Source organism: Nicotiana tomentosiformis, chromosome 6 (assembly GCF_000390325.3).
Source record: "Nicotiana tomentosiformis chromosome 6, ASM39032v3, whole genome shotgun sequence".
In the NCBI taxonomy this organism is placed as follows: domain Eukaryota; kingdom Viridiplantae; phylum Streptophyta; class Magnoliopsida; order Solanales; family Solanaceae; genus Nicotiana; species Nicotiana tomentosiformis.
In genome coordinates this window covers 125500989-125644020 of record NC_090817.1, presented here as the reverse complement: position 1 = coordinate 125644020, position 143032 = coordinate 125500989, and the positions used below count along the sequence as shown (strand labels likewise).

The window sequence follows — 143032 nt, the reverse complement described above, 5'->3', positions numbered from 1 at the left end:
GTTGTTTTCAGCATACCGAGGGTTCAAGCGAGTCTGTCTCATGTTTACAGACTTGTTGGTATGTTTGGGCGAGGCCTCGGGTGCCATCCGGGCAATGCACAGATTGAACTTGGACTCAAAAGGGCTGCTGGTGCACCAAATCTGGTGTGCCCGCACCTGCGAGCTTTTGGCCGCAGGTGCGAGCACGCAGATGCATGCATTTGGCCACAGAAGCAAAGAGGTGTGCATAGAAGCGGCCTCGCTTTTGCAATGAAGAGCCGTATGTGCGCTTGGCATCCGCAAAAGCGGGTTCCCATCCGCAAAAGCGGCCAACACTGGGCCTGTGGAATTACACAGAAGCGGACCTATATCCGCAGAAGCGGTACCGCAGGTGCGTTCCAGGGACCGCAAATGCGAAAGTTCTGCTGGACAGAACCTTCATTTAAGTCGGGACTCAGCTATTTTGAGTTCATTTATTGCATTCTTTGGGCATTTATTGCATTCATTAATTTACCTCTCTACCCCTCTGGGGTAGAGGTAAGGTCTGCGTACATTCTACCCTCCCAAGACCCCGCTTGTGGGATCCTACTGAGTTGTTGTTGTTGTTATTGCATTCTTTGGGTGATTTTTGGAGTCTTAGAGAGGGGTTTTCACTAGCTATTTAAAGGTAAGTAATTTCTATCCAATGTGAGTTAAATACATAGATTATGGGTAGATTTTAACATGTAAATTTGTGAAAATTATGGGTTTAGATAAAAAATCTAGGTTTTGATAAAAATGGGATTTAACCACAAAAAGGGGTTATGGAATGGAGTGAAAATTATATATTTGAGTTCGTGAGGTTATGGGTAACAACTTTCTTCGAAAATTTTCGAAATCGGGGCACGTGGGCCAGGGGATAAATTTTAGGAATCTTTCAATTGAGGTTGGGTAATCACTCTAATAGTTAGAAAATGAACTTTTGAACATATATTTATTTATTTATACAACATTTGGATAGTTTCGGATTTGTTCGGCACCGATTTGAGGCTTTAGAGGGAATTTGAGGCCGGAAAGTGAGCTTTGAGACGAGGTAAGTCTCTTGTCTAACCTTGTAAAAGAGAATTTACCCCATATGTGATTTGAATTAACGTTTGCTCCTAATTGTAGGGGCTACGCACATACGAGGTGACGAGAGTCCGTGCGTAACTACTAATTATGCTTATGTCCGGGTCGTTTTAGGACCCAAATCATGAATTATTTGAAATGATTGCACCCTACTTGTTAATTAAAGTGCTTAAATTATATTAGAACCTGTTAGAGGAATTGTGAAAGGTCGTTAATGGAATTTGTATTACATTGTGTATTAGCCTTTAAAAATGTTTAAGTCAAATGCTTATAAAGTATCCTCTCTTCTTGTGGAGCGGTTCGAATGCCTCGGCAGTAGATAGATGCATATATGGTTCGCGCCGCTCGACCCTCGGCAGTGTACACATTATTTTGGATTAGGCCGTACGACCTCGGTATAATCGTGCATGATAATACTCGGAGTTTAATTATACATTTGATATCATTTTCATGTGTTGAGAAGTCAAGATCATATATGACTGAATTAATTTGGGGATTTCCATGTGTGAAAGAATTATTTTTTTCCTGCTTGTTAATGAGTTATTATTATTGTCATCTATATAACCCATGCTTTTTCAAAACTTTTGTACTGCTATTGTTAGCCCATAGTAAGTGTCAATGTCTCCCCCTCGTCACTACTTCTTCGAGTTTGAACTTGATACTTACTGGGTACATGTTGTTTATGTACTCACGCTACACTTCTGCTCTAATCGTGCAGAATCTGAGACGGGTGCATCTGGCGGTACCACCGGTGCGCATCCCAGATATCCCTAGGCCTAGTGGTGAGCTGCTTCTTGAGGCGTTCCGCAGCACCTAGAGTCTCTCCTTTGCATTTATTCCTGTCTATTTACATTTCAGACAGTTGCTAGAGTTTTGTATAATCTATTAGTGCTCATACACTTGTGACACCAGGTCTTGGCACACATACTAGCAGACATATAATTTTGAGTTATTCTATGGTTATGATTGCACTCAGCTGCTTTCGTCTATTTATTTATAAATTTGCAGTTCGTTAACCTTTTAATTAATGGAATTTAATCACATGAAAATGTATTGAAAGGGAAATAACATGGTTTAATTCGTTGTTGGCTTGCCTAGCGGTAACGTTGGGTGCCATCACAGCCTATAGGAGAATTGGGTCGTGACAACATGGTATCAGAGCACTAGGTTTACATAGGCCTCACAAGTTATAAGCATGCCTAATAGAGTCTTGCGGATCGGTGCGGAGACGTTCGTACTTATCTTCGAGAGGCTATAGGGTATTAGGAAACTATTGTTTTTTCATCTCCTATCATGAAGTTGATGTGGTACTAAGTATCTTTCTCTTATTCTCTCGCAGATAGTGAGAACACGCGTAGCGAATGTTCCAGACCATAGAGGAGCTGCTCCCCCTGTTGCTAGAGACCGAGGCAGAGGCCGAGGGAGGGATCCAACCCGGGGTAGGGGACAAGAATTTCCCAGAGTTGCCCCAGCTATGTCATCAGTGGATCCAGTAGAGGTTCATATGATTGAGGAGCAGGGCGAGGTGCCTATAGCAGAGCCAGCCCCGGTGGATTACACGTTCGCACCGGGATTCCAGGAGGTTATGGGTCGTATATTGCGGTTCATGGATACTATGACCCAGGCTGGTTTATTTCCAGTAGACCCAGCCACATCTCAGGCGGGAGGGGGAGCACACATCCCTACCGCTCAGGCTCCGGGGCATGCAACTGCTGTGTATCAGACCCCGGGCGCACTACCCGTGGGCGAAGCTCAGCTAGTTGCAGCAGCTATACTTGAGCCCATACCAACTACGGCTGGCAATCCGCATAGTCTATTGGACAGATAGACCAGGCTATAACCTCCTGTCTTTGGAGGTGAGCGACACGAGGACCCCTAAGACTTTATTGATCGGTGCAGGTATGGACTGCACAACATGAGGATATTGGAGTCCCACGGGGTAGACTTTACCACCTTCCAACTGGAGGGTAGGGCCCATAAATGGTGGAAGTATTATCTTTTCAGCAGACCAACGGGTTCTTCTCTTATGATCTGGGATCAGTTCACATGACTCTTCCTGGATAGATATATCCCACCTTCTCAGAGGGAAGAGCTGCGATTTCAGTTCGAACATCTCCAGCAGGGCCAGATGTCGGTGACCAACTTTGAGGCAAGATTCTCTAAGTTGTCTCGTCATGCACTTATGATACTTCCGACCGATGCAGAGAGAGTGTGGCCGTTTGTTGCAGGTTTACACTCTACTAGTCAGGACACTATGGCCCGAGAGGTTGAGATAAGGACTTCATACGAGCTAGTTGTAGAGATATCTCGGAGGATCGAGGGTGAACATCAGCGCGGTCGGGAGCAGGCTATAAGGGATAAGCGGTTTCGGTATTCTGGAGAGTTCAGTTGTGCCCCGACTGGGGACAGGGGTCAGTTCGTGAGGGGTCAGTCTAGCAGGCCCACATATCTAACACCACCTCCTCATCGGGGCGATCCAGTGCGACCCTATTAGCGCCATGTCAGAGAGTTCCTACCACCCACCAGTTATTCAGGGTTCCTCCAGTGGGTATCCAGGCCATCAGGGTCAGACTTCAGGCCCGCAGTCCTCCGTGCCGAGAGGTTATTTCGAGTGCGGGGATCTCAGTCATGTGCGGAGGTTCTGCCCTAGGCTTCAGGGCAACGTAGTATAGTAGGGTCAGCAACCTATGATTACAGCACCAGCTTCCCCACCAACAGTCCGGCCGCCTAGAGGTAAAGGGTAGGTGGGTAGGAGTCATCCTAGAGGTGGAGGCCAGTCGGTAGGAGGCCAGTCAGGTGGCGCTCCAGCTAGGTTCTATGCTTTTCCGACCAGACCAGATGTTGTGGCCTCAGATATCGTGATCATAGGTATTATTTCTATTTGCGGTAGGGATGCTTTGGTACTATTTGACCCATGATCTACATATTCATATGTTTCATCTATGTTTGCTCATTTCCTGGATGTTCCTTGTGAGTCCTTGGGTACTCTTGTCTATGTGTCCACTCCTGTAGGCGATTCTGTTGTTGTGGATAGGATCTACCAGTCTTGCATTGTTATATTCTGTGGTTATGAGACTAGAGCGGATCTTCTATTGCTTGATATGACCAACTTTGGGGTCATCCTGGGCATGAACTGGTTATCTCCGTATCACGCCATCCTTGATTGTCATGCTAAAACTATTACCTTGGCAATGCCAGTGTTGCCTAGATTGGAGTGGAAGGGCTCATCTATCAGTACATCTAGTTGGGTTGTCTTCTTTCTGAAGGCTCGACACATGGTCAAGAAGGGCTATTTGGCTTATATATCTTATGTTCGAGATACTACTACAGAGACCCCGACGATCGATTCAGTGCCCGTAGTCCGGGAGTTTTCGGATGTGTTTCCTTCTGATCTTCTAGGCATGCCACTGGATCGTGATATCAATTTCTGTATTGATTTGGCTCCAGTACCCATCCTATGTTTATCTCACCATACCGCATGGCTCCGAAAGAGTTGAAGGAGCTGAAAGAGCAGCTTGAGGAGTTGCTAGCAAAAAGGTTCATCAGGCCGAGTGTATCACCTTGGGGTGCACCAGTGTTATTTGTGAATAAGAAAGATGGGACTATGCGGATATGCATTGATTACCGCCAGTTGAACAAGGTTACCATCAAGAACAAGTACCCGTTATCGCATATTGATGATTTATTTGACTAGTTGCAGGGTGCTAAGGTGTTCTCTAAGATCGAGTTGAGATCGGGGTACCATCAGCTGAAGATTCAGTATTCTGATGTCCCGAAGACGGCCTTCCGGACTAGATATGGCCATTATGAGTTTGTAGTGATGTCCTTTGGCTTCACTAACGCCCCGGCGACATTTATCGATTTGATGAACATGGTGTTCAGGCCATATATTGATTCATTTATCATTGTCTTCATTGATGATATTTTGATCTACTCGCGTAGCATGGAGGAGCAGTAGCAGCATTTGAGAGTGGTGCTTCAGACCTTGCAGGAACAGATGCTATATGCTAATTTCTCCAAGTGTGAGTTTTGGCTAGATTCTGTAGCATTCTTGGGGTATGTCGTATTAGGCAAGAGTGTTAAATTTGATCCCAAGAAGATTGAGGCAGTTCAGAGTTGGCCCCATCCTACCACGGTGACTGAGATCAGGAGCTTTCTGGGGTTAGCAGTTTATTATCGTCGGTTTGTGGAGGGCTTCTCATCTATTGCAACACCTTTGACTAGATTGACCTAGAAGGGTTCCCCATTCCGATGGTCCGATGATTGCGAGGCAAGCTTTCAAAAGCTTAATACCGCATTGACTTCAGCACCAGTGTTAATGTTTCCTTCTGGTTCAGGGATGTATATTATGTATTGCGATGCTTCACGCATTGGTTTGGGTTGTGTATTGATGCAGGAGGGGCGAGTTATTGCATATGCTTCACGTCAGCTGAAGCCCCACGAGAAGAATTATCTTGTACACGATTTAGAGTTGGCTGCTATTGTTTATGCACTTAAGATCTGGAGGCATTATTTTTACGAGGTGTCCTGTGAGTTTTACACCGATCATCGCAGCTTGCAGCATTTGTTCAAGCAGAGGGATATCAATTTGAGGCAGCACAGGTGGCTCGAGTTACTAAAAGATTATGATATTACCATCCTTTATCACCCGGGCAAGACTAGTGTAGTTGCGGATGCCTTGAGCAGAAAGGCGGAGAGTATGAGTAGTTTGGCATCCATTTCAGCAGAGGAGAGGCCACTAGCTTTGGACATTCAGTCCTTGCCTAACAGACTTATGAGGTTGGATATTTTAGAGCCCAACCGAGTTTTTGCATATGTCGTTGCTCAGTCCTCACTATTCGAGCAGATCAAGGCTCGCCAATTTAATGATCCGCACTTGTTGATTCTCAGAGAGACGGTACTACAGGGTGGTTCCAAGGAGGTTACTCTCGGTGAGGATGGTGTTCTGCGACTCCAGGGTCGCCTATGTGTTCCTAATGTTGATGGCTTGAGGGAGAAGATCCTAGAAAAGGCACACAGTTCTCGGTATTTTATTCATCCAAGTGCTATGAAGGTGTATCGCGACCTGAGACAGCACTATTGGCGGCGGCAGATGAAGAAGGACATAGTTGAGTATGTAGCGAGGTGCCTTAATTTCCAGTAAGTTAGGTATGAGAATCAGAGGTCAGGTGGCCTACTTCAGCAGATAACTATACCTTAGTGGAAATAGGAGCGCATTACTATGGACTTCGTAGTTGGGTTGTCACGGACCTTGCGAAAGTTTGATGCAGTTTAGGTCATTGTCGACAGGTTGACAAGTCGGCACATTTCATTCTTAGTTGTGACTACGTATCCTTCAGAGAAGTTGGCCCAAATTTATATTCAGGAGATTGTTCGATTGCATGGTGTGCCTGTATCCATCATAACAGAGAGGCCCTCAGTTTACTTCACATTTCTGGAGGGCAATACAGAGTGAGTTGGGGACCCGGGTAGATATTAGCACAACCTTTCATCCGTAGACCGACGGGTAGTCAGAGCGGACAATTCAGATCTTGGAGGATATTCTCAGAGCATGTGTGATTGACTTTGGAGGGCAGTGGGATGGATTCTTGCCTTTGGCCGAGTTTACTTACAACAATAGTTATCAACTCTATTTGAGGCTTTATATGGTCGGCGATGTCGTTCTCCCATCGGATGGTTTGAGCCCGGCGAGGCTAAGTTATTTGGTACTGATTTGGTGAAGGATACCTTGGAAAAGGTAAAGTTGATTCAGGAGCGGCTTCGCATAGCACAGTCCAGACAGAAGAGTTACGCAGATCAGAAGGCGCGTGATTTATCACTTATGGTGGGCGAGAAGGTTCTCTTGAAGTCTCGCCGATGAAGGGAATCATGAGGTTCGGAAAGAAGGGCAAGTTGAGCCCAAGGTTTATAGCCCCATTTGAGGTGTTGAGACGTATTAGGGAGGTTGCTTATGAGCTTGCTTTGCCTCCCAGTCTATCGGGAGTTCACCCGATTTTCCACGTGTCTATGCTCTGGAGGTACCATGCCAACAGGTCGCATGTGTTAGACTTCAGCACGGTTCAGTTGGATGAGAGCCTGAGTTATAAGGAGGAGCCAGTTGCCATTGTTGACAGACAGGTTCACCAGTTGAGGTCCAAGAAGATTTCTACAGTAAAGGTTCAGTGGAGGGGTCAACCAGTCGAGGAGGCAACTTGGGAAGCCGAGGAGGACATGCGGAGAAAATATCCCCACTTGTTCAGCACTCCAGGTATGATCCTAGACCCGTTCGAGGACGAAGTTTGTTTAAGAGGTGGAGAATGTAACGATCCGACCTGTCATTTTGCTTCCTAAGTTCCCGTTCCCCTAAATAAGAATCCATGTATGTGCTTTTACTGTTCATGACTTGCGGGGATGGTTAGTTCGGGATTTGGAAGGATTCGTGTTGGAATCGGAACACTTAGTTCCTTAGTTGGCTTTTAAAAAGGCTAAGTTTGACTTTGGTCAACATTTTGAGTAAACGACCTCACAACCGGGATTTGACAGTTCCAATAGGTTCGTATGATGATTTTTGACTTGGGAGTATGTTCGGATCGGGTTTTGGATGACTCGGAAGCGTTTCGGTGCTTAAGGTTGAAAGTTTGCTTATTGAAGATTTAAAAGTTCTTTAAATTTGGTTTGGAGAAAGTTTTGGTGTTATCGAGGTCTGTTTGGGATTCCAATCCTGGAAATAGTTTTGTATGGTGATTTGAGACTTGCACAAAAAATTTGGGTTCATTCCAAGTAGTTTAGGTACGAATCGGCGCATTCTGAGTAAGTTGGAAAATTTTGAAGTTCATAATTTGATCCTAATGGTTTTGGGTTGCGATTCTTAGTTTTGATGTTGTTTTCCGCGTTTCGAGGGTTTGAGGGAATTCGTATCATGTTTACACACTTGTTGGTATGTTTGGGCGAGGCCTCGGGGGCCTCGGGTGCCATCCGGGCAATGCAAGGATTGAACTTGGACTCAAAGGGGATGCTGGTAGATACGTGCATTTGGCCGCAGAAACGGCCTTGGATCATTTGGCCAGTGGTCCGCAGAAGCGACCTCGCTTCTGCGATGAAGAGTTGCAGGTGTGCGAAGGCTGCAGATGCGCTTGGCATCCGCAGAAGTGGATTCCCGTCTGCAGAAGCGGCCAACACTAGGCCTGTGGAATTCCACAGAAGCGGACCTATTTCCGCAGAAGCGGTACCGCAGGTGCGTCCCAGGGACCGCAGATGTGAAAGTTCTGATGGGCAGAACCTTCATTTAATTCGGGACTCAGCTATTTTGAGTTCATTTATTGCATTCTTTGGGCGATTTTTGAAGCTCTTAGAGAGGGGTATTCACTAGCTATTTGGAGGTAAGTAATTTCAATCCAATGTGAGTTAAACACATAGATTATGGGTAGATTTTAACATGTAAATTTGTAAAAATTGTGGATTTAGATGAAAAAAAATTAGATTTTGATAAAAATGGGATTTAACCACGAAAATGGTTATGAAATGGAGTAAAAATTACATATTTGAGTTCGTAAGGTTATGGGTAACAACTTTCTTTGAAAATATTTGGAATCCGGGCACGTGGGCCCGGGGATGAATTTTAGGAATCCTTCAACTGAGGTTGGGTAATCACTCTAATAGTTAGAATATGAACTTTTGAACATATATTTATTGATTTATACAATATTTGACTAGTTTCGGTTTTGTTCGGCACCAAGTTAAGGCTTTAGAGGGAATCTGAGGCCGAAAAGTGAGTTTTGAGACGAGGTAAGTCTCTTGTCTAACCTTGTAAGAGGGAATTAACCCCATAGGTGATTTGAATTAATGGTTGCTCCTAATTGTGGGGGTGTACGAGGTGACGAGAGTCCGTGCGTATCTACTAATTATGCTTATGTCCGGGTAGTTTTAAGACCCAAATCATGAATTATTTGAAATGATTGCACCCTACTTGTTAATTAAAGTGCTTAAATTATATTAGAACCTATTAGAGGAATTGTGAAAGGCCTTTAATGAAATTTGTATTACATTATGTATTAGCCTTTAATAATATTTAAGTCAAATGCTTATAAAGTATCCTCTCTTCTTGTGGAGCGGGACGAACGCCTCGGCAGTAGATAGATGCATCTATGGTTCGTGCCGCTCGACCCTCGACAGTGTACATATTATTCTGGATCAGGACGTACGACCTCGGCATAATCGTGCGTGATAATACTCAGAGTTTAATTATACATTTGATATCATTTTCATGGGTTGAGAAGTCGAGATCATATATGACTGAATTAATTTGGGGATTTCCATGTGTGAAAGGATTATTTATTTCCTGGTTGTTAATGAGTTATTATTATCATCTATATAACCCATGCCTTTTAGAACTTTTATACTACTATTGCTAGCCCATAGTAAGTGTCAATGTTGACCCATCATAATACTTCTTCGAGGTTAGACTTGATACTTACTGGGTACATGTTGTTTATGTACTCACGCTATACTTCTGCACTAAACGTGCAGGATCTGAGGTAGGTGCATCTGGCGGTACTACCGGCGCGCATCCCAGATATCCCGAGACCTAGTGGTGAGCTGCTTCTTGAGGCGTTCCGCAGCACCTAAAGTCTCTCCTTTGCATTTATTCCTGTCTATTTATATTTCAGACAGTTGCTAGAGTTTTGTATAATCTATTAGTTCTCATACACTTGTGACACCAGGTCTTGGCACACATACTAGCAGATATATGGTTTTGAGTTATTCTATGGTTATGATTGCAATCAGCTCCTTTCGTCTATTTATTTATAAATTTGCGGTTCGTTAATCTTTTAATTAAGGGAATTTAATCACTTGAAAACGTATTGAAAGGGAAATAACATGGTTTAATTCGTTGTTGGCTTGCCTAGCGGTAACATTGGGCGCCATCACGGCCTATGGGAGAATTGGGTCGTGACAGCTTTCACATTACACAAATTGTACAAACGACTCAAATCCTAAGGGGTAGTCCCCCCCCCCCTATCCCCCAAAGTTAGGCAAGATACTTACCTCGATGAAGCTAAATTGATACTCTAAATTGGCCTTCTCGTGTGAAACAACCTCCGGACAGCTCAAATCTAGCCAAAATCATTTCATAACGTCAATAAAACTCATAGGTAATAATTTCGGATAATAAAACTTCGATTTTTAATTAAAACTAAAAAGTCAACCCCAGGCCCACACCTCGAACCCGACAAAAATTAACAAAATCCAAATACTTATTCCGATACGAGTCCAACCATACCAAAATTACTAAATTTCGATCACAACTCGGCCCTCAAATCCTCAATTTAAGGCCTAAGAAGTTTCTACAATTGTTTCTTCAATTTTCAACCCACATCACTAATTAACTAATGAAATTAATAATATATTCATGTATATTAACCAAAATCGAGTTAGAATCACTTACCCCAATTCATGTGGTGAAAATAGCCTCAAAAATCGCCTCAATCTGAACTCCATAGCTCAAAATATGCTAAATACGTGAAACCTTTGAAATAGAGTACATAAAGGTCTGTTCCAGGGGTACCCTTCATGATCGCAGTCAAAGCCTTGCAATCGCGATTACAAAAAGTTTCCAGGACAGTTTTACTCTATGCGATCGCGGCCATTTCCCCACGATCGCGATGAACAAACTTCGATTAACTCTCCCCAAACTCTTCCAAACAACCTGTAGTGTATCAGCCACAACATTTTGTACAAAACTCTAAATGACAAATGGTTTGATTTTCTGAAAACTAGACACAAAAGGGCTATAGCTTTTATTTTTTGGATCATCTCCAAATTCTTTATAGATTACAAGATATAAGCTTCCAAAGTCGGGTCAGTGACAGCAGAATTTTCCTCTACGCGATCGTGAAAAGCCTTCCACGATCGTGATTCACAGGCCCATTTTACTCTTCGCGATCGCGACGAATTCTATGCGATCACAATGTACACTGCTGTAGCCAAAAACCAGCAGCTAAAATGGCCTAGAAATAGTCTAAAATCACCCCAAAACTCACTCGAACCCCTCGGGATCGCATCCTAACATACCAACAAGTCGCATAACATAACACGGACCTGCTCGAGGCCTCAAATTATATCAAACAACATCAAAACTACGAATCGCACCTCAAAACTTTCAACTTCTACGACTCTCGCCGAATCATATCAAATCAACCTGGAATGACGTCAAATTTTGCATGCAAGTCCCAAATGACATAACGGAGCTATTTCAACTCCCGAAATCGCAATCCAAACCTGATATCAACAAAGTCAACTCCTGGTCAAACCTCTCAACCTTTTAAACCTTCAACTTTTCAACTTTCACCAAAATGCATCAAATCAACCTACGAACCTCCAAATCCAAAATCCGTACATACGCTTAAGTCCAAAATCATCATACGAAGCTATTGGAATCATCAAAATACCATTCCAGAGTCATCTACACAAAAGTTAAACTCCGATCAACTCTTTTCACTTAAGCTTCTAAAACAAGAATTGTTCTTCCAGATCAATCTCGAATCATCCGAAAATCGAACTCAACCATACACGTAAGTCATAATACATGATAAAGATGCTAGAGACTTTAAACCACAGAACGGAACGCTAATTCTCAAAATGACCAGTCGGGTCGTTACATTCTTCCCCTCTTAAACAAACGTTCGTCCTCGAACGTGCCAAGAACCATTCCGAAGCCACAAAATCACTGAATGAACTCACAATACATATACAAGCAGGTGATCCCATGTCACCCCAATCCACATAAGCCCGACATCACCATCTCAACTGATGATTATTACTTCCACCAACATCGATAAATCTTAGAACCAAATTTTTCACCATCCGATCCTTTCCTAAAGACTCGATTCCCACATAAATATACTGTATCAACCTCAACCAGCTGCAATGGTTCATGTATATACACCCACAAGGTATAACCACATGACGTAGCACATCACACATATGCCTATAACAATAACTCTGACCACGATAGCAACCAATAAACAAATCAAGCACCGATAAATAATCTCATAACAGCTAGAACCTTGTTCCAAACATGAAGATCTCATAACCATTCACCCAAATCAACAATTCACACCCAATTCCACATGGGAAACCACCTTGTAAGCTAAAACCCAATAAGCATAATGCGAATATGACTGAATATGCAAAGAGAAACACGTGATAGAATTATCAAACAAGCCCAATATGCACAACTCCGTATCAGTACCATACTACGAATCAATTCTACAAGGGAGAATCAAAACATATGAACTAACCACAAGGGTCTCATCCTAATATAACCCCACCGCAGCACGTAGCCCAGTTCAAAAATATCAAACCATATGAAAATATGAGGATCCCGTCCTCAGCTCTGAATCACAAGTAGTATACATATCATGCCAACTGAAACCTTCCATTTTTTTAAAAACAAAATCCGCTAAACAAAATCACAACACATAATGAACTCCCCCCCCCCCAATCGGTAGAGCATCTAAATCACAAATCGTAACCAACCACCCAAAAATCACATCAAAACCTGTCGTAATGGGTAACAAAAGTCGTTTATAGTCTCCTAGCTCTCAATAATAAATGAAACAAAATGATAGACACGGGCTACCACTATAGAATCTCCCAACAGGGGTAAACTCATAAGCAGAGTACAAAATCATGAAACTCACCCATATGTGAAGTATGATAGAAGGACTCACCTCGATAAACAGAACCGAATCAAAATATAAAGAGTGCTCCACTATAACAAATCGAAACCATACCTGTAATGACACCATCTGGTGTAGCAGCCTCAGCCATACTGTAGAAAGTACATCAACGTGTCGGGCCTCCCCTTCTTGGGCGCCCTCTGCCCGCCTGACCTACACCCCTATCTAGCGGTGCAGGGATAACAACAACTGGAGCAGAACTCATAGCCTGAATACTCCGCTGTGACAAATCTGCTTGGAGTTTGGGACAATCCCTCACCATGTGGCTGGTATCTCCACACTCAAAGAAACCTCTCCGCTGTTGTGCCAGTGGAAGCTGTCCGGTGCGGGTACTCTGAGACCCATTGGTAACTGAAACACTGCGTGAAGCCTGAAGTGCAAACTGGACTGGCTAACCCACAAAACCTCTACCATGGCGTGCCCTACCTCCATAATAGGGACCAGTAGATCCTCCCGGTCTACGAGACCTCTTAGCCTCCCTGACCTCTCTCCTGACCACGCATGTTCTCTCTCTCCTGACCCCGCATGCCCTCTAATCGGCGAGCGATCTATACCACTCGCTGAAATAGAACATCCGACCCCAACTCTCGAGCCATGTTGAATCGAATATCATGACTGAACCCCTCCATAGATCTGTTGACTCACTCTCTAACTGTAGAAACCAAAGTGGGTGCATGTCTGGACTAAGGCTGTCCAACGGGACGGGACAGGTCGTCCCGTCCCGTCCTACTTAATTCTAAACGAGATGGACCCATGTTAAACGGGACACGGGATGGGACAGGATGGCCATTTCGTCCCGTTTGTCCCGTCCCGCCTGTCCCGCGTCCTCTTTTTTTTTGAATTCTAGCCGTTGGTCAACGGCTCCAATTGCAAAAATAGTCATTCCCAATGGCCGGAAACGGCTATAATTGCCCCCCTCCCCCCCCAAAAAAAACTTTTAATATAACCCCTAAGTTTATTAAATTATACTTTGGCCCTATTTTCTACTATAAATACCCCCATCCTTCTTCATTCTTTCCCACAAAAATCAATTATTCTCTCTCAAATCTCTTACATTCTCTCAATTTTCTCACTATCAACTATTAAGTGATAAATTTCAAGTATTTGGGCAAATTTTTGGAGAAACTTTCAAGTTTCAAATTAATTCGTCAAGTATTTGGAGCAATATTTTGGGCAATTTCTTCAAGTTTCAATATTTAATCACGGTGTACTCGTTCCATCTCCTAATTTTAATATATAGTTTTTGCGTAACATTTTAGTGCTTAATTTTTTAAGAGTCACCCTAAGAGCAAGGTGGGGAGTTCTTGGAGGGAGGAAGCCGAGGGTCTATCGGAAATAGCCTCTCTACCCTAGGGTAGGGGTAAGGTCTGCGTACAAACTACCCTCCCCAGACCCCACTAGTGGGATTATACTGGGTTAATGTTGTTGTATTTTAGTGCTTAATTTTTGTGTTTACTTTACGTGTTCTATTTTTGTATTTTATTTGTGTGTTTAATTTTTGTGTTAACTTTTTAAATTTAATTTCATATTTAAATTATGGCACTTAATGTATTTGGCTTTTAAAAAAACTAGTAAAAAAAGTAGTAGTAATCCTAATCCTAGTCCTGATCTGAACCCTTCTCCTAGAATTAAAAAACATATAGATAAAATGACTCATGTTGATGAAACTTCATTTTCCCAACCCCCCGCATGTTATAATATTAATTTCGGAGAACAACTAGATCATGAAACTTTACAAAGACAATTTGGCAATGATATTTTTTATCGAGGACGAAGAAAATGAGGATGAAGAAAATGAGGAAGAAGATTTAGATGAAACACCCACTAGTCCTGCAACTTGTTGATTCTGATTGGGATCATATAGAAGAGCTTACTAAATTTTTAGAAAATTTTTATTATGCTACGAAATAATTTTCTTGTATATATTATCCTACTATTACACAAATATTATGGTATATTTGTGGAATTTCTGTTGTATTTGGTAAGTATAAAACCAATCCAACTTATGCACCGGCCATTAATGAAATGATTGCAAAATTTAAAAAGTATTTTTTCCCTATTCCCCAAGTTTATTTAATTTCTACTATATTTAACCCATCTTTAAAATTAAGAGGTGCAAAGGGACTTGCTCGTAAAATTTATGAGAATTTAGCAATTCAAGAAAATGAACAACCATCTCTTGAAGACTGCCAAGCTAACATATATTCTTATGTTAGACCAATGTTTGATAAATATAAATCTATGGAAACAACAGGTGGTGAAACTGCTCCTTCTACTTCTAAGTCTAGAGTAGAAGTTCTATGGGAAGATATGGATGATATAACAAGTTTTGATTCCTCTATTGATGATGAACTTGATTCTTATCTTAATCAAGGATTGAAAAGTATTAAAGATGAAAAAGGCAATGAATAACTTTTGGCATGGTGTAGGGAGCGTGGCAAGACTTTTCCAACACTTTCAATAATGGCCCGAGATATCCTTGCTATTCAAGCATCATTAGTAGCATCGGACAGTGCTTTTAGCACGGCAAGATTTCAAATCGGAGATCATAGACATTCATTAGCGGAGGATATCATAGAGATTTCCGTATTATTCAGAGATGGGATTAATTCAGAAAGAAGAAATTTTGGTTTTGAAAAATTAACCACTAGGAAAGAAGAAGAATACAATAAGATACTTAGCATTGAGAGCGATGACGGCATGGAACTCATGGAACATCAATCAATATTGCCAATTCCAGAACAATGTCCGAGAGAAATTATAGATAAGTTACAACGAAGTTATATAAGAGCTTACAAATATTAGTATGATAATTTGTAATTGGCTACTAAGAGGCCTAATTCAAACAGAACCCTTCCTAGAAGGTGGCTGCGTAGATTAGGTGCTCTTCAAAAGAATTATATTTGTATGTGAGATTTGAAAGTTCTATTAATAAAATAAAACGCTCTAAGCGTTGAATTATTTTTATGAATTGTCTTACACTCTTACTTAGTTACTTAATGGCTCGAAATTATATTAAATAAATTATAACTCTATTATAAATTTATAATTACTAGAATATTTTATTACAAGTCTTTTGTTTTAATATTTTATAATTCTTTACTTAGTTTCCTAATTTTCGTTTTATTTTTAAGTTTATTAAATAAGTCAAAAAGCAGTTGCAAATTTTAAAAACTTAGTCATTGTCAAAAAAATAGCCGTTGCCAAACTTAATACTTAAATAATTTTTATTTTTTCAAAACGGCACTTAAGGCCCGCGAACCCGTCCCATCCCATCTCATTTGTTAGCGGGAAGGGATGGGCCTACCGTTTTGTCCCGTTTGTCCCGTCCCATCCCGTTTGTTAGCGGGACGGGATGGGCCTACCGTTTTATCTCGTTTGTCCCGTCCCGTTTCGTCCCGTCCCGCCACCGTCCCGGCTAAATATCGTCCCGTCCCGTCCTATTAATTTTGTCACGTCCTATCTCGTCCCGTCCCGTTGGACAGCCATAGTCTGGACAGATCACTGAATCTAACGGCATACTCTGACACTGACATAGTGCCCTGGCACAGCTACTCAAATTTCGCGCGTCATGCATCCCGAAGAGTCTAGGGAACAAACTCTCTCAAGAACATCTCTAAAAATTGAGTCCATGAAAGTGAAGTTGCATTGATTGGACTACCCAACTCATACGCTCGCCACCACTAATATGCTGCTCCCTTAAGCTGGAACGTAGTAAAAGTAACCCCACTTATCTCCACAATACCCATAGTGCGGAGAATACGGTGGACTCCTCTAGAAAACGATGGGCATCCTCTCAATACAAACCACTGAAAGTAGGAGAGTGATACTTCTTGAACCTCGCAAGCCTAAGCTGCTCCTCCTCTGTTACCCCTAGCCTGACCTCAGGCTGAACCGGAATAGTAGGTTGTACCGGCACCACACCCGGTACCTGACCAATGTGAGTGCGCTGCTCTGGAGTACCGGCGATAGGAGTTTGAGCTCCTCCCCAATCTGTGAAGTAGCTGGTGCAACAGAGATCAACCCCGCCTGAGTCAATGTAGCAAACATGCTCAGGAACTGTGATAAAGTATCCCGAAGTCCGGGGGTACCAACAGGCGCCTCCGGTGCCTGTCCCCCAACCAGAGCTACTGGTGACTCCTCAACTGCTGCTCTAACAGGTGCTCTATCTGCGGCGCGTGCCCTTCCTCGGCCTCTACCTCGGCCCCTACCCCGGCCCCTAGCAACACTGGCTCTGGGGATAATGTCATCAGTAACTGTAGCTTGTGTACTCACCATATGTGAGAAAATAAAATGACAAAGGTTCAAACTCCGAGATCAATAAACGCGCATGATAGGAATTAAAGAAGTGGAGATTTTCTTAATAGTTTTGTAGCCTCTCAAAGATAAGTACAGATGTCTCCATACCGATTCACAAGACTCTACTAAACTCGCTTATGACTCATAGCACCTACGAACCTAGAGCTCTGATACCAACCTGTCACGGCCCTAATTTTTCTTCGTAAAATATCGTGATGGCACCTAGTCTTAGGGACTAGGTAAGCCTAATACTTACTGAATTAAAGGCAAAATCAACCAACAACTATTAAATATGAAACAAAAACTTATCAATACAAGCCAACAATCCCAAAACCAGTAGTACAAGTCATAAGCTCTAATGGATTTACTAGAAAATCTCTAAATATAAGTGTTCCGGAATAGGAATAAACCGTACAAAGTAAAATTTTAGAAAGTGACTCCGAGGCCTGCGAACGCGACAATAGATATACCTTGAGTCTCCACAACAACGCCCGATCAACTAGCTAATGATCAACAAACTCCGAGGTGCCTGGATCTGCACAAGAATGTGCAAAAAGCATAGCATGAGTACACCATAGTGGTACCCAGTAAGTATCAAGAGTAATCTCGATGGAGCAGTGACGAGGGACAGTCAAGACACATACCAGACTTAATAACCTATAAAAGTATGAATGTGATACTAACAGGGAGCAATGTCATTATAAAACTAAACATGGTAGAAGTAACAAAACAATACTTACAATAGGAAACTAGAGACAACAATTAGCAACAGGGAATGAACAGGTAACACTCCGTGAAGTAAACTGAACACAGTTTAAGTCCGGTGATACCAAATAAAGGAAAACAAGTAACAACTCAGTAAGAACAACTGCTTTCACCCAAGATTTATTCAAGAATTTTCCTGAGGTACCAAACCTCAAAATCACGAATCACGGGTCCCAAATCACTTGGCATCTTGTGCCCACATTACGAATTTCAACCGCACGGACAACTCACGTGCCAATACCATTAATACCTCATATCTGCATGGACAACTCACGTGCTAAGAGAGTGAGAATATCTCATATCCGCACGGACAACTCACGTGCCAACAATAACAATAACTCATAACCGCACGAACAACTCACGTGCCAATAGTACAGCTTTCACACAGAAGGCAAGTATACGAGAATATATGTAAATGATCAATAGACATCAAGGTTCATCTTCTCAAACCGATATGGGTGATTAATTACGTGTATGCTTGTGCAAGTGTTCTATCACAACTCGAGTCAACATGTAAGAGTAGAAACAATGAATGGCACATAATGGACAATCACCACAAAATGTACAATGAATAACTCACACAAGGTAGGCAACCACTACACAAATATTATCAATAACAATGCTCCCAGGCTATCACAAGTCATCACAAATCATCCCCGACATAGCCCACCTTGTCTCTCCATGTGCGCAATAATAAAGTAAATGTCCGCCTTGTCTCACCGCACGTGTATAATAATATTCACACCTTGTCTCGTCACATGCGCAAGCCCACGTATATAGCCCGCTTTGTCACGCCGCATGTACAAATATCAATAATAACAATAGCACAGATAACTCATGTGCGACACCCTGACAATCCTCTCAACAATACCATGTGTGCGAAAAACATAACAACACATATAATGACTTTCACCATATGTGCCCATATGCCATAACATTTCCTTAAAACAATTCCATTACCACACCACGCATACCCCTTGGCTCAACAACCGTACGTCGCAGATCGAATGAACAACGGTTCAACGTGCAATGCCGCTCGGAACAATCGAAGGAGTGATCGAGGACAAAATTTTCGGGCACTTATGAGCAAGAGTGGATTTGATAAAGATGCCGATCCTATAGAGGCACCTCGGCTATCGGAGTACAATTTCAGCGTCGACGCATCGGGCATTGTATCGGCGATCGAAAGAATCAAAGATACTAGGTGGCCTACACCCATGCAAACTGACCCTTCCCAAAGGAACCCGAATTCGATGTGCAAGTATCATGGTACGCATGGCTACAGGACCGAGAATTGAAGACAATTAAGATAAAAGGTAGCATGTCTATTTAATAAGGGCCACCTTCGAGAGTTCCTCAGTGACCGAGCCAAGAATCACTTCAGAGAAAGGGAAGCCAGCGAAAAAGATAAACAAGAGAAACCTCTGCATATCATTTATATGATCATAGGTGGGGTCGATACTCCATAGGGACCCGTGCTCAAATACGGCAAGATACCGGCCACAGGGGAAAAATGAACTCGAGGCTACATACCCGAGGGCACTTTATCATTAGGAATTGAAGAAGCCGATGGTATCTCTCAACCTCACAATGATGCTCTGGTAATTTCTATCCTATTAAATAAAGTTTAAGTTAAGCGTGTCTTAGTGGATCCGGGTAGCTCTGCGAATATCATCCGATCTTGGGTAGTGGAGAAGCTTGGTTTACAGAATCAAGTCGTGCCCGCAGCTCGGGTCTTAAACGGCTTTAATATGGCCAGTGAAACAACTAAAGGGGAAATTATTCTACCCGTAAATGTGGCTGGAACCATCCAAAACACCAAGTGCCACGTAATCGAAGGCGATATGAGGTACAATGCCCTACTCGGAAGACCATGGATCTACAATATGAGGGGAGTGCCTTCGACTCTACACCAAGTGATGAAACTCCCTACGTCAAACGGCGTGAAGATAGTATACGGGGAGCAACATGCTGCGAAGGAAATGCTTGCGGTCGATGAGATATAACACAGATACCAACGTTATCGGCTTCTGAAAGGTCGAGCACAAAAGATAGGCGAGAAACCAAATAGCAACCACAGCAACCAGTCTCGACCGAATCGGTGAAGCAGGAAATAGAAGATGACGAGAAAGAGTTTCCGACACCTCGAGCTCTCATCGTCCCTGACGACTCCAATGCCATAAAGTCTACAATCGAATAACTGGAGCAAGTTATATTAATCGAACGTCTACCCGAGAGAAAGGTATACCTGGGAACGGGGTTGACCCCCGAACTCAGGAAAAAACTTATTCAATTTCTTATTAATAACATAGATTATTTTTCTTGGTCCCATTTAGACATGACAGCGATCCCACCATCGATAACAACACACCAGCTAAGTTTGAATCCTAGGTTCAAACCGGTGAGGCAAAAAAGAAGACCTCAATCCGAGGTAAAACACGTATTTGTAAGAGATGAGGTAACTAAACTTCTCAAAATAGGGTCAATTCGGGAAGTAAAATATCCCGAATGGTTAGCCAATGTGGTTGTAGTCCACAAAAAAGAGAACAAACTTAGAATGTGTATAGATTATAAAGATCTAAACAAAGCATGCCCCAAAGATTCTTTTCCACTACCTAGCATCGATCGCTTGATCGATGCCACAACCGGCCACGAGATCCTCACTTTTCTTGATGCATATTCTGGGTACAATCAAATTAGCATGAACCCAGAGGACCAAGAAAAAATTTCATTTGTCACTAAGTATGGAACCTATTGCTATAATGTAATGCCATTCGGGTTAAAAATCGCAGGGGCTATATACCAACGCCTAGTGAATAAAATGTTCGAAGAACAAATAGGTAAATCGATGGAAGTTTACATTGATGACATGCTAGTTAAGTCCCTGCGCGCAAAGGACCATTTGACTCATTTGCAGGAAATGTTCAAAGTTTTAAAGAAATATAACATGAAGCTCAACCCTGAGAAATGTGCTTTTGGGGTTGGATCGGGCAAGTTCCTCGGGTTCATGGTGTCGGACCGGGGGATCGAGATCAACCCCGACAAAATCAAAGCCATCAAAGACATCACCGTCGTGGATAGTGTGAAAGTAGTGCAAAGGCTAACCGGACGGATAGCTGCCTTAGGACGATTCATTTCAAGGTTGTCAAATCGAAGTCACAAATTCTTCTCTCTACTCAAAAAGAAGAACGATTTCACCTGGACCCAGAATGCCAACAAGCACTTGAACAACTAAAGTAGTACCTATCGAGCCCACCATTACTTCACACTCCGAAGGCAGATGAGAAGCTTTACTTATACTTAGTAGTATCGAAAATCGCAGTAAGTGGTGTACTAGTTCGAGAAGAGCAAGGTACGCAGTTTCCTGTTTATTATGTAAGTCGGACCTTAGGAGAGGCAGAGACTAGATACCCACACTTAGAGAAATTGGCGCTTGCATTGATAAGTGCCTCTAGAAAGTTAAGACTATACTTTCAATGTCACCCCGTATGCGTTTTAACAACTTGCCCACTTCGAAACATTTTGCACAACCTCGAACTATCGGGATGACTGGCCAAATGGGCTGTCGAACTCAGTAAGTACGATATTGAATATCAACCTCGAATGGCCATCAAGTCCCAAATTTTAGCAGACTTCGTGGCCGATTTCGCGCCAAACCTCGCACCCGAAGTTGAAAGGGAACTCTTGTTAAAATCAGGTGCATCGTCGGGGGTTTTGACCCTCTACACAGATGGTGCTTCAAATGTGAAGGGATCCGGGCTTGGCATCATATTAAAACCTCCCACAGGTGGCATTATTAGGCAATCCATCAAAACTACTAGATTAACTAACAATGAGGCCGAGTACGAGGCCATGATTGCAGGTCTCGAGCTAGCTAAGAGCTTAGGAGCAGAAGTCTTTGAAGTCAAATGTGACTCTTTGCTAGTGGTGAACCAAGTGAACAAAACTTTCGAAGTTCGAGAAGATAGGATGCAGAGGTATTTGGACAAACTACAGGTTACTCTACACCGTTTCAAAGAATGGACCATACAATATGTGCCTCGAGAACAAAATAGTGAGGTCATACTCTAACAGAATGAGGCTCACCTGCTTATCTAATTCGGCCTCTTCTTTACGAGCCTTAGCCAAATATGCTTGGAGGCCCCTTATAACCTCATCCTTTTAGCCGCAAAGAAGCCGCAGAGAATCTCTCTTCCCCGAGACCTTCTGAAGCTCGACCTCACACTGGCTGAGGTCGACTCGAAACTTACTAATGGCCTACGCAGAAGGGAAAAAACACAAGTCAGGTTTAGAAAAGAACGAAGAAACCAAGCGTAGTAAAATCATTACCCGAGAAATAAAACGTTGGGCCTCTTCTAGGAGAAGAGAAGCATCACTAATATCGGAGGCATCACCAACTCCAGTAAAGCAATCCCGAAAAGGATCTTCTACACTAGAGCCTCCACCCATATCGGGGGTCTTCAATTCTTGAGCTTCCTTTAACGCCTCCTCAGAAAAGGTCGGAAGAGAAGGAAAATGACTCACTATCATGATCCCGAGCGAATCGCTCGGGACGCTCTGATCGAGACTCGGGTTATCGGAACCGGCCCCGACCGGTATAGCCGTCATCGGCTCAGAAGGTCTGGCGACCTCGATAGCTTTTGCGGATCGGATCACCAAAGCCAAAGCATATTCTTCTTCTTTTTCTTTTTCTTCTTCTTCTTCTTCTTCTTCTTCTTCTCTCAGTCGTTGGACCGAGTCCGTCGAAAGAGCGATTGCCTTACTCCTCACCCTTCGAGTTTTGGACTTGAGGTCCTTTGACCGAGAGACAGCTTTTCGCTTTTTTATCTTTCCCCGATTTTGAGACCGGGGACTTGGGTCCTTCCTCACCACTCGAAGGCCTCAAAACAGCCTCCTTGGTTACGCCTGCATGAAAGGAAGTCAGTAACGAATGAAGCATAAAGAACGTTTTGAAAAACATGAGAAGTGACCCTTACCGTGATTCTTGGCCTCCAACCTACCTTTCGCCAAATCACGCCAAGCGCGCTCGGCATAAGAGAAAGTCGAGGCTAACTTCCGAACCTAATCCTCGAGGTCGAGTACCGTTTGTGGCATCCAAGGGGCAGCTGTATATCGGAGGGAGATATCAGATAGAATCAGAGAAAGATACGAAAAGCAACGCCTTATGAAAATCACTTACAGTCGAAATTTCATTCCTCGGGGAACAACATCTTCTCTTCCGGGATAAGGTCACGGGTCCTCACCCGAATATAACGGCCCATCCAACCCCGATCCTTGTTTACGTCGATGCTCGACATTAAAGCTTTCGTTGCCCGACGATGAAGCCTGATTAGTCCTCGAAAGATTTGAGGCCGATACAATCGTATGAGGTGATTTAGGGTAAAATCCAGCCCCCCGACCTTGTTGGAGAAGAAGCGAAGTAAGATTACTATGCACCATAGAGAAGGATGAATCTGACCGAGGGTGACCTGATATCTTTTGCAAAAATCAATGATCACTGGGTCGCCGGGACCCAACGTGAATGGGTAAGTATAAACACTTAACCCCTCCCTCCCACATGAGTGATGATGCTCTATTCGGGAGAGGGAATTTTCAACACATGTACATCGACACATGCTCACATCGACCCGGAACCGACGAAGGATTTTCAACCTTAAAATCGATCTTTAGAGTACACGGGCCAGGAACATACTCGTGGGGAGGCGGCTCCACCGGCGCCTTGTCGCCGGACGACCGTGAAGATGAAGCTTTCTCCTTCTGAGATACGGTTTTTGAAGTTTTTGCCATTGATATAAGAAAAAGAAAAGCAAAGGAAGATGAAAGGTTGATGGTGCCAAACGCTAGCGAAGGTGGCTCTACAAGCGACGAAAAAGAGTCAGAAAGAGTAAGAAAATTTGGAAGATTGAAGATGTAAAAGTTGTAAATGATAAATGGAAGGGTTATTTATAAGTTTATACCGTGGCGGTTCAGTATCAGCGGTGGCCGGCCACCGTCTGACATGTATTAAATAACTTGAAAGACTAAATCGACGGGACAGCTATCACGTACATCATGATCGAGCCAAGTGAAAACGTCAGCTTATAATCTGATCGAGCCGTTGGAAATCATATCGCTTCTCACCACATTCTTCCTAAGAAACGAGGGGACTATCTGTATACGGTTGAAATAGATTTCGGCCTTCGTACGTTTGATCGAGTTCGAATGGTAAGCGACCAAAGTGAGACTTCGAGACGAGTTCCGAAGATAGTACAAACAAGCTTCGAGCTCCAAGACCGATCCAGGAATCGACTCGGTATCATTATCGAGCCCATGACCAAATCGAGTCGCAAGACAACGTCAAGGTTGTCCGAGATGCACTGACCCATTGACATTTACCCCGAATGTCGAACTCGAACTAAGGCCGAGGGGTCGACCCAATACCGAGCTCGAGCCAGTATCGAGCTCGCAGACAAGAGCCGTTGCAACCGCACTAGGGGAGAGAATCTTGACGGGAATCGATGAAGAGACAATTCATCAAGGGTTCTTCACTATATATTTTTTATTATTATAAATAAAGTAAGATCCCTCTACTATAAAAGAGGAATTCTTGTAAGCACAGGGCATGTCCACACCTTGTAACAAAAAACTACTTCTCTTATTGAAGAATAAATATCTTGAGCTTGTTTTACTCAGCATACTCACTCTTCTTGTTCAATAATTTATATCCCGTTTTTATAGTCAAGAATCTAAACATTTCCACTTCTACGTACGATTTATGTCAAACTATATCACATATCCTTAGAACTACTTATAAATTTAACTATATCCGACTTTTCGAGTAAACATATATAAATATTAAATTTAAATCCAATTATTAACACTTGAAATCATGTTCTAAAATTCAAAACCCGTAAAATTAAAATTGTAACTCTACCTCTACAAACGACCTACTTACAATACCATTATTAAGTAGGGGATTTTGGATAATAAAGAAGAAGAAAAGGTAGTTGAACCAACATTATTTGTAACTTTTGGGGCGGATTACCCAAATGAAGCCAAGGGAAGTCAAAACTTTTCTTATTTTCGCGGCTTTTTTGGGTAAGCAGCGAAGCGAGTCAGAGATTCTGACAATATTCTCATTTCTCTGTACGAAAAGCCCTTAACCCCATGAACACTGTTTCTCTCGTAACTCGTGAACCCCCCCCCCCCCCAAAATCGCATAAAACCAATTGGACCAAAGAGAGAGAAAGTAATCTCTTTGCTTAAATCTCTTTCATTTCGTCTTCATCATACTTCATTAATTTTGCATTAGTACAAAAAACTGTTGGACTGTTGGTTTGTCCAAAAGGAGAATCAAATACTTTGCCTTTTTGTCCTTTCTCTCACCTTTTTTCTATATTTTTCCTTTTCTCGGCATTGTAACGTGTAACAAACTGCACAATATCGATGAAACATTACTACATTTCTGGCACTCTGCTTCCTTAAATCACACTAATGTATCTCAGTAAAACCGCACTCACTTAACCCATTGTTTTGTTGCCTTTTTTTTTGAACCCTAAACCCCTTTTAACTCCTCAAATTCCTTTTCGTTAACAACGATTCTAGGGTTTCCCCTGTACTTACGAATGGCTTAGCCTCCTGAGTGTACTCCACCTTAATCTGTAAGTGATCTTACTTTATGTGTTTCGACCTCTGGAATCTTTCCTTCTAAGTTCTATCGCCCTCTTTAAATCAGCAAAAAAAGTTTTTTTTTCTTCATGATTTCTCCCAAAATTTGAATTATAAGTTGAATGCATTTTCAGAATATCGCTCTTAGATTTACTAATTATATCTTTAAGTAGATTCTTTGAGTCTGAAGTATTAATTTCAGTTTTTCTAATTGCAAAAATGTGCAGACGCTGAATGTTTGTTGGGAGTTTATTGGGCATTTCACACCGGAAGCTAAATCATGGTGTGGAATCTGAGGATCACAGATTCAAAATGGGCCTAAATTAGATTATGGATCTGATTGAGTTCTGACAGTTGTGTTGGAAGCCACCGCGAACGATTAACTAGAGGTCGCATAATTGTATATCTATTTAAAGGGACAAATAGAAGAATAATTATTGCCTAGACTTTGATAAGGAAGTTGTTTGTTTGATAATGGATTTCTTCAAAGTGAAGAAGTTCAGAAAGGCCCATAAACCGGAACCAGAGACTGATGCAGAGGATAAGCCTGTTCCACTACCAGGAGAGCAAATGAATGAGAATGGTAATGTGGGGAAATCAGCTTATGTTGATACCACTAATGCGGAACCAGAAGACGATGATGATGACTTCATCACCAATGAGGTAAAGAGGAGGTTGAAGGAACTGAGGAGAAACAGTTTTATGGTATTGATTCCTGAGGAGTCAGCCCCAGAAGATGAAGAAGCAGATGATGAAGAAGAACAGACTAACATGAATCCTGGTGATTGGAGGGACGTTGAAGCAGAAGGACGACAGTTTTGGTCTGGGTTCAATGCTGTCTATGATAAATACTCGGAACAAATGCTGTTTTATGACCGCCTGCATGCTCAGCAGCTGCGAGAATTTGGTAATAGTTCCAGACTATATGTTGCTTTCCTTCCTGATAAATTAAATTTGGTTGCCTTGATTTGCACTAGTGGCTCCAAATGTTAAACTGGAACCATCTTTACAATTTGTAAAATAATCGAGTAATATTAGATAATATCGAAGAAATATTTTCCTTAAATTATGAATTTACAATTCTTGCTAGTCAATTGAAAAATACAATAAGAAAGGATAATCTTGCTAATTATCGGTGTTAATATGGAGAAAAAGTAGGGATATGCAAAAATAATCAATTTTATTTGGGGAACATTCCTCTAATGGATTCCTTTGGAACTTCTATAGTACATGGATTATATAGAATTTACTGTCTTGTACCGATGGCTCACTTTTAAGTAGCAGGGAAGAGGACCAAGACATGCATAGATTCCTCAGTGTTCAACCTCCCAAGATTCAGCTACAGTGCTGAACAATAGACTTCTTCGACTTGCACAAGCTTCAGAAGGAAATTAGAATAACCCTTCATTGACTTTTATATACTGAGATATGATAGTGATATGGAGAAAAACAAGTGTGAAGCTGCCATCTTGCTGAAATATTTGTGTTTTAGAACTCAAACCAAGGTGGCTATTTATTGCCATAACAGCAAAAGAATGGGTCATTTATAAAATACAATTTTCCACAGAACACTCAATGAACAATTCCCACCAAATACTCTACTTGCTGTTCCGATGGAAGACTGAATTGACAAGTTCACTTGAATTTTCCAATAGATCATTTCCTTTCAATAGAACTAGTAAATTGATTATTTCCTTTTTTTTTAAATCTTAAACCTAACTCAAAAAGTGTTCTGAAGCAACTATTTTAAATAGTATTACAAAATAAACAAAACGTTTTTTAATATTGTGAAATCACAACAGAGTATTATCATGTTAAAGACATTCAGAGCTAAGACAGTTATTCTTTAAAGGCGAGCCTTAAAAGAACCAGACTGTAATGATGTTTATACTGAGCACTTGACTCTCCGTTTCTATTTTAATTCTCCCTCTAGTTGATCTTTTGTGTGGAAAGTTTCCTCACGTGGTTGTTATTTGTGTTTCTTTGCATGCTAGTTTATGTAGATTATAATTCTCATTTGTCTATGGTCATACTCTGGCTTCAACAGCGCTTTAATAAGTGTAATTATTGTAGTTTTCTCATCCTCTACTAACATCTCTAAAAGAGAGCTAATTTGCAGCTTCAAGAGTACAAAATTTCTTAGAGGTTATTAAAGTTTAAGATTTTCCAGGTTCTCATATTCCAACTACCTCTTCTCCAAGATCTGCATCTAAAAAGCTTGTCTCCCCCTTTCGGTGCCTATCCTTGAAGAAAATGGATGAATCTCAAGATGAAACTGAGCACTTGCACCAGCCTGTGGCTGAGCTTTATCAAGATCTTGAAACCGCTTATGTAGCTCAGTTGTGCTTGACCTGGGAAGTTCTTCACTGTCAACACACGCAATTGAGTCAGAAAATCTCTTGCCAACCTGAGAGTGCAATTTCCTACAATCACAGCGCTCAACAATTTCAGCAGTTCTTGGTCTTGTTACAACGGTTTATTGAAAATGAACCTTTTGAACCTGGTATGAGGCCTGAAATTTATGCTCGCACGAGAAAAGCATTGCCAATGCTACTTCAGGTTCCTAAAGTCCAAGGTAGTACTGATATCCTTTAGATGTTTTTATTTGATTTTCCTTTCGATGAAAGACATATTTTTTCTTTCAGTGCAAAATGCTTGGACTTGTTAAAAATATGCATTTTGCAAAAGTTTGCGTCGTATTTGAAGGTTAATGCATATTAAACATTGATGTTTGGAGTTCGTAAAGTTGATTTCCTCTTGATCTGGCTAACTAATCTAATCTCTCATGTTTAGGTTCTGATCAACAGAAATTGGAAGATGATGCGTTGCCAGTTCTTGCTCCAGATCTACTTAAAGTGATTGAAAGCTCAATCCTCACTTTTCGTTTATTTGTGAAGATGGACAAGAAGTCTGGCAGTGTCCGCAATCTTTTCGGAAGCCAGAACCAGATGTCAACGCCCCTTCATCAGATTCAATGTTCTCTTGAAAAGGTGAGGCATTGGTTTGATATTCTCTGTTAGACCATCCTATGCTCTGTACCTTACCTTTGTCTCTGTACATTTTATAAGGAAATATGGTTAGTGTTTGTGTTAGAAGAATTTCAAGATATTTCCTTTTAATTCTCCAGAAAATAAAGGAAATATAGAAAATATGTGTGTTTGCTTAAAATTTAGGGAAGGCTTTGAACTTGTTTCTGACATTTTACACACGAGATGAAAAGATGGGTAACACCATCAGTCAATTGAGGTTTTGCCTTCGAATCTGTCTAGTCAAAATTCTTGACTTAGTTCTCTCTCTTCCCATCTTTCTTTCCTGTGGATTCTTTACAATTTTTGCACAAGGAACTGAAGCAGCAGTTTCTGGGATATTCCTATGACATGTTATTACGTCTCTCAAATTGTGATGAAGAGGAAGAACAAAGTCCATATCATCAGTGATATTTTTTTCTTCTTTCAGAAGCCTTTTCTTGACTCTTCTCTGTGGTATTCATTCTAGTTCAGCTCTTATTAAGAGATCAAGGGGAAAGTTTTGCTTGCTTTCCTCCTAACAGAATTTCTGAACCATAAATTAATATGAAAGTAAAAGGTTATTTTCTGAAAGATTTCTAAATAATAAAAACAGGAGGATGTCTCGGGCCAAAAACCCATAGTTTCTTTACAGCGTTAGAAGTTTGCCTTGGAATAATCCTACGTTTCCTCTGATTCCTTTCTATTGAATGTTGAACTGATATCGTTAAATTGATATCCATTTTCTATTTTCACTAATTGGTTATAATGTAGTTTTGCTCATTCACTTTGTTTTGGCTAGCAAGGGCTACTTTGAGACAATTGGATGTTGCTTTGTTGATCTTCTTTCTGAATAACTTCCGAGTCTCTCAAATGCAGAAAAAGGTGAAACTGAAGGAACTAAGGAAGAGAAAGAAAAACTTGAAGAAGAAATCATGGCCTACCGTGCCAGGGGATGTGGACTTGCTGCTTGGTCTAATTGATGTTAAAGTCATGAATAGGGTCCTAAGAATGGAAAGAATTAGTAAGGAGCAGCTATTCTGGTGTGAAGAAAAAATGAAGAAGCTAGATATAAATGGCGGCAAGCTGCAGAGAGACCCCTCTATTATCTTATTTCCTTGTTAGCAGGCGATCAGGAACACCCTCGAATTGCTAGAGAAACCATTGTCCTCTTTTTTCCCTCTGTATTGGCTGTATAATAGGGTGGACATTCTTCATCAACTGCTTAGTGATGGTTTTCTAGTTGAACAGACATTAAGCAATGCATTCCACGTGGTTTAATAAGCCTCATACAAGTGACATAGCTGCAAATGCTTACTTGCACTTGGTGTTTACACCAAACTAAGCAATTTAATCATGGGTAGCTAAACATCTTTACAAAAGACACTTGTGTTGCATTCACCAGTTTGGTGTAAATATCAAGCGCATGTAAGTTTTTATATGGTAGCTCCCTCGCCCCTCCCCCAAGGTATGATGATAGTTTTTGCTGTTGCTTTTTAACCAAAATTAGGAAAGAAACCTGGCATTTGCTGGTCTGTTGTGCCAAAATTCTAAAACTTACAGAAGCAAGATGCTTAGTAAGTCCTTGTATGTTTTTATTAGCTTACATTCATATTGGAAATCTTCAAATCTATCCATGGGCAGTATATATCATATGATGATCAGTTGGCTGAGGGTGAGGGGCTGCGTTAATCTCTGGGCAAAACCTGCAGTGGTTAGGTTTCGCGTGGGTAAATATGTGTCACCTAACAATTTTGGGCTTTCCTAATTTTTCTAATGCCAATACTTGTGTTCGTTTCTTGCAAGTCTTGTGATTATGCCAATTACGACTCTCAGTTCTGCAAACATCAGATAATCTATGAATATAGGTCATTGTGGGACGATTTTTTAATTTTTATCGTTTCAAAACTTGTTTCATCACATGGAAACTAAAAAAAAAACTTAAAAGAATCATTTTTCCTTTTAGCTCGGTTAAAAAATAAAAATGGAAAATGAAAAAGAGTCCTACTAATTATAAGCTCTTAACATCATTTCGTGGAGCCTTAGGAGTATAAAAATGGAATTATAATAATTCCGCAACAAGTAACTAAAATAGTTTAATATCTTGAGAAAAGAAAACAAGTATTCAACAATAATATTCAGTGTAATTCCACAAGTGAGGTAATTCCACAAGTGAGGTCTAAGAAGGATAATAAGCAGACCTTACCCCCTACCTTGTATGAGCTAGAGAGTATGTTTCCGATAGACCCTTAACTCAAAGAAAAAACAAAGCAAGTTTGAGAGAAAAACAATAGTGAAGAGTGTATATTGGAAATACTTGAGGAAAACAAATAAGATAGCCGCCGCAAAGGATATAACATGTAATATAAAAAATTACAGAATAGGTAAATACAAGAATAATACTAATGCTACTAATAGGTAGGGGTATCAACAGATATTCGTAAACCGACTAAACCGACCGAACCGTACCGGACCGAACTGATTTTTAGGTTTCTTTTAAAGAAACCGTATGTTTTTATATAAATCTATAACTACACTGATGATTAGGGTAGATTTTTTATTTATAAAAATAAACCGAAAAAATACCAAACCGTACTGAATAAATTTTACATGTGAAAAATATATTTATATAGTAAGTTTAAAAATAATAATGCATTAAATTTTTCTTTGGGCCTTGGAATTATGAAAATTGTTACAAGCCAACAAATAATTAAACTCAAAGTAACTAATTCTTAAAACCTATTATGCTACTTCTACTTAAACTAAGTTATTTCAAGTATCTTCATTAGCAAGACACAAAGTATTCTAGTGATTATGAGTAGCAAACTACAATGTATTGAATATGTTTTCTTTCATATAATTTAGATTTATCTTTTTGAATATTTAATCTTCTATATGCTTTATTCTTGAGCCCCAGTTTGGTTAATATCTTTTCACTCGTGTGACTTATATTTTCTTTGCCTTTGCTTGGTTTCTTTTACGTTGTTATAGAATAGTTGATGGATCTATACTCTAGCCATCTTTCATTTTTTTAATTCATCACCCTTTAAACAGTAAAAATATCTAGAGAGTTTTGCTAAGTCCTATAAAAGAAGTATGTTATTGCATTTTACTTCTACCGGTGAATTTTACATGATATTTAAAAAATACTGAAAATTAACCGAACCGTTCCGATACCGAAGAAAAACTAACGGTTTCGAAAAGTTTAATTTTAGTTATACATAATAGAATAATCAAAAAATTGGTATGGTATAAATTTTATAAAATAAGCGGCCGAACTAACAGTGCCCCTAGGTAAAAAAGTATTGGCAATAGAAAAACAGAGGGGGGTTAAAAACGGAACGGACATATTGGCTCCTGATTTCTTAACGACTTTCTATGGAAACGAGTAGTATATTTTTGTAGGGGTATAAATCTGTATATTGGCAGTTTTTTCCTGAAGAAGGTTCTGTTTGAATACAACACTTGGAATAAAGTAGTCGCAACCGTAAGAATTAGAATAAGAAACGTTCGGAATTTGACCCATTCAAATAAATCGTCCGTATTGGCTAACGAAGAATAAGCGCGTACGCCATGGAAATGGAATTGAACGCTAACGAGGAGATTACTACAGAAAGGACAGAGAACCCTAGGAAGAAGAGGGATGTGGCGGCTCCGGTGCCGTTCGTACTAATAATCTGCGGCAGCCTCGTTTACTACCACTGTGCTTATCGGAATTCCAGTATCGTCTCTCTCGTCTCTGACGTCTTCATTGTACTCCTTTGCTCCCTCGCAATTCTCGGCCTCCTTTTTCGTCAGATGAACATCTCTGTTCCTGTGGATCCGATAGAGTGGCAGATCTCTCAGGACACTGCAAACTGCGTCTTCGCCTGCCTCGCTAATACTATCGGCGCCGCTGAGTCTGTTCTCCGTGTTGCTGCTACTGGCCATGATAAGCGCTTGTTCCTTAAGGTTCCACACTACTTCGCTTGTTTTTTTTCTTTCTGATATTATATATTTATACTTCTCATCTACTTGTTATGTTTAACCAGCTTCAGTCCGGATTTAAATTCTAGGAGTTAAGCTTTTAGGTTCTTGCGATTAAACTATTGTATTTCTAAAATTATAGGTTTATATAATACTTCCTCTATATTTAGTGTGACTTAACACAAAGTTTAAAAATAAAATAAAATTTGAAACTTGTGATCTTAAAACCTAAGGGATAAAAACTTTGTAGGATCATGACATTTGTGTGATTATAAAAGATTCTTATTAAGGGTCTCTTTTGGAAAGCCACATGGTAATTGGAATTGGTATAATTACTAGGGTAGTAATTACACAGCCTAGTAATTACACAACCTAGTAATTACGACGACCTGTTTATTTGTCATAACGTAATTACAGTGCAATTACAAGCATGTTTGGTTGTACAAGTCATGTAATTTACACACTTAGATTAAAAGTTAATATAATAAATATATGCATATAAATGATTTTTTATAAGTATAGATGATACTATTAGATTTGGTATTTAAGATGCATATGTTTTCTTGGATATACACTAATTAGTAATCATATATTTATAACTAATATTGTAAAAATAATTGATATATATATATTTCAAATTAATAATATTTAGTTTAATTAATTATAAAAACTAAAAACATATATTTTGTAAGAACATCATGGAATGCATGTTTGATAAAATAAATTAATATTTATAAATATAATGTCATAACATTATGCAAATGTTTGATAAAATTAATCTATCAATTCTAACTAAAAAATGAACAACATGCAATGTGTGAAATAACAAGCTAATATTATTAAAACAAATAAATTGGAACTATAAATATAACACAATTTCAAAATCCCACAAAAAAAATACTTTAACGTATGTCAAATTCCAGTATAATAAAAAAAATAAGTTCCAATACAACTTAAGATTAGGAAACATAATAAGTTTATAACATTATTCAACAACGAAATATTACTTTAATGACATCACTTATTATATGCCATGTTTGTTAATGACTCATTATTTCTTATAGTAGGAGGTGTAGTTTCAAAAACTAGAATAATAACACAGTTACGCAAAATGAAGAAAATAAAATAAATAAGAAATAAAATATACGAGCAAGTACATGAAATCACACGAAGTAAATGTAGAGAAAAAGAAGAAGATAAATAATGTACAAAGAAAATATATTTTAAAATTAAAAAAGAAATTAGAAAGTAAAAATAAAATAAAAAATTAAAATAATGGAAATAAAAGTTATAAAGAAAATAAATTAAAATAAAAACAAAAAGGGAGAAATTAAAAAGTAACCTTGTAATTACACAATGTAATTACCACTAATTCTCACCTCCCCCTTGAAAATTGAAGAGTGTAATTACATCTCTCCAATTATACCCAATTCCTTGCTGACCAAGTAATTACTTGGCCAAACAAACATGCCAAACTGTGTAATTACACCCAATTACATCCAAATTCAATTTCAAGGCGGTTTTCCAAACAGGCTCTAAGGTTAAAATGTGTAAAATGAAGAGTTTAAAGTTGAATTATTTCTAATTATAAAAATATGTCATTCTTTTTGGAATGGACTAATAAGTAAATGTGTCATGTAAATTGAAACAAAATGAGTATTTGTTAATAATTTTAGTGGATTTTTATACATAAGTTTATAATATGTATCGAAAGTTATGAGTTCAGTTGAATCCGGCAGAAGGCTAGAAGGCTAGATATAATTAATGTAGAAACTCAAACAGGAATTTGAAGTAACTGAAAAATGGATTCGTGTAACGTTTATAACTATCCTACATATATACCTTTCCAGGTTGTGGTTATTCTTTATGTGCTATCAGTTTTGGGAAGGATAGCGGCAGGTGTTACCATTGCCTATGCCGGTAAAGTCAATTCTTCTCCTATTTCCTCTACTTCTAATATACATTTTCCTTCAAAATATGTGAAAAACTTGTGTGATTAATGGCGAGTTGCAGTAGGGAGAGTGGCCAGTGGGTACTTCTCTTTTCCATGATCTAACGTTGAAAATATCATTAATTTGTTCTAATTTGGTACTATTATATTACTTCTTATGCAGGACTCTGCTTTCTATGCGTTTACATGCTTGCCAGGAATTCACAACTGATCAGTACATGTTTGTCGGGTTATCCAAGGAGAAGGGACAGCACAAACACAGTTCAGGGCGACTAGTTGGGTGTATTTTTGCAAAGTGTGAATTCTCTGTGTAGCTTTGTGATTTTCTCACAGGTAACAAGGATATTTAAGCTGGTTGTTGACTCGCTGATAACAATGCTTTTTAATTTGCAAATATTTAGCTTTTACTTAGATTATGCTTGATGGTGAAGCAACAAGAGAGCTTCTGTAAATTCACCAAGGACATTGATGAAAATTGTTTGTATTTAACATGTGCATTCTGCTGCATTCTTATGTTGTTCCTACAATTCTGAACAAGACAAATCCATTCTTAAGAATTGATTGCTCCAACGAGATTCTTTGAAGAGATTTCACGAAAGAGCATTTGGTTCCTTCTCCTTAAATTTTCTTTCACATTTGAAGCAGAAAATTATAGAATTTCCCCTCTTGCATCACCACAAAAAGCAGTTGAAAAAGATTGAAGATTCTAGGTCTGAATTTACACAGAAAATTAAGTAGTTTGCCCCTTGTACTGCGAACCCGCAATATAACATGACGCAGAGGGCGTATTAAGTTAGCCACAGTTACATGCATGGCAATTCAAGATGAGAGACTCTGCTATTGAAGGGATGTGCCATGACAAACCGATCATTGAACTAAACTTCAAAAGAATCATACGAGATCAAGAATAGTATACTGTAAAGCGGTTTGGATACTCAAAGTACGCACCCCACGTACAAGAGTCTTCGGTCCTTTGATGGGTAAATCCACTACGCTCTTAACACTATATTTTCGTAAAGGAGGAGACGATATAAGAAAAAAATGTTGTCACTTTTTTGTATGTCTGAATAGATTGGGAATTTTTTTATGGAGGGGTTCGGGGGGATTGGTCCCTATTCTAGAGAGTGTCCCTGGTTTGCCTCATCCTTGTAACTTAAAGAAACATAAGTACACTTATCCTCTTCCCCACTTGGTAAGGAAGTGTGGCTCCTTCACTTTTGGCCGAGAACTGGTTTTCTCAGTATCAGTAGTCATCATCTATCCGCCGAGATGAACTTAGATCCTCTCTCTGGCTCAAGCTCGATCTTTGCACTAAACGGACTAGTGCCTGCACCACCTCAGACATGTGTGGTCGGAATTCTGGCTCCGACTGAAAACATCAGTCATCACAAGTTAGTCAAAATCTTTTTTTTTGGGGGGGCTATATATTGGTTATAACTAACTAGAAAGATACTAGGTTGAACTCTCTCAATTAAAGAAACTAACCTGCACGCACAAAGCAGTCACATCGGCAAATCGAGAGAGGGATTTAGGAGGATAAAGTCCATGCAGAGCAGGATCAGCCATTTTTTCCAAGGCATCTAGATCATGTAGTTGGGGCGATGCCCATCGGACCAGATACTGCTCTAATCTTGGCTTTGAACTGGAACATCGATCTGGAATACGTTAGATAAATGTTTTGATGGATAACCATAAAGCTAACACATGCAAAGGATACCATGCACCTGTCAGAAGGCTTTCGCCCTGTCAGCAATTCCAACATGACAACTCCGAAGCTATAAACATCACTCTTCAAAGTATAAGCAGAAGGTTTTGTGCATTCTGGAGCAGTGTATCCAGCATCCAAGTTTCTGCTTGAACACTGAAATTACAAAAGTACAAGGAAAAAGCTAAATAACATTATTTAAGCATGATGTTTCTCTAGTAGACACCAAAACACCAAGTGAAATATGTAAAGCATAATAAGTTAGCAAATGTGGACCAATCCGGATTAAGCCTAGGTACTGAGAGCATGAGTATGGCATTTCAATAGACTACATATCATGTGATTTAAAAAGTAACATGACCCACTTTTCTTCTTTTCTTTTAAGAAAGAACTTTATCCTATTCCTGTTTCAAGTGGTGACATTTATAAGTTAGCAGGTTCCTGTTTCAAAGGTCTATTATCACATACCTCATGAAACATTGCCAAGCCACACTCACAGAGACGAGGATTCAGTTCAACGTCTAGCAAGATGTTCGAAGTTTTTATATTCCTGTGGAGACAGGATGGAGAACAAACCTCATGCAGGTACCTATACACAAATTAAAATCATGTCATAGGATCAATTAGGAGAACCACATTTATCAGGGTTTAATTCTAAATATGAGTTAGTGTTCATTAACACACCACATTTAGGTTTTAATAGTTAAATCTAAATTTTGATGTGATGTACTTAATGAACAGTCAATCATGCAGTTTTTGGTCAGTTTATACACAACTAAGAATCTTTAATTACCAGCTTGTGTTATAACTGTAACTGAAATATGAGAAGAGAATGGTTCAGAAAGTGTTTCATATAAATCAAGAGCATGTTGTACTTGATGGATTATCAGTTACAGTGGAAAGCTCAAATTGTCAGTCAACATTAAAGACATGCAGTTAATCTGTGCCAATCATACTTATTACCAACACCAGCATTAACAGAAAGCACCAACCGCAAGAGAAACAACAGGAAGAGTTTTGACTTACTCAATAGCACGGGCGGCACCTAGAGCGATTCTGACTCTTGTATTCCATGTAAGCGGTTTGCTGAAGTCATCTGACACATGTAGGAATTCATGAAGTGAACCATTCCTAAGATACTCATAGATCAACATATTCTGTCCCAGTTCTGAACAATAACCAAGCACTTCAGCAATATTTGGGTGGTGAAGCTTGGAAATTTTGGAAACAATGTCTGCCAATTCTGTGCACTGCCCATCTTGGAAAAAAGAGGAGTCTATTTTCTTTACCGCCAGAACCTAATAAATCAAAAGTAAGGTTTCTCCCTTATATTATCATACAGTATAAATCTGATTGAATACTTCTAGACTATATAAACATCAGCTGAACCTCCCTAGAAATGGTACCCAAGCAATAAGTAGAACCAGAAGTATTTTGCAGGTTGAAGTAAAATGAAGCATGAGACATCTACATTACACCTTCACATTGCAATTATCTGCTGCAAGGAATAGAAAAGCTAGATAACCTGTCTCTCGAGGGACATTGAAATAGTAAGCTGACAAAAGAAGAAAAATCAACTAATGAAATTGCAATGTTAAATGGAGTAGTGCTTAAAGGTTCCAAAAGCAGAAATCAAGGAAGTATGTAAAATTCCCATGCTTGATACAAGAAATTCAAAAAGTAATTTGATGACAGGAAGTGACCTCTCATCCATTTATCATTATAGAATAATTTCTGCGGGCAACAATTATGCTTACAGTACCTCTAAGCATATTCACGGACAAACTTTATCATGCAAGTAATCTACTAAAGGACTGGAAGAAATTCGTTCTTTTTGAAACAGAACTCTCTATCGTGTTATGAGGAAACAAAGAATAGGTCAAATGTTAGCTACAGAAAGGTTATTTCTCAAACCAGGAATTTTAAGTCAGTTTACTACAGTTAACATGTAGCAGAACACGATCATCTATGTAATGATTGATAAGGACAACGTAACGGGTTCAAGCATTATGCACTCACAATAAATGTAAGTCAATTTACTATAGCTTCCATGCAGCAATAGAAGATCATTTGTGTGATTATCCATAAGGACTACCATAAGGATTTCAAGAATTATAAAGATTTCAATTTTTTAAAAGGAGCCTTGAGACAGAATTTTCACTTGAAATGACCATAGAGAACAATTATTTTCAACGTCAAAGCAGGGTGAAAAAGAATGTACATGATATAATGTATTTCATGAATATGAGCCCTTCAAAACTGAGAGAAAAGCTTAAATATTACTCCCTCCGTTTCAATTTAAATGACACACTTTCCTTATTAGTGTGGTCCAAAAAAATAACACATTTCTATAATTGAAAACAATTTAACTTTAAACTTTTTATATTACCAATCTTACCCTTAATGAGAAGCTTTTATAGCCTCATTAAAATCATGGCCCCACAAAGCTTTTGCCCCTTGAGTTTTTAGGACCACATGTTTCAAAAGTTAACTTTTTTTCTTAAACTTTGTGCCAAGTTAAAGTTAAACTACATCATCTAAATTGAAACTGAGGGAGTACTATAGATCTTCAACTACTCATGAATTGGTCATGTTCTCAACAGTATTAGCTCTTGATTAATCTATGTATCCTATCTCTCATGATGTATAATGGAGGATACATGACCAATGCATGAACCAATTGCCAACAAATATACCATAAAACTAAGCAGTATTGTAAATCAGGTCAAGCTTACCCTGCCATCTGGATATTTTGCCCTGTATACTCGACCAATTGATCCCTCACCAAGAAGGCGAGAACTTGCAAAGTTACCAGTTGCATTCTGCAAATCAGCTAACGGATAGTAGGCTAAGTTCACTGAACTGCTTCTTTTCACACTCAAAGGATTTGCAAACTCTTTATCATTGAACGACTTAAGATGATTTGAAGTTGGAGGATGTGTCAACTCCTTCTCATTAAAAGACTTGCGTCGCTCTGAAGTAAGACGCTTAAGAACCATCGAAGAAGAGGTTTGCAAATGTTTTTCTGTAGCGGATGAAGAATCTGAGGAGATAATTTCTGTCAGAAGCAGAAAATAATACACGTGGACCAACAAGAGAGGTTGCTCTAGTGGTGAGAGCGCTCCACTTTCAACCAAGAGGTTTCGAGTTCGCATCAAGGAGGGAAAGTGGGCATAAATCTCTATTGGCCCCTGGGAAGAGGGATGGGGAGGGGATGGTTAAATCAAATAAAAAAATTATTTCCTCTTTCCTTTCCTCCTCCATGTCTCTCTTTTTATACAAGGGGGATTGGCAAGCCAAAAGTAAAATTACCTCTGAAGTCCTCACGCATGTTGCCACGTGTGTCACTAGATAACTCCTGAGATGAAAGAGGAGTGAAACGTTGACGCTGGCTAAACCTATCTTCTTCAAGAAAATGGGATGAAGGTGATGATCTTTTTTTCGAAAATAGAACAATTATAAGAATAAGTAGCAACAGAACACCCAGTATTATCCCAATAATGGCTGCTATGCCCAGGCCAGACTTAGGTTCCTTTCCTGACCGCCTGGTGTGAGGTTTACTTTTCTGCCCAGGAGGCGGAGGAGGAGCTGCTCCAGAAGACCAAGAATTCCCTCCAGTCCTTAAAAAAAAAAAAAAAAAGCAAATATCAGTGCATTAAAGAAGAAACTGGTTAACAAATAGTTCAGCCAGCACTCACTCTAATTTCTTTATGTCTTTCAGCTCATCAGGAATCCAGCCTGTAAATTGGTTGTTTGCTACATTCCTGCCAACATTTTGTTGAATATACAGCCTTAGCCTCTTCGAATGTTGAGCACACTTCAGTACGTACTTTGTGATAGTTTCTTTTAGAGTCATGAACATAAATCTAACCCAGCTTTTAAGGCATAATGGGAAAAAGTACATACAAATTTGGCTTAGTAATGAATCAGTGTGTTATAAAGGTTCAAGTGCAAGTCTAATTGTGAAAGCTATTTGGTTATTATTTGTTTAATTCATGTCTTACTTAATTCCATGTCATCAAGCTTTTCAATGTATCAGTCAATCATATGTGATTGCTCCTTTTGGTACAGTACCCCTATGACTCAATACCTTGTCGTAGCTGTCGTAATAATTAATGGAACTCGATATAATACAGGGAAAACTTACTACACTACTGGAATTGCAAGAACCATGATTTAGAATCGTAAATTTACTAATGGCACAACTTACAAATCATCAAGTGGAAGATCGGCAAGAACATTTATTGATCCAGTAAACTGATTATTCTGCATGTGCCTGCTTGCAGAGTAAATATGTTTAGCTGCAATGAAGATTTTGATCCCAAAAATAAAGCATTAGCTTACAATTTGCTGAGGCTTGAGAGGGATTTAAAACTCTGAGGCAAACTGCCTGATAATGAATTGAAGGACAGATCCCTGGATGAATTTGCATCAGTTAGTTGATATGGTAGGCAAGTATATTACTAGACACACTACAATGTTTATGGATATATGTATGCATGTTGATATACAAGAATGTACAGACAGAGAAGAGGGGGATGTAAAAGCATTGTTATCTTACTTGACGATGTTTATGAAGCAGGCGGACTAGGCTAATGGGATAATTTTAACTTAAATATATTCTAGGAAAAAACTAAGATAAATCAACTTTACTACTATCAGCACCGTTCACTCCGTAGTTCGAATCTAATCTCTTCTTGCAGCTGTTCATGAATTTATTTGCAGAAGGCAAGACCTTATAAAAACAAACAGAAAACAGAAAAACTGGCTGCTAAATTTGCAATACTTACATCTCAGTGAGTTTAGTAAGTTGTCCAAACATATCACTCAGTGATCCACTTATCTTATTATGATTAAGATTCCTGCACAACAAAAAGAGCATATTGACACCTGATATGAAGCCCAAAGTCTAAAAAATAAAGAATAAGAGAAAAACCATTACAGAAATTTAAGATCAGCCATCTGAGAAATTGAATAAGGCACAGTTCCACTGAATTGATTTCCAGAAAGATCACTGCAGAACAAGAACCCAATGAGGGACTGGTAGGGCGCAATATGAGCAGAGGAAAACCTTTTGAACAAGGGTTAACGCTAACTAGCCCTCCATTTGTCCCAGTTTATGCGACACTTTTCTTTTTAGTCTGTCCAAAAGAGAATGACACTAACAATTTAAATTACACTTCCCATATTACCTTAATGAGATGATTTATAGTCACAGAAATGTCTATGGCTTGTTTTAGACCAAAAGTTCAAAAATCTTTCTTCTGTCTTTAACTTCAGTGCCCACTCAAACATCCTCACATAAATTGGGACAGAGGGAGTAATAAATAATCGTACTAATAAGACAGCCAAAGGAGGTGATCATAACTTGCAGTCGGAGGAGACACTTCATAATCAGTTTTGTATAAAAACTTAATGCTTCTCTGCCTACTTACAGGTGCTGCGTGCGAGGAGGAAGTTGGTACGGTATGTTGTCCTTGAGGTTGTTTTTGCTCACATCACTGCACTATGACATTCAAATTAATCTTTATCAGGACCAGTTCTTTCAGTGGACATATTAAAGCACAAATACAAAAACCCAATTTCGAATATCCAAGTGTTGTTTGGGCCTCACAAGTAGGTGACTTTCTCCAACTTATCAAGCTGGAACCCTAGTGATCCAGAAAGTCCCAAGCCAGATAAATCACTGCAACATTAGTTAGAATATAGGAACAATCAGATCGTGGATTAGTAAAAGAACTGGAAGGAAATTCTTTCTTTTCCTTACATACTATAGTATAAGTAAGAATTTAACTTGTGCACTGACAGTGTATAAATCGTTTACACCATACAGTAATAACTTGCTATAACCAGTTAAATTGTCCTGATAGTATAAAAGATTTATACACTGTCAGTAATAGTAAATGAAATGACAAAAATTAAAAGGAAGAAAAGGAAAACAGTACATTTCAGTAACGTCTGAACCGGAGCACTTGATACCCTGCCAAGAATCATCACCACAAGGGTCTCCTCCATCCTTTTTCCATCCGTCAAGTTTGGAAGAGGGCTTCAAATATTGGTACATATTGTTGAGAGCGGAAACTGTAAAGACAATTTTTAAATTTCCAACATATATATCTAACAATGTAGTAACTAATAATAGCATGCAAGCTAAAATATTGTTTGGATTTTGTAGGCTATGTAAGCTTGTAAAGATTCAAATGGAGTACCTTGGCGGGAGTCTGTTTTGGAAAGCACCACGGGAATAGTGAAGGAGCTTGTAAGGATGATCCATAAAAGGAAAGTGCAGGGAAGCAGTAATTTTACTTTTAGAATAAATATATCCATTGACATGTCAATAGAGGCCCTTATATATACTTATATATTTGAAAATCAGCGAATTACAAATTTGAAATGGTTGCCCTATGCGAAGAGCAAGTTGAGATCAATTCCCAATAGGCCTCTGCGCGAAGGGCGAAGAAGGGAGTATAAACAGACAAAGAATAATATCAAAATTATGTCGAGGGGAAAGTATAGGATCAAAATTATGAGGAGAAAATTGCTTCTCAGGTAAAAAATTTGCGTCTGGAATGAATGAATGAATGCGTTGCGAGTGGTGATGTACAACGGTGGGAGCTGAATTGGGATTGGGAAATGATCCAAACAAATAACGACCCTGAAAATTTGGAGAAGGAAGTGAAGAAGAATGAAATTAGGCACCCTTTTCGATTGGACTGTCATTTCGCGATTGCTTCGCCCCAAATGCAGCACGACCGCCAATTTTTAAGGGAGAGTGGGGGAGGGAACAATAACACTGCCAAGTTTTGGTTAGGATGCCGGTAATGGACGAGGACTTGCTTATGTAGGCTTGAAAGCAAAAATAATTTTGGGATAAAAGTTTAGTATTGTATTGTCATTACTCCCTTCGGTCCACAATAGGTGATCAATTTATCTTGGGCACACCCATTAAGGAAATATAAAATTCTAGACAAAAATAGTTAGTATGACTAAATTACTCATAATTAAATATTGCAACATAGTTAATGTAAGGAGTAAAAATTTTTTTAGGAATACGTACATAAGTGTAATTTTGGAAAAACAAATTGAATTTATTCTTGATTATATAAATGGACACTTATTTTAAATTAAAATAAAAAAGTTAAATTGGTCACTTATTGTGGACCGGAGGGAGTATTTGGTTATTAATCCTAGACTAATATTAAAAATAGTACCGAAATAACTTATACTTGCCAAAGGGTGAATAGTAATCACGTGATAAGTTATTCCAGAATTAGTAACCAAACAAGGGATAAGGCAATACTAAATTTTTATCCCACGATTATTTTTGCTTATCTATAATTACCAAACGACCCTCGTTTGGTTGGAAAATAAGTTATCCCAGAATTATTATGCCACCCTCCTATATGGATAAAAATAGCACTACAATCTCGGGATAACTAATCTTAGGATTAGTTATACCGCGATTTTATCCCAACCAAACGTGGGATAAACTCATCTCAAATTTAATTCCGAAATTAATTATCTCTTATGTTTGACAAAAAATATAGATCTTGGTTCAAATAATTAAATTTATGTAAATAAGGGTTAATCTTAGCTAACAATAATATCCTTAGATGGAGTTTTTAAAGAAGCAATAAATATCGTGTGGATCTGGTCGGACAGTGGCAATAACATATAATAAATATCCTAGAAATCAAGAGCAAATAATGTAGCATTCAATTATAATGAACAACAATAAATGATATTTAAGTAAATATGAGGGATGATTCACCCAATAAATGATGCAATAAGTGGATCTTCTTTCTGACAAAAAAAAGTGATACACAATCCCTTGATTGTTCGAATTATTCTTGGATCGGGTGGAAAAGTATAAACGAGAATCTTAGTGAAAATGTGATGTTTGTATCTTAGCAAATGAGATATGATATTCTTTCTCAAGTCAAAGTGTGTGCTTTTACAAATGAGTTTCCCATGTCCCCTATCATTGTCTCTTTTCCTATTTATATGGGACATGTTTCTAAAAATCTCTAATAGTACAAGTGCAGAGAATATCCAATAGAATATTCTCTTTAATATCCTATCTTGAAAAATAGCAGTTAGAGCTCTCTCAATGGTACTCGACCTCGACCTCGACCATTGTTGATACCTCGACTACGACTCTCATTGACTCTTCGACCACATACTTCGATGCTTCTTGGGCCATTTAGATGAACGATGGCTTGAGAACTCTTCCTTTAATACTATCTTGGCTCAAATATTCTAAAGACGAATTTTGACTCATACAGTTAGTCCTTCCGCTTATTGAGGCCGACTTCAAGCGGGGTCAATGAGTGGATTTTGTTCGTTGTGGTCGAAACAATCGAGCGAGTTGTGCAGGTCATGGTGATTACGGCGAACTGGCAACGTGGCCCTACGTGGGCCGCTTATTTCAAACGCTTCGATTTTCCGGTCAATTCGTTGGAGTTATGTTGTCCACGAATTAGGATGACATCATGACGTCATGCGTCATTATGACGCATATTCTCGATTCATTGCTTTGTTTCGCGTGTGACCCCTGATTGATCCTGCCGCTTCGGTTCCGGTACCAGTAATGATGAACCGTTTTCGGTCCTGGTGCCAAGATCCTTATAAATAGAGGTATTTGGGTGCGATTTTAAAGTTTTGAGTCTTCTGTTGTTTTGAAACCCTATATTACTCTCTTGCTCTTTCCTTGGCTTAAACTTCTCCTCACTGTTCCAGTGATATGTATTACTCTCAGTTCTTCATTGCTCGATACTTCTCTCTCTTTTTTCAAAACATGTCTAATATGCCTTCTGAGTCTAGCGAGGGAAGTGATGTGATCCCTTTGGCGATGGTGTCCCCCCCCATGAGGAGAATGTTCCCATTGTCACCGAGGACAGAAGTTTCCAGTTGGTGGATGAGATAATTCCTCGCAACCTTGATACTAGGTATGATTTCTCCAAATCACCTTATGCTGACCCTGGAGCCTTTCGATCAGCGATGATGGAGAAGGAATTGGGACAACTTAAGACCAAGTTCGTCCTTCCCGATTACGTCGAATTAATCCCGCCTGGGTGGGATACGGTGCAGGTCCATTGTCCTAGGTACTATGCCTTCTACGCCTATCCTTTTCAAGTCAGTTACTTTCTTCCTCTCCTTTCGTTGGCGGAGGAATTCTGTCACTATTACGACGTTTGCACAACTCAGCTTGCGCCTTACGTTTATAAGCTTATATTGATGCTTACCAAATTTGCCGAGCTAGCTGAGGTCGAACTGACTAATCGGCATTTAATACATTTGTTCGCCCCCAGCTTTTATAGGGGAACGATGTTGAACCTTCGCCACCGAGGAGGCAAGTGCCTGGTGGTGAAGATGGATGACAAAGCTAACCGCCAATTCTGGTTCAACTTCTTCTTCATCAGAACCGAGGACGTGGAATTGTACTCGTAAGTACCTAATTTCCTCGTATGTAGGTGTCTGTGTTTTCTCCCGTGCTTGGTCTTGGTCTTTGACTTCATGCCTTTTTCTCATGCAGCCAAGACCTCGCCTTCTCCTTTGGTCGAAGACATTTTTAACTGGTTGGTCGGCTCCTCCCTCACATCGTAGGGATCCGTGAGTGGTCCAGTTTCTTCAAGAAGTTTGGGCCTTCTCTCCCCTCGGCTGGTAAGTTCCCTTTATTATTGATGTCTTAGTTCTTTTTTCTTTTCGTTTGCTTTTGCTGACCTTCCCCTTTTCCTGTGTTTTTCCTAGCTTCGGCCAGGGGATCTTCGAGGAGGTTGAAAGCTCCCGCCCCCGCGTTCCGAAAAAGCAAAGTCGCTACGTCCTCGGCTCCAACCCCTTCTTTGACTGCGACTGCTTATATTCGGGCTCTGGTCCCTTCTTCGACAGTGGTTACTTCTGAATCTATCTCTCATTCGGCCGAGGAAACCTCGTCTCCTCTGTTATTCCATATTATCGATGAGGACGAGGAGCCTTTGCATGGTGATGGGGATTTGGTGGCTTGTAAAAAGAGGTCTGTAGATACTAGCGACAGGGTCACCCAGACCGTTGACTTAATGAAGGGTAATTTTTCGCTGCGCGAGATGACGACCATTCTCATCGGAGATGATATCAAGCTGGGGTACGAGATTCCGAGGTTGGCAGAAGCCGGCGTGTATATGCCCCTTCCTTCTACGGTGACGGAGGCAGAAGGGCCGGCCGCTGACGTTCTCGATACTTCGAGGCGAGAGGAGGCATCGACTTCCCGATCAGCTGCTAATACTTCTTTGCCGGCCAATGAGAGAAAGGAGTCACTGAGGACGGCGATGAGTCGGGTTCAGACGTTACGCGAACGACCTAAAGATTATGGAGGAAGGGTTTACCCAACTTGAGAGAAGGTTGGAGTGGTCTATGAGGACCATTGCGATCCTTATGGATCGTGACTTACTGAAGAACACCGAAGACATAGTCCCTGCCCTAGGCCCTCTTTGTTCCGAGATAGAGGGTAAGACCCTCAAAGAGTTAGATGACGGCGCTTTGTCGAGGATTATTGCCGATCTTTCTCTTAGAGTGAGTGTTTGGTGTTTTGTCCATCTCCTCTTTTTTGTCTTTGTTTTTCTTTTAGGGCATCTTCGTTTCTAACTTACTCTTTTACTTTTTGTGTTTGCAGACGATGATTTTGGAGATTGAGAGCTCCCGGAGGGAGGAGAGGCGTAGAGAAATATTTGTGAGGTTGAAAAATAAGTACTTTGAGTATTGCGTCAAGTATCGAGAGTTTCGTAGGCGATTTCGTGAAGGCGGCAATATGCAGTCCCTTCACGATGAGTTGAAGGAGAAGGATGATGAGATGGTGAAAGTCATCGAGAAGTGTAGCGTCCTTGAGGGGACGTTGAGGGGTATGGAAGAGGAGCTTGAGGTCAGTAGGGGTGTGGCGGCTCAATGCAGTGACCTTCAAGCGCAATTAGTCGAGTTGTGGGGGCAGTTAGAAAAATGTCGGCTTCAGCTGGAGGCCCTTAATGGTGAAGTCGCTGAGAAGAATAGTGAGCTTGAGAAGGCAGAATTCTCCCATTTGGATGCTCGGAGGAAGTCGGAGATGCTTGAGTTGGCGATCAGGACCCTTCGGGCCGAGTGGGAGAATGACCAGTCCACGGCGAAAGCTAAAGAAGATCGACTAGAGGAGAGGATTAGGGAGCTGGAAAAGGATAACTTTATCCTTCATGACCGGGTGGCCGCTTTGGAAGCTGAGAAAGCCCAACTGCTTGCACAGCCCTCGTCTTCCCGTACTTCAGATTTTTCACAATGTTCCTCGAAAATTATATAAGGAATGAATTCACGCCGAGGCTCAGTTGGATGTCTTCCGAGATATGTATGCGGCGGGATCCGTTTCGGAGGCTTCCCTCGAAGGTGTTCGCGTTAAGGCTCATGAAGCTCGAGTTTCTTGGGGATATGATCCTGCTACGCCTGAGGTCGGTGAAGGGGAGGATGAAGGGGACGCCTGGTATGATATAGATTATCCTAAAGGCGGCGATAGTGAGGGGGATCGATATGGCAAGGGCATCGGTGGCCAAGGTGGTGAAGGCACTGAAGATCGTGATGGTGGCGATCAATAGTTTTATTTTTGCCTTGTAAATTTTTGTCTATATTTGCCGGCGTTTTCATGGGCCTTTGTAAAATGTTTAAGTATGAAATATCAAAGTTATTCTCTGCATCTTTTCCCTTCCCGTGATTTACTTTCTGTATTTGTATGTTTTTTTGCTTCTATTTTTTGCCTGTTTTGTTATTTTCCCTCGTTGGTGTTATCTTTTAGCTGGTCGTGGCCTTAGAGCTGATTACGCATTTTTGTTTTAGATGTGGCCGAGGGCCGGCAGGTGTTTGCTTGAGTGGGGTCGAGCGAAACATTCCGTTAGATCGTGGCCAAGGGCCGGTAGGTGTTTGCTCGGGTGGGGTCGAGCGGAACATTTTGTTAGATCGTGGCTGAGGGCCGATAGGTGTTCGTTCGAGGGGGGTCGAAAACAACCTTTCATTAAACTGCGGCCGAGGGTCGATAGGTGTTTGTTCAAGCGGGGTCGAACACAACCTTTCATTAGATTGCGGCCGAGGGCCGATAGATGTTTGTTCGAGCGGAGTCGAACACAACCTTTTGTTAAATTACGGTTGAGGGCCGATGGCGAAGTTGGTCCTCCCCTTATCGCTTAACAGTTCTTTGAGGTTCCCTTGCCGTAACATGTTTACGACTTCCTGTCTGAGGGCGATGCAATCTTCGGTTTTTGTGCCCACATTCATGGTGGAACTCACAGAGAGCGTCGTACTTCCTGGTGTTCGAGTCTGATCTCATATTTGGCGGCCACTTTACTTTCAGTCCAAGTTTCTCCAGAGCGTAAACGATCTCTGCATGTGACACACAAAAACTTTGAGTAGATAATAAGGGAGGCATACCACTTTTGTTCCGATGAGTTCCCGTCCTTGGATTGGGCGGGCCTTCTTCGTAGCGGAGGGAGGGTGCAGCGGCCGTCCTGATATATGGTTGATGTCGTTCCTTGTTAGGTCTCGGAATTGGATGATCTCTTCTGGCGATGTCTCTTCGATCTTTTCTGGATTCAGCTTGTACCAAGGTTAGTCGGTGAGTCGGCCCATTGAGGTCGTCCTCATCTGCTCGGATCTCGGCACAATAAGCATTGTGGATTTCGTCCTAAGTGGTCGGAGGATAGTTCATCAATCAGCTCAATAGTTTTCTAGTTGCTCTTGAACTATCTCTGCTAAGCCCCTTCTGGAAGGCTGCGGCCGCTATCCCTTCAGATACGTTTGGTAGAGTCATCCTTACTCGGTTGAACCAGGCGAGGAAGTCCTTTAGTCCTGATCGGGTCCAAACCTACACCACTATAGAGTAGCGAGGATGGTCGATGCAGTTTTACCCAACAAGGTCGGGATCGATTTCCACAGGGAGTTAATTGATTTGGAATTAGGTTTATATCTAAATCTAGATACGTGTGTTGCTCCTAATTGCACTTCCAAACATGATGGTGTTGATTCTACTTCTAATTCTATTCTATTGTATGCAATGATTAAATCTAAGTACAATATTTTTGATGTTGGTTTTCAAGAGTTTAAAAGGACTAGGATAGTGACTTTCGCCTAGGTGGACATCTAACGGGTAGTAAGAATCTAGGGAAAGCTTGATTAATTTGGGATCGTAATATAGCCATCACACCCAAGTATTCACTCTATATCTCTCGATAGTTTGAGTGATTTTGCCCAATTTGACTTTCTCAAGTCCAACTGGGTATTCATGCAAGTCATGTGATATTAGCTCAAGTCGGGTATTACTATCTCTAGGTTTAACCCTTTAATTGGGGCTATCAATTTCTTGAGTTCACCCCAATTCCTTGTTAGCCTAGTTTTCCCAAACTCAATCTCTCTTTCTCAACAAGAGACCAAATCATAAAGGCATGAATCAGTGTTTGCAACCACTAATTCTATAATTCTAGCAAGAACTAAGCTAAATATCACTAACCCATAGACATTCAAGCCCTAAAATTCAAGACCCATTAAATACCCATACTAGGGTTGAGTCACAACCCTAGCTATGAGTCTATCCACTTATAGTAATAGCAGAAATCAAAGATAAGGAGAAGATATAATCCATAATACTAAATTAAAAGATAAAAATCTAATGTTATAAATTAAATCTTGTCCAAAATTGCCCAAAAAGGTAAACCTAGCCATCTCACGTACTCAGCAAAAACATAACATAACCTAAAATTGACAAAAAGATCTATTTATACTAAGCTAAAATTTTCGGACAAAAATACCCCTGCGAAAGTTTCGCGACCGCGTAATTCTGATCGCGGCCGCACACTTGCTTTCGTGGCCGCGTAATTCTAATCGCGGTCCGCGTAATTTCTATCGCGTCCGCGTGAGAGACTTCCGCGGCCGCGTAATTTTGACGCGGACCGTCCTTCTCATTTTTGCTTGAATTATGCACTCTCTGAACCTTAGCAATCGCGGTCTGCGAAATTCCCATCGTGGTCGCGCTGGTACTTTCGCGGCCATCTTCTTGTCGTGGTCCGCGTTCATATTTGTGCCCAAAAAACCATCTCTTTGATTCTTCATATCGCGGATCGCGAAATAATGGCCGCGTCCGCGTTGATACTTTCGCGGCCACACTTATTTGTCGGGGTCCGCGTTTCACACCTCTTGGCCCAGTTTTGGTTTTTGTTCAAGTTTTGACTCCTTTATGAGTTGATTATGTCTCCTTTGGCTCATTTTAAACAATCCCTACAAGCAAGCATATTAAGTTAGTTTCCGGGAATACCTTCACGCATTTTTGGCCCAAAACACAAGTAAAAGAGAGCAATTAATAGGCTAAAATCCCTACTTATCAACTCCCCCAAACTTAAGCTTTTTCTTGTCCTCAAGCAAATAATATAATTCTCACCTCCACAAGAAAAAGAAAAGAATATTTCAGTTGGCCTAAGGTGACTTCATCAGGCATCAATTGGGACTAACAATTACCCTCAACACAAATGAATTACAACAACGTCGTGTTATGCCCTTTTGAGTTCCATAGTTCTAATGTGACACTAGAGCATCAAGAGTTGACCCAATTCATCAAGGAAGCTCACTCTCTCATGTAGGTCATTGTGGATCCCAAACTCCTCCTCCTCTACTCTCCATGAGCAAATCTCACTTTTTAGAATGTAACCCTCAAAACAAGGATTGTGAAGAAGTGCGCTCATCACTCTCAAAAGAATGCCACAAGTCCGGCTCTAAGTACCATAAGCTTGCCCCTTATATAAATCACCACTAATGTAAGCTCACTCAACTTGAAATCATATAGGGCTTTAGCAGGAATGTAATGAAGTCTTTTGGATCAAGGTAGGACATAACGAACTATGATGATTTCATCTTTCCTTAAGCACTCCATTTTCTCATTTCGGCTCATAATGTCTTGACTTTTTGAGTCATTTTTCTTCTTCCTTAGGGGAACTAGAGAGACAAACCGTCACTCTTTCTTACTCATGACAAACATTTTTCTCCTTTTCTCATCATTCCTTGCCTTTCATCATTATGTTCTTTGAATCCCTTCAACCTTCTCTTTCTTTTTGGCTTTTCTTCCTTTTCTTTGCCTTTCCTTTTTTAATAATTCTTTTTCTTCTTTGAACCTTTTATCACTTTCAATTTACTCATCTCTCCCCCAAACTTATGCTTTTGCCAATTGTTTATCATGAATGCTAAGGAAAGATTGGGTACCAAGAGAGGGTCATTATAGGACGGATAAAGGCTTGTAATGTGGATATTGAATAAAAAAGGCTTAGGCTCAAAGGAGTTGACTAGGGATATCATATTGGTAGGCTACGGAAGCTTTCAAAGTTCAACTTGGACCAAGGAGAGCCTAAAATCATTTCTCAAGTCAAGCTACACTTAGAATTTCGCCTAGACAAACATTCAGGGCAAGTTCTAGACTTATTGGCACGGGACATGGACTTGCAATTCAATACCTCACCTCTCAAGCCGTTGGATTGTTAAAGAGAACAGAGTCGAGGGCCCACAACAACCCTAGCTAAGATTGAAAATCACAAATGGCTCAAGGAAACCACTCGATTATTGTTTTAGCCAACGCAAGAGTCTAAAGGTCACAACTAGAGCTAATCTCTGCCAATCAACTTGTCTCTAACCATGAGGTCGAAGGTAAATGTATTAGTACCAAGTGAAGCCTGCTTGAGACACATTTATTCATTACTACTACTATATACACCAAAACAAAAAGAAAACAGACTCGATCCCTTAAGAAGGTTGTCACGCCATCCATCGTTGGGAAGAGCCACCCAGTTCACACAACATCCACCTTTGGAAAGAACCGTGGCGTTAAGAAAACCAAAGGCTTATTGATCACGCAGAATGTAAAAAGAAGCTAAAAACTAAAAAAATAAGCTACTAAAGGAAATAAGAAGATCAGCTATTAAGGAAAAATATGAAAGAAGTTATGGAGTAAACTACGGAAAGTAAAATGAATATGTACAATAATGGAGTGACACGAATATATATATACAAAATGGAAATGAATATCTACATCGAATGATAAAGTTATACACATACCAAAAGTGAAAAATAACGAAAGTGAAACTAATGATAAATAAAGGTAAAGAAAAAATAGTATCATAATTATTACATACCAATGTCATCAAATCATAACCAACTCAAAATGGACCACCACCTCAAATAAAAGATAGCATTGTCCTCAATGCTAATATCAAAATAAGATCAGGGAAGAGTTAGAGAGTAAAGAAAACTCCCTATGTGGTCTCTGGCTGCATGAGGTCAGGCACATGAGTGGGGTCCTCGGACTGCATAGGATCATCAGCTCCCTACGGGTTCTCTAACTAGATCTCCAAATCCTCTAACTGGGGGACCACAAATCTTCTAACTGGAGCTTTGTCTGCCTCATGCTCTGCTGCTTGTGCTACTGGGGCAGTCTCCCCTATAAGCAAGTCAAGTGGGATATCACCAGCAGAGGTGAACTTCTCTATCTCCCTCTTCAGCTTCTCCACTGACTCCTTTGAGGCCTGAGTCTTTCTCATCTTCTTTACCTGCTTGCCCAGATCCTTAATCACCTTGCCATGAGTATCCAAAGTTCCAAGATCTTCGTTTGGTTGTCCAGGAGCTTCTTCTGGTTGGCCAGAAGCTCCGTCAATGAATCCTTCACTGATGGAGGTACCTGAAGTTGTGCTAGGGCTGACTGTGCTGCTAATGCACTAGATAAAACAAACAGTTTTGATGTAGCTGCCTGCATCCAGTTGTTGATGTTGGATAAGGTCTAAGAAACCCGCATTGCAGTCTGGGGGTAAGTAGAAGATGCGGTCACAGATAGTGTCACAGTGATGGATGGCCCGGAGGAAGGATGAGGCATGGCAGCTGAAGGTCCCGCTACTGTGGAAGGCTCTGACCCGGTGGCCACTACCTCTGGCTATTCAGACTGGCCAGTGAAGGTAGTGGCTTTACCCTTTGATTTAGGGTTGTCCGGTCCTTGGAAGCTATACCAGGAGAAAGGTCTCATCGGCTTCACCTTCGTGTCATAGTGCCTCCCCTCTACCCCTTGGTCCTCGAGATACGTAAGATGAAGTTGGGGTAGGGGTAGGACCTTTCTTTTTTTTCGGTTCCTTTGGAGATGTGGTGGGACATGAGGTTCCCCATATTGATTGGATACCCCGCCATAATGGAAGCTATTAGAATCGCCCGGGAGAATGGAATGTCACTATCATGATGGCTAGGATCAAGGCATCTGCATACAAATGTGCACCACCCTTTGGCTTCAAAGTTGAGGGTGTTTCTGGCGATTGGGACTCCATCTCTGAGCCAGGCCGGTGTTGTCCATGGAATGGCTATTACTTCTGCTAGACAAGGCCGGGATGCTTCATCTAGGGCCATCTTCTCCAAATATTGTACAGCTTCCCCATCCTCAAAACCGGCATATATGTTCAAGGTGGCGTCATCAAACCGTATCTTCAAGTTTCGTACCTTTGTCACAGTGGTGACCTTTTTGATGTGGGCAAAATTTGCGTAGAACTCCTTGACATCTCCGGAACCTTGCTGGTGAAGTACTTCCACCCTTTTCTCTCCTCAAACTGTCTCTTGATATTCGGATTGTGGGGAAGGAGATCTCTGTCTATAAACTGTCGCTCCAGGGTGAGCGACCTTTGGGGCCACCATTTCTGGAATTTGAGGTATGCTTTATCACTCACGAATCTATCCGCCCATACCTCGGGTTTCCTTGATCTAGCAAGACCACCCACATTGGTATCACCCCATCTCCCATCATCCGGGACCTCGTCATCCTCATCTACATTGATAGGAGCAGTTGTTGAGGCCAGAGTTGCAGCAAGTGGGGAAGATGGCTCTGATGCCTCACTACCTCCCTCTGAGCCATTAGACGACCCAGAAGAGGAGGTAGCTTCATCGATTAGGCAAAAGGGTTGTGATTGGGCCTCTTGTCAAGGTTGTGTAGATTCCCCCTCAGAAATCTCCCGGGATGGGAGATATTCACTTGTGTCTAATGAATCGACAGGAGGTCTAGTGAGGGTTTTCTTTTTGCTTATAATTCTTTGAGCTGCTAAGGGCAAAGCCTGCTTTCCTTTGCCCCGGCCTCAGGAGGATTCTGCCCTCCCTTTTGATTTGTCTGCTCCTTCACGAGATCGCACCATTTTCTGCAACACACAATTAGTGAAAGATAATTAGAATTGGGGTTCAATCATGCCTTAAAGAAGTACAGATGAAATGAACAATAGTGGTTCTCAAAACAGGGCATCGCGGACCGCAAAAAAGTGGACGCGGCCGCGGAATGCCCATCGCGGTCCGTAAAAAAGTGGACGCGGCCGCGAAGAGGTCAGGTTCAGACTACTGACTCTCTGATCTTAGACACACGTGAACCGCAAAAAATTATATGCGGCCTTGAATGACCAATCACGAACCGCGTAAAAGTGAATGCGGCCGCAAAGGCAATTAACAGACTCTTTGGAGTTCACAAACGTAGACCGCGAAAACTTGAACGCAGCCGTGAAGGACCAACCACGGACCACGTAAAAGTGACCGCGGCCGCGAACTCTTATCAATCAATCAGTAACTAAAAGCTGGAGTAGCGCGGACCGAGAAAAAATAAACGTGGCCGCCTACCTTATCGCGGGCCACATAAAATGGACTGTGGTCGCGAAATTCCAATAATATCGGTACTAAGAACACTGATAACTAGGGTTTTCACTAAGTGTGCAAAAGTTAGTTCAATTAACCATGCAAAGTTACTAACCCCAGTCCCCATTAGGCATATAAACACTACCCACATGTATTTAAGTATCAATTAAGCATTAATTTGAGATCATGGCATGCATCTAACCCATCTAACCCTAACTAACAAAGCAAAATTAAAACAAAGAGAAAAGAAAAGAAAAAGATAAAATCACATCATGGAATTGAACATACCAATTGTAAAATAGTAGTACGAAATGAACTCTTAATGTGAGATGAAAATTGAGAGCAGGATGAGATGAACAGTGCTTTTTTTTTGTGCCGTGAAACGTTAGTGTTCGAAAACTGTAAAATATTTAAAGAACCCTTATTTATACTAATCAACTATGGAACCCACCGCCTTACCTGAGCGCCGCCGCGAAATTCTATCGCGGTCTGCGCTATGTTACCTTATGTATACCAGCTTCAAGCACTTGGGCGCGATCCGCGGTCGCAAAAATCAATGTGGCCCGCAAAAATTGGAGCGCGGCCGCGATCTCTGAAGGGTTTTTGACAGTCCAACTTCAGAGAGTTGGCATTTTTCTCTTTCCAAGTACGCGTCCGTGGACAAAAATATGCTGCCGCAAAATGCTCACGCGGACCGCAAAATTTTTGGGCGCGGTCCGCGAACTTCCAACACATAGTCAAATTTTTCCATGTCAAAATACTGCACTGCACAACCAGTTCCTACATATACTTCACAACCAGTTAATCCAAAACAATGCCTAATCTAAGAAGAAAATCAAAAGAAAGAAAAACACATGGGTTGCCTCCCAAGAACGCCTGATTTAACGTCGCGGCACGACGCATGTTACCATCATCATTTGAAACGGATCAAGGCCACTACGTGGCTATCATCAATCTTGCCAAGGTAATGCTTCACTCGGTGCCCATTGAATCTAAAGATTTCACCATTTTTGTTTTTCAAATCGAGAGCACCAAATGGAGTTACATGCACCACTTCAAAAGGGCCACTCCACTTTGACTTGAGTTTTCCCGGAAACATCTGTAACCGAGAGTTGAATAGAAGAACTAAGTCACCCTCATTGAATTCTTTGTTCCGAATATATTTGTCATGTAAGTACTTCATCTTGTCCTTATACAAGGACGAGCTGGAATAATCATGGAACCGGAACTCATAAAGTTTATTTAGTTGCTCTACCCCGAGATTGGCAGCTACATCCTATTCAAGGTTCAACTTCTTCAGCGCCCACATGGCCTTGTGCTCTAATTCAACCGGAAGATGGAATGTTTTCCCAAATACCAACCGGTACGGAGACATACCAATTGGAGTCTTGTAAGCTGTACGATAGGCCCATAAAGCATCGTCAAGTTTCCTTGATCAATCAGTCCGATTTGCATTGACAGTCTTGGATAATATGCTCTTGATCTCTCTGTTGGAGACCTCAACTTGTCCACTAGCCTGTGGGTGATAAGGGGTTGACACCTTATGATTGACACCATACTTAGAAAGTAAAGTGTCGAAGGCTTTGTTGCAAAAATGAGAACCCCTATCACTAATGATAGCCCTTAGGGTGACGAACCTTGTGAAGATATTTTTCTTTAAGAAAGCCACCACACTTCGTGCCTCATTGTTGGGCAAAGCCACAACGTCAACCCATTTGGAAACATAATCAACAACAACCAGAATATAAGTGTTCCCACATGAACTCACAAATGGCCCCATAAAATCGATGCCCCACACATCGAAAATATCAATCTCAAGAATAGTGGTGAGGGGCATTTCATTCTTCTTGGAAATTCCACCAGCTCTTTGGCATTCATCACAACACCTAACAAGCTCGCTAGCGTGTGGGCCAATAGAATCCACAACTTAGGACCTTTGTAGCAGTTCTCGCCCCACCATGGTGACCACCATAGGGCGAGGAATGACAAGCTCCAAGAATACTCAATTGCTCTTCTTCTGGAACACATCGCCGGATAACACCATCGTTGCAAATTTTGAAAAGATATGGCTCGTCCCAATAATAATCCAAGCAGTCCCGTTTGAGATTATTCCTTTGGTTTGAAGAGAGCTCATTCGGGACAATGTCGGTCACAAGAAAGTTAGCCACATCGGCGAACCAAGGTATCCCAGTCACAGACACGGAGAGGAGTTGTTCATCCAGAAATAAATCATTAATCTCGAGGCTATCATGGGGCCTCCCCTCCTCTTCCAAGTGGGACAAATGGTCCGCCACTTGATTCTCACTCCCTTTTCGCTCTATGATTTCAAGGTCAAACTCTTGTAGAAGAAGAACCCATCTCATCAACCTAGCCTTAGAGTCCTTTTTGGTCATCAAGTAATGAAGTGCCGCGTGATCGGTGTGCACAATCACTTTGGCACTCATGAGGTACGACCTGAATTTTTTCATGGCGAAGACAATGGCTAATAACTCTTTCTCGGTCACCGTATAGTTGACTTGTGCGTCGTTCATTGTTTTGCTTGCATAATAAACCGGATGAAATATCTTATTGATCCTTTGCACCAAAACCGCTCCTACCGCAACGTCGTTAACATCGCACATGAGCTCAAATCGTAAGCTCCAATTAGGTGCGGTAATGATAGGAGTGGTAGTCAATCTATACTTGAGAAGCTCAAAAGCTTTCATGCAATCATCATTGAACACAAACTTTGCATCTTTTTCCAACAACTTGCACAAGGGGTTCACCACTTTTGAGAAATCCTTTATGAACCTTCGGTAAAACCCTGCGTGACCAAGAAAGCTCCTCACCCCCTTGACAGAAGTAGGAGGCGGGAGTTTTGAAATCACTTCAATTTTTTCTTTGTCCACTTCAATACCATTCTTTGAGATCTTATGGCCGAGGACAATGCCCTCCTCGACCATAAAGTGGCACTTTTCCCAATTAAGCACTAAGTTGGTCTCTTCACATCGGGCCAACACTTTGTCAAGATTATCCAAGCATTCTTCAAATGAATCCCTCACAACACTGAAATTATCCATGAACACCTCGAGGGAGTCCTCCACCATATACGTAAATATTGACATCATACACCGCTGAAAAGTAGCCGATGCATTACACAAACCAAACGGCATCCTTGAGAACGCAAATGTGCCATATGGACAAGTGAATATGATTTTCTCTTGGTCTTCAGGTGCAATGAGAATATGGTTATATCCGGAGTACCCATCCAAAAAGTAATAATAAGCACGCCCGACAAGTCTATCAAACATTTGGTCAAGAAATGGCAATGGAAAATGGACTTTGCGGGTCACTTTGTTCAGCTTCCTATAATCCATGCATACCCTCCAACCAGTGACAGTTCTTGTGGGGATCAATTCATTTCTATCATTTGTGATCACAGTCATGCCCCCTTCTTTGGGACACATTGTACCAGCAAAATCCATGAACTATCAGAAATGGGGTACACAACCCTTGCATCTAGCTACTTGATGATCTCTTTCTTGACTACCTCTTGCATGACCTCATTCAACCTCCTTTGATGTTACATGGAGGGTTTTGCATCTTCTTTCAATATGATTTTGTGCATGCAAAAGGCGGGGCTTATACCCCGAATATCCGCCAATGTCCAACCTATTGCCTTCTTCCTTCTTTGAAGTACCGCTAGGGTGGAATCTACGTGCACGTTAGTTAAGCACGAAGAAATAATAACATGTAATGTGGAACAAGCACCTAAGAACTCATACCTGAGGTGTGAAGGTAAGGGCTTCAACTCCAATGTTGGTGGCTCCTCGATTGAGGGCTTTGTTGGCACAGTCTTACGGTTCTCAAGGTCCAAGGAAAGTTTACGGGGTCCATATATGTAGGATCCCATTCCTTGCAAAGCATTTTCACATTCTATCAAGCCTGCCTTTTCATCATCCTCCTGATTCAACAACACAGCGTCCAGAGGGTCTTCCACATTGATCATAGCACTCGTGTCATCAACAATCACCTCCGTCACTAGATCCACAAAAGAGCATACTTCATTGCTATTTGGCCGCCTCATTGACTTGCACACGTAGAACACAACTTTTTCATCGCCCACCCGGAAGGTGAGCTCCCCAGTTTCCGCATCAACCAATTCCTTCCCTGTTGCTAGGAAAGGTCTCCCCAATATGATTGGCACCTTATAGTCAACCTCACAGTCAAGTATCACAAAATCTGCGGGAAGTATGAATTTGTCGACCCAAACTAGCACATCATCAATTATCCCCAATGGCCTCTTCATTGTTCGGTACGCTATTTGCAACCTCATGGAAGTAGGTCTTGGTTGCCCAATCCCCAATGTATTGAACACGGAATATGACATCAAATTAATACTTGCTCCCAAATCGCACAAGGCTTTGGAGAAATTGGCACTACCGATAGTGCATGGAATTGTAAAGACATCAGGATCTTCTAGCTTTGGAGCCATGGAATGCACAATGGCACTCACTTGATGTGTCATTTTGATCGTCTCAAAGTTCATTGACCTCTTCTTTGTTACCAAGTCCTTCATGAACTTGGCATATCCTGACATTTGTTCTAGAGCTTCAACCAAAGGTACATTTATGGACAAACTTTTCATCATATCAATGAATTTCTTGAATTGGTTCTTGTTGTTTTGCTTTGCAAGCCTTTGAGGATATGGTGGAGGAGGCCTTGGCAAAGGGGCCTTGGCTTTGGGCACTACCATTTTCGGTATGTCTATCACGTGTTCCCTAGACGGGTTCACATCATTTTGTATCTCCTCCACGTTGTCATCAATGTCTATCCTCACTTCATCATTTACGTTCTCATCATTGGCTTGGATCTCATCATCTTCTTGCACAACCAAATCATTATTCACAATCTTTTTTGGAATGGAGGTACTTGCATCTCCACCTCTACCGCTTCTTGTGGTCACCGCCATAGCATGGCCTGTATTGTTCCCACCCTTCGGGTTTACTACCGTATCACTTGGTAGTGCCCCCTAGGGCGAGTATTCAATGCTTGAGAAATTTGACCCATTTGTACTTTCAAGTTGCGGATAGAAGTATTGTGGGAGGCTATTTGGGCATAAGAATCGGCGTTTCTTTCCATAATTTGTTTGAACATACTTTATATCCGTCCCATCTTATTGTTAGAAGAACTTTGCCCTTGTGACGGATATGGAAGTGGGTTGTTGGGTTGTTGATACATCGGGGGCCTTTGAGGGCCCGACCCATGGTTCCCTTGATTATTGTTGTTCCAAACCCCTTGGTTTCCATTGCCTCCCCAATTACTATTATTGTTGCCACCCCAATTGCCTTGGTTATTTCCTTGATTCCCCCAATTTTGATTGTTGTTCCCCCATTTGTTCGGATTGTTGTTGTTGCCACTATTCCAATTCCCTGGGCCTTGGTTGCCCCAATTTTGATTGTTTCCATATGATCTCCACTGTTGTTGATTTGGAGCATTGCTCCGTTGACCTTGGTAATTGTTCACATATTGAACCTCTTCACTTTGATCGTCATAAGAGTCATCTTGGTTGTACCCACTACCACTTTGCTCAAATTGATCCTGATTGTGTTGAACTTGTTGACCTCTTTGTCTCTTCTTATTAACCATTACATTCACTCCTTCCATGGCATTTACTTGCTTTGTCCCCTGAACCTGCTGAAGTTGCGCCTTGGCTAACTGATTCATGGTAGTTGTCAACTCTGCTATATCTTGTCCGTGATCATGGAGTTCCTTGTGAAGGTGGATAACATTAGGGTCACCCTGAGGAACGTTGGCCCAACTTTGCCAAGCTGAAGAGGTGTCCGCCATCTCATCTAATATTTCACATGCTTCTGAATATGGTATGTTCATGAAGTTACCCCCTGCGAGCTGATTCACCACACACTGGTTAGTTGTGTTGATACCCCTATAAAAGGTTTGCTGGATCATTGCTTCAGTCATATCATTGTTGGGGCACTCTTTGTCCATTGTCCGGTACCGTTCCCAAATCTCATGTAACGGTTCATTTGGCTCTTGTTTAAAAGCAAGGATTTTATCTCTCAATGTTTCCATATGTCCCGGAGAAAAGAACTTCGCTATGAACTTCTCGGCCAACTCATCCCAAGTGGTGATGGAATGGTTGGGTAGCCTTTCAAGCCAATCCAAAGCCTTCCCTCTAAGTGAGAAAGGGAAAAACCTCAACCTCAAAGCGTCTTCAGATACATTAGTCTGCTTGCTCCCCCAGCATGTGTCTACAAAACCTTTGAGATGCTTATATGCGTTCTGATGTGGAGCTCTGGTGAAGAAACCCCTTTGTTCCAATAGAGTAAGCATGATATTGGTTATTTGAAAATTGTCTGCTCGAATCCGTGGCGGGACAATTGCACTTGCGTAGCCTTCATTGGGCAACACCCGATGTGCTGCCCTTGGAGGAGGTGGGGGAGGGTTTGGAACGTTGTCATAAGGCGGGCGGCCTCTTCTTTGTACTTGAGGTTTAAGATGAACCTCATCCACTTCATTTGCATCTACCTCCTCCCCCTAAGGAATATGTCCGAGGACATCGTTAACAGCCATTTGGTACCTAAAAGCAATTGACACACAAAAGTTAGAAAAACGGAAGGAAAGAAAAATAAAACACACAAATAGTTAGATATATAGCTAAGACCGTCTAAATCCCCGGCAACGATACCAAAAATTGATCGGGTCCAAACCTTCACCACTATTGAGTAACGAGGATGGTTGATGTAGTTTTACCCAACAAGGTCAGGATCTATTTCCATAGGGAGTTAATTGATTTGGAATTAGGTTTATATCTAAATCTAGATGTGTGCGTTACTCCTAACTGCACTTCCAAACTTGATGGTGTTGATTCTACTTCTAATTCTATTCTATTGTATGAAATTATTAAATCTAAGTACAATATTTTTTTATGTTGGTTTTCAAGAGTTTAAAAGGACTAGGGTAATGACTTTCGCCTAGGTAGACATCTAACGGGTAGTAAGAATCTAGGGCAAGCTTGATTAATTTGGGATCGTAATATCGCCATCACACCCAAGTATTCACTCTATATCTCTCGATAGTTTGAGTGATTTTGCCCAATTTGGCTTTCTCAAGTCCAACTAGGTATTCATGCAAGTCATGTGATATTAGCTCAAGTCAGGTATTACTATCTCTAGGTTTAACCCTTTAATTGGGGCTATCAATTTCTTGAGTTCACCCCAATTCCTTGTTAGCCTAGTTTTTCCAGACTTAATCCCTCTTTCTCAAGAAGAGACCGAATCATAAAGGCATGAATCAGTATTTGCAACCACTAATTCTATAATTCTAGCAAGAGCTAAGATAAATATCAGTAACCCATAGACATTCAAGACCCGTTAAATACCCACACTAGGGTTGAGTCACAACCCTAGCTATGAGTCTAGCCACTCATAGTAATAGCAGAAATCAAAGATAAGGAGAAGATATAATCCATAATACTAAATTAAAAGATGAAAATCTAATGTTATAAAGTAAATCTTGTACAAAATTGCCCAAAAAGGTAAACCTAGTCGTCTCACGTACTCAGCAAAAACATAACATAACCTAAAATTGACAAAAAAATCTATTTATACTAAGCTAAAATTTCTGGACAAAAATACCCTTACGAAAGTTTCGCGGCCGCACACTTGATTTCGCGGCCGCGTAATTCTGATCGCGGTCCACATTTCTTCATATTTGGACCTGGTTTGAATCTTGTTTCGCGGACAGCGCAATTTCTACCGCGTCCGCGTGAGAGACTTCCGCGGTCTCGTAATTTTGACGCGGACCGCCCTTCTCATTGTTACTTGAATTATGCACTCTCTAAACCTTAGCAACCGCGGTCCGCAAAATTCCCATCGCGGTCACGCTGGTACTTTCGCGGCCGCATCTTCTTATCACGGTCCGCGTTCATGTTTGTGCCCAAAAAACCATCTCTCTGATTCTTCATATCGCGGACCGCGAAATAATGGCCGCATCCGTATTGATACTTTCGCGGCCGCACTTATTTGTCGCAGTCCGCATTCCACACCTTTTGGCCTATATTTAATTTTTGTTCAAGTTTTGACTCCTTTATGAGTTGATTATGGATCCTTTGGCTCATTTTGAACAATCCTACAAGCAAGCATATTAAGTTAGTTTTTGGGAATACCTTTACGTATTTTTTGACCAAAACACAAGTAAAAGAGAGCAATTAATAGGCTAAAATCCCTACTTATCAAGTCCCTAACCCAAGGATTGCCTGATAGAAAATATGTCGTTTACTCTTCCATCAGCCTTCTTGACTCCGACATGGACGATTACAAACTTATCGGCCATTTCTTCGAAAGTTTTTAGAGCGGGCTGGTAGCTGCGAATACCATGTTAATGCCCCTCCTGTGAGGGTTTCGCCAAATTTCTTCAGCAGAATGAAGGACATTTGTACCTTGGCGAGGTCGTTTCCTTTCACAGCGGTGACGTAGTGAGTCACATGATCTTCAGGATCAGTCGTTTCGTCGTATATCCTGAGGTAGAGTGGCATTTTGAAGGTCTTTGGTATGGCATGCGGGGCTACGTCATCACCGTACGACTGCTCTATGAACCTACCGGCATCTCTTTTTAGTAGCAGCTTAGGAGAGCGCATGGTATCTTATCAACCCGTTCTTGGTGCTCTTTCATCTGGTCTCGAAATGCCTTGTTTTTATTTTCCATTTCTTCCATTCTTTTTAGAATGACAGTGAGGGCGTTATCACTTTCACTAACAGTAACATTGTAAGTTATACATGTCGTTGAAGGGAGGGATTGGTTGCACTGCTCGTCTGTTTTTGTATCGCGCAAGTGCTCGCGGTTTCTGCAGTCGCGCCTGGAGCGGATTTATTGAGGACGCTTGTTAGCGATTCGGTTATCCATGCTTCGAGGAGTTTTTTCACAGCTGGAGGTGTCCCTTCCTCTGCAGACGTGGAGGCCCCTTTCCCATTAGGTTTGGTTATGCTGCAGTGTGGGGGCTGTGACTACTCTTGCCTAGGGGACGCACTGGGCATCGTGTCCTCACCTATCATTTCATAGCTTTCATTGATGACGTTTAAGAGGTTGTTTGGGAAGCCACCTATTATCCCCGTCCTTTTCTTTCGGTTACCTGCCATGTAGGATTTTGCACACACAAAGAAGGGAGATCTTGGGATTTTTTGACGTTAGTGACTTGCGCCAATTGTAGATCTAAAAGAAACTAAAAATTTAACTAAGAAATTCCCATAGGCGACGCCAAATTATTTGACCAAAAAATATAGATCTTGGTTCAAATAATTAAATTTATGTAAATAAGGGTTAATCTTAGTTAACAATAATATCCTTAGATAGAATTTTTAAAGAAGTAGTAAATATTGTATGGATCTGGTCGGACAGTGGCAATAACATATACTAAATGTCCTAGAAATCAAGAGCAATAATGTAGCATTCAATTATAATGAACAACAATAAATGACATTTAAGTAAATAGGAGGGATGATTCACCAAATAAATGATGGAATAAGTGGATCTTCTTTCTGACAATGAAGAGTGATAGACAATCCCTTGATTGTTCGAATTATTCTTGGATCGGGTGGAAAAGTATAAACGAGAATCTTAGTGAAAATGTGATGTTTGTATCTTAGCAAATGAGATCTGATATTCTTTCTCAAGTCAAAGTGTGTGCTTTTACAAATGAGTTTCACATGTCCCCTATAATTGTCTCTTTTCCTATTTATACATGTTTCTAAAAAAACCCTAATAGTACAAGTGAAGAGAATATCCACAAGAATATTCTCTTTAATATCCTATCTTAAAAACTAGCCGTTACAGCTCTGTCAACGGTACTCGACCTCGACCTCGACCATTGTTGACACCTCGACTATGACTCTCGTTGACTCTTCGACCACAGACTTCGCTGCTTGGGCCATTTAGATGAACGACGGCGTGGGAATCTCCCCTTAGTAAAATCTTGGCTCAAATATTCTAAAGACAAACTTTGACCCATACATCTTATCTCTTGTACAAAACTAGCCCTTAGTTCCTTATTTAAGATCAGTGGCACTATCACGTTTTACAAACTAGCACTAAAGCACAAAACTAATTTAACTTTTTTAAAATATAATGTTTTAATTTAGTTCTTAACACTACTTCAAACAATACCGAGAAATTACCGACGGCTCTAATTTCGACAACTTATGGTTGATAAAATAAAATACTCAGTATAATTTTTAAGATTCTTGACGTATGTGCCATCAAAATCTGTCGAAAATACTTAGCGCGTTGATACATCTCTGTTCTTGCAATCTTACATATCTCTAATGTGCGGTGGTAGAGTTTGATTGTCTTAATTTTTTGTATAGCTCTAACTTAACTTATATATTATACCAGTTTTTAACAGCAGAAGCTGTTTTTTATAGTAAATATTTTCTTTAGAAATGACATAATCCCGTAATAGTTAAAATAATTGTTAAAACAGAAAATCGCGTGACGAATCATATGAGATGTTATTGAGTACTTGTAGTGAAAATGGAATGGGACTAGCGTGATTTCATAGAAGCATCAAACTATGAGAGACTAACGTCTTGCCTTTTGTTAAAAGATTAATCCGTCGTATCAGTTTAAGCAAACAAAACAGGAACATATGAAATGAATATGAGAAACGAAGTTATATGATTAGAATATTGAAGAACGAATGTGGCCAGTACTGGAGCTCTATGAAATTAAGTACAGTTTGTCTTGAACTACAAGCTGGTTTAATTTTTCACATAGTACAGCTCTGATCAAGTGCATCAAAATGTATAGCATATTGCCGAATTGAAAAATTACAAAGTGGGGGCTCTTTCAGCAGTTCCAGCAATGACAGTGAGCAAGTTGTTGCCAAAGGGGTCACTCAAATGGGCAGCCAAATTCTCAACTGGACCTTTTCCTGTAACATAGGCTTGGATGAAGAAACCAAGCATAGCAAACATGGCTAGTCTTCCATTCTTGATTTCTTTTACTTTCAATATTGCTGCCTGGTCTGGGTCCTTTGCCAAGCCTAGTGGATCAAATGGACCACCTGGGTGTAGCTTGTCCTCCAAATCCTACATCCCCAAAACACAATTTATTAAATCGACAGTCTAATTAATTATCAGCATATGATATTGCTGGATTGTGATCAAAGTCTCATATTGGTAGTTAAAAAGAAAAGGAAGCTGCATATGAGGTGTATGGCTACTCCTAATGATATGAGGCCTTTTGGAGAATACAGTACAATTTTGCCTAAAGCAGATAATATCACAATATTAAGAGTATCTTTGGACCGGTTTAGGTCACCATATTAAAAGCCTGTTTAGCCAAGCTTCTCCAGAGCCAAAAACACTTTTTTTTTATAAATATTTTTCAAAGTTGAAGTGTTTGGCCAGACTTTTAAAAGTAACAAAAGTGCTTTTGAATAGAAGCGGAAGCAATTTTGAAAAAACAGAAAAAAGTAGCTTCTTCCCAAAAATATTTTTTTCAAAAGCACTTCCGAGTAAAATACACTTAAAAACACTTTTTAAAAGCTTGGTCAAATACTAATTATTGTTCAGAAGTGTTTTTCCAATTAATTAGCTTAACACAAATTGCTTTTAACCAAAAGTACTTTTGAAAAAAAAAACACTTTTAAGAAAAAAAATTCTCAAAATAAGCTGATTTTAGAAACTTGGCCAAACATGCTATAAGAATATCTTTGGGCCAGTTTAGGCCAACATATGATCTAAATTAATGTCGCAAAGTAGTCAGAAGGAAGAAGTAAAGGGGAGCTGCTCACCAAGCCATTGGTAATTCTGTAGTACTCAGCACCACCAAGAAGAACAACCTCCGCGACGACAGCAACAACAAGATTGATGGGAATGTTCTTTCCAAAGTAATTCAATGTGTTTCCATCTAGAAGTAATGCACCAGTCTAGACACCGACACGAGGAAATAAGTATTGTATACTCCTTGTAAATTCAAATTCCTAAAGAAATGTAAGGTGCAATTGATGGAAATATATACCTTGAACCAAACTGCTTCAGGACCACAGTCAGCACCAAATTTGTTGAAGGCTTCAGGGATAACAAATCCAGCAGCACCGAGCATAGCCCATCTAGCGTGGATCAACTCATATGCCTGATATCTACAGTAGATCGAGCATATTAACATTAGAATCTTTCTCCACAAACAACACGAACGAAATTGGCTGAGAGTATACTTAATTAATGTGTCACCGCACTTACTTAGCAAAGTCTTCTGGCTTCTTGCTGAGACCAAAAGGATCGTAACCGTAGCTGCAACAAATACAGAAAACTTATTATACTCGTAATTTCATTCCAAGTTTGTATATGTTGGTATGCAATTCTAGCAAAGAGATGCAAAGATTAAGGAGGCTTACTCTCCGGGAACTTCTCCGTTCAGGTACTCGGGGATTTCCGATCTGTCCAAGAGACCGTCGGGTAGGAAAATTCTTCTGTCAGGTCCTGTAAGTAGTATTTAGATATCGAGTGTACGCAAATGAATAAAAGGGAAGTTGTAAAACGGAGACTACAGGGACTGGGAATCTCTAGAGGTTCTATTTGACATTATTGTAGTACGTACGGATTAGCAGCAACAAGCTTATGAAGGCAGTTAATTAGGGAAAATAAAAAGAGAAAATGTAATGGAGTACTTCCTCTGTTTCATTTTACATGTTATTCATCCATTTTTTGTCTGATAATGAAAGAATGACACATTTCTTTTTTGAAAATTCTTTAATTATATACTCATTTCAATTTACGCGTCTACATTAGTATTTGAGGTATTTTGAAACATATATGTAGTTTCTAAATACATAAATTTTTTTAAAAAATCTTTGTCTAATTTCATGATCAAAATTAAGAACTTTGACTCTGGTGCTCCAAATCGAGCCATGTTTTTGCTAAATGATATGCTCGTACAACCATAAATTCTAACGATACATTTGGCATGTGCTAGAAGTCCTTTTGATGTTCTTTCTTAAGCTCAGAGCGCAGTCAAACACCAGTCATATAAAAAAAAGGAAGGAGTATGTTACTCACCGTACCACTTGGCGAGCTCCTCGTCAGCAGGGGCGATAGCAACAGCCTTCTTAGCAGGGGCAGCAGCAGCCTTCTTTTTGAAGAGGGCAACAGTTTTGAAGGTAGCAGGTGAAGATGGAGTAGGAGCAGCTGGCCTTGCTACACCGCTGAACTTGACCGGACTTCCCAACATTTCTGAGACGTAGAGGGAGGTAGCTGCAGCCATGGCTAACGGTGGAGCCGGAGGAAGTTGAGGCTGAGATCAGTTGTTAGAGGAAGAGTTGTTGATGATGAGAATTGAGAAACTGAGGATGGTATTTGGAGTGGAGATATTCACTAAATGCTTAATGTGGTGGATGTAGACGTGCCAAGTGTTGATCTACTATTGGATTTCCAGGAAACATCTGCAATCTGATGCAGCAATTTGATAGGAAGGATTTTCTGATGTGGCAGATGACAGTGCTGACATGGCATGTATCTTAAAACTATTGGTGGACTTGGATAACATCCTATCTATCCACATTGCCACATTACCTTCTTCTTTTCTATACTTTTCTCTTTTATATATTTTCTTTTATTAAAAATGCAATATGCAATATATTGTTTAATATATTACATAGTGCTCCATCTGTTTTAATTTATGTGAACTTATTTACTTTTTAGTCCGTGCCAAAAAGAATGACTTATTTCTCTATGTGAAAACAATTTGCCTTTATGCAATGACTTATAGCCACACAAAACATATGTACTTCATTTTACGCTACAAGTTCAAAAGTCTTCTCTTTTTTCTTAAACTCCGTGCCCAATCAAATGAGTTTACGTAAATTAAAACGGAGGGAGTAACATTTTTTAACTTTTTCCTTTTTGGTGCAAACGTTGTTCATCTGGCTACTCTTAAACTATACTAATTTACAATGATCCATATTATATTAGAGAGGACGAACTGGATGTTAAGAACCATGTGAGTCGGTTAAACTGAAGAAATCAATGAGATCGACTTCTCACAATTAACTTTCTCCCATTCGTACCTTAAGAAAAATCATACTCAAGGAATGAACCAATGCTTATTTCTCCCTTCGAACTCTCAATAGTACCCTTTGTTGTCTTAAGCCCACCATACGCTTGCTTCTATCCTCCATTTTATGAAATAGCAAATGAGTCGACATTTATTTCTCCTTCAAACTCATGTAACTGAAACCTTAAAGTTAAAATTTTTCTTAAGATACGAATGAGGGGAAACGAATTTGAGATATATATATATATATATATATATATATATATATATATTATGAAGACGTCATAGATAAATATTTTAGTGATTAGAAATAAAACTTAGTACAAGAAATTGTTGTGTCTGGGTCAATTTGTGCGCACCTCGACGAATTCTACGGAGTGCCTGCTACCACTAATCAGCATCAGGTACCAGGTAACTCTATCCGCCAAGACTTGGACAGATGGGTTGAAGGCTTGAAGCTTTAAGATTGTATGTTTTGCATCTCTCGAACTTGAACTTAATTGACGTAGTATTTGTTTAATATATTTCACTTCATTGAAGTTTTTGAATCATCTACATACTTTAATGTCTTTCTTCGCTAAAATGTGCGTTGTATTGTGTTGAACTTAAGGTTCCCAGTGGAACTACACGCTTTTCTACAGTTTGCTCTGACCACATTACTATCGGCAAATTGCCCCATCATAGCGTTTTAAGATCAGTGAGTGAGTACTCAAATAAGCGCAGAGTTTAGTATGCTTCTTTAGTTTTGACAAACTTCTACTCCTGAAAAGTTGTTCCTGTAGTTCTGAAAATTTGACAACTTTCTACACGTGATAATTTATTGCTGTAGGCTGTAGTTTTGAAAAGATTACCTGTTTTCTCCAGTTTGTCCAAATGTACTTGTATTAGGTATTAATTCTACCTTTCAATAGAATTTGTTTGCTATGATCCTCAAAAGAGACCACTCTTGCCCCACAAATCACTGAGAAATATGAAGAATCAAAGTTTTCTCATTGCTAAAGAATTGGTACACTGGTGACTAAAAATTAGAATGGTTACATTTTCCTTATACCATATTCTATTTTCTATGACTTTCCTGGAAGCAGATTGCTTTATTGTTTACAAGGGGATAAACACCCTGTATTATGAATTTACATTTTACAACAAATGATTCTAAAGAACAAAATCATGTATGCATCCTAAAACTGAGGTTCTAATAATCTTACATGCTTATTGCTCTAGATGAGACTTCAGACTCACCCTCCTGCAGCTCGGTTTCGGCCATCCCATGATTTTCCTGGCAATAAAATTTATCCAGAGGTCAACAGTGTGCATGTGTGTAGCTTACCCGAATAAGTTTTAGCAGGAAATGCCCTTTTCTGTATGCAGAGGGTATATGTCTTCACACATTCTAAGCTTACTTTAGGAGAAGAATGATTCTATTGAAAACAAATGGCAATAGCCAGGGAATAAAATAAACAAGTGAAAGTTCAAATCATACTCTTTGATCTACCGAATGTGCCTGAGCAAGATACCGTTGCAGAGCACCATCTCCACGAAGTACCTTCCCACCACATCCAGGTGCATTTACTGCACCTACTGACTCTTCATCCACCACAATAGCATCTACTCTATCATCTCCAGCTTTGACATCAGGAATCTGCACATTCAAGCGAATCAAGTACGAAAACACTTGTTCCTGATCTTAAAGATTTTGTGAAGCTCCTATGAAAATAGATTCGAACATAGTTTACCTCATACATAGCATCAGTTAAGATGCTTTCAAGTATGGCTCTCAATCCCCTAGCACCAGTATTTTTAGCCATCGCTTTCTTGGCAATCAACCTTAATGCTCCCTCCGTAAAATGTAGTTTAGTCTAAACAAGCATGTGAAAGTCCAAATCAGTTGAATACAACATTTAACCTCTCTGTTCAGGGTTTGAGGATGTGTATTTTCATGCTTGCGTTCCTTTTTGCCCTGGGGTGGGAGGGTTGTAAAGGTGGGTGTGAGTCGGGGAAGAGAGGAAGGACACATAGTTTGTACTTACATTATTCATGCTAAATAGTTTTTTATATTGCTTGCAAAGAGCATTTTTGGGTTCAGTGAGGACCTGTAAGAAAAAAAATACATTAAATTCACCAACTCAATTATCTGGAAAAACAAACACTTCAAGACCAAAAGTCAAAAGAAAGAAGATGACGAAAGAGAAGAACAATCAAAGCAAGGAATACATAGAACATAAGGAATCTGGCAGGGAATAAGTAACAATAACTAAAATCTGTTAGGTGAAAGATGGATTTCCCTCATAAGCAAGGATCAAGTTCTTCAATCAGAGAACTGAAGCTGTAATAACAAATCATTATCAACATTTGTGTATCTTGGGTCTTTCATGTTAATTGATGATGAGAGAGCCAACTGGACTTCTATCAATATTTGCTTTGCTCTGCTTAAAAGAGCTTATTCCAGATAAAGTATTTTTCACAAAAGGAAGACAATTGCTCCAATAGGTACACTAAGCTTCTGAAGGTAAACCAATTGACGCAACCCATCAGCATGATAGACATCCTCCCATTCTGAATGAGTTGCAACTTGCTTTCCATATACAATGCAGGCCGTGATTACAGTAGCAAAATAAAAACTAAAGGCAAAACAAAAAATAAAAAGTACCTGAACAAGCTGGTCCTCCGTCAGTGCAGATAAACTAACCAAAATAGGAAAGCGCCCAATAAACTCTGGTATGAGGCCGTATGAAATAAAATCACTACTTTCTACCTGGAAACATGAAGTGATATCTTTCAGGAATAGCAGCTGGCTAGATATTAAATTCTATTGTGCACAACTCACAATTTCAAGCATATAAAAACATAGGAACTTAGAATTAGATCACCATTCTTACAGATTCTAGCAAGGATGATGTTACAGTTGCATTAGTTACTCCACCAGTTCTCATGTTGGCGCGAACTGGAGCTCCAAAACCAATAGAAGAATCCTGTCGTCTGATAATAAGAACCCCTTGTAAACCCTCATAGTTCACAAAAGTCTTAGTTCCTGATGCACTTAGAGGAAGGAATTCAGAAGATAAAATTACCTCTCTGAAATAGTTTTCTCCAAATCAATGAATGCGCCGCCACAGATAAAAAGAATGTCTTTTGTATCTATCTGTATAAATGTTGCAAAACTTTTAGAGAATTCATAGGGGAAGAAATAAAATGAATTCAACAAGTGAAGCATAAGACGTTCGGGTTTGTTAATTTTTTTTTAACAAGGAAATGGAGAAGAGATTCCAAACATTCGGTTCCAATTCAGAGAAAAGAAAGTGTCTACATGTAGCACCTGACTTTATTTTGTCTGAACTGATTGACACATCCGTTGACATGTAGAAGTGGACCCAAGGATGCTGATCATCGACAAGTTCATCTACAGCAAGTCTCACTACTTTTTAGTCAAAGCATGAGATCCAATGTTTAACATCTCTCAATGGAAAATTATCTTGGACATTGCCTCGTCTAACTTACCAATTGATTCTTTACCTTATTATCTCCTTATTTAATAAAGAATCATATATATTGAAGGGATAGCTGGAATCGCTCAGTTGGTTAGAGCGTGTGGCTGTTAACCACAAGGTCGGAGGTTCAAGCCCTCCTTCTAGCACTTAACGTCCTTATCAAAAAAATATTGAAGGGATAGAAAACATTGTTGTACAGCTCCAGGGACCATTTATGTTCTTTTGGGTAAATTTTTAAAGCACCAGTGAGATTCCAGTTAGTATAAACGTTGGTTTGCTTGTTTACAGGAGCTCCCATTTAAAACTTGAGACTACTCCTTCCAACTTTCAGCATTTGGGCAGGTTCAGACTCTATACATCATGTTACCACTTACCAGAGTGATATTTTTTTTGGGTAAGGTAAGGTATCCTCTTAGCAGAGTTCTAAGTTTATTTTTGTGTGAGATTTTATCTTTTGTATACTAGTGTTTTCCTTTTACAGAGGTAAAATTATAACTTTTTCAAGAAACAAAAGGTAGCAAAACTCTAAGAATGGTAACAAAGGAAAATAGGAACTGAACACATCCTCATCCACTTTACCTGAATATGATCACCACGAGGATGCTTCCTTTGTCCCTTTTCAGGTACATTCACAATCTGGATAAAGAGACATATATGTTACTACTGGTTAATAAAGGCAGCAGCCCACATCATTAGCTAAGGATAATGCTGTTTCCAAGAAATTTTTAAAGTGATATAAGAGCAAGATTCGTAATCTAAACTGTGAATCTTTTAAAGCACAAATGATAAACATCATGATTACAGCACTGTAGAATATAAACAAAATAAATTGAGGACAGTGAAGTTTACCATGATAACGATCAAAGGTTTCTTTAGAATGAAATGTAGAAATTGAAAAGACAGATGGTCATTGATCAGTCTTCATATTCGATATTTTAAGCAAGAGCACCAGGTAAGTGTGCCCAAGATAGTGAGAAGAAGCATGATTATCCATTATCAAGTTGTATAAAACTTGCCAAGAAAATTAAGGACGAATAATACCAAGTTAAACTTACTCTATGCCATTTTTATTGTGGGGAGTCAAATAGGGAGCCACTTACTATACACCCTGGGAGACATAAACCACAAAATCAAGCACACATTGCAACCATGAAAGTTGCTGGATAAATTCCTTTTCGTGTGTGATACAAGAAGCACATTCATTGTTGTGCAATTACCTGCAAGTTTTTGAATGAGAGCATTCTCGCAATGCTTTTCTTTTTAGTGATTGATCAGTATTCACACTTACTATACACCCTGGGAGCCACTTACTATACACCCTGGGAGACATAAATCACAAAATCAAGCACACATTGCAACCATGAAAGTTGCTGGATAAATTCCTTTTCGTGTGTGATACAAGAAGCACATTCATTGTTGTGCAATTACCTGCAAGTTTTTGAATGAGAGCATTCTCGCAATGCTTTTCTTTTTAGTGATTGATCAGTATTCCGGTGAGATTCAATGATATTATTGAGATGTCTGTTTTTTTAACAGTAACTTTTTCCAACATACTTGCCGGGACATTCCTGTTTTTATTTGCAAACTCAACTTGTTTCACTACATTGAGTTCGAGGGGTATGTTCAAAGTCAAGAGAATTAGAATAGGCTTGGAATTTAAGTATTTCTCCATTTAATAACTTTTCTTATTTCGGAATCTTACCTTAGTCCAAGCTTCCCTTATATTAAAGGTTTAATAGGCTTGGAATTTAAGTATTTCTCCATTTAATAACTTTTCTTATTTCGGAATCTTACCTTAGTCCAAGCTTCCCTTATATTAAAGTCTAATGAAATATTTCCTTGCCTAAACTCCAATATGGGATGCCCGTATTTCATTCACGACCAATTCAACAGAAGTTCAAGTTCTTTTATGTTTTCTATCTTAGACTAGTGTCTATCAGAAATTCAATCCATGATCATTAAAATTTGAACTTCTTCCAAATATGCTAGGTCTACATCTTTTCTGCTTAAATTGGAATAGTGGTTGCAATTCAGCATTAACTTTATGTACAACAATTTATACCTGTCAGTACTGCATATCCATTAATAGCTTTCCAATAAATTTGCAGACAAAGTTAAATTGGTTCCCCTAATATACAAGAAATGAAACCTATAACAGCCTTTGGATTTGTCAGCATGAACATAGTTGAACACAGAATGAAGCTATTTTTAAAAAAAAATAAGGATAAGGAGGAAGCTATTAATATCCAAAGAGAGCCAACAAATACTTATTCATTAGAAAACAACAATAGTTAATAAATGGGCCAAGACCAAGGGCACTCACAGTTCCTTCGAGCATTTTCAGTAGTGCCTGCTGAACTCCTTCCCCAGAAACATCTCTGCTAATATTTAAGCTCTCAGCCTTTTCAAAGACAGAAAGCAGAGGAATAAAATAGGTGTGTCAGTTGTGATATCCTTCAAATGTCAGATGAAAAAGAAGATTACACAGTGATCAAAATATTTTGACAAAACGCATAGAGCTTTTCTTCAAATAAGCTATAAGCAATTACAATAAACAAAAAAGACGCAAAACAAGCACCTTCTTTGTTATCTTATCGACTTCATCAATGTAGATCATCCCTTGTTGCGCTGCTTGCACATTAAATTCAGCAACCTGCATGTCACAACAATATCACACTCCTAACACCACTGAAACCTTCATAAGATTCAACACTATATTCTAAGTTAAAGTAATACCCTCACTCAGTGGCGGAGCCACATGCACCAAAGGGGTGTCAACCGACACCCCTTCGCCGGAAAATTACACTGTATAGCTCGGTGACTTCTTGGTGAGTTTTTAAAATATGTATATATATTATATAATGACACCCCTTGACTTCTTGGTGAGTTTGTTTCTTTATATTTTGACTCCCCTTAATGAAAATCCTGGCTCCGCCACTGCCCTCACTATATAAAGAAACTATTGGCACATAACAAATGGGGCAAAAAATAAAAACCATGGCATATTAACTGTAGGATGAAAAAAGTACTGATAATAACTACACATCCAACTTTTTTTTTTTTGAGAATGATCTACACATCCCAACTTCTCGAGAACCAAGAAATATGTAGAACAGGGACATGCTTAACTCAACCAGTAATTTGCATACTTATGAATCTCTGCAGTAGGAACCATACCGTAAGTAACTTGTACAATATGGATTCGACATCTTCACCAACATATCCAGCCTGTAAGATAGCAAAAAGTGTTTCTCAGTTGGACGTCAAGAAGTAAATTCAGAAAGAACCAGCACCCAGTGGAAATGATCAACTAAAAAGTATTTCCAATTAATGTTCTGTGCTTGTACTCTCATATTGGAGCTTAAAATAACAAGAAAGAAGCTATTCTAATTTTTAGATGCAAGTGCCGCTTGGGAACAAGTTAAATCCAGATATAATGGGAGAAACTTGATACTATTTTCTTATCATTTCTAGACTCTATTTTCTCAGCACATATTCAAGTATTGATAGGAAATTTATCACTCTATATATCCCTTTCCTACTTGCGTTACTAACAAATTTAAAATACTTATGTATGATTTACTTTGTTTTGTATAATAGTATATTATTGTAAGTTAAGAGAGACTCCACAGTCCACCCATTTATTCTTCACTAAATAAGAAGAGAAACAATCAAAGTGGGAAAAGTTCAAATCAAAATAGCATCTTACTTGCCTGTGTTAAGGTTGTTGCATCTGCAATAACAAAAGGCACATTCACAAAGCGTGCAAGTGTTTTCGCAAGTAGTGTTTTCCCTGTTCCAAAAACGGTGTTAGAAAGTTCCAAGTTTCACAAATTCTCCCACAAAAGTAAGCAATTTTCAACTAAAAATATTATTGGTTTGTGAGGCTACACATTAGTTTAAGGAAGCTACAAACAGAACCACAAAATGAAAATGGGCACATTCTTAAAACAATCTGTAGTTATTGCAATTCTTAGTGTGTTACAGAAAATTAACTCTTGTTGGAGAATAAGGACGAGCAAAAGAGAAGAAAGTCCCATTCATCCTTGTTCAGTTGGCAGACAAAACAAGAAATAGCGGACAAGGTGTTCAGATGAAGAAAGAATCAGTGTCTGTGAGGAGAAAATGTTTTCTCATGACTTTCTTTTCTTCTTATCATTTTTCATTTAACAAAGAGGGGAACTAAAGTTTCCACATCCCCTTCCTTTCTCTTACAGTCCCCACTTTCGGAACATCGTAAGTTATAAGGTTCTCAATTTTGGAACATCCCTGCTAACAAGCAATATGAACTGACAAAAGCTCTCAACGTTTCCAAGGCTAAACATAGGTTTAAGGAAGCAACAGACAAAGAACCAGAATGAGAAAAGCCACGTTCACTAAAGAACTAAGGAATTGAAAGTAGTTCTTTTTTGAAATGGTTAGTAAAAGTTAGTAATCACGAACACTAAGATGGTGCTGAATGTTACAATTGTAGCCTCACAAAAACCCAGTTCCACCACTAATCAGTGAGAGAACTGATGAAATTTATGAGCCAAGGACTTGCAAGTAGTTTTTCCCTGTTTCAGGGAAACTTAAGCCAGACTGCTTCCAGTATTGGAACTTCTATCAGCTGACAATCTCTGGAAGTTTCTAAGGTTACAGATTTGCATAAGTAACTGACTGAAAGTACAAGAATGGTATGCAGATTTTTACCTGATCCAGTAGGCCCCATCAAAAGCACGTTGCTTTTTTCCAGTTCCACATTTTCTTCACTATCATCCCTCGCTGATTCTGCTCCAGACCTAACACAGAAGTATATATAATAATGGTTCATATAGAGAAAATAAAGCTAAGAAAGAAAGGCAAGACAAACTAGATGATAGAATATTCAACATGATACAAAGATATCGAAATTTAGAGGGAAATGCACTGGTCAACATTAAGTCTTCAATAAATCATGAGCTAATGGACTAACCCTTTCTGCAATGAAGCATGGTAAATCCTTTTGTAGTGATTATAAACACCCACTGAAAGCACCTGCCAAATGAATCACTTGTGAAAAAACAACTCAAAGACCCGACACAAGTTAGAAGCCAGAGGCGGGTCTAGGATTTAAATCCTATGAGTTCAACCTTTAAGAATTTTATTATTGAACCCATTATATTTTCAAAGCTATGAGTTCATATCTACTATTTGTTGCAATTTCAGTGGATTTTTACACATAAATTTGTACTCCGCCTCGAAAGTTATGAGATAATGCTGCATCCGCCCCTGTTAGAAGCATTTATTCCATGTAGGACATATTGTGCAAACAATGACTTAAATGAAAGTTTACCCTTTTCTCCGTCTCTAAAGTAGGATAAGAGTGACAAATAAAAGATTATGCCTGAAGCTCATAAGCATCAAAGGCCAATTTAACATCTGATTTCCGCGAATAAGCATTCTAGATATGCATCTCCTTTGGCATAACAGAGACTAATAATATGAAAATGCTACTGATTGACGTTGCGAGTTAAAAGTTAACCAGTATATAGTGATCAATTCAGTTGCTTGATCACAGTTATGAAGTTTCAGTATTGTGTAGTGCAATGAATAATGTCAATGACTATAAAGGCTTAAAAGAATAAGAAGAATTAAAAAAAGAACCTTTTTTGCACGCTCTTGACCTATGACAAATTTATCAAGTCCCTTGCAGATCTCCTTTGGCGTTGGCAAATTCTTCCCCAAATTAGACCCGCCCCACCCACTCTTCTCTTCACTACCTTCATCTGTGCCGCCATTTTTTCCCTCTGGTCCAGCAGCCCGTATCAGATTGAGTCCAGGTGCAAATGGTGGGCCTGGAGGTGTATGCACCGCCAGCCCATTACCCGGTGGCGGAGGTGGTGGCCAATTTTCAGGTGGCTCACCACCGTATGATTTCAATGACTCCCAAAAAGAAGGCCTCGGCCTCTTATTCTCTTCATCACTATTATTCATTCTTTTACCATTACCATTGCCTTTCACTCTCCCAATTTCAAAGAAACTACCTTGAAGTGGTGCCATCTTGTTGGGCCTGAAGTAGTAAGCCGTTTTACAATTGGGGCAAAGATTCACTGCCTGGTAAGGACCACCTGCACCTGCTTCACTTTTTAAATTACTAGCAGCAGCAGCGGCACTATTTTCATTGCTATTATTAGTTTTATCATCGTCGTTAGTAGGAGGAGGGATGAGGTGGTGATTACGATTAGTGAATAGAAGATCCATGTGTTTAGAGCAACGAGGGCAATACGCCTCTGCCCTAATCCTTCTCGGAGAAGTGCGATACTCATCGGAGGAACCGCCCCGGTCCCACTTGTACCTTGCTTGTACCCCGATGAGAGACTCTCTCCGCTTCACGTGAGAACCCACGTGCAGCCAATTCACGTATGTTCGATGCTGCTGTTGTTGTTCCTCTTGTTGAATTGAGGTTATTGTCCTCGTAATCGCCGTTGTCGTTGTTGTTCTCCTCCTCCTCGTAACAGGTGAGTGTCTTAGATTTCTCCATCTCCATATTCCGGACATCGTCTACCTCCTCAGCTGCTCTTGTTCTTCTTCAATCCAGAGAATTGAATTAATATCAATTAACATAAATTAAAAAGATGTGAGATTGGGATCTGTGAAGAAGATTATAATAGTATTATTATTATTATTGAGTGATAAAATGGCGAAAGAGTATAACTGAAGATGCTGTACTGTATTTCTGCGATATAGTATTGAAAAATGAAAAGAAGATAAAGGTAAGAGTTTTTGTAGGAATGCAAAAAAGAAAGTCACATTGCAGTTTTCTACTTAAAAAAAAATTGAGAAGGTAATGGACAAAATTTCAGTTTTGAGTTTTGACCGCGTCCTAATTCATTTCTCACTTCTAACTCCCCACGACACCCACGCAAACCACCCACTTAGCGATGCTGCCTCTGTGAACTACCGCGGTTGATGTTGATTGTTGTTGGTGTCCATTTTTTTTTAAGTAAATTAATTTAGGCAATATTGTAATATAGTTTAATTTTAATTGTGGAGACATAATGCGTTTTAAAACCAAGCATGTAAAATCTGTAAAAGAATCTCCCATTTTATTTAATGTCGTTTTTCTTTTTTGGTTTGCTCCTTTAAAAAGTAAATTATATACAAGGATAGTCCTAAAATGATCTTTTCTTTATTTATTCCAAGAAAAAGAAAAAATGATGCATTTCTATATTATAATAACATTTCATTTTACTTTCAAAACGAAGATGTTTGGTTGAAACTTGAAAATGTGGAACGGTCAGTGTCAATGTTTAGGTTTATAGTTCGATTCATGATGCCACATTCAAACCAACTTCTTTGGCTCAAGTCTAGTTGTTGATCCTATTATTCAACCTCCCATTTTTTCAAATGTCCTAGTATTAGACAAGCCGCATTCGTAGAGATGAACTCATAACATACTCATTTTGTATTAAAATTTAGATATATCTTTCAAATTCATTTCATCATAATAGCAGCGATAGCGATTAGTATTTAAATGTAAGACCAACTTCAAATGTCTTCCCAATTGATTTTTCAAGATCATAAAATGGAAAATAATTACTATCCCTACTACAAAGCTTTATAGACAATCATTTTCTATGAACCAATCCTATTACCATTATAAATTTATTGATTTATGCACTCTATTGCTTCTCTTTGTTTAGACAGTTAACATTACATGTTGTATTTTCAAATTGACGGCAGAATGAAGAAGATTCAACACTTCTTCCTACCTACCATTTGCAGTTCAGGTGACAAGTTCCCACAAAGACCCAATTTGCTTGTGTTTGTCTTTTCACAGGTGATTCCAAACTTTGCCTTCGTCATAACACCAGGCATTCTTAATAGAATTTCAGTCGCTATATAACACCCCAATCATATAGCAACAGACTGTCCACAGATGAAGTGTGATGGGCATAAATAAAACCACCACCATCTTACAGATAGAGTTAGTGGTTGTGAGAAAAAGGAATTCAGTAATTCTTGCTACAAATAACTCACATCTTCAAGAAAACTATAGCACATTATCAATGTCATAGGGCACAATAATCTTTCAGTATTTGTCTTGCCAGGTCAAATGCTCCACTCTTTTTGTAAATCAAGTGCAAGTTGTATGCTGCTTCTCTGCGAAGATCACAGTAACCTGGTTTTCTGTTTTCGACAAGATCTGGGTTCTCATTAGGCAGCTTTGGGATGGGATAATCATTTTCGTGAGTGTCAAGTACCCTTTGATAATATATGGCAGCTAGAGAAACAAGACCAACATGATGATATGCTCGACCAATATTATACATTGCTTCCTGCAAAAGAAATTCAAGGAGTTCCTTTAGATGCCCCAACACTTCCTGTGTTGATGTAAAAGAAAATATTAAATATAGCTCATTACCAAAAAAGTCATATTTCAAATTGGACTAATAAAAAGCAGACATCAGACTTAAAGAAAAGAAGGCTAGGCAAGTTCAAAGTGTAACCTGTCTGTTTCCTGAAAGCCTCAAATTATTATACAGGAAAGCCATTCCCTGTAGTATACACTGATGCTTGTTATGAAGTCTGAATCCAAGAGCTACATTTATTAACGCGGTTCCTGGAAACGAAGGCAAACGTTAAACTTGCAAATTGATATCACGAAAGATAAAGACTGCGTCAACTCTGCCTTCTTTTATTTGGTTGCTAGAAGAAACCCATACCCGCACAGAGATTTATCAATTGATTATCTGTCATCAGCTTATAGGCTTCTAAATATTCTCTAGCCGCTGCTTGATGCTGGCTGATCGTGGTAAACTGGTGTCCAGCAATAATAATTGGTGGTACGCAATCTTTGTGTTTGGTACGCATATTATGCAAGAACTTGTTATGTTTTGAATACCGAATATCTAGTCTGCACATGATCATCCATAGTAAAATTAACAAATTAAAATACAAAACAAAAATAAGATCAAGCAGTCGTAAATTTGTAAAATAAAGGGTTCTCTTCTTGATTTGTTGAGAAAGTTCTCTTTTATATCTTAAAAGGCTTCAAATCTTATTTTGGACAAGATTCACTGTACTCTCAGATCTCTAGTAACTGCTTTACCCTGATGCTAAACTGAAAATACTTTTTTCGGGTATCACAGTTAAGGTTATAAAAGAACTGAATGCAAGAATAGTCAAATCTTAAAACAATATAATTCAACCCAGAATGCTACAGTACATACATTACTAACCTAACTACAGAATATAACATTCAAGAAAATATGGCACGACTACAGAGATGTTTTAGTTTCAAAAAAGCGGTGGACGGGAAAACAATTGAAAGACTAGTAGACCCCTAGGCTGACAACAAACCAACTGAAGTTACTAAGTAACAACTAATTGTTGTAAGTTCCAGTTTGAGAACTGTATTTATTTTCAATGCATAAGAGAGTCCCTCCTTCCCAAACTGAAGAACCCAATTTAGCTAGCCTAAAAATTGATACCAGAAAGTGTGAATACATTCTATTTTCAATTTTAAAGCGCATAGGAAATAGAACTGGAACACATGAAAAGCTTGGAAACCTAAAGATGTCAAAGTGAATTCAAAAATAATATAGAATTTTATTATTATATGTCAATTTAACTTTTTGACAATTGTAAAGTTGAAATTGCTGTTGCAAGAAAGAAGTCAATCGACAGTTTAAAATAAAAATTAGGTCAAACAAAATAGAAAAGGAGCATAAATAAATTATCTTTTGATAGTCTTCATGTGATTCTCAAAATGCTACTGGACAAGCCGGGCTGCTGGAATGCAATACGGCAACGGGGTGGTGAAATAATACAAGATTAGCACAAAGACTAATAAAAGCAAGTGTGAATACATCATTATACTTTAATTTGTTAAGAGTATAGGAAATAATAATGGGAAGATGTAAAAAGCTAGGAAGCTTAAAGATGTCAATTCAAAATAAATATAAAATATTATTCTATTGAAGGAAAGAAGTCAAATAAGGAGCATGAATCAAGCATCTATTGATAGCCTTAATGCGATACACAAAATGGTACTGGACAGGGTGGTGGATACCAACACACACAATGGGGCCCATGTCACTCCATGAATTCTGTGGTGCATTTAGGATGCATAAATCCTACGAACCAACCCCTGCAGGTGCTTGCTGACTGTTACTTAGTCCCCCTAAAATGCCCAAGCGCAAAACAATCCCTAATTAATTTTGTAATGGTGCATGTAACTGTAATAATGTCTTACATCGGTAAATTTATTGTATGCATTATATGAAATATTTCCAACATAATTTACGTACAACACACTTATCTGCACACACTCTTCAATCTCAACACATGGGATTTCAGCAGAATCAGTGAGTGCAAACAAACATTTACTGACAGTTAATTTCCTCTATTATTCCAAATAGCGAGTTAATGCAAAAGCAGGACAAAGCACCTGTTATAGAACAAGGGAAACAGAAACTGGTTCAACTAGCATGACACATTCGAACAATGCCAACTACGAAAGTAGACGAGTGTTCAGAATACTGACAGAAATTCTGCTGATACCTTGATATAACTTTGTAGTAGCAATTCCATGCTGCAAAGCTATAAGGATGCTGACTGACAATATAACGAGCACAATCGAACCCACGGGTGGGATCAGCAATGTTATATCCTACTTCTGCAAGACAGAAAAAGAACGTTTTAACAAGCACGCATCTTTATCTTTCACTTCACGACATTACTCAGCCAAGTATATCTGAACCTGTCAATATAAGTCTCAATGTAGTTAATACAGAACAGAAGCAAAGGGAGAGAGTGCTAACACTACAAGCTGAAACTTACGAGCTCCTAGAGCTTGAAGCTCCCCTTTCTTCTCAACAGACAACGTGCCACATGCCAATTTAAGACAGAGATTAATGATCTCCAGTGCATCCCAATACCGTTGCAAGGATATTAACACCTTGCACAGCTACAAAAAGAAATCTAATGTTAAAATTTCCAGTCCGCACATACAAAAGGGCCAAGAATCAGAAGGAATTTAGCATTAAAATGTCCCTTACAAAAAAATATGTAGTCTTATCCAACTAAAACATGTAAAAAGGACATCTCAGACCTCTGATTAGCTTAAATGACCGTATCTAGTACTGACATAAAAATTGTAAGCATGAGTATTTACGAAAAGAATAAACATAATAAGTGCATTAATGCCTGAAAACGGAACAAGGGCAGTAATCACATGAGACAAACATGTTCATTAAAGAAAAGAAAGAAAAAGAAAAAGAAAGGAAAGGAAGTGGGAAAAACTAAAAGACAGATGGATGGGAAGCAAGAAATACTAACATCTATGATGAGACACAGGTGCTCCTCGTCTTTTAGAAGATTTGGTAGTGGAGGCTCTCGGTATGCATGCCCCTCAAGAAACAAGATAACATACAAGAAAAAAGGAAGTATTAGGTCAAAATCAAGGGTTTAAACAGTTTACAATATGTTACTTTACAGAAGAAACGGGCTATAAGCTTCTCACAGGAGACTCGCTGTCCGAATCGTCACTTTTCCAGTTAGCTCCAGCAGCCAAAGCTGCAGCTTTTTTTGCTTCCTTTAACATTTCTTTCTTCTGAAGTAATTTTCTGGCTCTTGCAGCTTTTGACCTATCAAAAAGCCACAAAATTAGTTATTTGCACAGACATTACCGGCCAGTAATCGGTGTTACAGATCATTATAAACATTACAGACATGATCAACAAGATTGCACTGGCAAACTCATGCGTAGAGTTGCTCGAAGGTAAGTTAGGTATGTTTATGAAAAGAATGAGCTTGGAAAAGACTAAGGAAAGATTCCCAAAAGGGAAACAAGAAAATGAAAATGGCCAATTTAACAAATTTCAAATTCCACAACTCGACTCCTGAAACAGCTTGGTTGAATACTTTTGCCCGTAGAATCTTCAGTTAAGGAGTGGAAAGAAAAAGCAGAACATGGTAAAATTAAAACTCACAGATCAGATGCCAAAGCTAAAGGCCTAAAGCCATGAAAGACGGTATCAGTTTGGTGATCATCCACAACCTTGATTCTTTGAAATAGAACACTTTTAGACAGCCTTTTCCGCACTTTAACCTAAAAAGTAGATCAACCAATTAAAAGGAATAAAGTTAGTTAGATACAAGGTAATCTCTGGGAGTTCAAATGATGCTATCACATGGACATTTATTAAAGATGATTAAATAACCTGAATTAAAAGTAAATGCAGATATTTACCAATTAAAAGAAAAGGTAAATGCACATATTTTTCCAGTAGGGTTATGACTTGTGCTTGAGTCCATTTGTGTAATAATTATGGACATCTCTAAAAAGCAATTTGCTTATGCAACTAGGCTACCCATATCCAAGATGAATTTGACCTTGCATGCACCAATTTACTTACTTCAAGAAAAAATCCTTGATACACTACTGATGGTTTGGTAGACGGAAAAAATGAATAAAGTGGTCATTGTATGACATATAACAGACAGTTTACGAGTGTTAATATACCTCCCCTCAATAAATATTGCCTCTTCCATAATGCTAAGTTGTTTCTCAAATTTTGGAATAACCAAATCACAAGCCCACTAGTTTTTATATTTTGCACAAAACGGTAAACCAATTTATGTCACTGGAACTGATGCAGTACTGCATTTAAGTATCCATGCCAAGTTAAATAGCTGAGGATTTTCAGTAAGGCACTATTAGGCAGATGGTTATGGAGGTTTGGGAGAGAGGAACATGATTTTTGGAGAGAGATGAAAACATAAAAATACAGGGTCTTGGAAGGGGCTTGGAGGATTAAAAGAGTAACTATGCCTAGTTGTGGGGTGTGAAGGAACAAGCTTTTGGGGACACAGGTGATGTGGGGACAATATTTTGAGATTACATTTCCTAACATTTACTGAATTTAATTTTTGTGCTGATGGAGCGAAAGAAATGCAAGGTGTTTTTAAGAGCAAAATTCTTTACAAAAAGTTAGCTGAACTGTATTTTGTCCTTTCATTTTTGGTGTAAAGAATTCTGTGCAGATGAAACTGAAACTTTACTACAGTTTTAAGAGTCCTTGTAAGAAGAATCTAGGACATGATGTACTTTTGGTCTTTTGTAAATATGGTTACCAGAACAATCATTGTGCTGATGAATATACTTATACTGTTACCTTTCTCAAAAAAAAAAACATTGATGGAATTTCATGTCAAAAGGAGATGATAGTCCAATGAATCCAGAGGATACAAGATGGAGATATTTTTCTGGATTTAAGGTTTAGGAGGAACTTTCAAGACTGTGAAGTAGCAGAATTTCAAAACCTAGTAGATTTACTTCACCGGCAAGGAACATCACATGATAATTATGATGTACAGAGGTGGGGGTCGAGGAACAATGGAGTATTTTCGGCTAAGTCATATCATGAGAAGCTCATGCTTAGTGAGTACCAAATAGATCGATTTGGATTCCAAAGATACGGGGAAATATGTGTTTCTTCACTTGGCTAGCAACAAGAGGGGTGATATTGACGGCCGAGAATCTGAGTAAGAGGAAGGTTACGCACATTAGTAGGAATTTTTTGTGTAATGGCTTGGGATATCTTAAGTTATGTCAGGCATGGTGAAAGAGCTAATGTTCAGTTGGAATTGCGATAGGTGGAAGAGAAGATGCAGCGCATGGAATGTTGCTCTACTAGCTCTTATGTGGGTCGTTTGGAGAGAAAGAAATAGGAGAGCTTCCGAAAGTGTTGAGTTGAACTTTGTACAATTGAGGAATAGCCGTTTATCCCTTTATTCTTTTTGGTGCACTCATGAAGTTCCTTTATATATAAAAGATGGGGTGTCATTCATAAAGAACCATATCTTTTTCTAAGATTTCTACTCTTTTGGTATACTTCTTGTGTATAGGTGTTTTCGTGCCCATACATTCAATAAAATTATTACTTCATCAAAAAAATACCCCTGCCAATCAGTAAAGGTCATTTTTTTAATCAAGTGAAATAGGATTTCATTAATCAAGCATCAGGGATGCAACTGATTGCAAAAACATATCGAAGCTCCTTTCAAAACATCACCGTCCTAACAACTTAAGGAGCTTACAAAATCAAAAGGATCTGAAGAACTGTTTACATATAAGTAAAAGATCATTTATTCATAAAACATCAGTACTAGCTTCGTACTGAGAAAGTACAAATTACAACAGTAAGGATTCATGAAATCCAGCAGTACATCAAATATCATTTACAAAAGAAGCCTTAAACCAAATTTTCAGATTCAGGATACATTTATATTTTTTTGAAGCAAGATAATATCATTGAAAGGGGGTCCAATTGTCGGTGAAGAGGAGATCTTAAAGTTAAATGAGATCAAATGATGCAGAGAAGAACAATATCAGAGCAACAATGAGAAAGCGAATATCACCAAAAGAATAGGGGAAGAGGGTGTTTTGGGAACACAAAGTCAATCTTTTTGGACAGACTTTTGGTGAACCAAAATCTGTCCAAAAAGTGTTTTTTTTTAATCACATAGGTGGGTACTAATATTGTAAGAGCTGAAGTTTATATGATTTTTATCATAAATTAGGGTACTAGTAGCCTACTTTTACTAGTAGGGTGACTGAAATGACATTTTTCCTCCTTGCTTCTGCTATTGCAGATTTTCAGGCTGTCCTTTCACCTTTTGGACAGCCCTTGGGTAGTGTTTTGAGCACATAAAGTCAGTCTTTTAGGATGTTAGTTTACAGATATGTATAGTGTAGTCTTGTCCCACATTGGAAGAGGAGTAATATCTTCTTATAGTGTATAGCTATAAATAAGGAGCTCTTGTATTGTATTTATCAATCATCCAATATCAATAACATATTTTCTCCCGTGCCTTATCACATGGTATCAGAGCATTAGTGAGAAAAGATCGTTGTGCGTCATTCCAGCGTTAACCGGGAAGAAATAACTTAGTCATCGTGCAATTTTTCCGGTGACCTAAGGCTTGTCTAAGTGAAAGTCACTTTTTGTCGGTGTTGTGCTAAAACCAACACCACCACGAGGTAGATCACCCTCCGACGACCAACCCCTGAAATTTTATCCGGCAGAAAAGCCGTCACGCTCCTCCACGCACCGACAACAACAACTTTTCCGGCGAGGGTTCCGGTCATTTTTTCGCGAAGCTTCTTCAGGACAGCTTGCTCGCAAAGGAATTCTGAGTCTATCCATCCTGATTACGACAAATTTCGACAACTTTGGAATTTTCCGGCACAGAAGAGTGTTCTGTTTTCCTGCTGTAAACAGTGTTTTTCAAGCTATCTCTTCAGTTTTCTCACAGGAGTTACTTATTTCCACTATTTCAAGTTAATCCTACTACTACAAATTGTAGCGACATGGAAACCGATGCTTTGAATAGTCGGATGGTTTCTTTAGCAGATTATATTGAGTTCCTTCAGTATAAAGCATGTAAGCAGACATCTTCTGAGATAGCTTCTGTTGTTCAAACAGGTAATAGCGTGACTTGTTTCTCCCAATCTTCATCCTGTGAGTCTTGGGTCATAATTCAGGTGCATCAGATCATATTTCTGGTAACAAATCTCTTTTCACTACTATTTCATATTTTCAATCTCTTCTAAAAGTCACAATGACCAATGGGTCTCAAACCATGGCAACTGCAATAGGTCAAGCAAGCCCACTTCCTTCCTTACCTTTAGATTCAGTCCTTTATGTTCCCAATAGTCCTTTCAATCTCATAGTTGTTAGTCGCTTAGCCAAATCACTTAAATGCGCTGTTTTATTTCTTGATGACCATGTTTTTATACAGGAACGCAGTACGGGGCGGATCATTGGTACCGGGCGTGAATCAAACAGACTTTATTACCTTATCCTTGCTAAATCACATGAACTCACATCTTGTCTTCCTTCTACAACTTAACCTGTTACTGATTCACCAGATTTATTACATAAACGGTTGGGACATCCCAATTTGTCAAAACTTCAGAAAATGGTATCTGGTTTATCTTACTTGTCAGCTCTACAGTGTGAGTCATGTCAGCTCGATAAGCATACCCGCTCCCATTTCTCTCGACGTTTTGATAATCGAGCAGTCACTTTAACTTTAGTCCATTCAGATGTTTGGGGTCCTAGTCGGGTCAGTTCCACCTTGGGATTCCGCTACTTTGTCAGTTTCATTGATGATTATTCCAGGTGCACTTGGATATTTTTGATAAAAAATCGATCTGAGTTGTTTTCTATTTTCCAGACCTTCCACGCTGAAATTCAAAATCAATTTGGGGTTTCTATTCGCACATTTCGTAGTGATAATGCCCGAGAGTATTTGTCTTCCCCATTTCAGCAGTTTATGAAATCTCATGGGATTATTCATCAAACATCTTGTCCGTACACATCTCAACAAAATGGGGTAGCTGAAAGAAAGAATAGACATCTTATTGAAACTGCTCGTACCCTACTCATACAATCTCATGCTCCGTTGCGTTTTTGGGGGGATGCAGTTCTTACATCTTGCTATCTTATTAATCGTATGCCATCTTCAGCTATCCAGAACCAAGTTCCGTTCTCTGTCATGTTTCCCCATTTACCTTTGTTCTCTCTTCCACCCCGTATCTTTGGAAGCACTTGTTTTGTCCATAACCTTACTCCAGGAACAGATAAGTTAGCTCCCCGTGCTCTTAAGTGCGTATTTATGGGTTTCTCGAGAACACAAAAGGGATATCAATGCTACTCTCCTGACCTCCAGCGGTACCTTATGTCCGCTGATGTTACCTTCTTTGAAACCCAATCATACTTCACATGTTCAGGTCATCACTTAGATATTTCTGAGGTACTAGCAGTTTCATCTTTTAGAGATTCAGTCACTCCAGCTCCACCACCTACAGCTCCAGTTGTAGCTCTACCACATATAGCTCCAGTTCCACCACCTACAGCTCCGGTTGTAGCTCCACCACCTATAGCTCCAGTTCCTCCGCATAATCCAGTTCAACCTTCTGCAGCTCCACCACTATTGACTTATCATCGTCGTCCACATCCAGCATCAGGCCCAGGTGATTCACGCCCCGCATCAGATTCTGCACCTACTGCGGACTAGTCTCCTCTTAGTCAACCAATTGCACTCCGCAAAGGTGTACGATTCACACTTAATCTGAATCCCCACTATGTCGGTTTAAGTTATCATCGTCTGTCGTCACCTCATTATGCTTTTATATCTTCTTTGTCCACTGTTTCTATCCCTAAGTCTACAGGTGGGGCACTATCTCATCCAGGATGGCGACATGCTATAATTGACGAGATGTCTGCTTTACATGCGAGTGGCACTTGGGAGCTTGTTCCCCTTCCTGCAGGTAAGTCTACTGTTGGTTGTCGTTGGGTTTATGCAGTCAAAGTCGGCCTGGATGGCCAGGTTGATCGGCTTAAGGCTCGTCTTGTTGCAAAAGGATATACTCAGATTTTTTGGCTTGATTATAGTGATACTTTCTCTCTCGTGGCTAAAGTAGCATCTGTTCGTCTCTTTTTGTCCATGGCTGATGTACGTCATTGGCCTCTTTATCAGTTAGACATTAAGAATGCTTTTCTCCACGGTGATCTTGAGGAAGAAGTTTATATGGAGCAACCACCTGGTTTTGTTGCTCAGTTTAATGGTTGTGTGCAGATTGCGCAAGTCATTATATGGTTTGAAACAGTCCCTCGAGCTTGGTTTGGTAAGTTCAGCACAATTATTCAGGAGTTCGGCATGACTCGTAGTGAGGCTGATCACTCTGTGTTTTATCGGCATTTTGCTCCTAATCTGTATATTTATCTAGTGGTTTATATTGATGATATTGTTATTACTGGTAATAATCAGGTTGGTATTACTAATCTGAAGCAACATCTCTTTCAGCACTTCCAGACTAAGGATCTAGGCAGATTGAAGTATTTTCTAGGTATTGAGGTCGCTCAGTCTAGCTCAGGTATTGTTATTTCACGGCGGAAGTATGCCTTAGACATTCTTGAGGAGACTGGAATGATGGGTTGCAGACCTATTGACTCTCCTATGGATCCGAATGCTAAGCTTCTGCCTGAACAGGGGGAGCCTCTTAGAGACCCTACGAGATATAGGAGGTTGGTTGGCAAATTGAATTACCTCACAGTGACTAGACCTGACATTTCTTTTCTGGTGAGTGTTGTAAGTCAGTTTATGGATTCTCCCTGTGATAGTCACTAGGATGCAGTTGTTCGCATTCTTCGGTATATAAAGTCAGCTCCAGACAAAGGATTACTATTCGAGTATCGAGGCCACGAGGAGATTGTTGGATACACAGATGCTGATTGGGCAGGATCACCTTTTGATAGACGTTCTACGTCTGGATATTGTGTTCTAGTAGGAGGTAATTTGGTCTCGTGAAAGAGCAAGAAACAGAATGTAGTTGCTCGATCTAGCGCCAAAGCCGAATATAGGGCCATGGCTATGGCGACGTGTGAGTTAGTTTGGGTCAAGCAGTTGCTCAAGGAGTTAAAGTTCGGAGAGATCAGCAAGATGGAACTAGTGTGTGATAACCAAGCCGTTCTTCATATTGCGTCAAATCCGGTGTTCCATGAGAGGACTAAACACATTGAGATCGACTGTCACTTTGTCAGAGAAAAATACTTTCAGGATATATTGTAACAAAGTTTGTAAAGTCGAATGATCAACTAGCAGATATTTTCACTAAGTCTCTTACTGGTTCTCGTATTAGTTACATGTGTAACAAGCTCGGTACATATGATGTGTATGCACCGGCTTGAGGGGGAGTGTTAGTTTACACATATGTATAGTGTAGTCTTGTCCCACATTGGAAGAGGAATAATATCTTTTTGTAGTGTATAGCTATAAATAGGGACCTCTTGTATTGTATTTATCATCCAATATCAATAACATATTTTCTCCCGTGCCTTCTCACATAGGACAGACTTTTGGTGAACCAAAATCTGTATCAGGAAGATGCCAAGATTAGAAAAGAGGATCCATCTATATTTAACAAAAGTAACATTCTCCTCCCTACCCTCAAAACACCTATAGTTTCTCTCTAGCCAAACTCTCCACAAAATACATAAAATGGATACTCCTAATGACAATCCTAGACAATGCTAGTTCTCCAATGATGACTACCTCCTCTGGGGCAATCTCACACTTCTTTCAAGTTAACCTTAAGCCAATACTGCTTGGAACAACATAAGCGCCTACCGCAGATATGTCATCTAAGATACCTCTATATTGCAAAACACTAGGGTGATTGTCATTTGCAAACAAAAAAAAAGGTGATACTTCAACACTGCCATGCATGTAAGTCCCTTCAAGTAGCCTCGTGATACAACTATGTCCAGCATCTTGTTCAACACCTCCTTTAAAGTATATAAGAACATCGAAGATATCAGATCCACTATCTCAAACCTCTAAGAACACAGGCTCCCATTAACTAGATCAAAGAACTTCGTCACTGATATGCAAAGTTTGGTCCACTTTCTCCACTTTTCTTTGAAGCTCATATTTGTTTATGAATAAGGGCCAATGCTTATGGCTATCGGAAAGAAGCACTAAGATAGTGAAGCAAAACATAGTAAAAGATCATGTAAGCCCCTTACTATGTTAATAATTACAGCCAGTACAAAGGTCAGGTTACGCCAATAAGCTAGTAAAAGAATTGACCTATATTTGTGGCTATGTACGTTCCCTTTTTCCCCTTCAAAAATTCTGGAGTTTCTCCCAATCCAGACTTTCCACTATACAGCCTGTGGAATAGTGTTCCAAATGGTACTTGCATTTTTTTAAAAGGATATGTTACTTGCATTTTTGTTGAGACCTCTTCTCCTCCAACATTTTAGAAACTCTATCATTGAGTTAGGCATTGACCAACTAATTCCCAGGATATTTAGGAAAAGACTCCAGATTTGAGTGGTGACTTTGCAGTGGCAAAATAGAAGATTAAAATCCTCTGGTTGTTCCTAGCATAAAGAGAATCTACTGCATAAATGGAGACCTCTTCTCTAAAGTTTAACTGGATGAGGCAAGCATCACTGGCTACAAGCCATGTAGAAACAATTCAGCATTGTTGCTTTGGGTCTCATCTTCATCATCACAAAGTACAGGAAGCCATGGCCAAGGACTATTATGGTTGACTGATGTAGTTAACTCTCTTTTCCTTTACGCCTGGGGTTGTTCAACATTCCGTCGACTCCAATTTTCAGATTTGGATACCACTCACACCACAACACGTCATCCCTTTCCCCCTCTCTCTTTCTCTCTCCCTCTCTCTCCCTCTCTCGTTGATAGGAATATTAATATTTATATGAAACCATCCCTAAAACTAGCACATTCTTGGGTCAAATGGAAAGAGTAAGCTTACCTTTTGTTGGACAGACTCAAGAAACACTGTCTCACGAATCAAAGGAAAAATAACATCCACACAAGCCGCTAGTGACCCTTTAGCTCTATAAATTTGACAAAGCTTCAGCTTTATCTTGCTATTAAGCCACCATGATTTTGGTTCATCAGAACTTGAGTCAACTGAAGATTCTGGAAATGAACCACAGAGATCTTAAAAGAAGATTACAACCATCGAATTAATAGAATGCTAAGTATATGATTTATACCTGATGCTTTTGGAGGGGAAAGCACAAAAACTGCTTCATCATCTTTGCCTTCTTCAAGGAGGATCGAGGACAAAGTTAATCGAACATCAACACTATCCTCAAGTTCATTTACAGCTGAAAAGAAAAAACAATCAGCTAAAGACACTTCATAGATTTGAAGCATCAACAGACTAAGCAAGTCACTACCACAAAATAATCCCATTCAGCAGGAGGTACACAAATGAGAAGGTAGGTTATGTCACACCAGAGCTATAAAATACACGCACACTATCATATATATATATATACACATATCATGTGCTATGTGGAGATACCTTTATGGAAGTACTCAATTGCTTGTACTCTTTCCCCCAAAAACACATAACACTCAGCAATTTTTAAGTGTAAATAGCCCTGAAAAGGATAGAAATAAATTAACCACCAAATGATAATAAAAAAATCAAAAGATGGATATGCATGCATTAATAGAAAACAGAGCTTGCTTCAGGTTTATTTTCACAGCACACAGGCATGGGAAAATAATGCAACCTATTAAAGAGAACATTTCAATTATGAAATTTCCTGTAAATTTACTAGTTAATATTTTCAAGAAGAGTATTTCTCAATAAAAGATCAATTGAGCATGGTCGGTCTGCTTGATAGTAAAGAAAGAGAGCATACCTAGACATGTCCTTTCAAATGAAAGGATAAAATATAGCAATTTACATAGAAGCAGTACAAAAGGAGTTTTATTTCTTTACTTTATTCTTGACGCCATCTCCTTCAAGCATCATATAGTACTTCAAAGCAGATTCATAGTGTTCAACGGTCATAAGTGAGTCCGCAACCTCAGTGACTATGTCAGGATGTTGAGATGCATTTTCTTGTTGTAGAGCACTGAAAATAATCTGCACATTGCTTGGCAAAGTAAGAACAGCATATAGCTTCAGTTCAAATTCATACAAAAACAGTATATAAAGTTTTTAGAAATAACAGAATAGGATATCTAGAAGAGGTAAGATTGGATATCACTTCAGGGTAAGATTAAGTTTTGGGCTTTAAAGACTAAAGAAGTCGAGAACCTGTGACATTACGGGGTTCCAACTATGGTACAAGGTCATAGTTAAGAAATATTTAACCAATCTTGAGGTGTATAAACACTTCCGGGCGCCTCATTTTATCAGAGCCTTCCTGTTCCTCAATCTTCACCTCGCAAAACTACCCTAGCACTCAGGCCACTTTAGAGTCACTTTAGCTCATTAGCTTGTAGCAAAGTTCTTGGGTTCCTATCCTGCATGTTCTCCCCTAAGATAAGCTTTAAATTTACCTAGTATCCCATCTAGTGCCATTAAATCTAGTTTTGGTCCCAAGTAACTGAAAGTAGCTTTCTAATTTCTGATGGTACAAAGTTTTAGTTGAACAAATCTCGATCGCATTTAGCTTTTCCTCCCTTGTGTTATAGAAAATATGCAGGAGCCTTAGCAAATGGATTCTCAGATAGATATTTTTCTCTTGAACAACAACACCCGCATGTAACCCATAGACAGTAGTTAACAATAATAGGAAAATAGAAAATGTTTGGTAACCCAGTCCAGTTGCAATGACTCCAAGAGCATGTAGAAAACAGAAAAATCAATTCATACTCCACTATTATACCCATCAGAACATTGTGCTTCACTTATTGTTGGAGGAACCACTGCACTTGATCAGCCTTTACATTGCATTACATGCCAGTTACTATGAGTGATGGCACTACTACAAACAACAAGAAACTTTAAGACCAAGCTCCAACAAACCTCTGCCTCCTCCATATGACCAAGATGTAAATGACATATTCCAGCTTTGATACTTAAATTAAGAGGCATCCATTTCCCAGTAAAATATCTCTGCTTTGCAAACTCAATTAGATCAAGAGCTTTTAAATATGCATTGTCTTCCATGAGCATCACAGCTAACAGATGTATCACACTTAAATCAGCTTCATTTGGATGATTTTTCAGGTAGTCTTCCAGGATACCAACAGAGCGCTCAGCTTCGCCACATTTTCTGTACAACTGGAGAAGTAAACAACAAGTTAATTCCATGCTGAATAGTGGAATAAGAGAGTAAGTACCATTTGATACAGCATTAGTTACACAGAGACAAAAAAGCAAAAAGCCTGTCGTCAGCAGTCTTTTACATAAAGATACTCTTGGCATGTTCTCATCAATTTGCCAGATCTAAGTTCACTCTTGGCAGAGTCATAGGAGTGTCAGTGCATTTCTCTTTTTTTTCCCTGGTCTCAGTGCAATCCCTTGCACACGATGTTAGTTGCTTTTTCAAAAGTAAAAATGTGTGGATGTACTAAGGAACTTTTCAACTACAGGTAAACCTGGTAGAAACAATAAATAGAGGGTATTTGATAGAAAAGATTCAGGTCCAAATAATTACATCAGATAGAATATGCAAGTTACACAAATAGCGAAATAACAAGACGTCGTCTGTGATGATTTGTATTGGACTGTAGAACAATGTTATACTAATAATTGAAGGCGCTAAAGGACAACGGGGTAAACATAAAATCACATGAAGGTTTAAGTTGTCTCAAAAATTTACAACCTCTTGGGGTTAATGAGGATAAGAACATAACACAGTGGGAGCAAAGGTATATAGGCGATACTAATTAGTCGGAATTAATGCTCACACTTACAGTAGGTCTAATGTTTTAGGGTACACCAAGGGGAAACAGTTGGGGCTTGGGCTTGAGAAATAACTTGCAAGATTCGGAGGTGACAATTTTCAAAGAATCCTAGAGCTACTATGCGTACAGATTGCTAATCCGAAAGAGAAAGATGTGTGACAACGGAGCGAAAAGAAAGGAGATTTTTCAGGTGTACTCTTTTTTACTGTAGACGTCTACGGAGAGAAGAGATGGCTTTCCAATCTCACCATATGGGTTTCTAAAGCTCTGAAGAAGGCATGTTATTTTCACGTGGTTGACAGCTAGAGGTTCGATTGTCAGGGTAGATAACTTCAGGAAGAAAAAGATAACACGCATCACTTGGTGCTGCATGTGCAAGGTTTTGGAAAAGGATATAAATCACCTGTGCTATATTGTCGTCAGCGAGCCAATTATGGTGGACAGTATCGGACCCTTCGGCTCTTCAATGGATGATGACAAGGACAGCTAACATGTGAGGTCTAGAAGGGCCTTCAGATAGACGAAAAGGCTGGAGCGAGCACGAGAAGTAGCTCATGTGGCTATGCTGTGGGCTTTGTGGACATAAAAAAGGCAGAGGGCATCTAAGGGGGTAGACCGGTAGACAATATTTTTGTACAGATTAGGACTAATCTCTTGTTTTTTTTTAAAGATAACAAATGTTATAAACTTCAGCACAAAGGAAGTGCTGCCAAATTCACAAAAGCACAAGACTGATCCAGTACATCCTTGATTTTTTTAGGACTAATCTCTTGTTTTTGATATAAACTTTTAGGGCACAGTTTCGTTTTAGTACAGATGATTGGGTGCATTTTTGTAAATAACCATGTGCTGGTGTATGTTGCCCACTTTTTGTATACCACTTGTATCATACTTAATAAATCTTTAAGTTACCACGAAAAAATTAGGATGCATCTCGTAAAAGTTTCTGACTCTAGTTGGAGACGTGTATGTCAATCTTGGGATGAGTGAGATTTAGAAAACCTCTTGTTTTAGGGAACTTCTAATTTGCCTGAAAAGACAGCTTATTTACCAATATTGGAATGTAATAAGCCCGAATACAGTTAAATCAATGTAGAGGATTCATATAGTTGACCAAAACTAATTTGGAATTAAGACATATTTGATTGATTGATTTAAATTAGCTACCAGACATACTTTCCCTTGGTGTGTCTTCTAAGAACCAGAGAAATGACCTTTGTGACAGTAAATTTTCTCTCTTTTACCTTGCATTCAAAAGTTTGATTAAAATTGCCATATCCTGTTATCATTATTACTATCATCATCATCATTATTATCATTTTTGGTGGTGGTGTTCTTATATTGTCTAGTAATACTAAATATTTTCCATGTCAGCCGTTGCAGTGTTCTGCATTTTCTAGAAATGTGGTCACGAGTTTGTGTTGTCTAACTCAACATTCATGGTAAACTACTTTCCTACTTCCATTGTGCAAGTTTTCAGGAATAAATAACAGTACTTACATCAGCATATGTAGCCTAACGAAATTTTACTTCATGTATATCTTCTTTTTTCCCTAAATAAAAGTCAATCATTCATCATTTTTAACGTTATATACGACTAGGGCTCACCTCAATGAAAGTAAAGCATGCTGTCTTCAGTAATATAAAAGAGAAAGGATATCCCATGCAGTAATATTAAGGACGACTAATTGAATGGATCAAAAATAGCAGAAGAAGAGGCATTTAGCATGTAACCATTTGGTGCTTTAGCCAAGAAAATAACTATATGCAAATAAATGAGACAGCAAAGTTTGACAGATACTGAAGGAAGGATAGATACAGAAACCTGAGCAGCTGTCCTAAGCACTTCAACATCATTAGGGCATCGACGAGCAATTTGCTCGTATGACTCTGCAGCTTTCTGATAATCTCCAAGCTCAATGTATATTGAAGCCCGGTGATACCTAAGACTAATGTCATCAGGATCTGCTGTTATTGCTTTGGAAAGGCAATACCTGGCCTGTCCCCTATCTCCCTGCTCTCTGTACAGTCACAAAAAAAAAAAAAAAAAAAAACTGTAAAGCTCAAGAAGTACCAAATGTTGCAAAATAAAGAGGAACCAGAAAGCAAGCTTATACAACAAAACAAAACATAATATTGGCAATGGAAACACGGTGAACAATACGTATCCATTATTTCATCATGGGTTTAAAAGGGAACACTCAAATGCCTGTCACCACATATGTAAAGGCATTCCTAAATTAGAGGACCAAAAGATGTGATATATTAAAGAAACTTTGAAGTAGGCTGTCACTCAAAACGTAGAATAATTATAATATGTGCATCAACATCACAACATGCACAACTTGATGCTTTCTTAATTATTATTATTTTTAAATGATGGAGGTATTCGGGCCAGCTTACACGCACCTTGACTAGTTCCACAGATACCAGGTAACCCTGTCCACCAAGGCTTAGACAAATGGGAAGAGTGAATTTTGCCTCTGTTGGGATTTAAACCTGAGAACCTCAAGGTTCCCCCACTCCACCCCACCCCAACTTCATTGACCACTAGGACACACCCTTGGGTGCAAAAGAAAATGAAGCGCAAACATGATGCTTTCTTAATTTTTAATGCAGAATAATAGCAAATGCACCCCAACCATATATCAATTTCAGCTCCTTTAGGAACAAACTATCAATAAACATCACGGAAGGAGTAAATATAATTGTATCCTTTTGGTTCCTCTCAATGTACAGAAAACAAAAGTGACACAGAGAACACTTACACTAGTCCGTCCATCTCAGTGTATCTGTTTCCTTTACTATTTCAGATAGTTAAAGAAAACAGTAAATGATAATGCAATTTTGGTGATAGTTTTCAAAGGATTCCTTTCCAAAAGGGATCAGCATTTCAGGTTATTATTGAATGGGAAAGGGGGCAAACATTTTATCGCAAGGCGATAACTTTTTCGCCCCAACCATTGAATCTCTAATTATATGAGACAAGAATCCACTCCGCATAGGAATTATAATACAGCATTAAATGAAATGGGAAAAGGAACAAGGGTATGACATATTTTTACACCATATATAACTAAACTGCTTACCTGCAATTCTTTTGATACATGTATTTTATATATATATATATATATATATACTATATTAAAAGTGGGAAGCCCAAAACTAAAAAGTTAAATTACTAAAATAACCTTTTAATAATATATATTTATATTAGACAATAATAAATAAATATATAAATAAATACCAAAATGATATTGATCTATATTGTGTCTTTTCTAAATAGTTGTGTTTATTCATTAATAATTATTTGTCCAAGAGGAAAGAACTACTTATCAAAAAAAAAAAATTAATCGATGCCTTGATTCGAAGGGGTGTCTTCCTTCAGATAAATAAAATAAAGTTTTCTAATGTGTTCCTTCACATTTGTTCAACCACACGTCATGGTAACAATCTAAAATCAAAACGAATAGTTGAATCAATTATGAGGTGGATTTCCTTATGCGTATCCTCTTTCTTTCATTTGCGGATAGGTATGAATTTGCTCTACTATCAAACTTTATGCAACTTACAACTCTCTTCTATAGAGAAATGAGTATATGTAGTATTGGCACAACTGATATCATGCGGACATTAATATGTAAATTGAAGGGTACTACTGGTTTTTAGCATCCAGAACTAGCAATCAACACTTGGATGTTATAATTGTATTTACTTTAAGAATTATATTTACATTTGTTTAACCATGCTGAATGATTAATTTCTATTTTGAGGCTTTCATTTGAAGTAAATAAAAGATATGAGAAAAGTACTACTTCTTAAAACACATTATGTGATTCTTCATTAACGTTGAAGAATATATTTATTCTTCGTTCTTAAATCTTATACTTCAGTTCTACTTTTTTTTTCTTGAGTTCTTATGTTAGAAGAAATTACTAAGGAATACAAATTTAGTTTCTTTAATAGGCATTATATTCTGAGTATCAAATTTCCGTTACACTATCTGCACAGTCTAGGGAAATTACTATCATTGGCAAAAGTGCTGCTACATTCATTCACATTCTTATTAAAATGCTTTGCACAACTTCACTTTTAGATATTTTTTTATATTTTCACAATATGCAAGTGGTGGTAGAAACGTGGATGTTGTTTAACAATAGCATATTGGTAATATTATCCACTAATCACTACTATTTTAATTCGGAAGAGGCATTGCAGCTTCGGGAAGAAATATTTGATCTATATTTATTTTCTGAAGTAAGATACTTTTATTGCCTTGATAAATAACTTTAAAGGTTTCTTGAAGAGTCATAAAATTATTTACTCCACTTTGAAGGGAGAGTGCGAACAATTTTGATTTTGAATTGATAATATTTTAGTCTTTCCAAACAAAAAGTTTTTAGTCATTCTTTGGTACATAAATTTTGAAAAATTAATTTATTAACAATTTATGCATAATTTTAAGGGTTCTATTTTTTTAGATAATATTTGGTTTAAGTTTAAAAAATCAATATTTGAAGTTAAAGTTGAAGTTTGAAAGAAATTTGAAATTTTGTTTGACATAAATTTCACTTCAATAAGAAGTTAAACTTTTGTAAGTGAAACATTACTTCATATGAGATAATCAAACAAAACTTTTTGCTTCAAAATTTTCTATTTAAAAGTAAAGTTGAAATAATAGATAAAATTATAAAATCAACATTAATTTGCAATTAATGTGTGTTCAAATACCTTTATAAATCAAACAAAAATTCTTAAGTCTGCATATGATAAAAATTCAATATTTTGCAATACAAACATATAAGAATGATATGATATTAACGTGGAACGCATGTTCAGAGAGACTAGTTATTATAAAAGTGGGAACCTCAAAAGTTAAAAGTTAAATTACCTAACTGTTCTTATAAATAACCAAAATATCATACTTGTCCAAAAAACCTAACGCAATGGAATCACACCGATTGAAAGAATTCACATCAATTGTTGCTCGCTCTCGAAGAGTTGCACCTTTTAGTTTCATTCCCTTATAAATCAATTATATCCCTATGATATACAAGACTCAAAAGATAAGTAGAGTAATTCTGATGTGAAAGAGCAAGATCTGAAATTGGCACGTTTCATTTAGGCCACAGGTTTACGTTGGTAGTATGTATGTGGGATTTCCTTACTATGATGTTCCAACCGATTTCATCTGCATGGAAGTTCTAATTTTGAGACCACAAATTTACAACAACAACCCAGTAAAATCCCAAAAGTAAGGGGTCTGGGGATGGTGGTGTGTACGCAGACCTTACCCCTACGCAGACCACAAATCTACAATTAGTTGTTTATTCTAGACGTGCATATGATGCTTCTATAGAACAATCCAACGTTGTTGGCTGACAAAGCCATTCCTAACAGAACCAGAGAAGAATCCAGAATCGAGTAAGCGACAACCGTTGTTCGCTCCCGAAGAGTTGCACCTTTTAGTTTTGTTCTCTTTAAAAATCTATTGCTCCTATGACTTAGACACTTATATATCTATATAGAGCAGTAAGTATTTGATTTCTCCAATACATATGAATTGTATATCTTTTTTTGTGCGAATATTGTTTGCTAATCTTGAATAGGAGTATTGTTTACTCAATGTGAACTCTCATCGAAAATACTACATGATTCCTTTGTCCCAATGTATTCATCAATCGCGTCCTACGCCTATCTATATGTCTTCAATTCAATGATAATTTTCCTTTTGTCTTTTTACTTTTGGTTTCGATTTCTTACCATGTTCTCTTCTAACAAGTTCATAACATTTTATGTGTTTGGTTACTCAATGATGCTAATTTTACTTGATTATAATTTAATTGACATGGTTGTTATTCAGCGTGCACCTTAAGTATTTAGTTAATCGACTTACAATCTTCACTTATAGTCATAATGAAGTGATTTGATGATTTGCTTGCATTTTATGATTACAATGCACTTTGGTTCTTTACGGAACTATTTTACTGATTGTTGAATTTGGTCTTGGCTACAGAACAAGCAAAATCTGAAGGTTATGAAGTAGAGGTATTTGTTGTGATGTTAATTTCAAGATTTTTTTTTGTGTTGTTGCTATAGTATCGTTATAACTTTTATTATGATGATTATTCTAATAGACATTTAATTATTCAAAAGTTGAAAGATAGTGTACACACTATCATCATATGCATATATTTATCTTGTCACCATATGACATTGGGAGGTTTTACTCGGTAATGAAGTTAGTATTTCGCTTAAGTTAATCGGTTGTTGGCAAATATTGGTTTTTGCTTGGAACGAACATTTAAAGTTAGTCATTTACGAACTTTCATCTGAAATTTTTTGCTATCTTCCTTGTAATATTAGACCCAAGTAAATTAGTTTGGTACTCTTTTAACAGGTTATCGGTATTAGTCCGTAATTCGAAAACCCCAAGAAGTGAAGATAGCTAATATTATCGTTATCTTACTGGCATACCGCATATGTGCAGGTAGCTTTTAAGATTGTTTCACAATATACATGTTTTTCTTATAATATGTATAATATGATCTAATGGTAAATGTTTATGTATAGGATTCATACTACAGGTTTAATGTAAACATCACAGACATTATAATTAAATATGAGCACGATATTCTTCTTGCATAACGATTACAGTTGATCCTTATGTACAACAAACTATAACAGTGACGAACGTAGAAAAAAATGCTACAATATTAAAGATCTTTCTCCTCAGATTTAATAGGCTCAGATAATATATAATCATTCTGACCTCGACAAAAAAGTATAATGAACCACATTAATCATTTATACATTATTCTTTTATTTATAATTATTTGATAAAACCTTAATTTTAATATGTTGATATTATTTTATAAAATCATGTATTATATGATTGGGCATACACGTGCAACGCACGTGACAAGAGACTAGTATATATATATATATATATATATATATATATATATATAAGAAAAAATGATACGAATGCGAAAGGAGAAAAAGAAAAAGAAGAGATGAAACAAGGAATTCTCACATGGACCAATCGACCAGGAGCTTCCAAAGAGACGCATCCTTCGGTGCAAGATGTGCTGCAAGCATGTAGAAGTCCATAGATCTCTTCTTATCGCCGATAGCATTGTAAATCAGGCCAAGTGTATGGTATGGATCAGGAAGGTTTGGTGAAAGACGAATGACTTCATTCAACACATGTATGGCCTGCAACAGAGAACATTAACAATGAGAAAAGTAAGAAATGGAAGGACTACTAGCTGAAACCTGAAATAGAGCCCTTCTTGAAGCAAAGCCATAGAATGGTAGAAACAGGTGTGCACATATTTTGCAGATAACTGACAGAATATATCCATAAAAACAATTAGAATCAAATGTTCAGAAAAAAAAGTGGGTACAGTTTCAGAGTAGGACCATAATCGACAACAACAAAGAAAAAATAGCAACTTGATGTGTCAATTCATATCTCTTATACTGTGTAGAGGAAAGGCAATTTTTCTGTTTTTCATGCCATATAGATATCATGCCTACATGAAAAGCAGAGAACTATACAGATCAAGCAATATCAGGCTATAGAACAAGGATGCATGACTCTTAACTGCATACCTCCTCATAACGGCCATGTGCATAATGAAGAGTGGCATCACCAAGTTTTCTTTTCAATTCTGAACTGACTTTATTCTTTGTTCCCTTTCGCCGACCTCTCTTCTTGAGCTACATAAGGTACAGCATAACATAGTGTGCAGAAGGTTACTAACGGCTGCACAATATTTACAGTATACAAAAACGAAAACAACTTGCAACCCTGAATAAAGAAAGGAAAAAATAACAGGATGCATAAAGACTACCTAATAAACTAACTGAAAAGGCTACAACTTCAGAAGATATTGTTCTGAACAGTCAAAATATAGCCAAATGTCATTCAAAATATACTGAGAACTGATTAAGAAGCTCCACAACATCCATGATCTTATAAAGATTCTTTTGATTCTTCGAGAATCAGGTAGTTGATCTCTTAAACCATTCATAACATCCATGAATTGCTTATAGGTATTATGAAAATGTTTTGGAGGCCCAAGGTTCATTGGTAAGAAGAACCACTAACAGTTGAGATCATGGAGTTTTTGCTTAGTTAAGCTTATAGCTGGCAATGTGTCTTGGAGTGACATAACCTTAGCAGTTCGAACTGGAGATCAACAAGCTTATCCTCAAAGCTAGCTTTCGTAAGCAAGATATTATTGCATATCCTCAACACTCACGGTATTCTTTAATCTTTCTCCAAATTAATGATACATGTAGTGCAATGTGCAATTTGATTATCCTTTTTACAACTACGTTAAAAAAGAAAAAGAAAAGGTGATTTTGATGAGATATAATTAGAGATCTTAAGCTTGAAATTAAGGACAACAACAACCCAGTAGAATCCCACTAGTGGGGTCTGGGGAGGGTAGAGTGTAAGCAAACCTTACCCCTACCCCGAAGCTTGAAATTAAGGACCTTGACTTTAAAACCTCGTATAAGGATCTGAAATGCAAAAGCTGGTAACAGTAAAATAAAGTCCTACTATGTATTGGTGATTCCAATTTTTCAACTAATGACTACACATAAGAAAATGTGCCTCTAACCATATGTTTTTCTTTCGTGAAAGGAGTTAGACTATTGAAGTTTAAACAAATACTCCACTGAATATCTACATTTTAATTATTCTTTAGTTTTCTAAACTTTAATAATCTGAAGATGTTTAAGCTTAAGTATAGCAGTTCTCTTATGGTCCAGTTAAGAATTCTTAGAAAAAAATAATAGCCAAGAACCAAAAAACAAAAGAATGTAACAAAGAAATTGCCAAGGTTCGGCTTGGGCCAATGTTCTGCTACATCTAGTATTTTGTAGATGGAATTCAAAGTTTGTCCAGACTGCTAATGACAACAGATTATACAGCAAATAACAAGTTGATGTCATACCTTCCTTGATCTTTTCCTCATCCCAAAATTCATAGCTTCCAATATTTCGTCAAAACTTGCTCCAGGACCATCCACTTGACTGTCTTCTAGCCTAAGTTTCTTCGATGGGACCTCACTGCACCCACCCACCCACCCACTCAACATGGTATAAGAAATTAATATGAAATGAAGGTCGATGAAAATCTAATCCGAAATCCAGACAAAGCATGCAAATAATTCTGCAGTCAAAGAGATAATTAATTAACTATACCCCCGTAGTTATATGAATGTCAGAATTTGTTAGAAGTGTTAGAATATGATAATTAGAATATGAAAGGAGTTAAATTCTTCGCAAAGTGTCAATTTTTGTCTAAAATTCACTACTTTTTGTATGTCCAAGTACAAGGAGTTTTCCAGTTTACATCACTGCAATCATTACCGTATAAAGAAATAACTTAAATTTATTTTTTTTCTTTCGCTTCACATTATTAAAATTACCTGGGAGGTGGAAGAAGGGCACGAGCTTTGCGCTTTTTGGCAGCCAAAGCTTCATATTGGTGCTCAAGGCGCTCAAACTGTTGGTATGGCTGGAGTCCAGAGGCATCGTCTTCAGTAAATGCCAAAGGATCCATTTCTGCTCCGAATCGGAATTTATACTCTCCGCTTCCATCTTCTTCTTCTTCTTCTTCATCTTCTTCGTCCTCCTCTTCTTCTTCATTTTGATTGTCAGCTTCTTTAGTGTTGACATTAGTGTTATGTCCTTCCTCTTCTACTTGCAATTCCAATTCCTTGGGGTGTTCGAAGGCATCAAACTGAGGCGCAGTCTCTGTTACGGTTTCTCCTTCCATGATTGTCACTGGTGAGTTGAGCGAAAGCCGCAGTCGAAACAAAATAGCTCCTCAATTTAAAGCAATTCCTTTTTCAATGAAAAAGTCCAAATTTGCCAATGAGTTTTGCGAAATAATCCAAATTTGCCTTCCATTAATATTCAGCGTCATATTTACCCCAAAGGTTTTTACACATGGGTCCTTTTTATAATGTAAGAGGGTCAAATTTAGTCCTAGACTATGCGCAATAGTTCATATTTGCCCCTGAACTTTCACCGTCTTCCTTGGTCGTTATTCATCATTCCTATAAATCAATCACCACCGTAATAATTGATTCTTTACATTCTCAAAAACACCACTTGGAGACCATTTTTACTCTACTACTACTTCTCATTTAATTTCCACTACATTCATAAAGAGAACATATACAACTTTTACACAAAAACCTTATCATTTAGACAATCTCGCTCAAACTTTTATTTTTACCAATCACTATTTTACCTCCATCAAAATACCGCCAACTCTCGATCATTATAATTGTAACGACCCGGCCGGTCGTTTTGAGTATTACAATCCCGTTTCCCAATTTACTGCTCAAATTGTACTATGCAATTGTTGTGTGAATTGCCGGGGTAAATGGTTCGGATCTAGTGAGGTTTTGGAATGAATTGGAACACTTAGTTCCAAGGTTTAAAACTTAAGTTAAAATAGTGACCGGATATCGACTTATGTGTAAACGACCCCGGAATTGAGTTTTGATGATTCCAATAGCTCCGTATGGTGATTTTAGACTTAGGAGCGTGTCCGGAAAATTATTTAAAGGTCCGTAGTGGAATTTAGCTTGAATTGCTGAAAGTTGAATTTTTGAGAAGTTTGACCGGTGGTTTGACTTTTTGATATCGGGGTCGGAATCCGATTCTGGAAATTTGAATAGGTTCATAATGTGAAATGTGACTTGTGTGCAAAATTTGAGGTCAATCAGATGTGATTTGATAGGTCTCGGCGTCGTTTATAGAATTTGGAAATTTCGAAATTTATTGGGCTTGAATCCGTGTGTAATTCGTATTTTGAGGTTGTTTGATATTATTTGAGGCCTCGAGTAGCTCTGTGGTGTGTTTTAGGACTTGTTGGTGTATTTGGACGGGGTCCCGAGTGGCTCGGGTGAGTTTCGGATGGTTAACGGATCAAATTCAACTTGAAACATTTCTGGAACTGCTCCCTACTAGTGTGATCGCACCTACGAAGCTTTTGATCGCAGGTGCGAAGCCGCATGTGTGCGAAATCAGTCGCAGAAGCGACCAAGTGTGAATTGGGGCTGGCGTGGGGTGAACGCAGGTGCGAAGGGGGATGCGCATTTGCGAGCCCGCAGATGCGAGATTTGAGAAGGACAACTGTTTTCTGTAGGCGCGCAATTTTGTCCGCAGAAGGGAGGGTCGCAGGTGCGACCCCTAGTCCGCAGATGCGGATTAGTTATGTAGAACCCTTTAAATTCAGGGTTTCGTAATTTTCACCCATTTTCAGATTTTAGAGCTCGGTTTGGGCGACTTTGGAGAGAAATTTTTCCACACAACTTGGGGTAAGTGTTCTTGACTCCCTTGTGGTTATATTTCATGAATTAATCTTCATTTTTGGTGTAAGATTATTGAATCTTCAAGAGAAATAAAAGAAAAATTCTATAATGTCACAAAACGAATTTTCGAGTTTGAATACCGATTCGGAGTCGGAATTGAGTGAAATTAGTATGGTTGAACTTGTAATTGGATGGGTTGTCGTATTTAGTAAGTTTCGTCAGATTTCAAGACGTGGTCCCTACTAGTAATTTTTTGGGCGTAATTTCAGAAATTCTTGAAAAATATTAGCATTTTGATATGGTATAAATTCCTATAATTTTTGTGGACTGAATCAAATTAATTGTGACTAGATTCGAGCCGTTTGGAAGTTGATACGTGCAGAATAGAATTTTTGAAGCATTGTTTAGCTTGCTCGGCATTGCATTTGGCTTGTTCGAGATAAGTAACTCTTTTAATCTTGGAGCTGAGGGTATGAACCCTGAATATATGTAATATGTGAATTGTTGGGAGGTGACGCACATGCTAGGTGATGGGCGTGTGGGCATGCACTATAGAAATTGTGACATAATTATTTCTGTGGAATTTTGTATTTAAATAATCTTGGCATTTTTCATGCGGTTTTATGTGTTAAATAAATTGAGCTGAAAAGCATATTAAAAATTTTGTTGAGGCTATGTGCTAGTACTTTTGGGACCCACATAGGTCATATTGCTGTGAATTATTTATTTTAAATTAAAAATTCATACTCAGTCATATTCATTTCATTACATATCATATCTCAGTCTCTGTTGTTATTTATGGATACATCATATCATTATTTTTGGACTATTCCCATGACATTGTGAGGCCATGAGAGAGAGACTGGAGAGATTGATGACCGAGGGAGGCCGAGGGCCTGATTGTGAGGATATGTTTTTGGGATCGGGCTGCACGCCGCAGCAGGCCATGTTGGCTTTATATATATTGTTACTATTATGTGGATCGGGGGCTGCCCGCTTGCAGCGGGCCTTATTGACTTATTATGGCACGTGAGTTATCCGTGCGGATCCTGATATGATATTATAGTACGTGAATTGTCCGTGCAGCACGTGAGTTGTCCGTGCAAATTATAGCGTTTGGGCTGAAGGAGCCCCTCCGGAGTCTGTACACACCCCTAGTGAGCGCAGGTACTTACTGAGTGCGAGTGCCGAGTGCTGAGTGACTGGGAGGCATGAGTGATTGTGAGGTAAGCCCGAAGGGCTATTTACGAGTGATTGTGAGGTAAGCCCGAGGGGCTGTTTACGAGTGATTGTGAGGTAAGCCCGAGGGCTGTTTATGAGTGATTGTGAGGTAAGCCCGAGGGGCTGTATACGAGTGATTGGGAGGTCTGCCTGAGGGGCTGTTTATGATTTTATCTCTGAGTTACATCGCATTGGCATGCACACATGACATACATGCATAAAGATGTATTTTCCTCATGCTGTACAACATCACATCATTCATGATTTCTCACACATTTTGAAAGATGGGCATAGTGATGCATTTATTTTTATATGGGTTATCTGGAAGGAAAATGAAACATCTCATTTATTATTAAAAGGATTTTTGGGAAAAATTTATTATTTTCAAACTTATTCATATTTTTGGCAACTTCGGTAAACGATTTGGATTTTTACTGATGTACTTGAAAGGAAGAACTATTACTTTCGAAATCATGACTTAGCTGAGCATTTTATCTCTGAATTACTTCTGGTATTATTTGTTTTATATTGTTATGGACTGTTGTGGACTATTGGTTTGGACCGGACCTTGGTGGAAGCTCGTTACTACTTTCAATCTAAGGTTAGATTTGTTACTTACTTAGTACATGCGGTCGGTTGTACTGATACTACACTTCTGCACATTGTGTGTAGATGTTGGATGTTGTTGTTGCTGTTGTTGTGCTCGATGGTTTCAGGATTTGAAAATGCACCTGCGTTCTTGTTGTAGCTGCCTCTTGTTTATGGTAGCCTTAGACTTATAAAAGCTCTGTTTATGTACTATTCAAACAGACTATGTATTTATTTCATTTCCGCTTGTAAACTCTATTCTTAGGAACTCATGATTTGTACTACCAGTTCCTCAGGAATGTATAAGATTAAGATCTCTATTTACTTAAATTGCTTTAAATAATTATTATTGGAATTGGATACTTGAAAGTTGGCTTACCTAGCGGGTTGTGTTAGGTGCCATCACGATTAGTTGGATTTTGGGTCGTGACAATAACCCACCTTGATCATCACAGTACAACTCCAAATAATTTATGAACTGAATTTTTGTATACTTGAGTTTGTTTTAGCATAATTAGGAGGTCAATGTGAAGCTTTCACATAGCTAGTAGTGATATGAGAAGGATGGATATGATAGTCGATAGAGTTGCATTGATGAAGTTCTGATAGAGGTCGAACTTAAACTTGAGGTGCAACTGACCTTTGTTTAAGTTTCATAATTGGGTGGTTTTGCCTATCCTTAAGCAAAAAAACGAACTCACGTAAGTTCTAAACTATGACCACACATCAAACACATAGTGCAAGTTAAAAACCTTTTATCACAAATTCATCATTCATGGCCCTCAACACTCATTCAAAAACATCAGCTAAGCAATATTATGAACAAGAATAATATGCAAATAAAATCTATATGCAAGCCTCTTTCAATAATTTTTAATGATGTGGGCGACAAGATCCCAAAGAATATTGTGTCATCAATTCTAGACTCATATTTCATTTTTAGTTTTCAACTTTAAGTTACAACTTTTGATATACGTAGAGTCGTGTTTGAATGTTGTACAAAACTCTATTTATCATAATAGATCCCTTGAACTAGCTAAGAAACTCAATGATATATTATATATCCCATTAAAATACTAACATACTAGCTCATAAAATTTGTAAATTAAGAGGCAACTAAGGGGAATATACTGCACGATTATCTTCCAACAACTTAAAATTGGTACGATTTCTTAAAGCACAAAACTAATCTTTAAGAAAATTTACATTCCAATAATTACTATGGCACAACAAACAGAAACTTTATAAGGAGGACACACAAATTTTCCCCCCAAATCCAATATATATGTGTACAGGGTAAAATATGTTATATTAAATGATCGCATAAAGAAGTGACATGTGGAGCTGAAAGCAGAGGATAGCTGAAACCGAAGATAACTATTCCGTCTGTTATCGGAGAGAATGATACTCATAAAAATGAAATAAATGTCTGTCACCCGGTAGCATTTAATGAAGAATATTTTACAGCATTAAGTACACCTCTCGTTACACAGAATATGGCATTCATTCCCACCGCTACACACTCTTCAATGACTCTTATAATTGACATTAAAGAAGGGCTTGATCCTAGAACCTTGTTCCCTAGCTGCAACTATAAATAGTGAGCTTTATTATCACTGTAAGGGACACGAATTTTCTAGCAAAGATACGCTACACTCTATTCAAAGCTTAATTTAATCTTATCTTCTTACTTTTTGATTTTATTGTTGTTGTACCCGAAAGCCCTGCTCCCAGAACTATTATTTCTGCTATTTTATCTCCATCCCAAGGTTAAGTATTGCATATCTATATAATTCATCTATTATTTCAGGATCAAATCAATTCACTTGTCTAGAAACCACGTATAAATTCAACTTGTCTCAATCTCAAGCCTTCTTTTTTGTTGCTTGTTCTCCGGCCGGGGACTCCGAGAAGAAACACTCGCACCAGAAGCAGGCCCGGAGACGCCTGTCTGTGAAAAAGCCTTTTGCAGCAGTCTTGCCGCATCAGCAGGATTAGTCAAAACGTCCTCCTCGGGGATGACAACTGAGCCTTGGGGTAGACCTATATTCAATGGGAGAAAAGAATCAAACAACTTCCTTATAAGAAAAGGTAAAGACAAGATGAGTTCAACTTACCATGATTTTTGGCCTTCCACCGTATTTCAGGGACAACTCTTTCCACGTGCGGATTTTGGACGTAGTAACATCCAAAATTTTCTAAACCCATTGGTCCATGCTCTCAACCCTAGGGGGAACCCATCGACTCGCTGAAATATATAAAGAAGAAAAGTCAATAATAATGAGGAATAGTCTTTAGCAGAAGAAGAAGCGAACGATATACTTACGAGTGTGGTTCCATAATTCCGAAAAAGACAGAACCGAGGTCGGGATGATGTCACTGGTGGCGACTGAAACGAATCATTCCATCCACCCACGGTCATTATCATCATCCATGTTGGATAGCAGTGCATAGTGGCCTCGCTTACTGAAGTTAATCATTCCCCCACGGAAGATCTTGGGGTAATATAGGTTCATCACATGAGCTAGGGATAACTCATCCGGCACAAGCGCCGAACAAGCAATCTTCCTCCACACGGAAGGACTCACTTGTGACAAACACACCTGGTAGCGGAGGCAGAACTTCACAATGACGGAGTCAAACTCTGCACTCAAAGAAAATATCCCCAAAGTAAAGGGATACGTATAGAAATACGTAAAATCCTTCTTGGACAAGGTTACCCGCTCTGCCAGATCAGGAGCGATAATGTCTAAAGATGGAAAAAGGGTATTTGTCAATGACCCATGTACGAGGGTTAGCAGAAGAAAATTTCTCTTCAAAGTATTTAGTTGTGACAAGACTTCTGGGGATGATGGTGCTCATTGTAGGAGGAGCAGCTTCATCGGCTTTGTTTTTATTCTTTGAAGAACTAAGGTTTTTAGAAGAAGAAGTCATTATGCGTTAGAGAAGAAGGAAAAGCTTTTCTCTTATGAAGAAAATTAAAGAAAGGTTGAAGAACATAGTGCAAGTCAAATGAAGAGAGTTTGGAGAATTATGAGGTATGAATAAAGGAGGTTGATGCGTATAAGTAAAGGTTTAGGCGGCTAAACTTGTGGCCATAATTACCTCAATAGCCAGAAAAAGTTATGCTGAATCGTGGGATGACGTGTGTTTGGGACATTAAATGCGGAGAGACGTGCGTCTAATCAACCGTCAGAAGCTTTTCAGAGGGGGTCAGTAAAATTTTTGCCAAAAAGAATGTTTCTACCAACTTTCCGGTGACACAAAGTTATGCCACCGGAAAACAGGGGGACTATCTGTATAGGGTAAGATATGTTATATTAAATGGTCGCATAAGGAATTGACACGTGGAGCCGAAGGCAGAGGATAGCTGAAATCGAAGACAACTATTCTGTCTGTTATCGGAGAGAAAGATACTCATAAAGATGAAATAAATGCCTACCATCCGATAATATTTAATGAAGAATATTCTACAACATTAAGTATACTGTCCGTTACAAAGAATGTGGCATTCATGTCTGTCGTTACATATTCTTCAATGGCTCTCGTAATTGACATTAAAGAAGGGCTTGATCCTAGGACCTTGTTCCCTAGGTGCAACTATAAATAGTGAGCTATATTATCATTGTAAGGGACACGAATTTTCTGGCAAAGATACACTACACTCTATCCAAAGCTTAATACTACAACCAAAAGTGATATTTAGCTAGGAAATTATCAACCACGACATAAAATTCGTCACCAATTGTTAATAGTTCGTGACAAAAAATATATTTCGTCTTTAAATACACGAGCCACATATTTTTAGTGACGAAATACAAAATTTTGTAGCAAAGTTTTGTCCACTAAAGTTTTCCACCAAAAATTGAGTTGGCGCCAAATATTTAGTAATATTTTCGTTCGTAAAATTTGTGGAAAATGTCGACTAATCCGTAGGCGGGGACGAATTATAGTAATTTGTTCCAACCCGAGACATAAACAAAGACAGGGATAATCAGACTTGTCAGAAGAGCCGATGTACAAATAAAGAATCTGTTTTGACATGAAATGGATATATCCATATATCTCTGACTCATATTTACGAGATGATAAAATATGGCAAAAACTATACATCAGCGACACATAAATTTTGTCACTAATGATATACCTGATTAGTGACAAAGCATTATTTGTCTTAAAATTAATTAAATTTTGGACACGAAAAAATTTCATCACAAAAGATATGTTTTTACATTAGTGACGAATTAGAGTTTGTAGTTAAACAAGGAAACATTTAGCCACAAAATTTGATATTTATTTGTGACCTTAATTTTTATCACTAATAGTGTAAATAATTAGTGACAATTATTTAGTTGTCTCTATTGATTCTACAATTTAATCACAAATTATTTTGTCACAAAATATACCATTTTTAATTTGCTACGGCTAAAAATTTGTAGTTGAATTGTGAAATTATTGGCTACTGTTAAAAACTTAAAGATCATACTTCGTAGTTAACTATGATTCTAAAGTTTTGTTCATGCAACATACATATAATTACTTTAAGACTAATTGATTTTGAAATTAAAATAATCATCTTTGAAACTTATCAAGTTCGAGAAAGTAGAACCCCATTTTTAGTTATGTTAGAAATTGTAGGACTATTTTTCTAGCACAATTTAATTTCTTATTGAAAAGTATCAAGTTTATTTAATTTCAAGTAAGGCACAAATCATTAATTTGGTTCTTTAAAACGTTTATGTGAATTTTCCTTGAGTTTAAAATTATAATTCCTTTCATTTAATTTCATTTTACTTAAATTTTTATATTGCAAGATGATTGTTGTTTGCTTGATTAGAAGGAAACACAATTGTTATTTGAGAAAAGTGTGTGATATATCATTCATTATTTTTACCAATTTAAGATATATGCATGCGATATTGCATCAAATTATGATTCTAATTATATGTTTAATTTCCATTTTATTATGATTGTTAGGAAATATATATATATATATATATATATATATATATATATATATATATATATATATTCTTTCAAGGCAATTTTATTTATTGAAAAGTTTACTTTCTTTTCCTCTTTAATTTTAGGTTTCTTTTTGCGACTAGAGGACAAAATGATTGCTTCTTGAAAGGTTATTTCTCTGCAATTTTTTTACTTTATGAATTTTTGAAAACAATCCGATTCCTTCTTGAAAAAGTATTTTCATTTTTTGTTATTGTTACATTTTAGGAGCTGGAACAATCTAATTCCTTCTTGAAAAGATACTTTTCTTTTACTTGTGTTAATTTTAAGAATGTTTTTTTCTTTTTTATTTATATATGCTTAGAAGTTTGAGGATGTTTTAAAAACTTCGAACACAAATTAATTCCTCCTTGAAGTGCCAAGTTCATTTAATTCAAATATAAAAAATATACACATAATGCATGCACATAAAAGCTAATATTATTATAAAAGCTCAAATTCTAATACGAAATGATAATTTTTTTTAAATCTTTCATAGATAAATTCCATGTTGGACAAAGTTGTATCTACAACCAAATTTTTAAAAGCTTCATTTTTTCTTGTATTTATTGTTTTATTTTTAGTGAATTTAAAAACTTTATAATTTTCTTGTATGGTGCTATTGAAAATTGTCTCTTTACCTCACACAAGGTAGGGGTAATGTGATGAGCCGATAGATCATCTAGAATTTTAAACCTTAATTCTGTGTTTCGAAATCTCAAATATCTCATTTTAGCCTTCCTCGATTTGCGTGCTCAATCTTTGTCTTTTTCCGGGAGGCTTTTATGTTAAAAATTAATAAAATATAAAATTATGCCTTAAAGATCCATTTGAGTTGATTTCGGTCAACGGTTTGAGCAAACAGACCCGGATCCATGTTCAGACGATCTCGGTGGGTCCGTATCGTGATTTGGGACCTAGGCGTATGCCCGAAATCGAATTCGAAGGTCCCCAGCTCGAGTTATCGCATTTTGTCGAAAATTTGAAGTTTAAAGGTTTGATGATTTTAAAGATTTGACCAAGATTTGACTTTATTGCTATCGGGCCCGAATTTTGATTTCGAAGCTTGGTATATGTTCATTACTATATTTATGACTTGTCTGCAAATTTTGCTGAAAAACGGAATTGGTTTGACATGATTCGGATGTCCGGTTGTTAAAATAGAAATTCTAAAGTTTCGTTGAAAATTTTATTTGATTTGATATCCGATTCGTAGTTTTAGGTATTATTTTGGCTATTTGATCACGCGAGCGAGTTCGTATGAGGCTTTTGGACTTGTGTGCATGTTTGGTTTGGAGCCCCGAGGACTCGGGTGAGTTTCATATAGGCTACGGAGTAAAATTGGACTTAGAAAATAGCTGGTGCTCTACTGTTTATGGTGCAGGCCTCATACCTCGCAATTACGAGGTCTAGCTTCGTAATTGCAATAAGGTAGTCAACCTGTCAGGTTCGCAATTGTGAGATACTCTCTCGCAATTGCGAAAAGTAGCTGGGCACCATGGGTTTGCATTTGCGAACAATTGGTTTGCATTTGCGAAGTAGTACTGGGGAGGGAATGGTTCGAAATTGCGATCAAGGGGTTGCAATTGCAGAAGTCCCAAGTTCGCAATTGCGAATAAAACCGTCGCATTTGCGATGGCAACATAGATGGGGGGACCTTCGCAATTGCGAAGGATTTCTCGCATTTGCGGGGTTAGCAATTGCGAACCCCAGGTCGCAATTGCGACATTTGCGCTTGGACTTAAGCTAAGTTAGACGGGATTTTGTTCATTCTTTCAAATCTTCAAACCTAGAAACCTTAGAGGCGATTTTTCCAAGAGCTCTTCTTCCCCAATTCGTTGGTAAGTGATTCTAACCTACTTTCTTTCAATTACTCATTACATTTTATAAGATTTCAACCTAAAATCTAGGATTTTCATGGTAGAAATTGGGGATTTGGGTAGAATTAGAAATTTTTGTAAAATTAGAATTTAGACCTCAAATTGAGGACAGATTTCGAAACATATTGCCTAACCGGGCTCGGGGGTGAATGGGTAATCGGGTTTTGGTCCGAATTTTAGGTTTGGACCAAGCGGGCCCGGGAGTTGACTTTTGTTGACTTTTTCAATATGACCTAAATTGAACCTTTCTCATTCGTGGGTAGTTCTTAAGGCTTATTTTAAATCGTTGGTTGATAATTTGCTAGATTTGGTTGGCTCGGAGGCTTATTCGAAAGGCAAAGCCGTGGTTGAGCTTTGAGTTGATTTTTGGAGCAAGGTAAGTGTCATGGTTAACCTTGACATGAGGAATTAGGACTTATTTGCTTATTTGCTACGTGTTAAATGTTGGGTACAACTTATATGTGAGGTGACGAGTACTTATGCATTGTTGTTGGGTTAAAGCATGCGGTTGAAACTTGTTTCTCGTGATTTATTTCCTCCTTTGATTATGATATCCATGCCTAGACTAGTTTATCACTTAATTGGTCATTCTTTCCGCATTTATGAGTTATTTGTGATAATGGAATGTTATTGGAAGTTGAGGCTCGGTATTGTAGAAATGTTGTTAACGTAAGTTTTATTCTTGATTATTCTTTCTCCCAAATATTATATATATATTTATTGCTTCATGGTAAGGGAGAGAGTGTTAATGCACGAAGGGTGATGTCATGCCGATTATTATTTTATTTATTGATTTATATATAGTGAGGAAGAAAGTTAATGCACGAAGGGTGATACTGTGCCGTATTTATCATTTCATGATGAAATTGAGAGTAAAAGAACGAAGGGTGATGTCGTGCCGTATTTATCATTTTATGAAAAGATTGAGAGTAAAACCACGAAGGGTGATGCCATGTCATTATTACTGTTTCATGGTGAGGTTGAGGGTAAAAGCACGAAGGGTGATATCGTGCAGTTTATATTCATTATGTTTATCCGTTTCATTGGATAAAGGTTTATTGACTGTTTCATGTTGTCATTCCCTGTTGTAGTTGCCGTATTTTGTACCCCTTCTTGCATGTCCCCTCCCAATAGTACATGTTAAATCCTTATTTTTTGTTATGTTATGCGTATAGTTTTGTCTGTATAAGTTTAATTACGTGGGTGTTCTGTCATAGACTAGTCACTACCTCGTCGAGGTTAGGCTCGACACTTACAGAGTACATTGGGTCGGTTGTACTCATACTATACTCTGCACTTCTTGTGTAGATTTTGGTACTGGTCCCAGTTGTCCGTGAGGCGCACCGGCTCGGATTAGCTTATTTGGAGACTTGAGGTAGATCTGGCGTCCGCGGACCTTGAAGTCTCCTTCATCCTTCCTTATTTACTGTTCATCTCATTCGAGATAGTTGTATTTATTTCAGTTTTGTAGAATCTCTAGAAGCTCGTATACTTGTGACTTCAGATCCGGGTTGTACTAGATATTGGATTATTATGCTATTTCATACTTCATTTTAGCTTCATTTACGTCTGATTGGTTAAATTGTTCAAAATGTTTAAAATTGGTAAAATAATTACTCTAACGTTGGCTTGCCTAGCAAGTGAAATGTTAGGCGCCATCACGGTCCGAAAAGTGGAAATTTCGGGTCGTGACAGGTAAGGTCTGTATATACTCCATCCTCCCCCGACCTAACTTGTGGGATCATACTTGTAATGACCCGACCGATCGTTTTGAGCTCTATCACGTCGTCCGGCGGTTTGAGGCCTTGAGTAGCTTCACTTTAGGTATTATGACTTGTACGTGTGGTCGGAATTGAATTTCGGGAAGTTCAGAGTTGATTTGGAAAGAAAATTCTAATTTCGAAAGTTTTAAGTTGGAAGAATTGACTAAGGTGTGACTTTAGAGTAAACGACCTCGAAATCAAGATTTGAAGGTTCCAATAGGTTCGTATGATGATTTCGGACTTGGATGTATGTTCGGGTTAAGTGTCGGGTGGTCTGGGAGCATTTCGACGTCTATTATGAAAAGTTCACATTTTTGGAAGTTCAAAATTTCATAAGTTTGGTTTGAAGTGGATTTTTATGTTATCGATGTCTGTTTGGAGTTCTGAGCCTTGGAATAGGTTCGTATCATGATTTGTGACTTGTGCGTAAAGTTTGGCATTATTTCGGAGTGTTTTGATATGATTCAAACGCGTTCGTCGAAGTTTGGAAGCTTGAAAGTTGAAAGGAAGATTTTGATGTTATTTGTGGTGTTTCGAACCTTTGGGTAAGTTTGTATGAGGTATTGGGACTTGTTAGTGTGATTGGACGACATCTCGGGGGGGGGAGGGGGGTTTCCGGGTGAGTTTCGTATTGGAATCGGATTGAAATTTGAAGTTGAGGAATGCTAGTTTTGGCCAATAGCTGGTGCAATCGCACATGCAGAAAAAGGGCCGCAGATGCGACTCCGCAGAAGTGGCCAGGCTAGCGCAGCAGGTGAGGCGTCGTAGAAGCGAGGAAGTGGATCGCAATAGCGAATGAAGGTGATCGGGGTAGAGGCCGCAGGTGCGAAGCAATTCCCGCACCTGGGTGATCGCAGATGCAGTGCCTGGAGTGCAAAAGCAGGCAGGTGCTGTTGGGCATGACTTCGCAGAAGTGGCCAAGCTGATCGCAGAAGCGGAAGGTCGTCTGGGCAGATGTGTTCTTTTAAAAGCGGGATTTGGCTCATTTTCATATCATTTTCTTCCATGATAGTCGACCTTGGAGCAATTTTGGAGTGCCATCTTCGTCATCCATTATGGGGTAAGTGATTTCTTCTCATTGCGAGTTAAGTACATAAATTATACATGGGTAGGAACATGGAAATTAGTAAAAATTTGGGATTTTTGTAGAAAACCTAGAATTTGATATTTTTGGATTTTTTATATATTTTAGTACGTAATGTTATGGGTAATATTTATCTTCGAAAATTTTCGGAATCCGGGCATGTGGGCCTGAGGGTTGATTTTATAGACTTTTCGAGCGGAGTTGGGAATTATTATGAATTGAATTATTATGAGTATTAGAGTATATCTTTATTGGTTTGCACATTGTTTGACTAGTTTTGGATCGACGAACATCGGTTTAAGGTGTTAGAGAGGCTTTGAAGCCGGTTATGGAACTTCGGAGCGAGGTAAGTTTCCTGTCTAACTCTGTGAGGGGGAAACTACCCCTATGTGATGTATTTGATATGTGTTAATTATTGCGGGGTCTACGTACGCACGAGGTGACGAAAGTCGATACGTAGCTAGATTTATGATATGTCGGGGTAGACTTAGGTTCACGCCATGTTATAGCTGTACTATTTGAGTTATTCCTTGCCTATTAGATCCATTTATTTTTCGTTACAGCTTGAGACTAGACTTGTGTAGAGAGATATACTTGCTATTGTAGAGATTTGACGAACTTCATGATTTGCCGCGGAATAATTGTGTTCCTCTTATGAATTTCTCCCCGTTATGTGCCTTCATAAAAAGGTTTTTCTTAAAAGCTCATAACTCACACGTTTATTCGTGATTGGGGTCAAGGACCCATTAAAGCTTCTTACTCTAATGGGATCAGGTCATTCGCCTCGACAAGATTATGTACCACATTTTTATGGGAGCGGGTCGTTCGCCTCGTCAGCATAATAGATGCATCTATGGTTCATGTCGTTCGACCCTTGGCAGTACACACAATATGATGAGATCGGGCCGTACGCCTCGGCATTTCTATAAAATACTCTTATGGAATTGTGCGTAATATTTGACAAGAAGCCCGCGTATTTGTGAGATTTTCCCTGATTTGAATTATGACGACCTATCTGATGAGGCACACACTCCGGTTGAGGAGGTAACTGCTAGTTGAGAGCTTGAGTTTATGGTTAAGAGGAGGATTGTACCATGTATTTATACTTGTTTATATCGTTTATTTACTGTGCCTCATATCTGCTTACTCTTACTGTATCTGTCTTACTGGACCACTAATAAGTGTCGATGTTGACCCCTAGTCAATACTTTGCTGGGGTTAGGCTAGATACTTACTGGGTACGCGTTGATTTACGTATTCATGTTGCACTTGCTGCACATATTTTGCAGGTATATATATGTTTCTGGTGGTCCTCCGGGTGCAGAGGCGCGGCTATTGCGGGGACTTTACGGTAAGTTGCACTTCCTTGTTATGATCGTAGCATATAGAGGCTCCATTAGAGTTATTTATATTTTTCGTCTAACTTGTATTCCAGGTAGAGGTTTTATTATTATTGTACTTTTAATAGAAGCTCATGCACTTGTGTGATGACCCAAAAGGTCATCTTATATTTTAGAACTTGAATTTGCGCTCTTAAGCCTTAAAAATCTCATTTTTACCCTCCTCGATTTGTGTGCGCAGTCCGGGCAGGTTTTCGGAAAGCTTTTATGTTGAAAACTAATGAAAATAAGAATTTTTGCCTTAAAAGTTGATTTTAGTTGACTTCAGTCAACAATTTTGGTAAACGAGCCCGGATCCATATTTTGACGGTCCCGTTGGGTCCGTATCGAATTATGCGACCTGGGCGTATGCCCGGAATCGAATTCGGAGGTCCCTAGCTCAAGTTATGAATTTTTGATGAAAATTAAAAGTTTGAAAATTAATTATTTTTAAGAATTGATTGATGTGAGAAATTGTTAGTACTAGGTCCGTATTTTGGTTCTGGAGCCTGGTACAGGTTCATTATGATATTTAAGACATGTCTGAGAAATTTGGTGAGAAACAGAGTTGATTTGATGTTATTTTGGCGATTTGATCGCGCAAGCAAGTTCGTATGATATTTTTAGACTTGTGTGCATGTTTGGTTTGGAGCCCCGAGGGCTCGGGTAAGTTTCGGATAGGCCACGAGATGTTTTGGACTTTGGAAATCTGGTATTTTGCTGCAACAGGTGTTCTGGCATGTCCTTCTTCGCGTTCGCGAAGGTACTCTCGCGAACGCGAAGAGTAAACTGGGCAGATGAGGATTTCTTCTTCACGAACGTGAAGGCTTGGTCACGAACGTGAAGCGATGGAGCGTTACCCTTCGCGAACGCGACAAGCCCATCGCGAACTCGTAGTGTTAGGCACTAGGGAGGGGCAAATAACTTTTTCTTCATCGCAAACGCGAACAATGACTCGCGAACGCGATGACCAAGGAAGGGTAGCCTACGCGAACGCGAGCACTATCTCGCGAACGCGAAGGCTTGGCAGACCATACACTTCGTGAACGCGACAGTGCTCTTGCGAAACGATGAACACTGTCGCCCAGCACTTAACAGAACCCAAAAACAGGATTTTAGCCAAAAAACTCATTTTTCTCAAAAACCAAACGACGAGAGGCGATTTTTCAAGAGTCATTTCTTCCCCAAATTGTTGGTAAGTGATTCTAAACTATTTTCTTTTAATTACCCATTACATTTCTTAAATTTTCAACCTAAAATCTAGAGTTTTCATTGTAGAATTAGGGGTTAGGGTAAAAACTAGAGATTTCAGGAATTTGGGGATTTAGACCTAAATTTGAGGTCGGATTCTAAAACCAATTATATATTCGGTCTTGGGGATGAATGGGTAAATGGATTTTGGTCCGAACCTTGGGTTTTGACCAAGCGGGTCCGGGGTTGATTTTTCGACTTTTTGGAGGAAAATTTGGGAAATTCAATTTATGCAATATAATTGATTCCTTTAGCAATATTTGATATTATTGAGTCATTTTTGAATAGATACGAGTGGTTTGGAGATGAATATCAAAGGAAAAGCTGTGATTGAGAATTAAGTAGCCTTCAGAGCGAGGTAAGTATTGTGTCTAACCCTGACTTGAGGGAATTAGGAACCTTAGATTACTTGCTAAGTGAAATTCATGTGAGCGGCGTATATGTGAGGTGACGAGTACTTATGCGCTGCCAATTTACCTGTTTTCCATGTTTCTCTGTTTTTCTTATGTTGTCTCATTCCTATGCCAAATTGCTACGTGTTATACTAGTGTTGTTCAATTTATCGTTCTTATCATGTTTACGGATTTTCTGGTGATAATTGAGTTTCTATTTCAAATTTGAGATTGATATTATGGAACCAAATGTTGAAGTAAGGTTTGTACTTGTTATTCTATCTCCCTGTTGTTATTTATGCATTGCATTATGGTAAGGGAGAATGTTAATGCACGAAGGGTGATGCCATGCCATATTGTGAGTTTTAATGCACGAAGGGTGATGCCGTGCCATATTGTGAGTGTTAATGCACGAAGGGTGATGTTGTGCCATATTGTGAGTGTTAATGCACGAAGGGTGATCCCGTACCATATTGTGAGTGTTAATGCATGAAGGGTGATGCCGTACCATATTGTGAGTGTTAATGCACGAATGGAGATGTCGTGCCATGATATGAGAGTTAATGCACGAAGGGTGATGTCGTGCCGTTTCTATAAATTTTATGGTGATATTGAGAGTAAAAGCACGAAGGGTGATGCCGTGAATTTTTCCTTATTGTATTCACTATTCCTGCTGATTCATGGTATATTGACTGCTCCGGTGATCATTCTGTTGTAGTTCTTTATCTTGTATTCCCCTTAGTATGTTCTCCTCCCGACATTTCCTGTTTAGTTCTTCATTTATGTTATTTGCATATACACTGTTAAATTATACAGGTTGATTTGTAGGTGTCTTTCCTTAGCCTCGTTACTACTTCGTCGAGGTTAGACTCGACACTTACCAGTACATGGGGTCGGTAGTACTGATACTGCACTTTGCACTTTCTATGCAAATTTTGATACCGGCTCGAGTTGATCGAGATTTTGCTATTGGTCCGTTGTCCGGAGACTCAAGGTAGATCTGTCGGCGTTCACAGACCTTGAATCCCCTGTCTATCTTTTCTGTTCTACTGTTTCTTTCATTCAGACAATTGTATTTCTTTCTGACTATTACTTGTAGCAAATTCTAGAATGCTCGTGAATTGTGACTCCAGATCTGGGTGATAGTAATTAATACAGTTTTATGATATTCCGCACTTATTATATTTCATCTTAGTTAATTATTGTTATTTACTGAATGGAAATAAGGAATTGGTTTAACGATTTTCTAACGTTGGCTTGCCTAGCAAGTGAAATGTTAGGCGCCATCACAGTCTCGCCAGTGGGAAATTTTGGGTCGTGACAGTTGGTATCAAAGCCCTAGGTTGCTTAGGTCTCACGATTCACGAGCAAGCTTAGTAGAGTCTGGAGGATCAGCACAGAGATGTCTGTGCTTATCTTCCAAAGGCTATGAAGTTTAGGAACGAGTTTCACTTCTATTCTTCTCTATCGTGCGATTTTGCTTTCTCAATACTGATTGAACTCTTCTACTCTTATTCTCTCGTAGATGGCGAGAACACGTATCGCTTCCTCAGCTGAGCAGCAGCCAGAGCCTCCAGTCACAGCTCCTACGCGGGGCAGAGGTCGAGGCCGAGGCCGTGCCAGAGGCCGAGGCAAGGGTAGGGCCCAGCCTAGGGCCTAAGCAGCAGCCCCAGCAGTGGAGCCTCAGATAGAGCTTGATGAGGAGGTTCCAGCCCAGACTGTTCCTGCCGGACCAGCTCAGGTTCCGGAGGGGATCATTGCCACCCCAGTACTTCAGGATGCTTTGGTCCGTTTGGTGGACCTTATGGAGAGTGTGGCCCAGAGTGGCGCATTTCCCATGGCACCAGCAGTCTCTCAGGCTGGAGAAGGAGCCCAGACTCCCACCACTCCCGCTACAGAGAAGATAGCTCCCCAGTATCAGGCTCCAGCAGCTCAGCCAGTCGGATTAGTTCAGCCTGTTATTGCGGCACAGGTTGGAGATGGGCCAGCTATGTCTTCTGAAGCTTTATGGAGGTTGGACAGGTTTACCAAGCTCTTTCCTGTTCACTTTAGTGGTTCTCCTTCAGAGGATTCCCAGGAGTATCTTGACAGCTGCCACGAGGTTCTACGAAACATGGGTATAGTGGAGACCAATGGGGTCGATTTTGTTGTATTTCAGATGACTGGTTCCACCAAGAAATTGTGGAGAGATTACTTGTTGACCAGACCAGCTGGGTCGCCTACTCTTACTTGGGACCATTTCTAATAGATCTTTATAGAGAAGTTTCTGCCCATCACATTGAGAGAGGAGCGTCACCGTCAGTTTGAGCGTCTCCAGCAGGGAAGTATGACTGTTACTCAGTATGAGACCCGTTTTGTGGATTTGGCCCGTCATGCCATTCTTCTGCTTCTCACTGAGATAGAGAGAGGGTGAGGAGATTTATTGATGGACTTGCTCAGCAGATTGCAGATGGCTAAGGAGACTGGGAGTGAGATTTCTTTTCAGGCGGCTACTAATGTCGCCAGACGAGTCGAAATGGTTCTTACTCAGGGAGGTCAGGGGTCTGATAAGAGGCCTCGTCATTCCAGTGAGTTCAGCGGTGCCTCATCTAGAGGCAGGAGTACTTTGGTAGAGGCCATCCTCCCAGGCCGTTTCATTCAGTGCTCCAGGCATCCCACAGTGCCTCAGGTGGTCGTGGCCCTCAAATGCATTATTCCAACCAGCTAGCCTACAATGCACCACCAGCTCTTATTAGTGCATATCCACTCCAGAGTTATCAGGGTAGTTATTCAGGTCGACAGGGTCAGTAGTCACAACAACTGAGGTTATGTTATACTTGTGGTGATCCGAGGCACATTGCTAGATTTTGCCCTCGGGCAACAAGCAGCTCACAGCATCAGAGTTCTCGTGCCATGGTTCCGGCACCAGTTGCTGCACCACCTGCTCAGCCAGCCAGAGGTAGGGGTCAAACAGCCAGAGGTAGGGGCCAGACAGTTAGAGGTAGAGGTCAGGTCGTTAGAGGTGGAGACCAGCCAGCTAGAGGCCGTCCCAGGGATGTAGTTCAGGGTGGTGGGGCCCAACCCCGAGGTTATGCTTTCCCAGCCAAGCCTAAGGCTGAGTCATCTGACACTGTTATCACAGGTACTGTTTCAGTTTGCAGTAGAGATGCTTCAGTTCTATTTGATCCGGGATCTACTTACTCCTATGTGTCATCCTATTTTGCTTCCTATTTGGTTGTGCCATATGATTCTTTGAGTGCTCCTGTGTATGTGTCCATACCAGTGAGAGATGCTATTGTTGTAGATCGTGTTTATCTTTCATGTGTGGTCACCATTGGGAGTCTTGAGACTCGTGTAGATCTTCTACTTCTTGACATGGTTGGTTTTGATGTCATACTGGGTATGGATTGGCTGTCACCTTATCATGCTATATTAGATTGTCACGCCAAGATGATGACCTTAGCCTTGCAGGGGTTGCCTCGATTAGAGTGGAGAGGGAATCTTGGCCATTCTGCCAGCAGGGTTATCTCTTATGTGAAGGCCCGACATATGGTCGAGAAGGGGTGTCTAGCTTATTTGGCTTATGTCCGCGATTCTAGTGCGGAGGTTCCTTTCATAGATTCGGTGCCGGTTGCTCGTGAGTTTCCAGAGGTGTTTCCTGCAGACCTGCCGGGGATGCCACCCGACAGGGATATTGATTTCTGCATTGATTTGGCTCCGGACACTCAGCCTATTTCCATTCCGCCATATCGCATGGCCCCACCAGAGTTGAAAGAATTGAAGGAGCAGTTACAAGATTTGCTTGATAAGGGCTTCATTAGACCTAATGTCTCGCCCTGGGGTGCACCGGTGTTGTTTATGAAGAAGAAAGATGGATCAATGAGGATGTGTATAGATTATCGGCAGTTGAACAAAGTCACCGTCAAGAACAAGTATCCATTGCCGAGGATTGATGAATTATTTGATCAGCTTCAGGGTGCTAAGGTATTTTCAAAGATTGATTTGAGATCTGGCTACCATCAGTTGAGTATTAGGGCATCTGATGTTCCTAAGACAGCTTTTTGGACTCGGTATGAGCATTATGAGTTTCTAGTGATGCCATTTGGACTAACAAATGCCCCAGCAACATTCATGGATATTATGAACCGGGTGTTCAAACCCTACTTGGATTTCTTTGTGGTTGTGTTTATTGATGATATCTTGATCTACTCCCACAGTCGAAAGGAGTATGAGCAGCACCTCCGGATCGTTCTTTAGACTTTGAAAGACAGCCAGTTATATGCTAAGTTCTTAAAATGTGAGTTTTGATTGAGTTCAGTTTCTTTCTTGTGTCATGTTGTATCAGTAGAGGGTATTCAGGTTGATCCTAAGAAGATTGAGGCAGTCCAGAATTGGCCTAGACCCATATCAGCTACAGAGATCCGTAGTTTCCTGGGTTTGGCGGGCTATTACCGTCGATTTGTAGAGGGGTTTTCATCTATAGCAGCCCCGTTGACCAGATTGACCCAGAAAGGTGCCCAATTCAGGTGGTCAGACGAGTATGAAGCGATCTTTTCAGAAGCTCAAGACAGCTTTGACTACGGCGCCGGTATTGGTGTTACCCACAGGTTTAAGATCTTATACAGTATATTGTAACTTATCTCGTATTGGTCTGGGTGCAGTATTGATGCAGGGTGGCAAGGTTATTGCATATGCTTGACGGCACCTGAAGGTTCACGAATAGAATTACCCTGTTCATGATCTAGAGCTGGCAGCCATCGTTCACGCGCTGAAAATTTGGAGGCACTACCTTTACCGCGTGCCATGTGAGGTATTCACTGATCATCGGAGCTTGCAATATTTGTTCAAGCATAAGGAACTCAATTTGAGGCAGAGAAGGTTGTTGGAGCTATTGAAAGACTGTGATATCACCATATTATATCATCTCGGGAAGGCCAATATGGTGGCCGATGCTTTGAGTAGAAAATCAGCTAGTATGGGTAGCCTTGCATATATTCCAGTGGGTGAGAGACCGCTTGCATTGGATGTTCAGGCCTTGGCCAACCAGTTCGTGAGGTTGGATGTTTCTGAGCCCAGCCATGTTCTAGCTTGTACAGTTGCTCGGCCTTTCTTGTTTGAGCGCATCAGAGATTGGCAGGATGACGATCCTCATTTACTTGTCCTTAGAGACACAATATGGCATAGTGGTGCCAAGTAGGTTACTGTTGAAGATGACGAAGTTTTGAGGATGTAGGGTCGTATTTGCGTGCCTAATGTGGATGGACTTCGTGAGTTGATCCTTGAGGAATCCCACAGTTCCCGGTATTCTATTCATCTGGGCGCCGCCAAGATGTATCAGGACTTGAGACAACATTATTGGTGGGGGCGAATGAAGAAGGATATAGTTGCATATGTAGCTCGGTGCCTAAATTGCTAGCAGGTAAAGTGTGAGCATTAGAGACCTGGTGGTTTACTTCAGAGGTTAGATATTCCTGAGTGGAAGTGGGAGCATATCACTATGGATTTTGTTGTTGGACTCCCACGGACTCAGAGGAAGTTCGATGCAGTTTGGGTTATTATGGACATGCTGATCATTCGTCTTCATGGTGTGCCCGTGTCTATCATTTCTAATCGAGGTACGCAGTTTACCTCGAACTTTTGGAGGGCAGTTCAGCGTGAGTTGGGTATGCGGGTTGAGTTGAGCACAACATTTCATCCTCAGACGGACGGGCAGTCCGAGCGTACTATTCAGATCTTAGAGGATATGCTCCGCGCTTGTGTTATAGACTTTGGAGGATCGTGGGATCAGTTCTTGCCCCTTGCAGAGTTCGCCTACAAAAACAGCTACCAATCGAGCATTCAGATGGCTCCCTATGAGGCATTATATGGTAGGCGGTGTCGGTCGTCAGTTGGGTGGTTCGAGCCGGGAGAGGCTCGGTTGTTGGGCACAGATTTAGTACAGGATTCCTTGGACAAGGTCAAGATTATTCAGGATCGACTTCGCACAGCTCAGTCCAGGCAGGAGAGTTATGCCGACCGTAGAGTTCGTGATGTTGTATTCATGGTCGGAGAGAGAGTGTTACTTCGGGTATCACCCATGAAGGGTGTAATGAGGTTCGGAAAGAAGGGTAAGTTGAGCCCTAGGTATATCAGACCTTTTGAGATTCTGGAGAGAGTGGGAGAGGTGGCTTACAGGCTTGCGTTGCCACCTAGTTTAGTAGTTGTTCATCCGGTATTCCATGTGTCCATGCTTCGAAAGTATCACGATGATCCGTCCTATGTGTTAGATTTCAGCTCTGTCCAGTTGGAGAAGGATTTGACTTACGAGGAGGAGCCAGTGACAATTCTAGCCCGGCAAGTTCGCTAGTTGAGATCAAAGAGTTACCCTTCAGTTCGAGTGCAGTGGAGGGGTCAGCCTATTGAGGCAGCTACTTGGGAGTTCGAGTCCGATATGAGGAGTAGATATCCCCACCTTTTCACCACCCCAGGTACTTTTCTATGTTTGTTCGAGGACGAATGATTGTTTTAGAGGTGGAGATTGTGATGATCCAAAAGGTAATCTTATGTTTTAGAACTCTAATATGCGCTCTTAAGCCTTAAAAATCTCATTTTTACCCTCCTCAATTTGCGTGCGCAGTCCGGGCAGGTTTCCGGAAAGCTTTTATGTTGAAAACTAATGAAAATAAGAATTTTTGTCTTAAAAGTTAATTTTAGTTGACTTTGGTCAACAATTTTGGTAAACGGGCCCGGATCCGTATTTTGACGGTTCCGGTGGGTCCGTATCGAATTATGGGACATGGGCGTATGCCCAGAATCGAATTCGGAGGTCGCTAGCTCAAGTTATGAATTTTTGATGAAAATTAAAAGTCTGAAAATTAATTATTTTTAAGAATTGATTGATGTTTGGCATTGTTAGTACTGGGTCCGTATTTTGGTTCGGAGCCCAGTACATGTTCATTATGATATTTAAGACCTGTCTAAGAAATTTGGTGAGAAACGGAGTTGATTTGACGTGATTCGGACTTTCGGTTGATAAAATAGAAATTGTAAAGTGTTCTTCATAATTTCATTTGAATTGGTGCTAAATTCGTAGTTCTAGGTGTTACTTTGGTGATTTGATTGTGCGAGCAAGTTCGTATGATATTTTTAGACTTGTGTGCATGTTTGGTTTGGAGCCCCGAGGGCTCGGGTGAGTTTCGGATAGGCCACAGGATGTTTTGGACTTTGGAAATCTGGTATTTTGCTGCAGCAGGTGTTCTGGCATGTCCTTCTTCGCATTCGCGATGGTACCCTCGCGAACGCGAAGAGTAAACTGGGCAGTTGAGAATTTCTTCTTCGCGAATGCGAAGGCTTGGTCGTGAACGCGAAGCGATAGGGCGTTACCCTTCGCGAACGCGACAAGCCCATCACGAACGCGTAGTGTTAGGCACTGGGGAGGGGCAGGCAACGTTTTCTTCACCGCGAACGCGAACAATGACTCGCGAACGCGAAGACCAGGGAAGGGTAGCCTATGCGAACATGAGCACTGTCTCGCGAATGCGAAGGCCTGGCAGCCCATACACTTTGCGAATGCGACAGTGCTCTCACGAACACGATGAACACTGTCGCCCAGCACTTAACAGAACCCAAAAACGGAATTTTAGCCAATAAACTCATTTTTCTCAAAAACCAAACGGTGAGAGGCGATTTTTCAATAGTCATTTCTTCCCCAAATTGTTGGTAAGTGACCCTAAAACATTTTCTTTCAGTTACCCATTACATTTCTTGAATTTTCAACCTAAAATCTAGAGTTTTCATGGTAGAATTAGGGGTTAGGGTAAAAACTAGGAATTTCGGGAATTTGGGGGTTTAGACCTAAATTTGAGGTCTGATTCCAAAACCAATTATATATTCGGGCTCGGGGATGAATGGGTTAATGGGATTTGGTCAGAACCTCAGGTTTTGACCAAGCGGGTCCGGGGTCGATTTTTCAACTTTTTGGAGGAAAATTTGAGAAATTCAATTTATGCAATATAATTGATTCCTTTAGCAATATTTGATATTATTGAGTCATATTTGAATAGATACGAGTGATTTGGAGGTGAATTCCAAAGGAAAAGCTGTGATTAAGAATTAAGTGGCCTTCGGAGCGAGGTAAGTGTTGTGTCTAACCCTGACTTGAGGGAATTAGAAACCTTAGATTACTTGCTAAGTGAAATTCATGTGATCGGTGTATATGTGAGGTGACGAGTACTTATGCACCACCAATTTACCTGTTTTCCACGTTTCTCTATTTTTCTTATATTATCTCATTCCTATGCCAAATTGCTATGTGTTATACTAGTGTTGTTCAATTTATCGTTCTTATCATGTTTACGGAGTTTCTGGTGATAATTGAGTTTTTATTTCAAAGTTGAGATTGATATTATGGAACCAAATGTTGAAGTAAGGTTTGTACTTGTTATTCTATCTCCCTGTTGTTATTTATGCATTGCATTATGGTAAGGGAGAGTGTTAATGCACGAAGGGTGATGCCGTGCCATATTGTGAGTATTAATGCACAAAGGGTAATGCCGTGCCATATTATGAGTGTTAATGCACGAAGGGTGATGCCGTGCCATAATATGAGAGTTAATGCACGAATGGTGATGCCGTGCCATTTCTATAAACTTTATGGTGAGATTGAGAATAAAAGCACGAAGGGTGATGCCATGCATTTTTCCTTATTGTATTCACTATTCCTGCTGATTCATGGTATATTGACTGCTCCAGTGATCATTCTGTTGTAGTTCTTTATCTTGTATTCCCCTCAATATGTTCCCCTCCCGACATTTCTTGTTTAGTTCTTCATTTCTGTTATTTGCATATACACTATTAAATTGTACATGTTCATTTGTATGTGCCTTGCCTTAGCCTCGTCACTACTTCGTCGAGGTTAGACTCGACACTTACCAGTACATGGAGTCGGTTGTACTGATACTGCACTCTACACTTTCTGTGCAAATTTTGATACCGGCTAGGGTTGATCGAGATTTTGCTATTGGTCCGCTGTCCGGAGACTCAAGGTAGATCTGTCGGCGTTCACAGACCTTGAAGCCCCCGCCTATCTTTTCTTTTCTACTGTTTCTTTTATTCAGACATTTGTATTTCTTTCTGACTATTACTTGTAGCAAATTCTAGAATGCTCGTGAATTATGACTCCAGATTCGGGTGGTAGTAATTAATACAATTTTATGATATTCCGCACTTATTATATTTCATCTTAGTTAATTATTGTAATTTACTGAATGGAAATAAGGAATTGGTTTAATGATTTTCTAACGTTGGCTTGCCTAGTAAGCGAAATGTTAGGCGCCATCACGGTCCCGTCACTGGGAAATTTCGGGTCGTGACAACTTGTGACACCAGGTTTTGGGGGTTCCTACTGGATGTTTAGTATGGTAATTGTCGTAGTTATTATTATTTCACCCTATAAACTCTATTTAATACTATTTAATTAATGGAAATTATGATTTCTAAAGTAATAAAATGAGTAACTAAGTTGATTAAATCATCGTTGGCTTGTCTGACGGTGGCGTTAGGCGCCATCATGACCTACAGTGGATTTTGGGTCGTGACAACTTGGTATCAGAGCGTTAGGTTCACTTAGGTCTTACGAGTCATGAGCAAGTCTAGTAGAGTCTTGCGAACCGGTACAGAGACGTTTGCACTTATCTTCGAGAGGCTATAGGGCTGTTAGGAGCACTTCCCTTCTTGATTCCTCATCGTGCGATTTGATTCCTTTGAGGATTATGCCTTTATTTCCTTCCTACTTAATCTTATGCGACGTGAAGCGTTTGGTATCAATTGGGCATTGAGGAGTTGTAATGGTACTGCAGATGTGGTGCATGATGTTTTTCCCTGCATACTCAAGCGAGTTATTATCGTCTTCTTGTAGAAGGGGGTTATGTCGTTCTATGCCCTGCATCAGTATTGCCTATGGTTTTGAGGCTACGCATAAATTGCTATGATGTTCATGCATTGTTATCACGCATTGGTGGTGTAATGGTAGGGTGCTCGTTTATGTGTCGAGGCAGTGAATGACTTGAAGGGAGGATTTCTTAGTGCATGATTTAGGGGTTCATCGTTTAATTTCAGCAGAGGAAAAGCTATCGGACTATAGATGTCCAGGTTTAGTTGATGAAGTAACGAGACTTGATATTTTGAGTGTGGTGGTATTCTACTTTGTGATGTGGTGCCATCGTCCTTGTTCGAACGTATTAGGGTTCCCCGATGTTATGGTCTTCTTTGATTTTGCCTTCGGGGCAAGGTGTTGTGAAATAGTGCATAAGGAGCGGTTGTCAGAGATAGCGGTGTGTAGCGGTTTAGAATCGAATTGGTATTTCTAATATTGGTGGCTCGAGAAAGATGATCTTCTAGGAGGTTTAGAGTTGGTAGCAATTCATTAGTTTCGGTGCTACAGGTATGGATTTGATTTAGGTAACATTTGGGCAGCGAAGTATGAGGAAGGACTGGGCGGGAGGTTTCTCATGGTGGTTGAATTACTAGCCGGCCAGGTATGAAACATAGTGGTCAAGAAGTTGCTTAAAGGAGATGGTTTGACCGGAGTGGGAGTGACATAGTAGCATATGGATTCTGTGGTAGGATGGCCACGTACCTTGAGAAAGATTAAAGCGATTTGGGAGGCATGGCGGAAAGTGACTAGGTCCACAGATTATATTTGGAATGGTGGTTAGTGTACAGAGAAAGATTGAATATGGCAGAAATGAGTTTTCTTGAAATGAAGAGGGGTGTGAATATTTGATTATCGTTGGGATGCAACACGACTTCGAGTTTGGAATGTATTATCGGACTTTCAGTTGATGTCAATGGGAAATGAACGGACTTGTTCAGCTGGTGGACTAGCATGGGCTCAGGAGGGTTTACTGATTTCGTAGTAATTGTACCCAGTGCAACGTCGTGGGAAGATGTCAGTATGGAAATTCCACGGGTGAGTTATCTCCTGTGAGCAGGTCAGTTTGATAAAGTTTCTATGAAGAGTTCTACTTACTACCCGGCAGAAAGTCAAATATGCGATCGTGGCTGATAATTCGGAAAGTTCATGAGAAGTTTAACAAGAGATTTTGAGAAATTTGGTGGGTTAAAAGTGCGATATCATGGTAATTGAGAAGCAGGGATCGTTGTGGGCTCTACATTATCTGACGATAGCTTAAGCTAAGTGGGGGATCCCACCGTCTACGACTGGATCGCGTGGTTGTCTGTTTGTGCGGTTTCTGGTCATCGATGCATTGATGGGTTATTTATGACTAAGAAAAGAAAACATGAGGGATAATTCGAGCAAGGAACTTGATGAATGTGTGTTATACTTCGCCTTATCTATTCAGGTGCGGGTTTTGGGAAGACTCAGAGTTTATGCTTCTTGTGGATATGATGTACAAGAAAAAGAATTCAACCAGTTACTTCTCTGAGAGGGTTCATGTGCTAGCGGCGCGTTGGAGTTTGATTATATTCGGGACTAGTTCAGAGTGGGTGACTCCCAACAATGGTCCTAGTGGGTTCAATAATCTAAGTGCACTGCCTAAGGATTTCAGGTCCGTTAGGTGGTTAAGGATCGATTTTTCACTGTGGATTACGAACGGGACTTGGAATGTTCTTTGTTATCATCGGGTATGCAGTGTAGTATTGGAGGAAAGGAAGCAATAGCTTCGGATTCGTGGAAGGTCTTGCAGAATGGGTGTACCAGTCGGAGATGCTATGGTGCGCATAAGGAGAGTAGAGATGGTTCTAGAGTATTGAGATGATGTGGTCTCGTGATGCGAGTCATTTGGGATGAGTGTGGATTTAGTTCGTTACGTTTTTTAATGGAGCTAATATTATTTCTAAGGCAAGCCAAGAGTAAATTGGAAGAAGTTGGGTTGATTAGTAATGATTGAATCAGCATGATTGTGGCAATGATCAGTTCCTTCGGCGTGTAAAGTTATACATGTGGTTTGTGATTGTACATGCGGGCTTGACATCCACCACAACTTGATTGATTTGGGGAGGTATTTGATTCTAATGGCCTTGTTATGTGTAAATGGATTCCGAAAGAATCATGACGGTTTAAACCATGACTTGAGGTTTGTATTTTCTACGGTTTGGGAATTCAGTTGCGTGTTGCAATGGTCCTTTCAAAGTTAAGTGAAAGGAATCTAACCAATGAAGTGTTTATTCTACTAGTAGTTCAGGGGTTATGATGAATTCTTGCACCCTCGTGTAGCGGCATGATAGGTGCAGTGAGCGGCATGGGAATTTGAAGATGAGGATCAAGGTTGCGGTTCGGTGTTGACAAGAATGTCGCGAGCTCGGATGAGCAGGAGGGAGTTCAGATGTTCAAAGTAAGCTGGTATTTTCTTTAGTGTCACTTGAGAACGGTGTCCTGTGTAAGAGGCTATGTATTGAATTGCCGACTTTTGGTTGGCTTTGCAGAATTAGTATGGTTGGTGGTGTGGAGGTGCAGACTTTGCTACCTGGTGCAAAAGGTCGTGGGAGAGTATCCCACGGGGAAATCTGTATAAGTGTGACATGTTAGTCACTTGATTGTTAAAGATTGAAACCAAGCATGGAGATTATGGTACTATCGTTAATGTGAGAGTTTATGCTTGGAAGGCGCTTTATTCCTTTGGTTGTGAACGGTGGGAGTTGTTCTGGATTGAGACGGCTTGATTATTCGCACATGTGTTGAGGTCCCATGTAGCTTGTGGTGTTATATGAGTAGGATGGCTCTCGAGATGCAGGTCATTTATTGCGCCTTAGTTGTGCTTGGGTATTATGGCGTGTTGCGCTATTCGTCTCCCTAGAGTTGTATTTTTGCACTTGGCGTGCTTGTGGCCGATATTCGATATTCCATAGGTAGAAGCATTATGGCTTGATGGGTATGTCCTTATTTATTGTTATGAGTGGATCGGGTGGCACGTCGCCACGGGTACGTTGTTTGGATCGGGTTGCACGCCGCAACGGTATCATGTTTGGATCGGGTTGCATGCCGCAACGGTATTATGTGTGGATCAGGTTGCACACTGCAACTGTGAGATGTTTAGTAAGATTCCCTATATCTATTCCTGTGTATTTGGTTTCTCATTCTCTGATAAGGGTTCATAGCATCTGTTCGGTCATTTTATTCGTTACGCAGGCTGGGTAGTTATTTTCCAGAGTTCGTTTTTCCTTATGCATCACATTCGAGTTTGTAACGTGTTGGCGCATTGTTGGCGTCATATGAGATTTTGGCAGTGTTTGAGATGGCTTATTGTCTGAGAAGCTTGTATTGGGTGAGACGAGGTTATTGGACCTGGGATCAGTGCTATCTGAGTTATGTAGGGTGTATTAAAGAGCATATATCATTATTCAATTCAGAATGAGGTAATGGTCCTTGTCGATAGGAGAGACTCCATGATTTGTTCTTTTGGCAGGTGGTTATTAGTTTTACACAGCTTTTCCATCATGGAAGTATTGCGAGAGTTGGAACATGACTTATATGCGTCATGAGGTGTATTGCAGGCACCAGATTCGTGAAATTTCCATCTATTGTGGTCAGAGGATATTGCTATGGGTAACCGACTTATGTTGTGCATGGTGTGACTTCAGCATGGGTGCATGATCATGTTTTGGTACAGTGTGTAGTGACTGATGCGGTATTTGTATGTTGGAATCAGGTCTTGTAGAGAAATTTGGAGGTTGGAATTTGGTTCTAAGGCTTATTGACTAAATAAAAGGGAGAATCTTCAGTCTGGCTCGAGCTCATGTGCTTAGCTGGGTTGTGATGGCACGAGCAGGTGCACGAGGTGTTAAACAATGATTTTGGACAACTTCGGAGCAGTTCTTGGCACGTTCGAGGACGAATGTATGTTTAAGTGGGGGAGAATGTAACGACCCGACCAGTTGTTTTGAGCTCTAGCGCATCGTCTGGCGGTTTGAGGCCTTGAGTAGCTTCACTTCAGGTATTATAACTTGTATGTGTGGTCGAAATTAAATTTCGGGAAGTTCGGAGTTGATTTGGAAAGAAAATTCTAATTTCGGAAGTTTTAAGTTGGAAGAATTAACTAAGGTGTGACTTCTGCGTAAACAACCTCGAAATCAGGATTTGAAGGTTCCAATAGGTTCGTATGATGATTTCGAACTTGGGCATATGTTCGGGTTGAGTATCGGGTGGTCCGGGAGCATTTCGACGTCTATTATGGAAAGTTGGCATTTTTGAAAGTTCAAGATTTCATAAGTTTGGTTGGATATTTATGTTATCGATGCCCATTTGGAGTTCCGAGCCTTGGAATAGGTTCGTATCGTGATTCGTAACTTGTGCATAAAGTTTGACGTGATTCTAGAGTGTTTTAATAGGATTCGAACGCGTTCATCGAAGTTTGGAAGCTTGAAAGTTGAAAGGAAGATTTTGATCGTCGATTCATGATTTTGATGTTATTTGTGGCGTTTCGAGCCTTTGGGTAAGTTTGTATGAGGTATTAGGACTTGTTGGTGTGATTGGACAGGATCCCGAGGGGCCTCGGGTGAGTTTCGGATTAGAAACAGATCAGAATCTGAAGTTGAGGAATGCTAGTTTTGGCCAATTGCTGGTGCAATCGCACTTGCGGAAAAAGGGCCGCAGATGCGACTCCGCAAAAGTGGCCAGGCTAGCGCAGAAGCAGATTTTGCTGGGGGAAGGCTGAGACCGCAGATGCGGTCGAGTTTTCGCAGAAGCAGAACCGCACTTGCGGGTAAGGCATCTTAGAAGCGAGGTAGTGGATTGCAGAAGCGACTGGAGGTGATCGGGGCAGAGGCCGTAGGTTCGAAGCAATTCCCACACCTGCGTGATCTCAGATGCAGTGCCTGGAGCACAGAAGCGGGTAGGTGCTGTTGGGAATGACTTCACAGAAGCATGGATTTCACCGCAGAAGTGACGTCGCAGAAGCGGCCAAGCTGATCGCAGAAGCGGAAGGTCGTCTAGGCAGAGGTGTTCTTTTAAAAGCGGGATTTGGCTCATTTTCATCTGATTTTCTTCCATGAGAGCCAACCTTGGAGCATTTTTGGAGTGCCATCTTCATCATCCATTATGGGGTAAGTGATTTCTTCTCATTGCGAGTTAAGTACATGAATTATACATGGGTTGGAACATGGAAATTAGTAAAGAAGTTGGATTTTGGTAGAAAACTTAGAATTTGGTATTTTTGGATTTTGACCACGCAATTGGACATGGAATTGAGAATAAATTATATATTTGAGTTTGTAATGTTATGGGTAATATTTATCTTCAAAAGTTTTTGAAATCCGGGCATGTGCGCCTGAGGGTTGATTTTAAAGACTTTTCGAGCAGAGTTGGGAATTGTTATGAATTGAATTATTATGAGTATTAGAGTATATATTTATTGGTTTGCACATTGTTTGACTAGTTTTGGATCGACGGGCATCGGTTTGAGGTTTTAGAGAGGCTTTGGAGCCGGTTATGGAACTTCGGAGCGAGGTAAGTCTCCTGTCTAACTCTGTGAGGGGGAAACTACCCCTAGGTGATGTATTTGATATGTGCTAATTATTGCGGGGGCTATGTACGCATGAGGTGATGAGAGTCCGTACGTAGCTAGATTTATGATATGTACGGGTAGACTTAGGTTCACGCAATGCTATAACTGTACTATTTAAGTTGTTCCTTGCCTATTAGATCCCTTTATTTTTCGTTACAACTTGAGACTAGACTTTCGTAGAGAGATAGACTTGCTATTGTAGTGATTTGACGAACTTCATGATTTGCTGCAGAATAATTTTGGTCCTCTTATGAATTTCTCCCGCGTTATGCGCCTTCATAAAAAGGTTTTCCTTAAAAACTCATAACTCATACGTTTATTCGTGAATGGGGTCAAGGACACGTTAAAGCTTCTTACTCTAATGGGATCGGGCCGTTCGCCTCGGCAGGATTATGTACCACTCTCTGATGGAAGCGAGTCGTTCTCCTCGGTAGTATAATAGATGTATCTATGGTTCGTGCCGTTCGACCCTTGGCAGTGCACACAATATGATGGGATCGGCCGTACGCCTCGACATTTCTATAAAATACTCTTATGGAATCGTGCGTAATATTTGACAAGAAGCCCGTGTATTTGTGAGATTTTCCCTGATTTGAATTATGACGACCTATCTAGTGAGGCCCCTTTATATATATATATATATATATATATATATATATATATATATATATATATATATATATATACACACACACACACACACACACACACACACATACACATATACACACTCCAGTTGAGGAGGTAACTGCTAGTTGAGAGCTTGAGTTTATAGTTAAGAGGAGGATTGTACCACGTATTTATACTCGTTTATATCGTTTACTTACTCTGCCTCATATCTGTTTACTCTTACTGTATCTGTCTTGTTGGACTACTAGTAAGTGTCGATGTCGACCCCTCATCACTACTTCTCTGGGGTTAGGCTAGATACTTACTGGGTACGCATTGATTTATGAACTCATGTTGCACTTCCTGCACTTATTGTGCAGGTATATATATATATTTTTGGTGGTCCTCTGGGTATAGAGACGCGACTATTGCGGGGACTTTACGGTGAGCTGCACTTCTTTATTACGATTCGCTACATACAGAGTCTCCATCAGAGTTATTTATATTTTCCGTCTAACTTGTATTCCAGGTGGAGGTTGTATTATTATTGTACTCTTTAATAGATGCCCATGCACTTGTGACATCATCGGGTTTTAGGGGTTCCTACTGGATGTTTAGTATGATATTTCTCGTAGTTATTATCATTTCACCCTATAAACTCTATTTCATACTATTTAATTAATGGAAATTATGATTTCTAAAGTAATAAAATGAGTAACTAAGTTGATTAAATCACCGTTGGCTTGCCTGACGGCGGCGTTAGGCGCGATTTTGCCATCGCGACCTATAATGGATTCTGGGTCGTGACAACACTGGTATGTTATTATTGTTGTTGTTGGTATTTGAAAAGTATTAGATTTTTTAAAGTTTTAAAGTTCTTTGTTATAATCTATTATTTTTATATATATATATATATATATATATATATATATATATATATATATATATATATATATACAAAAGAGATTATTCTAATATACTTGTACAATGTAATTCTAGACGAATGAAATTCAACCGAACCCTTATTCAACATACTTAGCTCCACCATTTCATATAATTAACTTATAAGTGTCAAGAATTGAAAAATATTTTAAGTTCCAAAGATGATTTTATAAATAAGAAATCTATCTATATAGAATAGGAGAAGCAAAACAATGTGATGATGCCAAGTGTCACAACAAAAATTAAATAAGTGTCAAATTTTAGGACAAAATTAGTTAGGTTAGTTAATAATTAGTTACTCTTTTTGAATTTGAATTTAAAATAATTAAATATCTATATATTTTTAAATAAACTATTATAAAAAAGCAAAAAATATATAAATATTTAACTTCAATGTAGATATATATAATATAACGACCCGACCGGTAGTTTTGAGCCCTAGCGCACCGTTCAGCGATTTGAGGCCTTGAGTAACTTCACTTCAGGTATTATGACTTATACGTGTGGTTGGAATTGAATTTCGGGAAGTTCAGAGTTGATTTGGAAAGAAAAATCTAATTTCGGAAGCTTTAAGTTGGAAGAATTGACTAAGGTGTGACTTTTGAGTAAATGACCTCGGAATCGGGATTTGAAGTTTCCAATAGGTTCGTATGATGATTTCAGACTTGGTCGTATGTTCGGGTTGAGTATCGGATCACCCTGGAGCGTTTCTGCGCTTAGTTGAAAGGTTGATATTTTAAAAGATTAAGAAATTCCCAAGTTTGGTTTGAAGTGGAATTTTAATGTTATCAATGTCCGTTTGGGGTTGCGAACCTTGGAGTAGCTTCGTTATGTCAAATATGACTTGTGTGCAAAATTTGAGGTCAATCAGACCTGATTTGATAGGTTTCGGCGTCGTATGTTTAAGTTTAAAGTTCTAAAGTTCATTAAGCTTGAATTGGGGTACAATTCATGGTTTCAGCATTGTTTGATGTGATTTAAAGGATCGACTAAGTTCGTATAATGTTTTAGGACTGGTTGATATATTTAGTCGAGGTCCCGGGGGCCTCGGGTGGATTCCAGATCGTTAACAGTTTGATTTTGGCCTTATGAAAAGGGTTGGTGGCAGCATATCTGGTGTAACCGCACCTGCGAGGTTTTGGCCGCAGGTGCGGAGCCGGAGAAGCGGCACTGTGGCCGCAAAAGAAACCTTTGGACTAGCTGGGATGGCCGCAGATGCGAGTGTATTTCCACATCTGCGAGCCTGCATATGCAAACGAGAGGGGAAGCTGGGTCGCAGAAGCGGAGGGGTATCCGCACATGCGGGAGTGCAGAAGCGCGTGGTTGGCCACAGAAGCGGTCGCGCAGAAGCGAAATGTTGTCCTCAAATGCGGATTTCGCTTGTCTTGGAGGGAACCGCATACCTATAGCACCGAAACTAATGAATTGCTACCAACTCTAAACCTCCTAGAAGATCATCTTTCTCGAGCCATCAACATTAGAAATACCAAATTCGATTCTGAACTGATGCACACTGCTATCTCTGACAACCACTCCTCATGAACCATTTCACAACACCCTGCCCCGAAGGAAAAAATCAAAGAAGACCATAACACCGGCGAACCATAATGCGTTCAAACAAGGATGACGAGACCGCATCACAATGAAAATTCCACCACGCTCGAAAATATCAAGTCTCATTACTTCATCAACCAAACCTGGACAAATATAGTCCGATTGCCTTTCCTCCGCTGGAATTAAATGCTGAACCCCTTAATCATGCACCGAGAAATCCTCGTTTCATGCCATTCACTGCCTCAACACATAAACGAGCACCTTACCATTACACCAACATTGTGCGATAACAAAGCATAGACATCGTAGCAATCTATGCACAGTCTCGAAACCATAGGGAATACAAATACTGAGCTAGAATAAAGAAAATCCTTCAGCAAGGCGACGATTATTGCCTGCCCGAACACACAGGGAAAACATTCTGTACCACATCTGTAGTACCACTACAACTCCTTGACGCCCAATTGATAACAACGCTTCGCGTCGCATAAGATTGAGTAGGAAGGAGCTAAAGGCACAAGCCAAATCGCATGATGAGAAATCAAGAAGGAAAGTGCTCCTAACAGCCCTGTAGCCTCTCGAAGATAAGTACAGATGTCTCCGTACCGGTCCACAAGACTCTACTAGACTTGCTCATGACTCATGAGACCTAAGTGAACCTAATGCTCTGATACCAAGCTGTTGCGACCCAAAATCCACTATAGGTCGTGATAGCACCTAACATCGCTGTCAGGCAAGCCAACAATGACTGATTGATTTAATTACTCATTTTATTATTTTGAAGTCATAGTTTCCATTACTTAAATAGTATAAAATGGAATATACAGGGTGAAAATATTAATAACTACGTGATCTGCAATGACTAACAACGGTAGGAACCCCCAAAACCTGGTATCACAAGTGCATGAGCATAAACTAGGAGATATAATAAAATACAACATATGTCTAGAATACAAAATTAGACAGAAAAAATATAAATAACTCTGATGGAGACTTTGTAGGATCCGGAGCATAACATGGAAAGCAGCTCACGGTAAGTCCCCGCAATAGCCGCGCCGTTGCGCCCAAAAGACCATCAGACATATAAGTACCTCCACCAAAAGTGCAACAAGTGTAGCATGAGTACGTAAATCAACGCGTACCCAGTAAGTATCTAGCCTAACCCCAGAGAAGTAGTGACGAGGGGTCGACATCGACACTTACTACAGGTCCAATAAGATAGATACAGTGAGAGTAAACATATGTGAATCAGAGTAAGTAAACGAAAATAACATGTGTAAATACGTGGTGCAACTCTCTTCTCAAAGATATCTCAAGTTCTCAGCTAGTAGTTACCTCCTCAATCGGAGTATATATAATGTGGACCATACCAGATAGGTCGTTATAGCTCAATCAGGGGAAGCTCATAGATATATTAGCTTCTTACCCATTATTACACATGATTTCATGATAGGATTTCATAGAAATGTTGAGGCGTACGACCCGACCATCATAACATTACCAAACCATAGATACATCTATTTTATTGCCGAGGCGAATAGCCCGCTCCCATTAGAGTGTGGTACATAAATCCTGTCGTGGCGTACGGACCGATCCCATTAGTGTGCGCACTGCTGAGGATCGAACGGTACAAACTATAGATATATCTATCCTGCTGAGGCAAACGGCTCGATTCCATTAGAATAAGAAGCTTTGACGGGTCCTCTAGTCGAAGCGTGTGGTTGGCCGCAGAAGCGGTTGCGCAGAAGCAAAATATTGTCCGCAGAAGTGGATTTTGCCTGGCTTAGAGGGAACCGCACATGCGATGGATTTTACGCAGGTGCGGAGCCACAGGTGCGGCTGGTGTCCGCAGGTGCGGAAAGTCGCTAGGCAGTAAGGTTTTACAAAAAATGGGACTTGGCCCATTTTTCTTCCTTTTCTCACTTGGTTGGGAGATTTTGGAGAGCTTCAAGGGGAGATTTTCATCAAGCAACACAAGATAAGTGATTCCCACCCATTACAAGTTAAATACATGGTTTGTATAAGGATTTAAACATGGAAATTAATAGAAATTGTGGGATTTTGGTAGAAAACCTAGAATTTGGCATTTTTTGAATTTGACCACGAAATTGGACATGGAATTAGGTATAAATTATATGTTTGTGTTTGTGGTGAATTTTCGAAATCCGGGCATGTAGGCCCGAGGGTTAATTTTATAGACTTTTCGAGCGGAGTTGGGAATTATTTAAATTTATTAATTATGGGTATTAGAATATATTTTGACTGGCTTGCACGTTGTTTGAATAGTTTTGGATTGACGAGCTTTGGTTTGAGGTGTTAGAGAGGCCTTGGAGCCGGTTTTGAAACTTTGGAGCGAGGTAAGTCTCCTGTCTAACTCTGTGAGGGGGAAACTATCCCTAGGTGATGTATTTATTATGTGTTTATTATTGCGGGGGCTACATACGCTCAAGGTGACGAGAATCTGTGCGTAGCTAGATTCATGTTATGTCTGGGTAGACTTAGGCTCACACCATGCTATAGCTGTACTACTTGAGTTGTTTCCTGTTTATTAAATTCCTTTATTTTTACAATGCGGCTAGAGGCTTGAGACTAGACTTGTGTAGAGTAATGGACTTTCCATCGTAGAGATTCGACGGGCTTCATGATTAGCCGCTATATAATTGTACTCTTCTTACGAAATTCTCTCGTGTTATGTGTTCTCATCGAAAAGTTTCCTTTAAATATATAACTCACACGACTATTAGTGAGTGGGGTCGAGGACCCGTTAAAGCTTCTTATTTTAATCGAATTAGGCCGTTCGCGTTGGCAGGATAGATACATCTATGGTTCGTGCCGTTCGACCCTCGGCATTGCGCACACTAATGGGATTGGGCCGTACACCACGATAGGATTTATGTACCACACTCTCATGGGAGCGGGTCGTTCGCCTCGGTAATAAAATAGATGTATCCATGGTTTGGTAATTTTA

General features: G+C 39.4%; 8 protein-coding genes and 1 non-coding gene across 15 annotated transcripts; 4 read left to right on the top strand and 5 right to left on the bottom strand.

Moving 5' to 3' along the window:
* The first annotated feature begins 25274 nt into the window (after positions 1-25274).
* On the top strand, positions 25275-29806 carry LOC104108874 (uncharacterized). Of its 2 annotated transcripts, none has more exons than XM_009618013.4 (5): positions 25275-25510; positions 25745-26424; positions 27688-28092; positions 28311-28507; positions 29402-29806. In XM_009618013.4, the coding sequence occupies exons 2-5, from the start codon at positions 25992-25994 to the stop codon at positions 29645-29647; spliced, it is 1281 nt and encodes a 426-aa protein (XP_009616308.1). In that variant the 5' UTR covers positions 25275-25510; positions 25745-25991; the 3' UTR covers positions 29648-29806. The 2 variants fall into 2 exon arrangements, with proteins under 2 accessions (XP_009616308.1, XP_033515235.1); XM_033659344.2 differs by having other exon boundaries at positions 25300-25510; positions 29325-29806.
* A 2122-nt stretch (positions 29807-31928) lies between these two features.
* On the top strand, positions 31929-36709 carry LOC104108876 (reticulon-like protein B22). Of its 2 annotated transcripts, XR_689116.4 has the most exons (4): positions 31929-32473; positions 34339-34408; positions 34603-34772; positions 36582-36709. XR_689116.4 is itself a non-coding variant. In XM_009618017.4 (3 exons), exons 1-3 carry the CDS (start codon positions 32096-32098, stop codon positions 34713-34715), a joined length of 561 nt encoding a protein of 186 aa, XP_009616312.1. In that variant the 5' UTR covers positions 31930-32095; the 3' UTR covers positions 34716-35009. The 2 variants fall into 2 exon arrangements, 1 of the variants encoding a protein (XP_009616312.1); XM_009618017.4 differs by lacking the exon at positions 36582-36709 and having other exon boundaries at positions 31930-32473; positions 34603-35009.
* Positions 35127-42935, bottom strand: LOC104108875 (protein STRUBBELIG-RECEPTOR FAMILY 5). Of its 3 annotated transcripts, XM_070177777.1 has the most exons (16): positions 42354-42930; positions 42090-42225; positions 41759-41830; positions 41580-41645; positions 41087-41158; positions 40935-41006; positions 40489-40560; positions 40355-40420; positions 39843-39908; positions 39457-39764; positions 38880-39187; positions 37171-37442; positions 36613-36733; positions 36164-36300; positions 35925-36081; positions 35127-35808 (listed from the first exon to the last, which is right to left on the bottom strand). In XM_070177777.1, exons 1-16 carry the CDS (start codon positions 42475-42477, stop codon positions 35683-35685), a joined length of 2175 nt encoding a protein of 724 aa, XP_070033878.1. In that variant the 5' UTR covers positions 42478-42930; the 3' UTR covers positions 35127-35682. The 3 variants fall into 3 exon arrangements, with proteins under 3 accessions (XP_070033878.1, XP_009616311.1, XP_033515236.1); XM_009618016.4 differs by lacking the exon at positions 41087-41158 and having other exon boundaries at positions 42354-42931; XM_033659345.2 differs by lacking the exon at positions 35127-35808 and having other exon boundaries at positions 35931-36081; positions 36162-36300; positions 42354-42935.
* A 3598-nt stretch (positions 42936-46533) lies between these two features.
* Positions 46534-47443, top strand: LOC138894721 (uncharacterized). Its single transcript, XM_070179449.1, has 2 exons — positions 46534-46692; positions 46793-47443. The coding sequence occupies exons 1-2, from the start codon at positions 46534-46536 to the stop codon at positions 47441-47443; spliced, it is 810 nt and encodes a 269-aa protein (XP_070035550.1).
* A 9259-nt stretch (positions 47444-56702) lies between these two features.
* LOC138894720 (uncharacterized) lies at positions 56703-60633 on the bottom strand. Its single transcript, XM_070179448.1, has 6 exons — positions 60294-60633; positions 59537-59763; positions 58569-59356; positions 57791-58149; positions 57245-57607; positions 56703-57142 (listed from the first exon to the last, which is right to left on the bottom strand). Exons 1-6 carry the CDS (start codon positions 60631-60633, stop codon positions 56703-56705), a joined length of 2517 nt encoding a protein of 838 aa, XP_070035549.1.
* Positions 60634-65458: 4825 nt separating this feature from the next.
* On the bottom strand, positions 65459-68233 carry LOC104108877 (chlorophyll a-b binding protein CP26, chloroplastic). Its single transcript, XM_009618018.4, has 6 exons — positions 67860-68233; positions 67199-67283; positions 67044-67094; positions 66823-66943; positions 66596-66730; positions 65459-65888 (listed from the first exon to the last, which is right to left on the bottom strand). The coding sequence occupies exons 1-6, from the start codon at positions 68062-68064 to the stop codon at positions 65628-65630; spliced, it is 858 nt and encodes a 285-aa protein (XP_009616313.1). The 5' UTR covers positions 68065-68233; the 3' UTR covers positions 65459-65627.
* A 1589-nt stretch (positions 68234-69822) lies between these two features.
* Positions 69823-79049, bottom strand: LOC104108878 (CLP protease regulatory subunit CLPX3, mitochondrial). Of its 2 annotated transcripts, XM_018775136.3 has the most exons (16): positions 78070-79049; positions 77964-78039; positions 77293-77354; positions 77031-77119; positions 76052-76131; positions 75516-75566; positions 74917-74991; positions 74662-74739; positions 72918-72974; positions 71922-71992; positions 71730-71829; positions 71501-71605; positions 70881-70943; positions 70587-70709; positions 70334-70492; positions 69823-70129 (listed from the first exon to the last, which is right to left on the bottom strand). In XM_018775136.3, exons 1-16 carry the CDS (start codon positions 78855-78857, stop codon positions 70055-70057), a joined length of 2052 nt encoding a protein of 683 aa, XP_018630652.1. In that variant the 5' UTR covers positions 78858-79049; the 3' UTR covers positions 69823-70054. The 2 variants fall into 2 exon arrangements, with proteins under 2 accessions (XP_018630652.1, XP_009616314.1); XM_009618019.4 differs by having other exon boundaries at positions 77964-79049.
* TRNAN-GUU (transfer RNA asparagine (anticodon GUU)) lies at positions 72411-72484 on the top strand. The gene has a single exon. It is a non-coding gene; the product is annotated as a tRNA-Asn (tRNA).
* Positions 79050-80140: 1091 nt separating the features above from the next.
* LOC104108879 (uncharacterized) lies at positions 80141-105437 on the bottom strand. 2 transcript variants are annotated; one of them, XM_009618020.3, is made up of 18 exons: positions 105017-105437; positions 104540-104654; positions 103185-103292; positions 102604-102785; positions 97393-97588; positions 94684-94941; positions 93649-93795; positions 93223-93301; positions 92909-93022; positions 92662-92852; positions 84296-84414; positions 83827-83950; positions 83643-83714; positions 83145-83271; positions 82866-82980; positions 81026-81216; positions 80810-80922; positions 80141-80638 (listed from the first exon to the last, which is right to left on the bottom strand). In XM_009618020.3, the coding sequence occupies exons 1-18, from the start codon at positions 105364-105366 to the stop codon at positions 80372-80374; spliced, it is 2868 nt and encodes a 955-aa protein (XP_009616315.1). In that variant the 5' UTR covers positions 105367-105437; the 3' UTR covers positions 80141-80371. The 2 variants fall into 2 exon arrangements, with proteins under 2 accessions (XP_009616315.1, XP_009616316.1); XM_009618021.3 differs by having other exon boundaries at positions 92662-92831; positions 105017-105436.
* Positions 105438-143032: the final 37595 nt, after the last annotated feature.

Bases quoted from the DNA above. Each gene is read 5' to 3' on its own strand.
- LOC104108878 (XM_009618019.4), bottom strand. From the start codon at position 78,857: ATGTCCGGAATATGGAGATGGAGAAATCTAAGACACTCACCTGTTACG. The intron at 75,567-76,051 runs GCAAGTAAGATG...GCTATCTTACAG, and splicing joins ATGCAACAACCTTAACACAG to GCTGGATATGTTGGTGAAGA. The intron at 71,993-72,917 runs GTAAAGTGGATG...ACATTTATACAG, and splicing joins CTCGTGGTGATCATATTCAG to ATAGATACAAAAGACATTCT.
- LOC138894721 (XM_070179449.1), top strand. From the start codon at position 46,534: ATGAGGACCATTGCGATCCTTATGGATCGTGACTTACTGAAGAACACC. The intron at 46,693-46,792 runs GTGAGTGTTTGG...TTGTGTTTGCAG, and splicing joins TTGCCGATCTTTCTCTTAGA to ACGATGATTTTGGAGATTGA.
- LOC104108876 (XM_009618017.4), top strand. From the start codon at position 32,096: ATGGAAATGGAATTGAACGCTAACGAGGAGATTACTACAGAAAGGACA. The intron at 32,474-34,338 runs GTTCCACACTAC...ATACCTTTCCAG, and splicing joins ATAAGCGCTTGTTCCTTAAG to GTTGTGGTTATTCTTTATGT. The intron at 34,409-34,602 runs GTAAAGTCAATT...CTTCTTATGCAG, and splicing joins TGTTACCATTGCCTATGCCG to GACTCTGCTTTCTATGCGTT.
- LOC104108874 (XM_009618013.4), top strand. From the start codon at position 25,992: ATGGATTTCTTCAAAGTGAAGAAGTTCAGAAAGGCCCATAAACCGGAA. The intron at 26,425-27,687 runs GTAATAGTTCCA...AAGATTTTCCAG, and splicing joins TCAGCAGCTGCGAGAATTTG to GTTCTCATATTCCAACTACC. The intron at 28,093-28,310 runs GTAGTACTGATA...TCTCATGTTTAG, and splicing joins TCAGGTTCCTAAAGTCCAAG to GTTCTGATCAACAGAAATTG.
- LOC104108879 (XM_009618020.3), bottom strand. From the start codon at position 105,366: ATGGAAGGAGAAACCGTAACAGAGACTGCGCCTCAGTTTGATGCCTTC. The intron at 93,023-93,222 runs GTATCTCCACAT...TTTTCTTTTCAG, and splicing joins AATTGAGTACTTCCATAAAG to CTGTAAATGAACTTGAGGAT. The intron at 83,272-83,642 runs GTTAGTATTTCT...TTCTTTTTGTAG, and splicing joins ACCTGTGTCTCATCATAGAT to CTGTGCAAGGTGTTAATATC.
- LOC138894720 (XM_070179448.1), bottom strand. From the start codon at position 60,633: ATGGCGGACACCTCTTCAGCTTGGCAAAGTTGGGCCAACGTTCCTCAG. The intron at 58,150-58,568 runs GTATGAGTTCTT...CATGGATTATAG, and splicing joins CCCTTACCTTCACACCTCAG to GAAGCTGAACAAAGTGACCC. The intron at 57,608-57,790 runs GTGAAGAGACCA...TTGGTCACGCAG, and splicing joins TGACAAAGTGTTGGCCCGAT to GGTTTTACCGAAGGTTCATA.
- LOC104108877 (XM_009618018.4), bottom strand. From the start codon at position 68,064: ATGGCTGCAGCTACCTCCCTCTACGTCTCAGAAATGTTGGGAAGTCCG. The intron at 66,944-67,043 runs GTAAGTGCGGTG...GATCTACTGTAG, and splicing joins AAGCCAGAAGACTTTGCTAA to ATATCAGGCATATGAGTTGA. The intron at 65,889-66,595 runs GTGAGCAGCTCC...TTGGGGATGTAG, and splicing joins ACAGAATTACCAATGGCTTG to GATTTGGAGGACAAGCTACA.
- LOC104108875 (XM_070177777.1), bottom strand. From the start codon at position 42,477: ATGTCAATGGATATATTTATTCTAAAAGTAAAATTACTGCTTCCCTGC. The intron at 41,007-41,086 runs GTAATGGTTTTT...TTTGTTGTGCAG, and splicing joins ATGGCTGATCTTAAATTTCT to GAATCTTAATCATAATAAGA. The intron at 39,765-39,842 runs GTGAGTGCTGGC...TTTTTTTTTAAG, and splicing joins AAAGACATAAAGAAATTAGA to GACTGGAGGGAATTCTTGGT.